General features: G+C 43.7%; 1 protein-coding gene and 1 non-coding gene across 4 annotated transcripts; both read left to right on the forward strand.

Moving 5' to 3' along the window:
• Positions 1 to 13,416: 13,416 nt before the first annotated feature.
• Positions 13,417 to 85,817, forward strand: ELOVL5 (ELOVL fatty acid elongase 5). 3 transcript variants are annotated; one of them, XM_059400231.1, is made up of 8 exons: positions 13,417 to 13,766; positions 57,367 to 57,432; positions 60,396 to 60,583; positions 76,368 to 76,445; positions 77,855 to 78,026; positions 79,755 to 79,879; positions 82,478 to 82,612; positions 83,938 to 85,817. In XM_059400231.1, the coding sequence occupies exons 2-8, from the start codon at positions 57,375 to 57,377 to the stop codon at positions 84,076 to 84,078; spliced, it is 897 nt and encodes a 298-aa protein (XP_059256214.1). In that variant the 5' UTR covers positions 13,417 to 13,766; positions 57,367 to 57,374; the 3' UTR covers positions 84,079 to 85,817. The 3 variants fall into 3 exon arrangements, with proteins under 3 accessions (XP_059256214.1, XP_059256215.1, XP_059256216.1); XM_059400232.1 differs by lacking the exon at positions 13,417 to 13,766 and adding an exon at positions 14,522 to 14,615; XM_059400233.1 differs by lacking the exon at positions 13,417 to 13,766 and adding an exon at positions 14,977 to 14,995.
• Positions 85,818 to 107,920: 22,103 nt separating this feature from the next.
• LOC132018832 (U6 spliceosomal RNA) lies at positions 107,921 to 108,022 on the forward strand. Its single transcript, XR_009404613.1, has one exon. It is a non-coding gene; the product is annotated as a U6 spliceosomal RNA (small nuclear RNA).
• The last annotated feature ends 36,157 nt before the right edge of the window (positions 108,023 to 144,179 follow it).

Here is a 144,179-nt window from a genome sequence, read left to right on the forward strand (position 1 = left end):
GCTTATTTGGTGCAATCTTTTTAGCAGTGCTACATGCTTCTGATCTCATTTGGGTAGAGAAGCCCCCTGCATTGTTTTGTAGAGTAGTAAACTCATATTCTGAGGATATAGATTTTTCTTCAGGGAACTTGGCTTTCTCCCCAGTATCGTCCCAGCGTCAGAGCCATTTTCAGCCCAACTCAGGTGAAATTTTAATTCTGGAGCGGTCCACGTCCTTCTGATCTGGGGAGACCTGAGGCTTGGCCCCAGTGATGGCTATTCTTAATCTGGGGCAGAACTGGACGGTTTCCTAAACTGTGGGAGGGCTTTAAGGATATGCTGGAGTAAGGTCCAGGGGACCAGTGTATCTCAAACTCCTGAGAACCCACAAGATCAGCCCTCAAGCAATTCTGGACCCTATATCTCCCACTGGCTTCCCTGAGCAGCAGACCAAGTTGAACAAATTTGTCTCCCATTATTGTCCTCTCACCTTCTATACAACTTGTCCTTGAAACCCAGGACGCACTCCTGAGTTGGGGTCAACACTTACCTGGCTTCTGGGTGATTGGAAACTGCACGAGTAATAGGACAATATCGAACACGGGAAGATAATCATTCTCCAAGAGCAATATTCTGAAAAAAGGGGTGGTGCAGTTTTGGAGGAATGGAGTCAAGGGACCGAGGGATTCAAGATGGATGACCCTTCTCACAGTTTTATACAAAAGATCCTGGGGCACTAAGAGAAAACTTCCCAAGCCAGTGCTTCTTTATAGACGCCGGAGCAGATGGCAAATACCATCAAGAACACACTGAAGAAATCCCACTCTTGTGATTAACCTTACCTGTGCCTCACCCTTGTATCTCGCCTCACCTGTACCTCTCACCTCAGATTAAAAAGCTCTTTCACATGTGGTATTCATTTGATCCCACGACAATTAAGAAACATCACGCTGGGATGACTGCCAAGTTATCCTGTTACTGCAGAGAAAACTATCTCTAGAAGGTTCCCACTTCAGCCACAAAAAAAAAGCCCTTCCTGGATGAAATCCTAGTGTGCGTCCCCTCCCCCCTCCATCCAGGCTTTTCTGTATGCATCTTTTTATACACAACCTATTCAGCCAAGTCTTAAATTCTTGGATTCATCATAATGTGCTACCCTCTTGCCCTCCTTGCAAGCGGCCTTCCTGGTGCAACATTGGTGAACTCTTCACCACAGATGTGTATTCATCCTCTCCCAAGGTCCTCCATTGTCTAACCCACTGCTTTCTGAAAGAACATGGATGAGGAAGCCATTTTTGTCATTTAAAAGTGGCTTTTAAATTAGTAGCCAAATTTTTTGAAGGCAAAAAGGAATAAGTGAAATTAATTTTTGATGTGGTGAGATGGACATAAAATTCACATTCAAAGGCATTTAGTCTATTCACAGTGCTGTGCAAATATCATCATTGTCCATTTCCAGAACACCTTCATTAACCCAAACGGGAATTTTATACCCATTAAATAGTAGCTCTCCAATTTCTCTGGCCCCAGGTAACATTTATTCTTCTTTCTGTCTCTATCAATTTGCCTATTCCATGTACCTCATATAAGTGGACTCACACAATGTTTGTCCTTTTGCCACTAGTTTATTTCATTCATTTCACTTTCGAGGTTCATCTGTGTTGTAGCATGGGTCAAAATACCATGCCTTTTTAAGGTTGAATAATATTCAAATATATATCCCATTTTGCATATGAATTCATCTGTTGATGGACATTGGGGTGTGACTATCTTTTCAGTATTTGCTGCTATGAACATTGGTGTACAAGTACACATTTGAGTCCCTGCTTTCAATTCTTTGGCTATATACCTAGAATTACTCTAAAACTATGTTTTACTTAACCCAATATATCCAAAATAGTACCATTTCAACATGTAATCTTTAGAGAAAAATGAGATCTTTTATAATCTTCTTTTGTATGAGGTCAAAATCCAGTTGAGATGATCAATTTTCACCAAAATTCATCTGTATTTGGATTTCATAAAACTTATAAAAAAGTAGAATCACATAGCCATGTTGTCCCAGATATACTTTAGGACATGTCCATAAATCAAAATTAAACAGAATTTAAATTCAGTTCCTCAGTCATGTTGCATAAATGCTCAATCCTCACCTGTGGCCAGTGACTTCCACACTAAACAGTGAGGATCTAACTGACAGGCTAGATAGAAATGCTTCTCTCTGCCCCCAGCACGGCCTCCAGCCTGCCTTCTCATCCGGCCTCCCACTCTTCCCCAGCATGGATTCTAGATAGAGAGAGTCTCAGCATTAATTCAAGAAATATTTATTGAGCACTGGCCATGTGCCACCCATTGCTAACTGCTGGATATGATAGGAAACAAAACCATGTTCGCATGAAGCCTGAAACAAGTGGGGCCAGCAAACATAAAAACAAGTAATTTCAGAAATGACTCTATCTTATACATTGTTATAAGCCCACTGAGGAAAAAATGGTGCAATGCCAGCGCAGGCAGATATCAAAGAGATAATCACACAAAGAACAATATCTTAGAAATTTTTGAAAAATGTATGGGGAAAAAAAAAAGATCTGATGAGAGTTGCAACAGTGGGTTTTATTTAGAAGGGGAGCTTCTCAAAGGAAACGACTCAGAGAACAGATGGGCTAGGAAAAGAGGTACAGAAAGGGGACAGTGTAAGTGATCAGGCAGAGGGGAGAGCACGTGTAAAACGACTGAGGTGGGAAAAAGTTTCATCTCTGAGAAACAAAGAGAGGAATTGAGTACTGTGCGAGTAAAACAACGGTGCCCTGGGAGGATGGCAGGTAGGCAGGACCTGCTTCATGCAGGGCTTCACATCGTAAGAAGGATTTGGGATTTGGGACCAAGTACAATGTGGTGTTAAAGGATGTTGAGAGATATTGGGTTGGCTGGGTTGGCTTTTTTTTTTTTTTTCTTTTTTTTAATTAAGGCCATTCTGGCTGCTTGGTGGTCCTAACTCTTCAGCATGGAGCCTACAGGGGTCTTCCTTTCCTTCCATATTTTGACCTACTTCTTGGTGAGAGCTCAACTATAATTCTTGCCTTGTATTTACCTATTGTCACTTTATGTGCTGCCCTCCTTTACTGTTATCCATACACTAACTCACTAATGTCCCTTAATCCAACTGGAACCTTTTCCGGCAGGCAGGAAAAGCTGCTCACTCATCTTTGTGTACCCACAACACGAAGCATGGAGCAGATATACTCAGCCAATCTGCTAAATCAGATTTTGTTAGAAGTCTGATCATAGCTTGCATCTTTCTGCCTGCAAAAAGCATTCTGTGACTTCATTAACTCTGTCTTTAATCCAAATTTTCTGTACTCTGTTTGCCACAAAGACTGAAGTCCCTGATCAAGACGCAGGGAGCCTTCCAGCATCCCTTCTGGCTATACTTAATTACGAAATGTGTATTTGTTTCAGGTAAAGCAAGGGTTGCAAAAGGCTTCAGCCAACATGTGACCGGGCATTTCAGAACTTCAAGGAACTCTCCTTCCAGAACCCTTCAAAGTTCTGGCATGAAAAGTATGCACTTAACAGAGTTCTCAAGAAACAGAAACTCATCTCCAAGAGGTGCTTGCGCTTGGCTAGGTGTACTGTCTTTAGCTAAGGACTCCAAAAGAGTTAGATTTCTTCCCACCTTCCACTTAAAGTGGATTGAAATTTCATCATCTCAGGAAAAGAAAGGTGAACAGGATCCAAACTTTTAAATTTACAAATCTGTGACCTTGGCCAGATTAATCTGGGGCCTGTTCTGACATCTGAAAAGAGCGATAATACCTATTCCTACAGACTGGCTAGGAGAATTAAACTTGAAGTGAAAATATCAAGCAGCAGTGATCAAACTGCTTTCTATGCCTTTAAGTGTTTGGAGGACTAGGTAGGGGGTGGTGGAGGAGGTGAGGGAGTGACTTTTGCCACCAATTGAAAAGTCACTAGGTATCCTGTTAACTTTCCTGGTGAATAAGACATAATGGAAGATAAATCAGACTGGGAGAGCCCATTTATGAAATATTCCAAAAGAAATATTTTCAGTATCACAATTTATGAGGATATAAGTAAATATAATTTTAACCTCAGCAGGGGCAGTCTTTTGTTATACTTCACTCTCCGGAGTGGACACACGTTAACAAATTCTACACAAGCCGAACTAACGGATTAGTATTTTTCTTAAATGATTTTTTTTTTAGATTTATTTATTTGACTGAATCACAAGGTAAGGGGGGGGGCTGAGCAGAGAGTCGGATGTGGGGCTCTACCCCAGGACCACGAGATCACAACCATGACCAGAGCCCAAGGCAGAGGCTTAATAACCCACTGAGCCACCCAGGCGTCCCAAATTCACCGATTATTAAAAAAAAAAAAAAAAAAGAAAGAAAAGAAAAAGACCAAAGATGAGTAACGATTTGAAGCTTCTCTCCAGAGGCTTTTCCCCAGCACCAGACTTGGGCTGAGCTGCTCACAGACACGTTGGCTTCCTCATCTCCCTTTTTGCGCCCATCACACAGCTGCACCCAGTCGCGCGTCTGGGGACGGGGAACGTAATATGCTCCCATCTGGATGCTGGGGGGCTGGGTGTGAGGGGCATGGGGGACCCCCGGAATCAAGGCCCCGGCCATCCTCTGATTCCAGGACTCCGCAGTCCGGACGGCACAACCCTCTGCTCCCTGGCTCAGCGCTTCCCCCACCCGCAGTCGCCGGCCGGGTCAGCGCTGGGACGAGGCCGGTCAATGCCCGGGAATGACCCGGCCTGGGCGCGAGCTCGGGGCGAGGAAGGCGCGAGCGCGCGCCTCACGAGGCCCCGCCCCATCGCCAGATGCGGCGCTGTTGGTGCACGGTGATTGGCGGGTGCGGCCGCGGGATGAATGGGGTGACCGCGGCGGGGGAACGGGGCGGGGACGCGGAGGGCGCCCCGGGCGCGGGTGGGGGGAGAGCTGCAAGGGGCGCAGGGCGGAGGCGGCACCGCCCTGTGCTGCGGCCGGCCAACGGTCCCCACACCCAGCGAGTAGAGGAAGGGGTTCCGGGGGGCGGGCTCTGGTTCCCGGGAGGGGCGGGCTTGTGGGGCCCGGAAGTGATCGGGGCTCCAGAGGGCTGCGATGCAGACTAGGGAAAGTGGGGGTGGAAAGGGAGAAGCTGCTCTTTCCCCCAGGCCACCGGCATAGGGCATCCCCGCCTCCTGAGAATCCCTTCTGGGTGCTCCGTGCGTATTGTGCAGAGGGCCTTGCTCTTCGGAGGGAGAGCTGTGATTGGAATCCTCGTCTGGACCTCCCTGTGTGGACACGCAGCTTTTTTCCATTCCTACACCAGTACCCTTTTTTTTAGCTTCATATTTCACGTTCGGTCATTCAACAGATATCTATTATGTGCCTACTTTATGCCTGACACACCCCAGTGGGCAAGGCAGATTCTTTCCTAACATCCTGGAGTTTAAAGGCTAATTAGGCAGATAGGAATAAAAATAAGCAACCAAAACAGTTACAGATTGTGCAAAGTGCTGTGACCTGAGTATTTGCTAGAGACTGAGGAAGGGGAAATGCAAGAAGAGACTGATTTTACCCAGGATATTAGGAAAGACCAATGTGAGAAGGTGACCTCTAAACTGAAGCCTGGAAAAGGGGCAAGTGAGCAGTGTTAAGGTGAGAGTATAGCCTTTGCAAAAACCTTGCTGCTTCAATCCCCTTTTTTCATCCTCTGCAATATCTGACTTTTCATAGGACTTTTTTTTTTTTTTTTTTTTGCACTTCTTAAGTGCAAACACTTTTTACCAAGTATTGTAGTGTTACTATCTCAATTCCTGGCACATACCAGGTCCCCCCAAAATATTCCGTAAATATATAATTAGCACCCACTGATTTCCAGATACACTATTAGGTGCCTAGGACTTTTAAAAGTGACCTGAGCATTCATGAGTGTTTCCTGAATATGAATTTTGTATTTTTATGCTTGTCCTGTGTATCCACCATGGCACCATTTATCCCCTGTCTTTGGGGATTTTTCTTGAACACAGAGAGAAACTTTCCAGGCTTTCATGCTTTCAGAGCTTAATTGATCCAATAAACTAACTGGGACTACCTATTAGTAAGTGAATGTACAGTGTGTTATTCTTGTTATATAATGTTTGTGTCCGTTTTTCTGTTTGTGTTTTATTAGTAACTAACCTGCAATTCCTTAATTCAAAGCAATAAATGAAATGAAAATTTGAAGGACTTGACTGGCCCACTGAGTTAGAAAATGTTTGTTGGTGTTGGGCTGAGAATGTACATCCCTTCTCAGTATGCCCTCATTCCACAGAGCAGTACCTTGCTTTGTTTACAAAGTGGCATGCCTTGATCTCCACCTCCTCCTTTTGAAATTTGTCAACCTACTCCCATGTGTGTAAATGTTTTCCTGGAAGCACACTGGGAAAGGCAACTTCTTATAACTAAAATATTGACATAGTTATCAAAACACTAAGCATACATTGATTGTTCCAGCAAATAAATAAACTTTATTCATTTGATTCTGTTTTTAAAAAGTAAAACTATTGACTTATCTGTATTAGTTGTCTATTGCTTTGTAACAAATGATCCCAAAACAGTGTCTTCAAATGAATTGTTTTCTCCCAACGTTTCTATAGGTGAAGAATTAGAGCATTGTTTACTTAGCTGGGTTTTATGTTTCAGGGTTTCTCACAGTCTACAATCAAGATATCGACTGGACCTCGAGTCATCTTAAGGCCTTGATAAGGAAGGAAGCACTTCCAAGTTCACTCTTGTGGTCATTGGCAAGATTCAGTTCCTTGTGAACTGTCATACTGAGGACCTCAGTTCCTAGCTGTCTATTGGCCAGAGGCATACTTGATTTCTTGATTTGTGAGCATCTTCAACATAGCCCCTTTATTTCTTCAAAGTATGCAATCCAAAACACTGAATAGAGATTGCCAGTAAGATAGCAGTCAGTTCTTTCCTAACCTAATCTTGGAGGGTCATTCCATTATTTTTGCCATACTCTTTCCATCTGTTAGGAACAAGTTACTAGGATCATGAGGAGCACTTTCAGAAGTCGCAATCATAGGACGCCTGGGTGACTCAGTAGGTTAACTATCTGACTTCAGCTCATCTCACGATCCCAGGGTCTTGGGTTGGAGTTCTACATCAGGCTCCTTGCTTAGCGGGAAGCCGGTTCCTCTCTCTGCCTCCAGCTCCCCCTGCTTGTGATCTCTCTCTCACTCTCTGACAAATAAATAAAATAATTTTTTAAAAAGTTCCAATCATATTATCAGAGCCCATTAAGCTGTTGAAATGAATTTAGGACTCTAAAAGTCTTTTTTGCATATCGTGAAACAGCTTCCTATGTCTTATTTGCGATCTTTATCATGAAGAAAGTGAATGGTCTTTTGAGAGCCTAGTTCATAAACTTTTTTTTTTAAAGATTTTATTTATTTATTTGACAGAGAGAAATCACAAGTAGATGGAGAGGCAGGCAGAGAGAGAGAGGGAAGCAGGCTTTCCGCTGAGCAGAGAGCCCGATGCGGGACTCGATCCTAGGACTCTGAGATCATGACCTGAGCCGAAGGCAGCGGCTTAACCCACTGAGCCACCCAGGCGCCCCTAGTTCATAAACTTTTATGCCTACTAAATATCTGGCATACCACAAAGCTAGAGGAACAAAGATGATACATGACACGTTTTCTGGCCTTGAGTTGGGGAAGAGAGATATAAGCAAATAATTATATTAATATTATAAGTGGTTTTTTTTAAAAAAAAAAAAAAGTGTGGGGGGGGGCCTGGGGTGCCTGGGTTAAGCCTCTGCCTTCCGCTCAGGTCATGGTCTCAGGGTCCTGGGATGGAGCCCGGCATCAAGCTCTCTGCTCAGCAGGGAGCCTGCTTCCCCCACCCCCTCTCTGTCTACCTGTGATCACCCTCTCTCTGTCAAATAAATATAATCTTTAAAAAAAAGGGGGGGGGGGAGGAATGGCCTGCACAGAGCACTCTGATTATGAGGAGATAGGAAAGAAACATTTTGTTCTAGGTCAAATTCAAGGAAACATAAAGGGTGGGAGAGGTGGAGACAAAAAAATCAAGAAAAGATTACATATAGTTTAAGACTATGTAGAAGTTAATCTTATTGATCAGCAAAATGCAAAAGTAATGACATACATCTGTACCTTTTATTTCTAGATCTTAAATAGCCTGAAATTGCCTCAGTTATATGCTTCTAGGGTATCTGACAGCATTTTCAGTTTTATATCTGAGCTCATTTTATTGAGATACATCCAACAGAGTGCAATGTGTCATTTAATCATTCACATTAGAAGACAATCCTGTAATGCTCTTTAGCTGAAAGAGAATTGACTTAATGAAATTAACCTTAGGGAATGCACTTAAATTTGGGGGGAAAAAAAAAAGATGTGCTTCATATCCAGATGCTGAGCAATAATTTACAAAGCAATTGAATCGCAACACACTCTTGTAGATTTTTAGGTGAATCTCGGCATGCATTCACTCCTGGCAAACAGTGAACTTGAGACTGTAGAAAGAAATTGTACTACCAGTTTTTGACATGTAAGGGCATGTCTGATACTGCAAGGGCACAAAAGCAAGGCCTTTTATAATAATTATAACTAAAATATCACATGATCTTTAGCATGATTAAATCATCGTTTGGAGAACCTGTTTTGTGAATGACAGTATAAGGGCAAAGCATATTCTATACTCTATCCCCGGTACTAAAATCACAAGGAGCACTTACAGAACACACCGGTTAACCGGAACATATTCCACAACAATAGACACCTCATGGCTACTCTTTGCCAGTAGCACTTGATTTTTGGCTAGAAGTTTGGTTATTGTTTGTTTTTGTCTACTCCCCCAAATCCTTAGCTCTTTAATATGTGATAGAATTTTTAAAAATCAAGTTATGAAAGTTATGAAATAACCAACAAAGTAAAAGACACCATTGAGAATCTGTCCTGTTTATAAGAAAATCTTATCTTTAACATAGCTAAGGATTTGAAGAAGTTGAGAACTGAGATTTAAATTCAATCTTAATATTAAAAGTAAATCGATAGTATGTCAGACAGTGCTAAGTGCTAAGGAGAAAAATTAAGCAGTGTAAAAAAGTTCCAGAATATGGGAGACAGGGAGGAAGATGGTGCAAATTTAGGGAGTTTAAGGAGAACACTCTAGGAAGATGATATTTAGAGAGATGAGAATGGAGCAAGAGTGTAAGCCTTAGAGACTTCTGGCATGGTGGAAGAGTAAGGATAAAGGCCCTGAGTCAAGTCTAGTGCTAGGGAGGTAATTGTGGGTAGAAGACAAAGTAGCTTTAGAAGGTCGGAGAAATGACACAGGTGCCAAGTCAAGAAGCACCTTCATAAGCCATTGTAAGAGTTTCGATTTTTACTCTGAACTGAGATGAGAGGTTGATTGATGGTTTAAGTACACAAGTGACACTCTCTGTCTTTGGTTGTAAGAGGATCACTCAGGCTACTGTGTTGAGAATAGACTGTAGGAGGCAAAAGCAGTAAAGGTCCAGGCTATTGGAAAATTCTGGGCATCAGCTTATTGTAACATAAACCAGTGTTCGTGGTAAAGTTGGTGAAAAGTAATGAGATTCTGGATATATTTTGAAGATCAAGTAGACAGAATTTAGCTGATGCATGTCTGTATGACGTCAGAGGAAGACAGAAGCTAAACATAACTCTATGGTGTTTGGCTTGGGAAACTGAACAATTAGAGTTGCCATTTACAAAGCTGGGGAAATCCATAGATTTGAGGGAAAATCAAGAGTTTCTTTCTTATTATTTCAATTTGAGATGCCTTTTAGAGATCCAAGAGAAGTCATTAATAGGCAGTTACATATAAAAGTCTAGACTTCAGGGGAAAATACACTTAGGAGAAATACATTTGGGAGTCAGTAGAGTATAGATAGAACCCAAAGTCATGAAAGACAGTGATAATAACGCCTAAGAAGTAAATGAATATACAGAGGATTGAGGACACAGGCTCCTTTCATTGTCCAGTCACTCCTGGGTAGAGTACTAAAGAGTGTATAAAAGGAAATTGAGAAGAAAAACTAGAGAATCCAGAAATAGTTCAGATTGTTCATTCATTCCACAGATACTTATGAGCATCTGTTCTTTGCCAGAGGTTCTACCAGCCTTTGGGAAAACGTGGCAGACCAGGAATGGGCCATGCCTTCAAGTAGTTCACTTCCATCAGGGTGAACACTCAAGGACAGGAATAGAGATAAACCCCAGTGCAGTGAAGAGGAGTCGCCTCAGAGTAACAATGGGCGTGGAGAAATGACTCCTTGTTCTGCGAGTAAAGGAAACTGCCTTTAATCTATCTGCCTCCCACAAAGATAAGCCAGGCCAATGGGAACCCCTGGCAACAAGATAACAGAAAATACAAATTAGGAGATAAGAAAAAAAGTAAGATGGTAGAAAAGGGGAGAGGGGAGGAAGTAGGAACCAGTAGAGACTTAACAGTGATATCCTTAGCATAAACTAGCTTATACCTGTCCTATATTTTAGTCAACTTTCAAATGTCCAGAGGCAAACATAGACTTATATTTAATCTCAAAAGACAGGTTTCATTATGTTACACAAATACCTCCTGAGCACTTACAGTATTTCATCCTGAAATGAAACAAGTCTCATTAATAAGAATTGCATTCTAATGAAACCTTCCATTGTATTTTTTTAAAGATTTTATTTTAAAGTAATCTCTACACCCAACGTGGGGCTCAAACTCACAGCTCTGAGATCGAGTTGCATGCTCTACTGACTAAGCCAGCTAGGCACCTCTCAATTGTATTTTTTTAATTCAACTACAGATGCTACAACAATGGAATATATTTCCCAAGATGTTAAATTCTTTCTCAAGAGCAATATTGGAGTAACATTCTAATATGCTTGGAAGTGTGTGGTTGGAGGAGATATCAGACCATTGATGAAAATTAAGAGCAGAAGGAAAAAATAAAGAAACACAGGAGGAAGAAGATAAAAAGGAATAAAATTGTTAACTATTTAATGAAAACAATTCGACAATCACTTCTTAGGGATTATTGTACGGATGTTGTAAAGAAAAAGGCAAGAGTTACAGGGTTTTTTGCTTTTGTTTTTGTTTTTACTGCACTGTACCTGGGTTTACTCTTGATAGGTTGGTTATAAGGACTAGGATGACTCCAGCACAGTGTCTAGAACCTGGGTGGCCAAGAATCTGATTCTGACAGTAACTAAGATACTTTTCTTGAACCCTGGCATTGAATCCTAGGCATTATTTTGATTTATTTTGGGAAAAACAAAAACAAAAACAAAAAACACATGTTTAAGTTGGGGAGTCATTTCAGGTCTACTGCTTTCCTTAAAGCTTTATCCATGAATGTGATAGTGCTGCAATCTACCATAATTCATACTGTGGTCATGGTAGTTTACTCTGCTGCGTGTAAGATGAGCTTCAGGCCGGGGGAGAGGGGAATTCTCCCTAAATCATATATGTATTCAGAACCCTAAGTCTAGCTGGAGGAAGAAAGAGAACATGACTTTATTACTTTAGGTTTAAGAAGAATCAATAGTCCTGGGACACTATCTGACAGAAGTTTGGAAATCTAGAACAGAACATGGAAGCACCAGAGGGGTGATGCTGAAGGTGAGGAGAAGAATTCATTCATTCACTCATTCAAAACGTATTTACTAGGCTCTTAGTATATACCAGGGACTGTACTAAGATCTGTGGGCAAACAGTGAGCAAAATTCAACATGTTTCCCCTCCTGATGGAGTTTACAATCAAAAGCATTGATTTTTAAAGTGGGGGGTACAAGCGTCCTATGGATTGAGCCAGATGGTACAGTTAGGAAACAGCATGCATAAAATATTAGAACTTTGTAGTTACTTTTGCCTTAACCTAAGAAAAAATATTTAATGTAGGATTTGACAGTTATATAAGTACATAATTAAAAAAAAACACAAATATTTTGGTAGTACAGGCTTAAAACATTTTACTGATAAGTGAGCACAATAAAAACAATTGAGTGTACTGTAAAACTTGATATTTTTGGAATACCAAGTTAAATTTGAAACTTTTAAAACCGGGAAAGACAGAACAGAATAGGGTAACAGAGAGCTGAACTAATGCCAGCCTTGGGTTGCTAGCAGAAGAGTGAAGAATCAATAAAATATCTTTACCAAACTCTTCTATGTTTCTAGCACTTACTTTTCACATGGCCCTTATCAGAAATCTTATTTAATCTGTGTATCTCGGTTTCCATTGTAGCATTTACCACTGCATGGTGGTTGTGTATCACCTTAGGCAGAGGGGTTCTTTGAAGTGTATTATTCCTAACAGCTAGCATGGAACTTGACAAACTGAAGCCATTTAATGTTTGTGGTGTTGAGTGACAATTGACTATTAAAAGTCTCAATTATTTGTGTATGTTTAAATTTTTAAAATATTTTATTTATTTATTTGACAGACAGATCACACGTAGTCAGAGAGGCAGGTAGGGGGAGGGGCGGGAAGGGCGGGGGGAGCAGGCTCCCTTGCGGAGCAGAGAGCCCCATGCAGGGCTCCATTCCAGGTCTCTGGGATCATGACCTGAGCAGAAGACAGAGGCTTTAACCCACTGAGCCATCCAGGCACCCCTGTGTATGTTTAAATTGCCTTATTTGTATACAGTTTGTACACCTGTATTCTTACTGCAATGGCCCAGTGCCTGGAACACAGCTGGTACATGATAAACACTACACTGTAATTATGTAAAAGAATTTGCTTACATTAAATGGTTGACTATGCTGGCTCAATGGACATGGGTAGTAAGAAGGCGCAAGGAAAAAGGCTTAATTTCTGGAGCTTGATATGGGGCAAGGGTGGATTACTGGGATGACAAAGGCTTGAAGTTACCCAACACCTGTAAAAAAAAAAAAAACAGCGAGGATCTATTTGTGCCTGGAGCACAAAACACTCCGCCTTAAGTGTTTACATTTGTCTATCTGAAAAGGTGTCACTTGCTTAGCCACCTTTCCTCCTTTTAAAAACCTCTGGAATAATTTCTAGAGTAGAAATGAAGTTGGCAGTGACCTTTGAGAAAGAGAGTCCCTAAGAAAAATCACAGTAAGGGAGCTCACTAGAAGATCAATTTTGAGTGCTTTTCGCTGTTGCCTTGTCTTGCTCAACTGCAGGCCTTCGCTCTGGTGGTCCGCGTAGGTATTTAACCCTTTCAGCTAAAACCAAGGGGAACTGGATCCCTTTCAGAATCATAAAGGCGAGTGGGCTTCCCGTCGTCCAAACGCGGCCATACAACCATGCCCTGCCTGGCTTTCCGCGACGCAGGGTTCAGGGCATCAGGAACTTCACCGCCGCTATTGCGCAGGCTCTGCGTTCCACGCAGGCTTATTAGAAGGCGACGGGGGAAAATTGCCCGGACACACGTGAACCCGAGGGCACCAACCCGGGCCTCGGCTCCCCGCTGCCTCGGATTCTGGAATTTACAATCACGAAAGTTCTATTGTTTCGCTATTGGCTCCAGGGCCGCATGACATCATAGCGCTTGATTCAGCCTTCGGGCGCCGATTGGCTGGCCGCGCCATTGTGACGTCACGGTCAGCCCACGTTCTGATTGTAGATACCCGGCGCCTTCCTCTTCCCATCGCGGCGGTTCCGCGCTACCGGAGCCTCCCTCTCACAGCCTCCTCGGCTCCGCTGGCCCCGGGCGTCCCTGCCGCCGCCGCGCCGCTTCGCAAAGCTGCGTCTGCCCCTCGGACTACGAGGTAAGCCGTCAGCTCCCTGGAAACTTCGCCTGGGGCCGCCGCTCGGCCATGACACCGGCGCGGGCGCGCGGCCGGGACGCGAGGGCTGCGACCCCGCCGTTAGGACCGGACCCAGGGCAGTTACGGCCGCCGGCGCGCGTCCGCGTGGTGGAGAAGCGCGGCGGCTCCCGGGGCACGGACGGCCGGTGCGGGAGCGCGGTGCCGGCGCGTGGCTGGGCGCCTCGGGAGTTACCCCGTGCTGCAGGCTCACCTGCTCCGCGAGGGGAAGCCGCCGGCGGGGACGTTTGCTCGCTGACAGGCGCCGCGGGGACCCACACTGTGCCCAGACCACGGGCGGGAAGAGGACTCTCAGAGCTCGAGCCCGCCCGCCCTGTCGGGATGAACTCGCAGATGAGAGGAGCAGGGAAGCGCCCGCCGGGAGACAGAGTGCTCTCGTTGGAGCAGAACGGAACCTCGCTGAGTTCGGAGAACCTCTGCCGGCTCGCGGGTCCGCTCGGCACCGAGAGCCATGGCGCGCCCTCCCTCGCCCCGCGCGGAGCCCGCGGAGCCGGCAGTGAAGGGACCTCCCCCATCCCCGCCGGCCTTTCCTTTTTCCCTTTCCTCTCCCCGCCTCTGCCTCCCGGAGGGAAGCCCGCTAGCTCAGGGCCACTCGGGTTTTATTAAAACCAGAGAGCTGCGGCCGGCGGTACTCGGGGAGGGATGAGGCCGGCAGGGAAGCGGAGGGGGAGGGTGGGGGGGCGGGGACTCGAGGGCGATCTGGGCGGCCCTTTGGGGAGTCCCGGCGCGGGAGCGGAGGACCGGGAAAGAGGAGCGCAGCGCAGCAGCGGCTCTGGGCTGGCGAAGCCCCAGGTAGTGGCTTTTGAGACTTGTAAGGGAAAGTGCCCTTTTACAGTTTCCACGCTTGCAAGACTCGCTCCTCTGTGCCGCTTCTGCCCGCCCGCCCGCGTCTGGGCGGTGGTGGGGCGGGGGGGGGGGGGGGGGGAGTCGTGCCTGAAGCAAGAGTTGTTCTTTTGAACTGTCTCTTGCAACCGTTCCGTTCTCTTGCACTTTAAGGGTGGTTTCGCCTTCTCACGACTGTAGTTAAGCTCATCTCCCGGTTTCTTGATTGCAGATTTGGAGAATGCATTAGGCCAACTTTGGTGCTCCAGGAATACGACTCTTCCGTACGTGGGGCTCACATATGGAAGAAGCCGGTGCCTGACTTATTAGCTGGGCTGGGGAACCGAGAGGTGCCAGCGGTGGGAGTTGGAGGGGCGGAGGGCGGGTAGGATTGTGGCGAGGGAACAGCCTTAATTCTCCAATAACGGACCCGAGGCAGGAAGTGCTTTTTAGAGTTGTGCGGAAGAGCTAATGTTGCTTGTGAGATTTAGTAACGTGTTCTTCTAACTGCTTGGTAGATAACCTGTTGGTTTACACTTGTTTTACTTAAACATCTCAGTCAACAGCATTTGGTGCAGAATCTGCAGATACCGACATGGCGGGTTTTGCGTTCTATGACTGTGGATGTACGCTGTAACTTTGTATCTTCGGTTAGGACACGAGTGAATTCCTTTTGTAGTCAGCTTCAGATGCTGCCTGGGATTCTCCTTGTAAGCTTCGCGCTTGAAGGAGAAATGTAGCTCACGTCCCTTTTAGCTTCTTACCCCAGATTATAAATTCTCATTGCCGGGAGCTTTTCTTGTACTGTTTCTCTTTTTGCATTTTCTTTCCCATTTCTAACTGAAGACAAAAAGGAAAATGTCATTGATGGCTACAGATGGCTAATTTTACAGAATATGGAACTTCGCTGAAAAGTGAAAGTAGGAAGCATATTAAAATTTGTCAGATTTTTCAAGAAAAGTGTCTATGACTTCAAACACTATCCTCGTCCCCTTGACCCAATTTTCTTATGTATAAATGGGTGTTTTCTGTTGCAGAATTTTTATAGATTTCAGGAGCTACTAATGGAAGTCTGGCTTGGGGTCCACCAAATAGTGGTTTAATAAATGCTTCCTTATTTTTCTTCCTGGGAAAGTGAGATTTAGAGGATGTGGCCAAGAATAAACCTCAAGAATCTCAGTTTTAATCTTAAAACTTTAGGTTTTCACAGATACAAAATCCAGTAACCTTATGAAGTCACTTTTGAAGTGAGGTAGGTTATCTCATTGCCTGGAACTAGCAGAGCCTCGTTTCTTCCACCTGACCTCTTAGAGACCTTAACGTGTGTGCAAGGATCTTTTTTATTTTTTTAATCTTTTCAATATTATTCAATATTTTCAGTATTATGCTCTCAGCATAATATTGATTGCCATCCTGCTGCTAGAGGTGAGTCTCAATCCTTGGCTGTCTTATTTTCCAGATGAATTATATAATCAAGGCAAAACTGTTTACCTTCCTTTCAGGCAACTTTGATGTCCAAGGAGATAGTAGAGAGTGTGAGTGATAGTTTTATTTCTTTTTTTTACTTGGCCACATCCTCTCCCCTAGGACATTTTGATGTTGAATTCCTCTTCTGTGCTGCTAACTCTTCTGTTACTGATGGGATGATCTTTCCAGTAGTTGTCCATAAATACGTCTTCTTTTTTGAGGGACATTCAGTTTCAGGAATCGATGGGAGCCCCTTCTGATTAATAGTTGTTTGCCCTATGTAGTTCTTACCTGTTTGGAAAGCGCTGTCCTTTACTACTTCTTTGAAAGAATTGAGACCTAAGGCCTAGAGATGCCAAGCGACTTGTCCAAATTGACAAAGCCTTGTCTCCAGTATTATACCCACTTTTTCTGTTCTTGTACTGCTAGGATTTGTTCAGTCAGCTGTGTCTAATCTATGTAACTCTGTTACACTGTAACTTAAAAATCTAACCTAGTCAACCTAAGATTGAGTTTGTCATCTTTCAGATCTACCTAAAATCTCTTCCCTTCCTTTTTTTTTCCCCTAGATGTCTTTTTAATTCATTGACTTGTCAGTTATATGTAGTTTGTGTGTGTTGGGAGAGGTTATATACAAAGCTGAATGACACAGTTCTAACTCCAAAGGTCTTCCTGAATTGATTTACATGTTAATTCTTTCATACCCATACAAAATCTATGCCTTGCACTAAAAAGGGGGCAAACACAGATTTCTGGAGGACTCGTGTAACTATGTCTGGGAAAGCTTTATGTGGCAGAGCTATTTATGTTAGACATATCAATGCTTACCACCATAAGATTGGTTAGGATGCTTTCAGTACATACAGGAAACAGAAGACCTGACTCAAATGGGCTTAAATGACCACCTGACCTGAAAAATTCTGGGGGCAAAAGTTCCTATCAGTGTCTCTGCAGTCCTTTCAGATGATGGTTATGTCCAGAGGCTGATTTTGCAAGATGACTGCCAGCAACTCTCTGGAATTCATTAACATATTCTCATGTAGGAACATCATTTTCCATCACCTTCCAAAGAGGGTCCTTGGCTTTGAGGGAATTAACTTAAGCCTGGAAATCTGGTAACCTGGGGACCCACTCCAGAACTGAGGAAGTGGATTTAAATCTCACCTCACCTGTTGAGCTGCCACTGTACCTTCAGTGAGGACCAGTGTGGACACAGGGAAGTCAGCCACATTGTGAACTGGAAGGGACTCCAAGGATATCAGTCCTAAAGAGATGATCGGATTAAAGTGGGTAGAATTGAGTCAGCATTTGAATGTAGCCTTAAATTTCATAAAGGAGTCTTACTGATTTGAAGAGATAGGACAGGCATTCCAGGACAGAAGGAGTTCGGAGAGCAAACATCTGTGGAATCGCTGGGCAAAAATCGAGTAACCCAGTTGGCTGAAGCTGATACTGCAGAAGTGAAAGAAAAGGTTACAAAGGCAAGTTGTTGATGGTAATAATGGCTCTTTATTACTGAGCTCTTATTAGTGTCAAACCCTACAGTGAACGCATTATATGGATTTATTCCAGTTGCTCTTAATTGGTGCTGTGAACCTTCCCCGCTTTACAGATGAGGAGTTGGAGGCTTAGTGAAGTTTAGACCCTTGGCCAGGGTCACTAAACATTCCAGCCCAGGTCATCTTGAGCCCTTAGCCTGGCTGCTCTCCTGAGCTTACAGAGTAGCACTGAAGCTTTCAAACTAGGAGTACATTATGACTGCGGTGCTCCAGGAGTATGACTTATCAGAATGTGTAGGATGGATTGGCTTGGACAGAAGCTAGGACTTGGAGATGGGTTGGGAGGCTGTAAGGCGGCCAAGGGCAGTGAGAAAACCCCACGTGGAACCACAGCCGTGAGCACAGGCTGGGGAGAGCTACTTAATTGTATGAGATTATTTCTAGGATAAGTACATGAGACCTGGAAACCAGTGGATTTGAGGGCCAACAAGATGAAGAACACTCATAAGACGGGTCGAAGAAACGTGGCGTTACAGAGGAAGAAAAAGGAAGCTTTGCGATCAAGTGGAATATCCAGATGGCCCAGATACATATCTGGACAAGCTGCTTCACACACACACATCTCTGTTGGCCACTTTTTTTTGGTCACCCTTAACAGCTCCGTGTTTCCACATTTCATCCATTTTCAGTGTTGCTCATGTTTCAGCATATCTTGGGAGAGACGCGACTTACAACCCCGTGGCCTCTTAAAATCACTGCCGGCACTTCACATTTTAATATTACTGAAATTAGAACGCTTCCCAACTTTTAATGAAGTATCATTGGTGAGAGTAGGAAAAGCCAGTGTTGGTAAACTCATGCAGCTGATTCTGGCAGAACCATGAGTAAGAACCAAGGCTGCTGGGCTCCATCCCTCAGCTGACTTACCTCAGCTAGTGTAATCCGAAAATCAGTGAGGCCTCTTGACAGGATTAGTAAAGTGTATGCATAGTTCTTTATTACAACTGAAATAATTTGAGAAGACGAGAAAGCATAGTTGTTTAAGTAGGGGGGCCTCACCTTTGTATAGAACCTGGCTTCCTATCCTAACTTGCCACCAACCAAGAGAAAATCAGCTCTGGGTATTGGTCTCTTTTTCTTTAAGAGATTAAGGTGACTTCCAAGAACTAAATTTTTTTATTTTTACTTTTGCCAAGAGCAAATCCCTTGTCTCTGTTTGACTAGGGATAGAGCATGGAAGTTGAAATCATTTAGGTTCTAGAAAGGCAACTGCAAAATCAGTGATGGGAGTTACAGTTTTCTCTTTGAGGTTAAGCTAGACTGCTGGACATGTTCTGGCCAAGCAAAGTGAATTGTTTAGGAAAGTAACCTGACCTAATTTTGAGTATTGGTAATACAACAGCCCCCCCCACCCCACTCACCCACACATATCCCCAATCCCCCTTTGAACCCATAAATGTTATCATTAACAAACTGTTTGGTTCTCAATGGGCTCCTGCTAGTATATTTTCTCAGTGGGAACTTTTTTTTTGACTTGTGTATTTCCTTTTATATTTGTGTGGTCCCTGTATATAAAGTATTGGTACTTAGTGTTCAGAAAGACTAAATTCCCACCCTTCCTCCTCCCCAGCCCCATTCCATTTGTGTTTGAAGTACAGTGATGTGTAACCTTCTTTCTTAAATTAGACATTTGTACTTTTGTTTGATGTCTTTCCTGACAGAGATTTACGTTATCATTTCTTTTTAAAAAGTGTTTCTGTGCTGATACTGTCATGCTTTCTTTTGTTAGGAGAGTAACCATTTTCTTGAAACACCTGCAGTTTCTAAGTATAATCCTACTACGTTAGGGCCCTCTTGCTAGCACATGCTGGTTACAGTTTCCATCTCTAAGAAGTTCTACCTTTGCCCTTTCCTGTCCCCATTGTCAACAATTTCACCCTGTCAGAACAATCTTTATAAGCCCATATTAAAAAGACCTAATTAAAGTCATGCTGGAGAATTGGCCGTTCAAGTGTTTATTGTATCTGTTATACTGAACCATAGAGTACCTGTTCTCCTCTTGTCTTGGTATAATAGCAAATGCTACTACAGAGTAGTTGTTACAAATTTCTCTTTCCCCAAAGAATAGTTCTCATGATACCAAATTCGATAATTATTCATTACCTCTCTGGGAATTTGGCAGTGTGGTGTATGTCTCTAGGGGGTAGTGTTCAGGATACTTCTGCTTCAGTTTTTGGCAGAGGAAGTAAATTAATATTTACAGAAGTTGTTACCTCCATCTGCCATATTTGTGAGCTGTTATGTACCTCTGTGAAAATTTGAGTTTTACTTCTTACAGAGCTTCTAAATATTTACTGTGGATCTGAGGTACATTTGTAAGAGCATCTAGTATGCCTTTTTTTAAGTAAGCAAAGTTATGGGAAGTCCATTAAAGCTACTGCCTTTCAAGTTAGCAGCCACATGTCCAGATGGGGTTCTAGCTCTGCCACTTATGACTGGGTAGAACTGGGAGGTGGTAATATTTTTGCCTACTTTGGAAGGGTATTCAAACCATCAGTAGTAAACATGAAGGTTAAGTTGGGGGCTGAATTTGATAATCATGGTAAAGAGATCTCTCTCTTGTATAGGATGTCCATTGAAGCATTGTAATATAATAACAAAAGATTGCAAGATACAATAGGGTAAATGCTCTTCAGAAGAAGGAATTACAGATGAGCAATAAGCAGTTGCTGCTTATAAAAAGAATGGGCCTTTTCTGTTCAACAGCACATACTAGGTGCTTTTCTGAAGTGCTCCACCTATATATTTTGGCCTCACAAAACCCCACAAGATAAGTACCCCAATTTTACAGATGCAGAAATTAAATCACAGAAAGGTGAAGTGACTCATGTAAAGGCTCCACAGTCAGTAGCCGGCAGAGCCAGGTTTCAAACCCAGGCAGTCTGGCCCTAGACAGCTCTCAGCCACCCTGCTACTCTGTAAGCCTGGGACACTAGGTATAGCCATCTTTCCATCTGCAGCTCTAGATACAGAACTAGAGGAAACAAAGTTGTTTCTTATTCATCATTACATTCTGAGAGGTTGACGGTATAATGAATACAGAACTTTTGACAATAACTAAACACAGGTTTAGACAAAGAAAGCAAACAAAATAACATTTATGATCAGTCCTTGTTTGTTCTTAAGTCCTTTTTTCACAATTCTGTACTTAAGCATTCTCTTTTTGGTGTAATCAGCAACACAGACACAGAAGAGTTCTAGAATCTTTGGTGTAAAAAAATCCGTGCCCAAAAGCTCAGTTGCCAATAGGCTGGATTGGTGTGATGGCCATGGGCATCCAGCATCAGTTTCCTTACCTGGCCTCAGCTGCAGCTGATTTACAAGGTGTATAAGACCTGAGAGGTGTGGGCTGGGAGGGAAGGGCACCCAGATCCTCTAGGGAGCCTCTGTCTCCAGCTTGTCTGATTTCCCTTGGACGGAGGTATAAGTCATGTGGATTTTGAAAACATCTACTAGGTCATTCTGACACAGGCCCCGTAAAAGGCCACCTGTTCAGGCTCAAGATAGACACGTTTATCACCACCCTTAGTTCTCTTGGGGTTATTAGAGTCTCTTAGAACTTTTTGATTTTCTTTCTGGGCGTGGCTTAGTAGATCTAACAACATGATGGTTATGTTCCTAAAATAATAAGAGAATCACAAAATTCAGAGTGACCTACATATTAACATGGACTGTGACCAGGTGGTAACTGCTGGCTTTGGACATACTCTGTAGAAGAGACGAATAAATGATTACCAGATTGTATTTGCTTTTAAAAATGCCACATTGTGGCAGACTTTTTTTTTTTTTTTTTAAATTTGAGAGAGAGAGAGTGAGTACAAACAGGGAGGGGCAGAAGAAGAAGGACAGACAGACTCTTCGTTGATCAGGGAACTCACACAGGGCTGGATCTCGGAATCCTGAGATCATGACCTGAGTCAAAGGCAGATGCTTAACCCACTGAGCCAGCCACCCAGGGGCCCCAAACTGTGTGCGCGTGTGCGTGTGTGTTTTAAACATATTTGAACTCCACCTCTCCCTCTCCTCATTCACCTTCATAACCTAGTAACATTTATAAAATGTGGGTGTTTGGATTCATTTTAAACAAAGAAATGTGTTCTCATGTCATGTGCCTTATTTATGTTAGACAGGCTCAAATTTAAATCCTTCAAGACTTCTGGGGGTTGCATAACCTATCTTAATTTTGTTTTTCCACCCTCTTTTAATTTCAACCAAGGCTATGATGTTGCCTTTGTGTATTGGTATGAATTAGCTTGAAGAACATGATAATTTACTTTGAATATTCAAGTAATCACATCAGTTAAGAGACTGCAATCAGATAAGAATTATAAATAGCTGCCGTAGCAGAAAAGCTTAAAAGTCCCTTAAATGTTTGTCTCCCAGCTTTTATTTATTTATTTGACAGGCAGAGATAACAAGTAGGCAGAGAGAAAGAGAGAAAGGGTGCTCCCTGCTGCACAGAGCCCAATGCGGGGCTTGATCCCAGGACCCTGGGATCATGACCTGAGCCAAAGGCAGAGGCTTTAACCCACTGAGCCACCCAGGCACCCTCCCAGCTATTTTCAATTGGCAGTCTGACTTAGATGTTTAGGAATATGAAGCATTTCTTGAACTCTTTAAGCTTAGTCTTTAAGACAACCATTAGAGGCATGCAAAAGATCTCGATTTCCATGATGGGCTTTGGCCATTGATTTTCTTGAAGCATACTTATAGAGGAGACAGTGGTTGCCCTGTGAAACAGATGAGAGTTTCTCCAAAGAGCCTCTTAAACACAGTATCTCAGGACTTCTATGTCCCCAGGAGAATGCTATAAATACTATGCTTGCTTCCTCTTCAGAGCAGCTCTCTTTCTTGTTTACTTGGCAAGGACTGGTAGGTTTGGAATAGGCTCAGTGACCCCAGAGGAAGATGGCTATGAATGTAGTACACAGAGAGGTGCTTTTCACTGAGCCTTGGTACAGAGCTTCTTGATTGAGTTTATCATCATTTTGAGAATTGGGACTGGCATATGTTAAAGGACTTCCCAAAATAGAAGATTTAGGTGAGTAATTGCAAAGTATTGTTGGAAGACCAATCTCAGTGGGTGATGTACGTGGCCATAGGCTTGACTGTCCACCTAGTTTCCATCTCATTTATTTCTAATCCACCTCTTCTGAGCTGCAGATTCAACTTCTCAGCGAGGTTCACCTGGATGCCCTACAAACATGTCTGTCCTGTTGGCCAGCGTGGTCAGGGGCACCACCATCCGCCAGTTTGCCCAAGCTTCAAGCTGGCACTGGTGTTGGGGTCCTCCTCTCCCATCAGCCATGTCCTTCCTTCCCTCACTCTAGCTGTCAGTCCTTTCAGGTTCCTCTCTGTCTCTCTCTGCAGCCTCCCCCCCACCCCCAACATCCAACCCTTGTAGCACTTCGGATCCTAACTGGACAACTACAGTTTCTCCATGTCTCCTTCCTGTCTTCCCTCTGGTCTGGTCCATATGCTGTTGTCACAGCAGTGTCCTGACACGTTAATAGGATCCTTTCACTCCATCCTAAAAGCTTCATTTTCTCTCTCTTCATTTCCTGCCACTTGATTGCCTGCACCTCTCACCCTGAACACACCACAGACTTCATTTCTGTTCCTGTGCTTGTCTGTTCCCATCTCTGCTCTGCACAGGCTGTGTCTGAATGCTTCCTCCTCAGTTGCTCCCCAGCAAACGGATACAAGAGTAAAGCCAATTTAATAGCATAAAAAGCTCTGTTCTTCATGAGTGAAATCCTCACACCGTAGAGCCTGTGGTCTTTTTGACTGAATCAAATGTCCCCACCCCTGCCTATTTGTATAACCTTGGTTCTGATATCTAACCTTTGTGTGCCTCAGTTTCCTCATTCTTTTTTTTTTTTTTTAGATTTTTATTTATTTATTTATTTCACAGAGAGAGATCACAAGTAGGCAGAGAGAGAGAGAGAGAGAGAAGCAGGCTCCCTGCTGAGCAGAGAGCCCGACGCGGGGCTCGATCCCAGGACCCTGAGATCATGACCTGAGCCGAAGGCAGCAGCTTAACCCACTGAGCCACCCAGGCGCCCCTCAGTTTCCTCATTCTTAATGTAAGGATGACTTTCCTTTTCTTTTTGCTCAGTGTCTGGCACATTTATCTCTGTGTCCTCGGGACATATATACCATCAGGCGTGTGGTAGCTGTCTGGCAATTATTTGCGTGAATGTGTCCTTAAAGATGTAGCTTTCACATATCAGTTCAGTAATCTGTGCTAATGGCTGTGTGAAGATGGATGGTAGTCTGAGAATGCAAAATATTTCAGGAATGAGGAGCCCACCTAGCAGGGGACTGTGGAGAACTGGCTTCCCTGCCTATAGGGTTACCATTTCCTACTCCAAGCTGAGGGAAAAGAGCAGCAATAGCCCTCGGGCCATACAAATTGCTGGACATCCAACTTTGCCAGGAGCAAAGGTGAGGTGTCCTATTATTTTAAAGAACCTTGCTTATTTGCTTATTACCTTGTAAAGCATTCACATAGGCTATGCCAGTGATAGACCACACCCATGGCACTATGCCCAGGGAACGAAGAGAGTCAACTCTGGTATCTTGACATCCAGCTATTTCATGCTAAAATAGTGAAGGAAGCTATGGAGAGGGCCTCTGGATAGAGCAAATTACATGAGACTGGGCAATGTCAGGTGTGTTTGGTGCTCCCGAGTTTTGCTGTTTTTGAGTCCAGTTCTAGGGTCCTAGAAGAAAGTAGTACAAGATAATGCTGCAGAAGTGTTTGGAAATCATGGAAGCCTTTAATGTAAGACTAAGTGGATTAGACTTAATTCTTTAAGCACTAGGGAGCCAATTAACACTTGGTATCAAAGGATGTAGTGTGATTTTCTTAACAGCAAATTCTGCATTTTTTTTTTTTTAACTTTTGCCTGTCTGGATGCTTTGTATCAAGTGGTTGTGGTCAGCAGAATAGCAGCACCCCAAAGATGGCTGTGCCCTAATTCCCAGCACCTGTGTGAAGATGCCAGGTTACAGGGAAAGGGGAATTAGTGGTTGCAGATGGGATTGAGGTTGTTGATCAACTAACTAAAATAGGAGATTATCAGATTATCTCAAATCATCCAGGTGAGTTTGGTGGTAATCACAGGTATCCTCGATTATGGAAGAGGAAGGCAGAAGACTAGAACAGTGGTGGCACAAGGAGACTTGGCCCAGCGTTGCTTGCTTTCAAGATTAATGAAGGGACCTTGAACCAAGAAATGCAAGCAGGAAGAGGATTCTCCTGTAAGAGCCTCCAGAAAGGAGCGCAGCCCTGCTGCCGTCTTTTTTTTTTTTTCCCTGCTGCCATCTTTGATTTTAGTCTGAGACTCATTTGAGTCATCTGATATCCTGAAATGGAAGAGGAGTTTGTGTTGTTTTAAGCTCTTTAGTTTGTGGCAGTTGTTACAGTAGCCATGGAAAACCGAAACAGTGGTCAGTATTTGTTTGCCTCGTGAAGGAGAGCTGGGCATTCATCAGTGTGACAGATCCATTTGTTGCAGAGATTGGCTAGGAGGAAGTTCTGCGTGGTAGAGGGGTAAGGACTGATGGGGTGAAGCTGGAGAGGGAGGGAGGGAGGAGAGAAAGGGAGGGGATGCTGAAATCGCAGAACTTCTACAGGACTGGAAGCCTGGGTGGCCGGGTGTTTAGGGTGGGCGAGGGATGGAGTATATTTTCGGGGCTGGGCTTCAGGGAAAGTTACAGAGCCAGTAACAGAAATGTGGGAATCAGAAGGAAGAGAAGATTGTGAAGAGAAGTATGATGAATTCAGTTTCTGACTTACTGCGTTTGGGTTCAGGAACATCACCTGTGTGTAGATGGAGAGAGAGCAAACTGGCCCCTGATGTCCAGGACTGGGATGTAGGATTGGGTATCACTGGTCATGATTTTAATCTATATTGTTTCTTTAAATTTCCCCAAGATAGAGACTCAGTGACCCTTTTTAAAAATCCAGTTATGTTATATTCCTTAAAAGTTTAGGTTGTTTTTTTCTAGTGCTTTACAAAAATTATTTCTGCTGCCATTCTGTATACCCTTAAATTTTTTAAATAAATACAATTAAGTTAATACTAAATAAATAATACATTTAAGTAAAATAAAATTAACAAACTTCTGTGACCTTCTCTTGCATATTTTTTTCTGTGCTGCAGGCCACCATTCCAGAAGCCTCTCTGGTTCACATTGGTCTATGTCACCTTGCTAGTCACTCAGGGTCCTATTTCCCGGTCCTGAAACTGTCAGGTCTCCCTTACTGAGTCAGGTAGGATAGAGCCCTAAGCAAACCTTGGCTTGTGTGGAAAAAGAGACCTGAACGTTTCTTCCTGTGTCATTACAACAGCTGTTGTATCAATTTGTTGTTGAACTATGTACACCCCTATTTTAGACATGGTTACATCCTGAAAGTTCTTGGTTGCCATTCTTTTATTCTTCATAATGAGCTTATTTATAGTGATTGAAATTACAGCCCATTTCTTGGGAAATGGGAGAGAAACCATTTCAGGGCAACTATGTAGAACTTTTTGAGATGATAGATGTTTTTTTTTTTTTTTTTCTGTGCACCACATTGTTTTCCCACCTATCTGTTGATGCTGTTTTATCTGTTTGATCACCGTCCTTTACTTGGTGGCATTTGCACCATGTAATTGGAGCTTAAAAGAAGAAAAGGAAGATGTTTTAGTGAAGGCTGTACTGAATATAATCTAAATTTTTTAAAGCCAGTGAAGATAGGAGGTATGACTAATAAAATAATGACTTCCATAAACCACCCATGAAATCACTTTGATTTCATTGAGCTACTTATATTTCATTCTTCAAAAAAGAAAATGTGGGGTGCCTCGGTGGCTCAGTTGGTTTGGGGTCTGCCTTCGGCTCAGATCATGATCCAAGGGTCTTGGGATTGAGTCCTGTGTTGGGCTCCCTGCTCAGCCCTCGCTCTGCTTCTCTTTCTGCCTCTGTCAAATAAATAGATAAAATCTAAAAAAAAAAAAAAGTTTCAAAAAAGGAAACTAGATTGAAATAAGAAATTGTATTCATTCTGACTTGACCAACTTAACTTTCTGTTCTCCCTTCCCTTTGCCCTTTGATTAAGACTTACATGTGCTAAAATGTAGGTTGCATTTACCTTAATCAGTATCCTTATAAGACAGAGCCTCCCGAAACACCAAGAAAGCAGAAACCAAGTGCAAAATGGTTTGAAGCCCCTTTAAAAAGAAAAGAAAGGAGAAAGTGTTGGTTCCATTCAGTGCCCATTAGCATGTCAACTTTTTCTTTGAATTGAATCGTTTCCGCTAGTGAAATAGTCTACTTGGCTTATAGGCATTTCTCTGTAACATCTTCCAAACTAAGAAAGCAAATAAAGGAAAGATTATGTAGAGAGAAACCTACAAAAATACCTGCTCTGCAGCTCTGACCTAAAGGTGAGTGCCCTGAGTTTTGGGTGAAAAGTATGGAGTTTCTTCCTAACAGATGGGAGTAGGTAATATACCTTTGAGCAAGTAAGTGTTAAGCTTCGCACAAGATTTATCCTCTCATTGGCTCTGTCTGTTCCAAATAAATACACTTCAAACAGTGAAAGGAGTCATGCTTGGAGAGGTGAAATGTCACTCTTAGATTCTTATTTTGGAGGAGGAAGGAGTGTGTGCAGTTTTCTCCCTCTTTTATTCATATGCATTCTCTGTCTATCTCTGCTGACCTGCTTTAAACTTCCTTCAGCTGGGACTCTGCTTTCCTTCTGCTAGTTATATTTCTGTGCACTGTCAGGGCCATACCTGCACCTGACACCTCATTTAGAGGAAGAAAGGAGGTGAGCGCACAGGCCAGCCAGTGGTGCTGGGATTAAACAGAGGCCGTGCTCCAGCCTGGCGGGGGGGGGGGGGGGGGGGGGGGGGGGGGGATTTCTTTCTGAGGTGGCTACATTTTGAAGTTTTGAAAAACCTGCACAATGCTAGCCTGAAATGAATTGCAGAATGAGTCAAACGAGGACTTGGTGAAAATTGGACAACGGATGTGACAACAGACAAATGGGAAGTCTGGTTTTTTAAAAGGTGTTTTGTTGTGGCAAATTGAAGTCAGGAAAGTGAATTTTTGACTTTCATTCTAAGCTAGCATTTTCTCTTTCTATAAAAGGAATATATAAGTTAACTTCAGCTTTTGTGTCATGGTTGATGAGTGGACATACTGTCTGCTCATACTGATGAGCAGAACTGCCTGAGGTGACTGGGCCACAGGAAACTTGCCGCTCTTGTTATTTATGACTTTAAATTTCAGTTTTGAGTGAGTAACAGTGTCCATGAGGAGTAGCCTCATTTGGAAAGGGAGGGAGTTAATAATCTTTGAATAAAGAACCTTCCAGAGTTCTTATGCCCACATGGTAATGTTGAAAATCAGCTCATCCTGTCTGACCAGTGTTGAATTTTTCATCATACCATACAATATATAACTTGATGAGCTGGTGGGGAACCGTAAGAACTTAATTATCTCCTGGGGGACTTTATTTTATTTTTTAATTTAAATTTAGTTAACATATAGTGTATTATTGGTTTCAGAGATAGAGGTCAGGGATTGATCAGTTTTACTTAACACCGAGTGCTCATTTTATCATGTGCCCTCCTTAATGCCTGTCACCTGGTTCCCCAACCCTTCCCCACCCCTCCCCTTAGTTTGTTTCCTATAGTTAAGAGTCTCTTATCTCATGAGGTACTTTAAAATATATTTATTTTGTTTCATTCATTATTGTTAGCTTGCTTTCAAAATGACTACATTTAAACGAGCTTCAAGTATTTGAGGGTGCAGTTTTTAACTACCACTAAAATATAAAGATAGATTTTGAAGTATATTCGGGGGGCGCCTGTGTGGCTCAGTGGGTTAAGCCTCTGCCTTCAATTCAGGTCATGATTTCAGGGTCCTGGGTTTGAGCCCCACATCAGGCTCTCTGCTGAAATATATTTGGGATAGTCACTGTTAAATTGGGAAGCTGAACTTATAATACCTTTTCAGCAATAAAACCTTGTAGAGAAGGAAAAAATTGTTTACATAATTGTTAATACATCTACTCTCAAATTTTTGGTCTTAGGACCTACACTTTTAAAAATTATTAAGAACTTCAGAGAGCTCTTGTTTATGTGGGTTACATCTTGAAATTTACTGTTAGAAATTATTTTTAATTAACAAATAGTAACACATCTAAATAATAATGAGTCCATTACATGATAATATAAGTAACCTATATTTTCCAAAACAAAAAAATTAGGCTGGTTTGGATCACTTTATCAAATAAATATGTGGGGTACCCTACTTAGGATGATATTTAAAAGTAAATCCATGCCTTCTAACAATGCTGGTTGCTTGTGTGAATGATCCTGGAAGACTGTCAGCTGTCAGCTTTTTAAAATCCAAAGCAGAAAGGACTAAATTAAGAGATTGGTCTCAATAGCATAAATAGTTTTTTAGATGCTCATTTTATTTTTTTATTTATCCCATTCTGTTTGCTATTTATACATTAATATTTGGGCTTTTAAATTGACTGGTTTTTGGAATAGTTTTTTTTTTTTTTTTAAAGATTTTATTTATTTATCTGACAGAGAGAGATCACAAGTAGGCAGAGAGGCAGGCAGAGAGAGAGGAGGAAGCAGGCTCCCTGCTGAGCAGAGAGGCCGATGTGGGACTCGATCCCAGGACCCTGAGATCATGACCTGAGCCGAAGGCAGCGGCTTAACCCACTGAGCCACCCAGGCACCCTGGAATAGTTTTTAAAATAGCTAATTTATTTTTTGTTCATACCTATTTGATACTGTTTGCCTGACTTTTTTTTTTTTTAATTTTTTATTTTTTATAAACATATATTTTTATCCCCAGGGGTACAGGTCTGTGAATCACCAGGTTTACACACTTCACAGCACTCACCAAATCACATACCCTCCCCAATGTCCATAATCCCACCCCCTTCTCCCAAACCCCCTCCCCCCGGCAACCCTCAGTTTGTTTTGTGAGATTAAGAGTCTGACTTTTTTTTTAGCTGCTGATTTTGGACAGTGCTTTTGCTTTAATAAGAATTTGCTGCATTCTGTCCCACTTCTCCGTCTTGTTCCGTTTACTCCATTTAACTTTCAGAATTTCATGTGTTCAAGAAAGGTCCCTCTGGCCTTTTCTGTGTAATGTCTGATCACGTAGAACTGTAATTGGGTTTTAGTGAGCACTGCATGCACCTCTTCTTGATTTTACTCTAGGGGATTCTCTGAAAAATCTTCATACCGCTGGTTCTAGGATGTGTACATCAGGTACATACTGAACTGCACTATTTGTACATACCAAGATTTTTCCAGGAGATGTATTTTGCACTATCCATTATAATAGTCATTGGTAGCCACAGTTACTCAGCACTTGAAATATCACTAGTGCAACTGAGGAACTGAGTTTTTAGTTTAATTTTAATTAATTTATTTTTAAATAGCCACATGGGGGTCATGGCCCTCTTACTGGGCAGTGCAGCTCCAAGGGTTTCTGGCAGCTTGTTTTTAATGACTCATGCATGGCTCATTCTTGACCTCGGTTTTTTTGCAGGCTCATCCATTCGTTTTTAGAAGAGCTTTTTGGTGTATTTTTGACAGTTTTAGAAGTGTTGTAGGAGTTAGGTTTCACTATCTGTAGATTGCCTTATCCCTAGGGAGGGAACTAGTGGGAATGTTGGATCTGAAGAAATGGAGAATGTTGATGTTGGCTGCTTTTTATGAGATTTTGAGATGCTTCTAGGTGAGGTTTAAGGGGAAAAACAAGGTGAAGGGAAGGATTTTTAGGTTGGGGAGCCTTGAACAGATTTGTCAGCAGAAAGAATCATCTTAGAGGCAGAGGAAATTGAAGGTAAAAGGAAATGGGAGTTTAAGAAATTCTTGAAAGAGGCAGGAGAGGATCCAGAGTGCAGGTAGGAAGGTGGAAAGCCACTCTTTATGAATTTGAAGGGAAAAGAATGATTTTTTTTAAAGTATATGAACTTTTCTTGATGTGAAAGTCACATAATATTACCCATTTTAAAGTGGACAACTCAGTGGTGTTTAGTTCAACCACAGTGTTGTGCTCCTGTTGCCTCTAATTCCAAAGCATTGTTACTGCACCCGAAGAAGATCCTGGGCCCGTTAGTGGTCACACTGTTCTCCCTGCCCCCACAGCCTCTAGGCAGCCACTAATCGTTCTATCTTGATGTATTCGCCTCTTCTGCATATTTCATGTAAGTAGAATTATACAACAAATGTAACCTTTTGTATCTGGCCTCTATCATCTAACAAGGTTTTCAGGGTTCATCCAGGTGGTAGCAGGTAAAAAATGACAATTCATCTTGACATCCTGAATCTCAGCTAAATCAACAGTTCCTCCAGTTGGAGTTCCATAGGATTAAGGCTTCGCAGAGGTGGACGCAGCATCGAGAGTATTGATGGAATGGCTGACTCTGAGGTCCATTCTGAGCAGGGAGATGCACTCGCACTGGCCAGAGCTGGGAGGGTGGGGAAGCAGAGGTCTGAATCTGGTGATGGTAATCACCAGGAGCAAAATGACTGCAGTGGGGGAAGTGGGGAGGAGGGGTGAGTGGGAAGGAACTTGCTTTAAAGAGGGGGGAGGAGTGTCCTATTTCAAGAGTGAATTTGGAGTCCCAAGTTAGAGAATAGATGTGGAAACAGGAGCCCATCTGAAGTGGGGGTGATCTCTTGTGTTCATAAGTCAGGGTCACCCAGAACTGCTTGCTGCAGTGAGCAGATAGCGCAGATCCAGTTTCCAAGGAGGCAGGTGAGGTGGAAGGCTCTGCAGCTGTGGCCTGTTGGGGACTGATGCAGCGCTGCTGCTCTCTGAGGGCTGCTAACTCAGGTGGAAGCCGGGTGACAGACCTGGAGTTTGTTTCTGCTTCTTTGAGGTTGAGTCAGCCATTCTGCTTGGTGCTGAGATTAGTAATGGAGTCGAGCAGCGCTGACAGCAAAGCTACTGCAGGGCCCAGCTGTCTCCTGTCTCCAGAATGAGGTTTTAAGGACTTCCTAGCTTTCAGAGTCTTCTCCGTTTTGTCCCCAGTCTGCTCCCCAGTATCACAACCCACCGTACCACCCGTTCCACAGAGAGCTCATGGGTTCCTGTGTGCCATGCACTGAGCTGCTGGTACCTGGACCAGACCAGGCCCAGTGCTCGAGGACTTACATACTAAGTAGGTGTTAATGTGTATTTGGGGTATGATTGGAGAGTAAGCTGAAAGTCCTAACCTAGACTTGGGCTTTGGGGGAAGAGTCAGGGAAGATTTCTCCAGAGTGACCAATCTGTTATAGGAAGATTGCAGCATAAATAAAGGGAAACAGGAAGTGGGACAGGTGGATGAGGGCACTTCCATGCATAGGATTTGCCAGAGTAAAGGTTGCATTGGAGAAGGGGGAAGGAAACAGGTGTGGTTGGGGAGCAGAGCACTGGAGGGAAGGGCAGAAGCTGAGCTAGAAGCTGTTGTGAGCTGGTGCATGAAGAGGGCACTAAGCAAAGTGAAGGATTGTTGATTGTATCTAAGATTAAGGGACACGGTTGAGGTGCTTCAGGCAGGAGTGGCCTGATCAAGTTTGGTGGCTTAACAATACTCTGGTGTGGGCGCGGATGGAAGGGGACAGGAGTGAACGCCTGGAAGTCCGCTGTCAGGAATTGTGGTACAGGTGGGAAGAGGATGTTGACAAGGAACGTGGGGGATGGCATCACCAGGTGAGAAGGTGACTGAAGCACTGAGCCTTCTTCTTATTCTGTCCTTCATGCCTCCATGCCTCGTCCCGTGCTGTGCCTTCAGTGTGAACTACCCATTCACACTCTGCCTCCTGGGCCTTACGCCTTGAAAAATCCTGAATAAGCTGGTCGCATGCTACTTGTGTGAGGGTTCTCCAGTGTCCTGTTCAGAAGCAAGTCATTTGACAAGTGTTCGTGGGGTCTCACATGTTTGACAGTGCTTCAACTCCTTGCTGACTTGATTTTCTAGCAAAGGTAGTGTTAATCACCTGCAGGTCAGCTATGGGGGCTGGGTGATGTAGTTGAGGTAAAATCAGAGACGTTCCTCAGGCTCACCCAGTATTGTGGTTCTTCCCAGAGTATGGCACCCACTTCTCTCTCCGTACCTTTGCATTTGGAATACCCGTCCCTCATTCCTTGGCCTACCCACACCTACTAATCTTGTGTCAGGCCAAGCCAGTGCACCGGGGAAGTCTCTTGATGGCCCAGCCCCAGATCTCTGCTTCCTTACCCTAGCTCTCACCCCTTTGGCTCTCCTCTTACCTGGTGCTTTTGTGTGTTAACTTTTCATGTGTATATGATTCCAATTACATTAGACAATTTACAGACTCTTAAGGTCCACTCCATCCAAGAGAGTACTTGGAAATAATTCGCATGCATAAGTATCTACACATGGCTTATAATCTTCGTAAATTTCTATGAACGATAGATAAGATATAGGCACTTTAAGAAGAAAAAAAAGCACAGCATTTAAATATAAATATCATATATTTGGCTTATGATGCGGTAAGGGGTAGCAACCTAGAACGTATGTTTCAGATTGAAGAATAATTCCCAAATGACTCTACTTTGCTGTGTCTTTCCATCAGTTGTTTTGTGCTTGGGTAGCACATCTAAACATATGAGAAGCTGGTCAGTCAAAAATCAAGTGGGAAACGAATGGCATTTTGGAAAAGAAGTTGTACACTGACCTTTCTCAAAGAACTTAGCGGTGGGATGGGATTTTCACCTTAGATAGTAGGCCTGGAGGGTGGGGCAAGGTTGGAAACTTAGTGTAGCACAGTCTGTGTGGACTAGGGTTACCAGTGTCTGAGAAAAGTCTTTGGCCTTGGGTTAATTTGTACCCCAGAGGGGTGGGATTTTTTTTATGCAGGGTTTTTCTAGTGTTTGTGCGTGTCTGGAAGTGTTTTCATATGTCAAACTTAAAGTTACTACTTCTTTTTTATCTTCTTTGGAAATAAATTTTGATGTTTTATTTTGTTTTTATGATACTCATCCCTCAACTTTTTGTCTTGCCAAAGCCTAGTTATTTCAAACTCATTCCCATAGGCCTGGTTTTCTTTCTTTTTTTAAAAAAAATCTCTTAGCTGTACATACCCATGTTTTTAATGTATATTTTAATAACAAATTTAGGTAATATTTAGAGATAAGATACATCTATAATCTTTACATATGCCTGCATATCCATATTTTAAAGGGATATGGGAAAAGCTCATTATTCATCCTGGCTCTAGAAACTGACAAGTACTAAACATGATGGACATGTTTCTCATTCCCTCTCACGTTAACCTCCAGAACACCCTTACCAGAAGTCTTCACTTATTTTTTTAGTCCCAGCATGGCTGAAATCACAATATCATTATTATTTGCTTTTATGTCACTTCCAAGCAGGCCTGCTACCTGAGATTAATAGGACCTTATTTATGCTGTCTACAGGATACCAAGGTCTTTATGATGATTCAGTGGGTATCACAGAAGCACTGCCATCAATTGTAACCTTCTGCCTACTGACACTGTTGTATACCATTGTCTTGGTGTTAGGTTGCCTTGGGCAGAAATTGTTCCCCACAGTACATTATTACTTAGTACCCAGCAGTGTGATACAGGTACTTGTGAGTTGCTATTTTGATGCACTTGCTTAATTTCCTACCTAAGTTAAACTTAGTGTAATGTCGCTGCAAAGAGGCAGTTACGAGCTCAAGTTGTGGAAACGGTGGGCCAGGGTTTGACGCCCCTACAGCAGGTACAGACTCAGTGACCGTGCGCAAAGAACATTGGTGTGTGAGCTTCCGTTTTCTTTTCTGGAAAGTGAGAAAAATAGCCCTTTACAAGGCTTATGAGAAGATTAAATGGTGCATGTGAAGTGCATGGTAGCCTGCTTAGCATCACTGAGTGTTCAGTGTTAGTTACAATTATGATTACCATTGTCATGTTTTCTGTTTTTAATAATGTTACCATCCTGAAGCCAGGGACTCTCTAAAGGAAGAATATTATGGTTTCATAATGAAATCCTCTTAACTCATTAGTGAGGCGTTACAATCTATAATGGTGGAAGATTTGTTTGATGCTGGAACAAATGAGGACGGAGCTAATGCCATTTCATCCTATTAGACCTTGGATAGCTTATCCTGGTGCCTGCCTGACATTTTGCTGAACAAGTTTTCCTTTCTTTGTGAAAGGAGAGGAATTCTTGGACAGTGTGCCACTTGTCATCATGAGGATTTTTGTGACCCAAGTAGGAGTTGATTCATCCTAAATTGAAGCCATTGGATCCTGTGCCACTTACTTATTCTGGATGTGGTGATTGAGTGAAAAGTCCAGCAAGAGAACTCTTTGGGATTTCTCATTTGTGTCCTGTGAAATGCATATGAAATTTCTCTGTAAGCCAGAGTATTTTTCTGACTGCTCAGTCAGTGCCTCTACATGGGATTAGAAAAATCAGGCTGTTTTATGATGCTTTATTGATAAAACTAGTAATGACACAAACTGAATTTGGCTAACTCTGCTACTGATTAGCAAAAATGGCCTGTCTTCTGCAAAATGGTGTACACAGTTTAAAAAAAAAACAAAACAAAACAAAAAACCAATTGGTAAGTCTTCGTTCTTCAAGTTGTTAAATACATAGAACATTTGGGGTGGTTTTGAGTTTGGATTTTTTAAACTTTTAGGTATTTTTCTTTTAAAGATTTTATTTATTTATTTGACAGACAGAGATCACAAGTAGGCAGAGAGGCAGGCAGAGAGAGAGAGAGAAGAGAAAGCAGGTTCCCCACTAAGCAGAGAGCCCGATGTGGGGCTGGATCCAAGGACCGTGGGATCATGACCTGAGCTGAAAGCACAGGCTTTAACCTACTGAGCCACCCAGGCGCCCCAAACTTTTAGTTATTTTAAAGCTAATGTTATGAGCCTATCTTACTAGAATCAAGTTTATTGTTTTACAGGGGTTCCCTTGTGGTTGGGTTAGTAGAGTCAGTTAAAAAAAAAAAAAAAAGGTCTGTGTCCCTAGACACACTAGACAACAGATGCTTTAACTATGTTGTTTAAAATCCACACTTGTTCCCGAAGATCACTATTATTTAGGTAAGATGGAATGCTTCTCTGAGAGGTTTTACGAATTGGTAACTAGACTTAGTTCCTTGGTTTGAGGGGGAATTTTTGTGGCATGCAGACATTTCCACTAACAAATAACCTGAAAGAAATAAAGATTCCTAGCATAAGTGACCTCTTAACACATATCAGCTTATTATGTTCACAAATTAATCCTTTAGAAGTGGAGGATACACAGTATTCATTATTCCTTTTCTGTTTTGAGCATTATCTGGAAACGACTCTTTATCCAGATTTTCAGTGTATAATTCGGTGTTTATTCAGCCATTGGGGTTTTGGTAGGATTTATACACACACACACAGAGCATTTTATATTAGACTAACTTAGGGGGAAAAAATCTTTTTTCCTTGAGATCGTTTACCTCCTAGTCCTTGACCAGGATGCAGTTATATAGGCTGCTCCTGTAGACGATGCTGGTGGGAATGTGATAGGTAAAAATGTTTGGAAAGAAATTTTGCAATATATGTTGACCCTTCAACCTAAATGACCATTTTCTGGGAATCTCATCCAAGGAAAGAACATAGAGCTAAAGTTTTATGTGCAAAGATGTTCATTGCAGTATTATTTAAGATTGGTAAAAATTAGAAACAGATTAAATGACTCATAATAGGGAGAATAATTAAAGCATATGTAAATATTTGAGAACTCAGATTTCTGAAGGAGATGATTACTACAGTGTCAAAATGCAGGATTGCAGGTATGTGCTTTTTTAAGGCAAAGAAAAAAGATTCATATTTTAAATATTTGTATGTTTATTATGGAATATTAGCATAGCTCCACGCTAAATGCTTTACATGAACCATCTCTGAAGGTATTATTTTTAGTCCCATTTGAAGGGAATATGCCAGGTGAAGAGAGTGAGGCTGTCAGAGGTCAACTTGTCTACCATCACTCTGCTAGTAAATGGTAAAAGAGGAATATAGATTCTGCCACATTCTTGTTGCTTTTTGTTTTCACTTGAAAATGATACAAAAAAGGGGTGCCTGGGTGGCTCAGTGGGTTAAAGCCTCTGCCTTCGGCTCAGGTCATGGTCTCAGGGTCCTGGGATCGAGCCCCTCATCGGGCTGAGGGCTCTCTGCTCTGTGGGGAGCCTACTTCCCTTCCTTTCTATCTGCCTGCCTCTCTGCCTACTTGTGATCTCTGTCTGTTAAATAAATAAATAAAATCTTTAAAAAAAAAAATAGAATAGGGATGCCTTGGTGGTTCAGTGGGTTAAGCCTCTGCCTTCGGCTCAGGTCATGATCTCAGGGTCCTGGGATTGTGCCCCACATCAGGCTCTCTGCTTGGCGGGGAGCCTGTTTCCCCCTGTGTCTCTGCCTGCCTCTCTGCCTACTTGTGATCTCTCTGTCAAATGAACAAATAAAATCTTTAAAAAAAAATAGTAACAAAATGATACAAAAAAACTTGACAGATTTTTCTGCAGTAAACATAATTTTTTTATTTTTACTGTAACATCGGGGAGGGAGTAAGTGTGGCCCTTAAAGGAGCAGGCTCTGGAGTCCCTCTGTCTGCTGTTGGTTTGACCTTGGATAAAGGGATTCAACTGCCCTCTGCCTCAGTAAACTCCCCTGTCCTGAGAGGATGTGTGAAGGAATGGTAGAATTGAGACAAGCTTGGTAAATTTATAGCAGAAAAACTACTGGCACATAGTAGGGACTGACTATTAGTTGCTATTGTTATAATCATTATGATCTTCAAAGAAATTGGCTTGAAAATGAGAAAAAAATAATTTGAAATGGTGGGCTGGTTAGGTTGTCCATGATTGTTAGCTTCTCTTAGATGTTGATGTGATGGGAAAGTGACTTGAGAAACTCCCTTAGAGCAATTGTTAGCAAACCATTTAGTAAAGGGAACTAGCAGTTTGCTAAATAATTCAGCCTCTAGAAGTGTGTTGTAATTCATCTTAAAGCATTGCTGGTCTGTTTTTTGTTGTTGTTGTTGTTATTGTTGTTGTTGTTGTTGTTGTTTTTAGGACATGAGTGTATGTCTCTAAACAAATATGTGGCAAAAGTCCCAGCATAGGGGCACCTGGGTGGCTCAGTGGGTTAAGCCTCTGCCTTCTGCTCAGGTCTTGATCTCAGGGTCTTGGGATCGAGCCCCGTATCAGGGTCTCTGCTCAGCAGGGAGCTTGCTTCCCCCTCTCTCTCTGCCTACTTGTGATCTCTCTTTCTGTCAAGTAAATAAATAAAATCTTTAAAAAAAAACAAAAGTCCCAGCATAAGCTTGAACTTTAACACTTAACATCATGAACTCAGTGCACAGCTCACCTTCCAAATGGATCCCTTATAAGAGAACATATCAGTTCAGTGAATTTTCAGTAATTTGCACTCTGGGCATTCAGATTGTATGGGGCGCCTCCTGACTCAGCAGGCACGTATGGAACTGTATAATCGATCTGTGATTAATAAGATTAGTACTGGACCAGTACATTTCTAGATGGTCAGAGCTTTTCCTGTTCCTTTTTCTCAGACTGCTTGTCCCTGTGCTCCCTGACTCCTTGGGCAGTACCCCATCCAGGATGCAGAGTGGGAAGCCAGAAGCTTGGACTCCCTGCCTCTCCCTCACGTGGCCCAACTCTGGACAACTCTTCTCTCTGGCCCCTGCATTCCCTCCCCAGCGTGCCCAACGATGTCCTCCACCTCTGATGTGGGCTACAGCATCTTCTAAGTGACGTGACCTTCACCTCACCTCCTTTCCAGGCTCCCGCACAGCCCCCGCTCTCACCCCACCTCCCCAGTTTCAAATAAACAGTAGAGCCCTTCCCTGCTTCTCCAGCTTCATCTTTCACTTTGCTCTCCCCTCCCCTTAATCCCATCCTCTCCCCTGGCAAGCCATAACCCAAACATGATACTGAAGCCCCTCACCTGACCCATTTGTCCCTATGTAAAATTGACTATTCTTTTTTTATCTTCCCATTTCCCTTGCACATCCTTTTTGTCAAAGCAGCTCTATCACTTTATTACAGTTATTTATCACTTCTCTCTCCCTTTGCTAGACCCTGACCTCTCTGGAGGCAGGTTTACTGTCTCGTGGATTTCTCTGTCACAATGCATTAAATACATGGTTGATGGATGTTTGCTGCTGCCAGGAATGAAGGTGGTCATGCACTGTGCCGGCTGTTGTAGAGAACTTCAATTAATCCTTACCACCACCCCAGGAGTACTGGGCATTACTGTGCACGCATTTATAGATCAGGAAACTGAGGTCTGTACAGGTGAGCAACTTTCCAAGCATCCTATGTTACAATGCTGAGTCAGAGCACAGGATTGTAACTCAAATTATACATATCACAGATTATATTTTCTCCTAGAAATACTGAGAATCTATAGTCCTAAAGGGGCCACGTCATGATGAGTTAAGTGGCAGAGGGCCCATCTGGTGATTTTCTAAGTGATGTGACTGTCAACCACTTAAACATAGGGTTCCTAATATGGGGACTGGGATCCCTAGGATTTGGAAAACTCTAAATGTCAGTTTTATCATTTGTGGATAGAGAAAAGGTCTCTTTTGCTTTCATCAGATTTTTACAGTTGGTGTGGGATCTGCAAAAGGTTAATAACTACTAATGGAATGTTATTTCTATAGAAAATAGAATTTTCCAAAAACCAGAAGATTCATTTATAAGTTAACATCGGAACACAGCCCTTTTGTCAAGTAGAGATTATGTGTTTTGATAACTTGAATGAATGAATAAATGGAAAATTGCCTCTTTGCTATAGACTGAATGTTTGTGTATGTCCCCCACCACCAGATCCATATATTAAAGTTCTAACACACACACATTCTCCTCCCACCCCAATATATTGATATTTGGAGGTGAGGCCTTAGGGATGTAATGAGGTTTAGATGAGGTCATGAGTATGCCCATTATGGGATTAGTACCCCTTCAGAGAAGAGAGGAGATCTAGGCGCCCTCTGTCCCTACCTTGTGAGGATACAGCTGGAAGATGGGTGTGTTGGCAACCTAGGATGCGTGCATTCCTCAGGAACTTAGTCTGCTGGCATCTTGTTTTGGACATCTCAGGCTCCAGAACTGTGAAAAATAAATGTCTGTTATTTAAACCACCTGGCTGTGGTATTTTGTTTTAGCAGCCTGGACTAGGACACTCTCTTCCCTTCTCCTCTCTGGTGGCATGTATTAAATTGTTCATGTCTGTGAAAAAAATCTGGAGAAAAACATAGTACCTTTTAAACATGTCACTGCTTCTGTAATCACATTAGTTTTCTTCAAATAGTTGTTTTCATTTAGTTTCTATAGAGAAAATGTGATGGCTTTTCCTGACCAAGGTGGGATATTATATATCATTTTATATGTGTCCCCCCTACCACCAATTAAACATTCTTGCCTTTCAGAGGTGGGGGGAGAGGTGTTGAGCTATTGCTGATTTGTGCTAAATTTGTATTTTGAAATGAACAAAAAGATGTAGATTTCGACTGGATGACAGTCCAGTCATTGGAGCTTCAGGGAGAGGACCATGTTCTCTTTTCTCTACCAGCAACCACAAGGCCGTAAACACATTTGGTGCTCTGTAAAGGCAATGTTGTTAAACAATGATACAAGCCATTTTGCAACCTAAATTCTTTTCCTAAAATTTTCACCTGATAGACTTCTCCAGGAAAGAATTTTTACAAGTTCTATATACAAATGGGTGTTTGGTTTTTTCCTCCTTCATTTTCATTTTGGGACTTGTTAGCATTTCTCCCTTGTTCTGGCTGTAGGTGGGCACTTGATTGACTTCATGTTAATTTGATTGCTGGCTTCCCTTTTTTCATTTTGTTACAGCAACCTGGCTTTTATGACAGCTCAGAGTTAAATACTGGTACTTGGGGAGAATTGAAATGAAGGGAAAATCTTTTTATTAGCCAGTTGGAATATTCAGTTACATTAATATGACTTGCTAAAATACTTGCAGTTCCACTAAAATGTAATCACTGTAGGGTCTGATTCTCAGCGTTTCACCTTTAATGGTCGTCAAGGGGGTTTTAAACACAGTGGCACATTTGTTGAAAGTAGCACTCGGTGAAAAGCAGGAAAGCATTGCTAGGAAGAGATCTAATCTTATTGGAGAATTTCCAGAGAGGCTTACAGGAGACGTCATCTCAGCCTTTTCTGGAGTGCCCATGTCCTCTTGAGAGCTGTGGGAGTTGAACGACTCCCTCCTGTCTGCCGCAGGAAGAGCCACTGCCCAGCTCACATGTAGCAGGTGCACAACCCACACCCCCAGTAAACAGCGGAAGCATGATGATGGGGACTCTCCTGCATTACACAAGTGCTTCTGAACCTCCTTGTTTCTCAGTGGATTGAAGAGAAAATGGTCGAAAAAATAGAGGAAAGCACAGTTTTTATTTTTCATAGTGCAGTAAGCTTTTCTTAATATCAAACATCTAAAATCTGACAGCTCTCAGCGATTGCTATCTGAAGTTTCCTACATTCCATTTATGAGAATGAAAAGTGGCAAGGAAATTACTGATTGTAGGAACTTCTTTAAAACCACAGAGGCATAGTGTATTTATCCAAATTATCTATGCCTGCTTATCTGCAGACCTGAAAAATGGAATTTGGCATTCATAATTCTGACTGAAACACTCAAACATGACAGAATCCCTCTGAATCATTATAAATTTTATTTAGGGAGATTTTATTAGTGTTGGTTTGTTTTGTTGTTGTTGTTGTTTTTAAGTAAGCACTATACTGAGTGTGGGACTTGAACTCACAACCCTAAGGTCAAGAGTCACTTGCCTTACCAACTGAGCCAGCCAGGTGCCCCAAGGAAGAGTTTATTTAATATACTTAGTGATTTTCTTATTCTATGAAAACTGGCCTATGTGAGTTCTGTGATTCCTTGAAGTGAATCAGAACTTGACACTAATCAAAACAGTATTCCCCATAGCCTGAGTAGTCTGGATATAAATAAGCATTTACCAAGAAGCTACATTAGACTGGAAATTAAACTTAGTTAAAATACCAGCACTTTGGTCAACGGATTAAGCTTTCACAAATGAAGTCACAGTTCAGACAGTTCCTTTCCAGAATAAACTTTCCTTTACAGTTACACAGAAAGTCACAGCCATGTGTCATTGGATTGGGTGGGGGTGTAGGGGATGATATTTGAATTTTTTTTTTTTTTAAATCAAATGCTTAGTCTTGCTTATCTGTTTTCCTCACTTTTGTGGATATTTTAAAAGATTTCATTTGAGAGAGTAAGCACGAGTGTAGGGGGTGGGGAGGAGCAAAGGTAGAGGGAGAAGCAGACTCTCCTCTGAACAGGGAACACTGCATGGGTGGGGCTTGATCCTAGGACTCTGGGATCATGACCTGAGCTGAAGACAGATGCTTAACCGACTGTGCTACCCAGGCACACCCCAGTGTGGATCTTTTTCTTTTTATTAAACTTTTTGAGATTATTCTGGATTCCTAAGCAGTTACAAAAAATAATAGAGATCCCAAGAACCTTTTTTCCAGTTTCCCCTGCAGAGCTGTAGTTCAGTGTCACAAGCACAATACTTACATTGTTACTGTCAAGCTACAGACCTCCTAGCCACATCTCTTCCCTCCTGACTTCACACCATCTCTGACCCCAAACACCCACTCCTCTCTTCTTCACCTCTAAGTTTGTCATTTCAAAATGCTATATAAATGGATTGGCCTTTTTCACTCAGCATACTTCTCTGGAACTTCATCCAGATTTTAATGTCTGTCAATAGAGTGTTCCTTTTTATTGCTGAGTAATGTTTTATGGCATGATCGTTTCCAGTTTTGGCTATTACGAGTAAAGCTGCTATGAACCAGGTACAGGTTTTTATGTGAACATAAGTTTTCATTTCTATAAATAACCAATAATTTTGTTTTAATGGTAGCTTAATATTTAATTGTATGCTTGTACCACAGTTTATTTAGCTAGTACTTCTAGATGGATATTTAAACCACCCCACCCTTTGTTTTTCTTCTGTTACATCACTGATAACAGTCCTATAGGTAAACTGTAATGCACATCTGCTTTTATTTCTTCATATAAGGATTTATAGAAATGGGCTTGAGTATGTGAAATTTTTAAGCTTTTTTTTTTTAATTTTTAAGCTTTTTCAACGTTTTTATTTTAAGTGCATCTAATCCCAAAGCGCTTTTTTTGTTTGTTTGTTTAACGTCAAAAACACCATATAGGTCAGCACTTTACACTCCCGCTCCCACCGTTCTCCAGCCCCAGACAACCACTAGTATTCTTTGTATGGATTGTCCCTTGCGGACATTTCATGTAAATGGAGTCATACAATATGTGACCCTTTTTTTTTTTTTTTGTCTCTGGATTCTTTTGCTTAGCATAATGTTTTCCAGGTTCATTTATGTTGTAGCACATGTGTACCAATACTTCCTTCCTTTCATGGCTGAAGAACATTCTGTTCTGTTGTGTGGCTGTATATATACTATATTTTGTTTATCAGTCAATGGACTTTTGGGATGTGTCCGTTTTTTAGCTATTGTAAATGATGGCACTGTGAATATTTGTGTGCAGGTTTTTATGTGGACATATATTTTCATTTCTCTTGGGTATCTGTCTCGAGGTAGAATTGCTGATGTTAAGGTAACTCTGTGTTTCACTTTTTAAGGACCTGCCTAATGTTTTCTACAGCAGACGTATCAGGTGACAGTCCTACCAGCAATGTGTGCATGTTCCAATTTCTCCATATCCTCGCCAGCTTGTAATTGTCTGTCTGTATGTTTGTAGTCATCCTAATGAGTGTGGATCTTATTAAGAGATGGGGCCAGAGCTATTTGAGCAATACTAACTTACTGCTGGGTGGCCCTCCTAACATATGAAAACCCTTTGCATGCTACTTCTCAGTGGTACAAGTTAGCTATCTCTGGGTTTCTGTAGCAGAGGAGGCAATTGTGAAATTGTGAACCTGCCTCCCACCCAGCCAGAGCACTTGACCTGCTGTGCAACCCTGGGAGGAGCCCATCCCATCTGACTGGCAGTCCTTTGAGCTGTGCTGGTGGGCTAAAGGGCCTACAGAGGCCCGGGGCGAGTACCTACCTGTTGAGTACCTACCTGTCATTCCTGGCCTCAGGTGCTATTTTGAAACAAATGTTTACAGAAACTCTTATGTAGAAAGATTTCTATGCTACATTGTATCATAAGAACAGCAGTTTATCTTTTTACAGGAAAAAAAAATGGTCTTGGGTACTGTGAGATACAGAAAGGTTTGTGGTTTTCATTTTCATAGGTGGCATTTTGAAATACATAAACTGACAAAATGATAGCTTTAAATGTACATTAAAAAAAAAAAAGTCAGCTGTGGTGAATTGCATAGCACCCAAGACATGGACAGAGTAAAGTAACCAGCCCTTCTCAATGTGCCTGGGGCTTTCCTGGGATTGGTTTGTTCCCCCACCCCATATATTTTATAACTTGGGAAACCCCTGAGTTCCAATAAACCAGGACAGTTGGCAGCCCCAAGCCTGTAATCTGCAGAATAAGTAAATGGTCCTTTTTGTTGTTTGAACAAGTTATCTGAACTCTCTGAACTTTGGTTTCTTCATCTAAAAATGAGGATAAATCTTTATTGAGCCTTTGAAAAGCTGGATCTGTAGTAATCAATAAATGCTATAAATAAATAATAAATGTTAGCTTCCCCTCACTCTAGTAATTGAAGTGTTCATATTGTTTTCATAAGCATATTTTGTACTTTAGAAACCGTGCTTTTCATTGCCTTCCCAGTTCCAGTTTAGTCAAGGTAGAGGGAGCATTTATTCTTTAGGGCCGAGCTGCCACTAGTGCCTTGGTCATGTGTCCTAACCAGACAGAAAGCCAGCAAGAGAACAAGTGTTGACTTCGAAGAACCTCTGCTATCAGCCTCACTGACCTGTTGGCTTCTAAGCCTTGCCTCTGTTGCTGAGGAACAAATCCCTGTAAGATTTACAGCTTCAGACAGCAGTCACCTATGTCCCTCCAGTCTCTGAGGTTCCAGAATCCCACAGAAGCTTAGCCCGGGGCTTCTGGCTCAGGACCTTAGATGCAGCCGGAGTGGTGCTGCAGCCATCCACAGCTGCCAGGCTCACTCGAGGTCGTTGGCAGAGAGCTTCTGTTTCTTGCCATGCTGTCCTCCCCTGTACAACTGCCCACAACCTGGCAGCTGGCATTCTCCAGGGCTCACGATCTAAAAAACAGACAGAAACACAGGGACTGACCAAGGTGGAAGTCACAGTGTTTTTCCAGGCTGATCTGAGAAGTGACACACCATACCTTTTGCTATTTTGGTCATACGCACAGCCCTGATTCAGTGTAGTAGTGGGATTGTTTGGCAGCGGGCATCTCAGAGGTTGCCTCTCATGACACCAGAGCCGCTAACGGGAACCTCACCATCTCATCCAGGCAGTGGAGTTACCAAGAAAGGCTCCATTTAGGACTGATGATAACAAGGCCCAAGGCAGCTCCCACATCTCAGCCGGTGTCCACATTCTGCCCCTTGTCCCCTTCCAAGGAATATACACAGTTGGCTGTGGCCCAGTACGTGCCATGATTTCTGGTGGTGGCAGCCAATCAGTGGCATCCCATGCTGCCCGTTCAGGGTGATGAAACAAGTAGTTACGAAATTCCTTTTTTATTTCATTCAGCTTGAGAGATGGGTTGAAAGGAAATGGGGCATTTTTGTTATTTTTTTCCTGGCTGGTGGGGTTAGAGCAAATAGGGAATTGTAACAAAATTTGTTAGAATGAAAAATAGTTTGTCCTTGAGACCACAGCCCTTGTCTAGACTCTGTCAGTGTAATGCAATATATGGATACTGTCTGGGTGACAGAACATCAAGAACTGCAGGGGATTTATTAGCATCCAAAAGCCCAATTTATTAATTTACCTATATGTGAATACATATATATAATAAATATATATTATTTTATAGAATATATTAAAAATAGGGGCACGTGGGTGGCTCAGTGGGTTGAGCCTCTGCTTTTAGTTCAGGTCATGATCTCGGGGTCCTGGGACCGAGCCCCACATCAGGCTCTCTGCTCAACCGGGAGCCTGCCTCCTCCTTTCTCTCCTCCTGCCTCTCTGCCTACTTGTGATCTCTGTCTATCAAATAAATAAATAAAATCTTTCTTTAAAAAATAATATATTAAAAATATGTAACATAACATACATGTTTATAATATAATACATAATATAGTATAAAATATAATGTATATAATTAATATTTATATATGAATAGATTAAATATATTGTATATAGTATAATATCACATATATATATACACATATGTGGCAGTGGTTCCCAGAGAAGGCTGTTCATCTAAATAACATTTCAAAAAGATGAATTTCTCAGCCTCTAGACTGTTGAATCAGATTTCTAGGAGTGGGTCCCAGAAGTTTCTAGGTATGGTATCACAGTGTCTGTCTTTTACAGCTTCTAGGTGATTCTCGATGCAGACAGATTTGAGTGCTCTTGGATAGGAAACTCTGAAAGGCCTGGAGTCATTCATTTATGGTTTCAACCAGTCATCAGCCACCTGTCAGGCATCAGTCCAGGCTCTCTGCAGCTACCAATGGGAACGTCAGAGGTTTGCCCTTGAAGAGCTTAGAGCTTAATTGGGATTGTGAACGAATGAACAGATAATTACAGTGTAACTGTTAATCACATCATTTAAACAATAAGCTTATAATTTTATCACTGATTGAGATAGAGTGGAAGTGTGGTGATGGGCATGTGAAAAGTAGGCAAGGAGGATTTTGCCGCTCCTGTTTCCATCATCTTCCCCTCTAGGGAAGACCCCCTGAGACCTCTGTTACTAAGTAGCTTAGGTGGATACAACTGGTGTTTGGTTTAACTTGATAATGTTATTTATTTTTTGACAATGTTATTTAAAATAAAATTAATTATCTCATAGATATGAACTCAAACAGTATTGATACATATTGTCACGATCCTTTTAATAAGCATATGAAGAAGCTTCTGTGAAAGTTATGTGGGCTGTTTTGTTTTTGTTTTTATTTTTTTTTAAAGATTTATTTATTTTAGAGAGCACTCACATGAGTAGGTGAACGAACAGAAAGAGAGAATCTTCCAGCAGACTCCCCGCAGAGCGTGGAGCCTGCCATGAGGCTTGATCACAAGACCCTTGAAATCATGACCTGAGCTGAAACCAACAGTCAGACACTTAACTGTCTCAGCCACCCAGGTGCCCCTACATGCGCTATTCTAAGATCAGTAAATCATAGGGTAGGAGATTGGCCTCACATTCTGTCTCCAACCAAGTCCTGTGACTTTTGTCAACTCAGCCACTTTCCCAGTTGTAGTAAATGGATAAATTCATTGGGCATCTTCCATGTGCTAGTTACTAGAAGTACAAAAAAAGGTATCTCAGGCACCTCCTTCCACGCTGCTGAAGAAGGTCTGAACATTGATTTTTCTCTTCCATCCACAGAGGAGTCAATGGCAACATCCCCTTAACATTCCAGAGGAATTTATCTAGAGACTCAAAAATCTCCATACTGGCAAGTATCATTATGACATGTGATTCATCCAAAATAGAGAATAGTAGAGCTGTGAGTGGTAGATGTGGGCACAGTTCATTGCCCACGGCCTTTCCAGGGAACTCTGATATGGCTTAGCAAAACTCTTAAAACCATTGAATGTGAATTTGGTAATGGCAAAGGTCTTTGTAAGATGATAATACAAACGTACAAATATACAAGTAATACAAATAGGTTTGCAACCTATAATGTGTGCCATGCACTCACCAGTCTGAGTATTTGGTATGTATTTAATCACAGTAGGAATGTACTGTAATTACTTTTTAAAAAATTTTATTTTTTAAGTAACCTCTACTCCCATCGTGGGGCTTAAATTCAGTCCCAAGATCAAAAGTCATATGCTGTACCAACTGAACCAGCCAGATGCCCCTGTAATTGCATTTATTTTATAAATAACAAAACCAGGGTGTAAAGGGTGAGTCACTTGCCCAAGGTCACATGGCTAGTATGGTGGAGCAGGGATCTGAACCCAAGCTGTATGGCTCCAGGATGTGTGCTCCTAACTACTGCTCCCCGTAAGTGATGGACTCACAGGGATCTTTGTACAGTGTATACTGGTCTACCTTTCAAGAAGAGGGGTCATGTCTGCATCAGTAGTAGATCTGTAGTGTATCTGCATCTGTTGATATTCTGATGTGGCAGTAAGCTGTTTGACACATGGTAGGTGCTTGTTCAATATTTGTGAATTCAGTGAGTCAGTCCCCTTTCAGGTGACTAGTAGAGAGAAAGGCAGTCATTCTGCGAGATTTCTTGGGAGCACAGGAATAAAAGCAGTCAGAGGGATGACCCAAACCCAGGGCTTGATCTTTTGCCTTGTTTCTCACTGCAGCCTTGAGGGGATTAACTTCTTCTTGTCAGCAGAACTCTGGGAGAACAGAGTTCCAAGTCCATCCGCAGCAATCTGGCCTTCATCCCCCAGCCAGGAGAGTTCTGTGTGTAGAGTAGCATTGTCTTTTCCCACGACATTGCGCTTCACCTGAGCGGAAGTCCTCGCCTGTTCTTCTTCTGTGAACAAGTGAGAATGCAGGTGTCCTACCAGAGTAACTTTGTTCAGTGAACCCCTCTCCAGATGTTTGTCAGTCAAGTGGGATGGTGTGTGGGCCCTTTTCTCCCCCTCCTGAGAACTGCGGGAAGAACTTTGAATTGGTTGGCAAGTTCTGTTCTTCAGCTATGATCAAGAATTGCCCTAGAAGAAAGTTTGAAGGCAGTGTTACTCTCCCTCTTCCCACTGCTGAAAAAATTATCTACATCTGAATTTCTCAGATTGAGTATATTTATGTATTGCCTTCCAAAGTAGAGAAATAATCTTTCTCAAGTGGGGAAGAAATTCCCTACGACTGTTTTGGGGGGGAGGGACTGTTAATCATTTTGGTATTTTGTTATAGTTTCTTTCACACCTTATGAGGAGAACAACTCTGTTAGAGTTCTAAATCCCTAGCACTGAAGAGCTCTTCTCTGGGGAATGCCTTCTGTAAGCAGGACTTAGTCCATGTTTCAGGAAGCTCCCTTTGTGGGCTCGTGTGTATGACTGCATGATGCTGTTTCCCTTCTTCTATTTCATAATAGCAGGTGTATCTCCTCATTGATGATATCACCAATAGATAATTGTTGAATGCATAGAACAAATTGCCCTTTGAGGGATTTGGGCTTTACCTAAGGATGTACAGAGTGTGGTCCCATAATACCTGAAAAAAATAAATATCCAAGTCCTATCAAAGTTGAAGTAGATATGTGCTAAACGAGTTGTCAAGACCACAGAGCTACAAGAGGCCAACAGAGAGTCTTTGTATCATCTAATCTGGGCCTGGGAGAAGGGGTTGGAAGTGAAGACTAAGGGAGAGCAGAGAGGAAAGACCACAGATGATTGACTTAAAAACAAAGCCACAGGGGTGACTCCACTGGTTTAGAAGACTGTTCTTCTCCAGCAGTGGTTAAAATAGTAATTCTTAATTAACTGGTGGCACCCAAGGAGTGGGAGATTGGGCACTTCTCTTTTAACCTATCTAATCTTTGTAGTAAGGGAAATTGATTATTGCAACATTTAAAATCCATCTCCCCACCACCACCACACACACACATTGAACACTACACCAGAATGAAGCTGTTCAGCTTTCTTTAACCATGGAGCTAACCCAAAGCCATCCTTTGCAGTGCATATTAGTGCCCTAATTTTGCAGTTATTTATCCAAAGCCCCAAATAGGACTGTGTTTTCTCTCTACATGTGTGATGTATGGTAGACAACATGATTGTGTCAGAGTTTGTTATGCCCTTAGAATGGAGGCTAGAAAGTATGGAAATTCTACAGGAAAAAAGAATAAGCATAGGGCGCCTGAGTGGCTCATTTGGTTGGGCAACTGCCTTCTTCAGCTCAGGTCATGATCCAGAGTCCGGGGGATCAAGTTCCGCATTGGGCTCCCAGCTCCACTGGAAGTCTGCTTCTCCCTCTGACCTTCTCCCCTCTCATGCTCTCTCTCACACACACACACTCTCTCTCTCTCTCTCTCAAATAAATAAAATATTTTAAAACAAAAGAATAGGGATAGATATGTGCTTTGGCAGAGTGACAATACCACTATTGATGTGGCAGATAATTTCTCTTGAGCCAAGATTTAATCCAGAGTTGTCATTTATTTAAATGTGAGCATTCTAAAGGAATTTTCTTGTCAGTTTACTTTCATACCTGAAATCTTGCTAGTACTTAGATATTCTTCCCCTTATAATCTTTATGACAGTTTTTATATTTTAACATTTCTGAGCAAGGTATGGTTTATGTTCCTCCTCTCATTGCGGAGCTGATTTTTTCCAACCTAGAAAAACCTTTTTAAATTCAGGAAAGAGTGTTGTGACTACCAAATTAAAGCACTGTTTAATTTTTCGTGTTATTGGCAGTCAGCTCGAAGAATGTTCCCATGCCTGCCTAACACAAGTTGACTGTTAAAGAGATGAATGGGTCGGAGAAGAGAAAGTGGAGGGAGATTTCATCCTGACCCCCTTGTAGCTCGTCAGCTCAGTTGACTCAGTTTTACATGAACTATGACAAGTCAAAGAATAAATAAACCAGATGTGATGAGGAAGTTATGCTAAACAGTAGTTAAATGTCTGCAGTAAACACATCTGTAAGCCAAAAGCCATGTCTGACTTGACTGATTTTGCAGGAAAGGGAGTTATCGCAGCAAGCCGACTGCTGCCTACTGTCATCACCTTAGCAGCAAGAAGAGCCAATACTTGACCCTACAGATCTTTACTACTTACCTGTGAGTCCAGGAAATTAACTTTCTTTACTATAGTAAATTTTTTAAAATCTTGATGTCTCTTAAAACAGATTTACCCTAAGATCTTAATACTTTTCAGTTGCTGAACAACCTTCCAGCTTTCTCCCGCTGCAGCTATAAATAGTCAAGATGATAGCGTTTGCATTCTTAGACCAAAAACTCGTCTTGAGAGCTACGGTGGAAGAACTTTTTATGCCATCTCTCATTAACCCCAGCACCCTTCTGTTGTCACCACCACCCCATCCCCCACCATTCTCTTATATTTTGTGATCCCTCTTGGGAGCCAAATGGAAAGGAGGGGGGTGCAACTGTTCTGCTTAAAGCTTAGTGCAGTGTCTTTTTTCAGACAAGCCTCCAGCAAACTCTTTGATAGCAGATCAAAGGCACAGTAATGCTTATTTAACCTCACACAGATGATTCACCTGGCCATACTCCTCCTGGAGGGAGCTGACAGATGGATTTTCCACATGAGCAGGGCTCTCTTCGGAGGTTGCTGTTTTTGCCCTTTTGAGGTCTGCTTACATCAGGGTGTTCAGGTTTCTGCATTTCATTCTGTGGTGGTTGCAATGTTTCTCTTGTGTTCAAGCCTAAGGCACACCTCAGTCCTGTAATTCTTAGTATGGGTGGCAGGAACTTGTCTCAGGACACAGAATTAATATTTGATTCAGGGTGCCTGGGCGGCTCAGTCAGTTAAGTGTCTGCCTTCAGCTCAGGTCATGATCTCAGGTCCTGGGATCAAGTCCCACATCATTGGGCTCCCTGCTCAGTGGAGAGTCTGCTTCCTGCTCTCCATCTGCCCTTCCCCACCCCACCCCCGCCTGTGTGTGTGCTCGCTCGCTCTCTCAAGTGAATAAATCTCTTAAAAAATATTTGATTCAGATATGGGTATGCTGAACTCTCACACCCTCTTATAATCTAGGGTAATTTAAGGGAGTGGCCATACCCCGTTAGTTTTCTTAGTGAGATACTTATGGTGAGGCACAATTATAATACAGTCGCATGGTTACCACAAACACTCCAGAATTTGATAGTGGGAAGTGGCTTGCAACTAAGAGTATCCTTTGAAAAATGTGCATAAAAGAGGAAAATCTATTTTTCTTTTGTGGGGGGACGGTGGAGGGGCAGAGGAAGAGAGAGACTCTTAAGCAGACTCCATGCTTAGTGTGGAGCCCAGCACAGGGCTTGAGATCATGACCTGAGCTGAAATCCAGAGGGACATGCTTAACCGACTGAGCCCCTCAGTCTATTCTAATTTACTTGCTTGCCTCTGATTTCTACCCTTATCCCATTTTTATTGTCATTATTTTTTCTGTGTGGCTTATGAATGAACTAGTGAATAATTGGAATACTGTCATAGAATTTTTTTTCAACAGATCCTGTTGCTTCCCATCATGACCAACTCTGAGAAGCCCTGTAGGTTGAGTGGGCATCAGAGATTTAGGGCTACGGAGGCTGGGGAAGCAATGCTTGGCCTGGTGTCAGTGTGATCTGGTTCCTGGGAGGTGCTGACCACCCCCTTTTCCTGTCTCTTTGGGGAACCAGCCAGATCAAAGAATGGCTTATTCTTTTGCTTCATTTAGGACCCGAGCTTCTCTACCATGGGCCCAGTGCCTGGGCTTGGTCCCTGCTAGTACAATTGTATGGAGCAGCTGTTTTCCCACTTGGCCCAACTTGCCCAAGCTGCCGGTAGGGTGACTTGGATTACTGAGAAGGGGTGTTTTTGGCCCACGGGCAGCCTGGCAGAGGGGGGACTGCAACCGTCCGGCCGCCCACAGACCTGGCAGTACAGTTGAATGTCTTGTGCAAAGTGGGTCATACCGTTCTCATGATCGCAGATCACTAGGCAAAGAGTCCAGGGTTTTTCCAGGACTGTTTGCCTCTCCTGTTCTGTTAGAGAACTATAAAAGAGTAGAGCTGGGCCCATAGACCTCTCAGCAAGTGCCGGATTCACCCAGTAGGGTGGGCCGGCCCCGCCTGGCTGTGAAGAATTCATTTGCTGAGACCTTTTGTACTGTTCCTGTGGCTCAGCAAGGGAGGTGATGAGGAAAAGGGCATGGTGCTGGCAAGCCGCCTGCAGCCAGGAGGATGAGGGGACGGTGGCAGTGAGAGCAATTAAGCTTTGGCATCTTCTGTTCCCAGCCTTTTGGCCACGTGCTCTCTGCAAGCTGTGCCATGTGGTTGCTTTCTGTGGCTCACCACTGAGTGAGCTCTGGGTGCCAGGCGGAGAGTGGGGGACAGAAGGCCTCTCGTGTTGCTGCCATCCACTACCCCTCTCCCCCCGCCTAGCCTGTGGCCTTTGAACATGCCATGCACGTGCTGGCGTTGGGGCCCCTGCACTCACCTATCCCTCTAACTGGAATGCCCTTTGCCTCGATGCTCCTTCTGTTCAGGTGTCTGCTGTCTAGTGCCCTTGTACATCAGGGGGCCTTGTACATTCTCCAAAGTGGATCCTGTTCCATGACCCCACCCCCGACCCCTGCTGTATTACTTGCTTGCTGATAGTCCCTTTACATAACAGATTCTGTATGTGTGTGTTTCTCCGCCAGCGTGGAGTTTTGTCTTGTTCCTGCTGCGTCCCTCAGTGCCTGTGTGCCTGGCACATAGAGGGCACTTGGTAGGTGGATGGCGGGAGTGAAAAAGTGGGTACACGGTACGGACGGATACCAGATACGTGGCTGGCCAGACAGAAACGTGAGCTGACAACGGGGAAATAATGAAAGTAAAGCTTTGACGACAGTTTCTTGGTAACCTGGGTAAAAACAAACACCTGCATCTGACAGGATTACCGTACACGTCCAGCTGTGGGTGTGGTAGAGGGAGTTTGGGGGGAACCTTTCACACGGCAGAGTCCAGCCCAGAATCAGGCCTGTGGTTCACAGACCAGCACTCCACTGAGTCAGGGCCTGTGTGCCAGGGACCATCTCTGCCCATGCTTTCACTCCCTTCCTGTGGATATTTCAGGAGTAACACACACTCCTCCCTTACTATTCTCCACATATGTTTTGCTAGCTGTTTCATGTGTTCCTAAGTTTGATTGTGAGAAGTTCTGCCAACCTAAGACAGGAATTCTCACATGAAAAAGAAATGCAGTCTAAGAACAGATGTGCTATTACAGAGAAAATCATATGTGTGTGTGCTTTTGTAGAGATGTTCCATCTCAGCGAGTCACAGGAGTGCTCCTGGGCCTGCCAGCTTCCTCGGGGCCTCTTTTCAAGATGGGTTTAGACTGGGGTTGCTCAGACAGATGGCTTTTCACAGAATTCTTGAATATCTCCAAATACTAAATTTCACAGTTTCTTCTGGTAACCTGCTGCTGGCTTCAGGATTCTTGGACTGAAATTTTACCTTATGTTTAATCAAGCTCCTTTTCTGTTGCTGTGATGTTAGCCTAGATTCTCAAACTGAACGCTGTCCTAGGCATTGTTCTTACAATGATGTGTCGTTATACCAGTTCCTGGGCCTCCTTTTTTCCAAGACCACTCATGTTCTTCCTACCTCCCAACTCTCTCCCACAGGTCAGTTCCTTGTCATGTTTGACTTCTTTTTTTTCCCCTACTTGTTTCCACCTTTTCTATATCCTCCTTATATTAAAAACAAAAACAAAAACAAAACAAAACTGGTTACAGCCCCTCTGGTTAAATTGGTTAAAAGTTAGAATGATTCCCTTGTCAGGTCTTTTCCTCGTGCTAGATCCCATGTTACTGTTACTTGAATGGCGTCTCGACAGCTGATTAGTATTAAGTACACAGCTTGTTGTAGTATGCACCGTTCTGACACCCACTCATTCGCTGGATGAGCTTGGTTTTGTTTTCGGTTTATAGCCCCGGGCTTCCTTCTGCCCTGTGAATGTCAAGTTTGTTCTAGGTTTCTAGGTCTGCTCCTTTGCCTCTGCCCCTGCTCAGCAACACTCTGTACACAGTAGGTGCTTGGTATTTGTGAATCTCATCACTACATTCATTTCAGCCTTGTTCTCCTTGATTACTGCCTCCTATTAACAGCTCCTCTCTCGGTGATGCTATCAGCTCACCTATCTTCAATTGCTGTCCGCCTTGAAGGGGAAGTTGTGGGTGGGTTGTCAGGATGACTAGGGGCTCACTGATGGCATTGAGTGCACAGGGACCAGGGACAGAAGGCCGGCAGTGCCCTGCTGAGAAACACAAGCAGCCATTGATGGCGGTATCCCTCATGGAGCTGAACCTGTTGCGGACCTACAGCGGAAAACCTTTATTGAGGCCTTACTGTATGCCTGGCACTGCTCTAGGGATTTAATGTGTATTAAATCATTTGATCTTCTTAACCTTTGAGGCAATTACTGTACATTTGCCACCATTTTACAGATGAGAGGTTAAATAACATGTCCAAAGTCACATTGTTAGTAAGTGGATAAAATGGATTTCAAACCTAGGTGGTCTTGGGGCACTGGGTGGCTCATTTGGTTAAGCATCTGCCTTTGGCTCAGCTCACGGTCCTGGGGTTCTGGGATTGAGCCCCACATCTGGCTCCCTACTCAGCAGGGAGTCTGCTTCTCTCTCTCCCTCTGCCACACCCCTGGCTCATGCATGTGCACATTCTCTCTCTCTCTCTCAAAAATAAATGAAATCTGAAGGAAAAAAAAAAAGTGGTATGATGAAGAGCCCAGCACTTACCCACCTAATCACCTGCCAGCCTGTTATCCTGTATACCTGCTCTCAGCCCCTTTTTGCTTAATACCTGATTTTTATATCTGTAATATGATCCATTCATAAGCTATGTATTCATTAAGTAAAAGCAGGATCTAGATTTAAAATGTTTTGGAAGAAGGTGGATTTGTCGCTGGTGGGCAGCTTGTCCATCAGTGACTCAGTGCAGTAGTCAACATGTTCATAACCTTGTTCCTCCTTGTGCCTGTTTGCTTTTCATTGGGGATTAAGGGGACCTCATGACCTCCATATACATGGTCCACCATCCATCACAGATAAAGTTAAATTTTATTAGAATGATCTCAATTTCACAAAAACAGGATGTTTGTTCTAGGTGATTTTCAGTAGATGATGAAAAAAATAATTAGATACAGTTAAATTATTTTCCAGCTGTTAGACTTTGAATAGATAAAGCATCCTTAAATGGATGGCATCCTTTTTAAGAGGAATTCTGCTTAGGAAATATAAAGCTTAACCAATTCTCAAATCTTCTAGAATTTCTGTCCCCTGAAGAGGTTCAGTTTTGGGCAGGAAAATGGGTCAGAACCAGAATGGTCTTAGGAATACAGTATATTAAAAAGCTGTATAATTTTCAGGATTTCAGAAGTGACCTAGTACTGTGATTGTGTATAATTGTTGGCACTTGGATGTGTAGAGGTTGGTGGCTTCCTGGTTTCCAGCCATGGGTTGAGGGAGTCAGTACCTTTCTTGCGCACCCCACTCCCCACCCCCAACCCAGGGTGGAAGGGACAGGTGTAAGAAGAGAACTCTGGTAACTACTACTTTCTAAGTGTTCTTGGTGGTCTCTGTCTCACTGCTGGCTAGATTGACACAGTTGTAACTACTAGAGTCCACAGATGAAGGGAAGTTTTATCCATGAAATTAGCCAAAGAGCACACATACTTCAGTGCCATAAGCCAAGAAAGAGAAGTATCATTAAATGATTAACAGCTTACTTTAGTTAATAAAACCAATTTTGCCTTTGCCCTTGGAAAGTAAAATATTTGTGGTTAATTCTGTGAAGAGTAAATGTATGCCTTCTAACTTTAATATAGAAAATAGTATTTGAAAAAATACTTAGCTCTACTGTAAATGTATATCTTAAATGGGAAATGTGGGGAGCTATAAAATCTTAGAAGATAAAGGTAAATCTGTAACTACTGATAGACTATATTTCCAAGATGTTTTAAGTGAAAGCAAGCAAGTAATATATACTCCTTAATATAACATTGTTTTCTCTTTGTTCACTATAACCTCCACAGTAAGAATATATTTTATATCACAACATATATCAGCATACTTATGTGATACAATAACAGAGATTTATGAAAATATTCATTCTCACTGGAGGCAGAGAACTCTGATTAATATTACTGTAATTGCTTTCTAATGCTAAGTTGACCTAATCATCTAGTAATGGGTTGAAATCCACAATTGTAAAAACAATTGGTATGACCCCTTTTGTGCTCAGAAGAGAAAAGTCTCGAGGTATGTCCAAGAAATGTTACCATCGGTTCTGACAGTGGGGCTTCGGGATTGTGGTTGGAGCGAAGTGATGAGATTTTTTGTTTGTTTGTTTGTTTTGTTTTCTTTTTTCCATGGACATGAAATATTTTTAAATAATAATTAATGAAGATAGCAAGCAGAGGACTCCATCTCTTCACTGTGGCCTTCCTTTCTCCAACATGGCTCTTCCTTTCTTGCCTACAGTCTTACCTCAAGCTCTGGTTCCTGCCCAGATGGGATCTTCTCCCGTCTGCCGCCTTTTTCAGTCCAGTTCCACTCTTCTCCCCACTGAGATTCCAGCTTCACGGAAAGCATTTTTATGGAACTGCGAAAAGAACTTTAGAAAACTGGCACTTCATTTATAAAGTGAATTCACGGGATTCTGTCTTTCCTTTGGTTTTCAAATTAGACACAGCACACAAGTAACTTTGGGAGTTAAAAAAAAATTTCAGCATAACCTTGTCTGTAGCATGTTCTTTGAAAAGGATTTGTTCTTGTTCTTTTATGAAAAAGCACTGTATAAAAAGCATTTTGAGTAGAGATTAATCAATGTCTGTTTTTCTTAATAGGTTTTAAAATGGAAAATTTTGATGCATCACGTAGTACCTATTTCAAGGCATTGCTAGGCCCCCGAGGTAAGGTGGTTTTGGTTTTGCTCCCCTCCCCTTATGGATACTTATAAATATTGCATGAACAGATTCTAGAAAACATTAGCATCTTCTATGATAAAACTAACGCTTTGTCCTGGATAACAAGGGGCTTAGAAAAGTCCTGTGATGTCGGTCTTGAAGTGGTGAAGTGTCCCTGGCTATTGGAGCAGACCCACAGCTACTGTGACCCTCTGCTGACTGTAGCTGGGGGTTCAGATTATGCTAGAAAGTTTGCAGCCCAGGAATGCTGCAGATTTTACCATCACTGGTGGAACGTTTTCCTTAGTTCTTGCGAGTCTGCAGCTGAGACTGGTTTCCAAAATGCACTGCTGGAGTAATTTAAAACGTGTCCCCTTTTACAATTTTAAAGACTTATTAATGTCCTTTCATGTTGTGTCACATCAGTGGGTAAATATATACACCTCACTTTTTATACTTTTTTTATGCTTTTTTATACTTCATCGTTTGTTTCCTCTTAGGAAGTAAATCAGCTCCATATTGCGCTCTTTGAATGTCACCTGTAATGATACATGATGTATCTATAAAGAAGGAACTTTTTAGGTTCACAGAGTCATTAAAAAATTGCAAGAAGCTTTTAAATAGATGAAAAGATTCAGTTTCACTTCTGAAAACAGCGAAAGAAATTCAGTCTCTTAGCGTGGTAGAAATGAAATGTGTTTGATAGCAGTGATGATGTGGGAAAAGAGTCTACCTGGTATGACCTCTCTGAAGGGTAATTGTGTCTTCCATTGAAATAAAAATGCACATGCCCTTTGACTCAGCTATTTGACTCCTGAGCCTTCATCCTAGAACTTGTCTTGATCAGATATGCGAAGATAGGAATAAGGGTGTTCTCTGCAGCATTGCTTGACAAGACTGGGAATAATCTAGGTGCCCATCAGGAGGGGGCAGGTTAAATCAATTAGTGTATAGCCAAATGAGAAAAACAAGTTAGATCATCTTGAATATTTACTTGCATTGAGATGATGCCTTATTTCAACCGTATGGGTCAAAAGAATCCAATTTTAAACAGCTGAAACAATAATAAACATGACAAAGATTGAGAAAACTCCTGAGTTTTTTCAGGGACTCAGGACACTTGTTCTTGTCATTTTCTACTTTGTATTCTCAGTATATCAACAGTTGTGTACCTAGAAAAGTCCCTCCACCTTTCATGGCTGCAGAAGCCACAGGTGGCACCTGCCGAAGAGAAGGAAAACATGTGATTGCTTGCATAAATTTGAGAATAAGGAAACTCTTCCCCAGCACCTTTCACCCAACTGCCATTTCCTCAGAGCTCCATGGCCACAATTGTTTCACATGCCCGTGTCTGAACAAGTCAGCACAGGGTGGCAGAGACTACCAGAGTTGGCTCGAGCCCTGGGGACTTCCTGCCTGGAGATACAGTGGGGCTGTAAGTACTGGAAGTATTTGGCAATATAGAAAGAGGTTGCACATATGGCATATGGCCTTATGAAATTTCAAAAGCAAGGTGTAAAATAGAGCATTAAGTGAAAGGAAATGGGAGGGGTTTCTGTGTGTGCATTTACTGTTTGTGATCTATATGTGCACACAAACATATGTAACAGTCTAATGTTAGTTGCTAAATGAGAATTTGTTTTCTCACAGTTGATAGCCAGGGCCCAGAGTTGAGAACACAAGGCATTAAGAACCTCCTCCTTTAAGTCCACTGGGACCACCTTAGCCTAAGTAATGGAGAGAGGAGGGAGGGCATCTTCCTCTAAAGCCATGGCAGGAGCACTACAGAGAGACACTGAGTGAATTTAGAATGTCTGCAAGAAAGGAGACTGACAACCTGTTCTCCAACTGGATGGCTGCTTTTCCTGCAAGATCAAGAGAAAAAGTATTGGGGAAGGTAGCAGGATGGCCCAGTCAGGAGGTCAAAGCGGGGACAGAGACTATGCTTACTAGCTGCTGCTTCTCTGAAGATGGAGGAGGCAAAACGTACATGCGCCTCTGAGCTCCAGAGTAGGTGACCTTGGAGGGGAGATAAGATTGAGGAGTGAAAGGTTTTGGGGGGGTTCATCAAAGCAGCATGCCAAGGGGAATGTGCTGCAGAGGTGGCTTCCTGGGCATCGATCACAGGCTGAAGTTGACTTACAGGGGACAGGTTAACACCTGGGGGAGGGTTGGCTGCCAGGGAGTTTACCCCCATCCAAAGAGAGGGCTGTCAGATTGCTCCCGCAGCTATAGCTGCGTGGAACTAATTTTCCTCATCCCTGTAGGGAAAGGAGGAGGAGAGAGCAGGAGAGAGCTCTCCTCCCCCTGTAGCATCTTTGAAACAGTGTAGGTCTTCTCTCTCAAGCTGCTGCTGCTCCTGTGGTTCCCTAAATAGTCACCGCACTGGTCCTTGCTACCTCACCCCTTTTTATTTTTCTTTAAAAAGTACTGTCCCCTCTGCTGTTGACCATTGCACTCATAGTAGATACTGCCTTTCTCATTGGGGTGACTGTGACTGTCGTTAAGCTGGATGAATAGCCCATTTTCTCTGAGTCTGCACCTGCTGGGCAGACTAGCAGACACTTCAGGTGAGGACTCTGGAGTTCAAAAAGACTGTCATTTGTGGAGTTCTGTTATCTTGTGCATCAGTCAGCAGCTCTGGTCGGTAAATACAGTTAGTGGCAAATTTAGCTTTCTCCTTGCTTTCCTTAAGATTCTTTGGAATACGTATTATTTGTACATAGCAAAAACCATGTATGATATGCACATTACTCAGAACACATAACAGGAGCTTCACCTTGTATGACAAATATTGAAAACTCCTGCTTCCTCTTCCAGTTGCTTCGTTGGCATTAGGAACTGGAGTATCAGATGACTATTATAAAATTATGGGGAGAGAAGATTTTTAATGTTTGGGGAAAAAAGTTGTAGTTGTTTTTATATCTGCCTTATTAATCACTAAATATTTTTCTTTTATTACTTTCCAGATACCAGAGTAAAAGGATGGTTTCTTCTGGACAATTATATACCTACTTTTATCTGCTCTGTCATATACTTACTAATTGTATGGCTGGGACCAAAATACATGAAGAATAGGCAGCCGTTCTCTTGCCGGAGAATTTTAGTGGTCTATAACCTTGGCCTCACATTGCTGTCTCTCTATATGTTCTGTGAGGTAGGTCTCCCCCTTAAATGTGCTCTGATCACCGTCCTGAATGGTGTTCCTAAATGAGGAAGGGCAGCTGTGTTGCAGGGTGGGATGGGGGACTGGGAGAGCAAATACATTAATCCATTTTGAGTATGTTTTAAAATTGATTTTTCTAAAATGCCAGAGTTGTTTTTATAAATATGCCTTCTAGAATATCTAAAATAGAAGCCTTTGCTATTGATTGTTTTGTGATGCTTCATATCATATTCAGAATTAAGTAGTTCCAGAAATACATTTATGCAGGCAGAATACAGGGTGGAAAATGAACAAAATGTGAAAAACAGATCTGTAAACATTTTATTATTTAAGCCTTTAATAAATACAGGATTTTCATTTGGAGGTGGAAGAGGAAGGAAGTGGGTAGCAGTTGTGTTTGGTATGTTTTTTGGTAAGTCGGCCTCTTGCCTGATCTGATAACTGTAAATAGCTTTGAGATTTGACAAATTCAGTTTTTAAAAGCTAAAAGGAGTGTACGGTGAGATCTGCGTTTAAGATTTGAATGGTCTGTAAGTTTGGGCCAAATTATTTTTTCTATATAACTGGGATGTTGAAAAACTATTATTTGAAGATCTTGGAGGCAGACATTATAGCTGAAATAAAAATGAAAGAAACTGAAATCAAAACTTAGGTCCTCCCTGTTTTTCATTGTTGTGTAATACAGGCTTTAAGGCTAATGGCGGGGGCGGGGGGAGCTGCCCTCCGAGGGTAAGCACAGTTTGTGTACGGTTTTAGGGGAGGGACTCCACCTTTCAGGCTTACAGTACAAATGTCCCGCAACCCAAAACTATTGTTCTATCTCTAGGTGGAGAATTTAGCCACATACAAACATTTGCAAGCACTCCCTTTTAGATTTTTAACCTTTTATTGTGGCTTTAATTCTCCAAGGAGTAGTAAAGAAGAAGATAAGGGAAGGAGGGGGAAATCAAAATGAATCTTAAATTTGTGTTGAGAGGAAAGAATGAATTCTCCATCCGCCTGAGCCCCCTTCATCCTGCCTCCCTGTCTGTGTGCATGCGGTTGTGTGTGAGAGTGCGTCTGAGTGCTTACACCAGTGCAGAACACTCTGATCGTGAGAGGTATTTATTGCACCTGTGGGAGGTCTGGACCTTGTTCACCTATGTGTGTTTCATAAGCCAGCTAAAGAGTTTAGGAATAGAATGGTAGATGCTGTTATCATTATGTTTATGCTTGATACTCTGTGAAATGCTTACAACCCCCTTTTTCACTTTTTCTGTCCTGTTCTAGAATGAAGGCAGTTTAATTAGCCTCCAAGATGGATATTGCAGGACTGGAGGCAGGGCAGTGCATAGGAATGACTCCTGGGCGCAGCACTGTGCACGTCTCTGTGTTCAAGGGACAAAGCTACAGCAAAGTGTCAGGTTTTTCAGAGTTAATTGTTTACTTTCCCATAATTGATAGATGATACAGCCATTTCCTTAAGAAAGCTTTTGTAGAGTTTATTGTTATACATAGCAGTATTTTAGAGAAAAAATATTTAAGATTATTAAATCTTCTAGAAATTAAGGATCTGCCTTATGGGTTTCTCAAGCCCTGGAGATAGAGCCAGAACTTCGTAATTAACTTCTCTCAAACAGATCATTCTTGGTGGAAAGAGGGGAAGAACGGTGCTGTATAAATTGCTGCTGTGTGCATAGGACTGAATTTGTATGGTCCAGAAGCACTGTGGTAGGAAATACAGATTTTCCTCTGACAGCTTGGTGAGAACTAGACGTGACATTGAGCCATCTGAGCACTGGATGAAGAGACCTAAGAAATAATACAGTGGAGGAAAACAGTCCTAACTGACGATTTAGGGTACGTACAATAGTAATCCTAAGGAGGCAGTAATTCTTTAATTTAAATCCAGTTTCTAAAATATGTCCAGAGCAGCTGTTCCTGAGTTGAAAATAAGCCCCACATTTTACTACTTGTTATATGTATTTGCATTTGATTTTTGTTTGACTTTTTTCCCTGTATGTACATTAGTAATACCATTATAACATATCCTTTGTCAAGTTTTTCATTTCCTCTTAGCTCCTGTTTTTTTTTGTTTTTTTTTTCTTTTAACTAGGATTTATATTCCGTTGGCTGTTAAAACCTAGGAGGGCAGTTACGGAGTTTTATGACAGATCAAACTGAGGAGGTCATATATCCCAGTTGGGCCCCACAGTTCAGCAAAGTGTCCCAGGAACCATTTGCCTGTGGTCACACAGTTGGCAGAGTCTTGATTATTGGGCTTTATTTACCCTCCTGCTTATCTACATATTTGGGTCTGTAAGGAATTTAAAAAATAAATATGTAGTCATTGATAGTTCTGTTTATTTTATTCCGTGTGAATTCACAGCTGCCTTGGCAAGTTCTGGGCTAATACAAATAAAAGTAGCTGTCACTTAAAGGAGACAAAGAGAAATCTTAAAAGAAGAGAGATAACAAGGAAGTGAAAGGGAGAGAGTCACTATGAGTTTAAAATTACCAGAAGCAGGAAAATAACTAAATGACAGTTTGAAAATTGTGAAACAGAGTTTAAAATCCAGAAAAAGTCTACACTTGTTCATAGTGACTGTGGTTGATTGTGAGAGAGTAAAAAAGACTTGGATTACATACAGTTTTCTCCAAAAATCTTAGTGTTTATTCTCAGGAAAATGATCGTAGATCCCTGATTAGAAGTGTATTTGAACAGTGATGTGTTTTAGATTAAAAATGCAGGACTTTATGACAAGCCTTTTGGCTTTTAGTTTCTAAATGAGGTGTTAACGAATCACAGTCAAGGGTCACCTGGGTGGCTCGGTCAGTTAAGCATCTGCCTTTGGCTCGGGTCATGATCCCAGGGTCCTGGGATAGAGCCCCACATCGGACTGCTTGCTCAGAAGGGAGCCTGCTTCTCCCTCTGCCTTTCGCTCCCCCTGCTTATGCTCCCTCTCTCTCTGTCACATAAATACAATCTTGAAAAAAAATAAAATCACAATCAGTGGTGAAGGCTCAAATAAAATTTCATAGAAGAGTAACAGCTTAGTTTGTGTTAGTTTCTCAACATTGTAAATCTGTGCCCTCTGTAGCAAATTTAAAATTCTTGTGTGCCTTTTCTACCCTTTGAGATGGAGGGCATATTTTGTCTTTATTGAAGCCCCCCCCCCCATGTTTCCCCAAGCTACCTGTAAGTCCCTGAGCTCCAGATTGAGAATGCCCAACCGTACAATGCCAGATGTGGCTTCTCATGATGCAGTATATGTCCAAGCTGGACTCATTTCCATTGCCCCCCACTTCTTACTCCTTTTTTTTTTTTAATTTTTTATTTCTTTTCAGCGTAACAATATTCATTGTTTTTGCACTACACCCAGTGCTCTGTGCAATCCGTGCCCTCTCTAATACCCACCACCTGGTTCCCCCAACCCTTCACCTCCTTCCACTCAGGTGTTCCTCTGGGTGTGGCCTCAGCATCCTGTCCCTCACACACTGATCACTGGCTTGGAAGATGGCTGTGATCTCAGTGTTTCTTCCCTCTGTTAATGTGGCTCCACCAAATGTTTCGTGAGTATTGGGGTAGAAAAAAAGCAAATGCCTGAACCATGGTTTTACTTTATTTAACAAAATCATAGATTACAAATAAGATTGTTTTTTTGAGTACTTATTTGTGTTTATTCCCTTGCAGTTAGAACTGCAGTTAGAACTTGTGAATAGGGTGAGAGACTTCAGACATTTAGAACATTTAAAATGCAATTTTAAAACAGTGGTTGATAGCTGGATAGACGGATCTGGATTGGCATAGAACCAAAACTTCCTCTTTCTTCCCCATTGTATTTCTTACTTTAAATTGTAATTTCAAAACTACTTCAACATATGGAAAGTATAGTCACATAAATGATATCTATGTGCCTCACAAATATTGACCTTTTATTATTGGTTTGGATTATTTGTTTTAAAAAGAAAATATTAGGGATAACTGGGTGGCTCAGTTAAACCCCCATGTTGAGCTTACTGTTCAGCAGGGAGTCTGCTTCTCCCTCTTTTATCTGCTCCCCCCACTGACACTTTCTCTCTCTCTCCCATAAACAAATAAAATCTTTAAAAAATTATTAAAATGCATGTGATAAGCCCTGGGTGTTATACACAACTGAAAAATTGTTGAACATTACCTCTGAAACTGATGATATGCTATATGTTGGCTAATTGAATTTAAATTTTTTAAAAAATATTATAAAAATGCATCTGAAATACAGCCCCTTCCCAGATAAAACTTTCTTCTGAAGTTCATATGTTTCTTCTCTAAATATGTTTTTATACTTTCCATACATGTGTATATTCTGGGAAATTTTTTTAATTTATGTTAATGGCTTACTGTTTATACTCTTTCAGATAGCTTTCTTTTAGTGAATATTAAATTGTGAGATGACTCCATGTTGACTCATAGAGCTTTAATTTAGTTAATTTCTGTATTATTTCAGTGTTGGAATTTAGTATACCATTTTAGGAAGTTTTCTTTGCATGAACGTACAGATTTCCATTGATAGTGTTGTATGGAGTACTCTTGGTCTCCTTGTGCAAGTGTGATTTTTTTTTTTTTTAACTAGATACACTAGGACTTTAATGACTGAATCTGATAGTCTCTTTTCTTTTAGTGGGGAAATGTAACCCATTTTCATTTAGCGTAGTGATTATTTTAGAATAATTTCTATCATCTTTTTTGTGTGTATATGTTTTCTGTGTCCTTTTTTTCCTTCTTTCCTATTTTCTGTTGAATTTTTGTGTTTACTTTTTCATTTACTGATTGAATATTCATTCTAATTCTGTATTTTAGTGTTGTCCATAAGTTCTTAATATGCCTTCTCAACTTCATAAAGTCTACGGTGAATTCTTATTTCCACCCTCCTGAGTCATACAGGACACTGGAAGTTCACTTGCTGATCCCCATCTCCTGTGTGTCTCCATCGCATTTCGTCCCAGCGTTTGTTAAATGTCCTGCACTGTTTTGTCCTGCACAATCTTTGCAGTCAGGGCTTGCTCTTTGCTGTGCTCACTCCTGATCTGTGAAATCCATTCCTCCCTTTGAGGCTCCGTTTCCTTCTCCTGGAGTAGTTCTTTGCTGTGAAGACTCAACTCTCAGTCTCTGTTTGAGCATCATTTTTTAAAAAATATTTATTTTTTTAACAGAGTGAGAAAGAGATCACAAGTAGGCAGAGAGGAGATCATAAGTAGGCAGAGAGGCAGGCAGAGAGGGGGGAAGCAGGCTCCCTGCTGAGCAGAGCGCCTGACACGGGGCTCGATTCCAGGACCCTGGAATCATGACCTGAGCTGAAGGCAGAGGTTTATCCCACTGAGCCACCCAGGCGCCCCTTGAGCATCATTTTATTGGTCTTTAGGCATAGAACTCTAGATGAAGTTATTTTTCTTCTGCACTTTAAAGATTCATTCCAGAATCCTATTTTTGTTCATTCATAAGTAATCATTTTTGTTCCGGGTAATTTTTAAGTTGCATTCAAAAATAAAACAGTTGTGTGCCTGGGTAGTCATCTGTTTTTATTTTTCTCATTCAGGACTTGTGAGCCTTGGGTCTGAAAAGTTTACGTATTTCATTAATTCAGGAAAGTACTCGGCTCTCATCTGCTCAACTCCGGCCTCTCCTCCCTCTACTATTAAACACATATTAACAGTCCCCGACCCTACATCGTCTCTCCTTGTATTTGTGCCTCATTATCTCTTTCTGATTCACTCACATTTTCATTTGTGTCTACTCTGCTGTTCCATCCATCTATTGAGTGTTCAGTGTAAATGGCTACCTGCTGTTTATTTTTGAAGGTTTGCCACTTGTCTCTCCTCCCCCCATCACATAACATAAGAGTATTAAGGGAGTTTTTTTGTTTTTTCCATGATCTAGATGCGACACTTATTTCCAAACTTAACCACTTGCATTCAGCCACATCTGTGAGGTCAGACCTCTGGAAATAATTATTGAATCTACATTAAATCTCCTCTTTAAAAAAAAATGGTTTGTCTGGTATCCTGGGTAAGCACCCCAAACTAGTATTGCTGGGTGGGGTCATCTCAGGTAAGATGTCTTCCTCAAATACAGGAAAGATTCTAAAAGGACTTAAATGTAAACTAACGTCCTCTTTTCTGCATAATGTTTTGTGGAGGGGCCCTCACTGTATAATTAGGCATCAGTGATGATGGACTTGGTGTGTTTCATGGAGCATTTCTGTGGGTCTTTATAGTTGGGGGAGTTGGTTCTGTTTTTGTTCAGTTTGCTGCATTGCCAGAACCAGAAGTCAGTACTTTTTTTATTTGAATCTTCTTTTGAAGATTTCTGATGCTGCTTTATTGGAAAGATGAAAGAAATGTGCTGGGTGGGTGTTTTGCTTGTACCTTCTAACCCCTCTGTCACTGTGGGGTTGATACAGCTGAAGCATCTCCCCGGGCACCTGACAGCCTGTTCTTCCCTGGGCTCTAGCTTTGAAGGTCCTGATAGAACCACAGAGCAGTTGCTTTGGAAACATTATATTCTAAACTGTCTTGTTTTTCTTTCCCTTCAGACTTTCCGAAAATAGAAATGTTATTGTGGGGAAATAGCATTTGGAAAAACACTTAAAAGACCTGGTAGTTGAATATTGAATTTTTTTTTTAATTATGTTTACCAAAGTACTTCAAAAATTTTTTTACTATTTTGCTTTTTCTCCTTTAACAGAGGTACAGAGAAATTGAAACATGTGGTGAGATTAATATTTCTCGGAAAGGCCTAATCATTGCCTTAAAATACTTCTCACTCTTAGTTCCCTTGCAACTAAAGTTCCTTGCTCAGAATGAAGCTTTTCTCAGGGACTGGAAGCACCCTGCTCAGTTATGTTCCTCTCACTTTATCTGGCACTGCCCTGAGAGAATGCCCTATATTGGGCAAATGGAGGAAGGGTGCAACCCAGACAGTCTTCCCCTCTCTCCTCACACCCAACAAAAGAACAAGGATTACCTTCCAGTAGAGTGCAAGCTTCGGAGTTGGTTCAAAGCCCGGCCTGACTTCTCTAAACTGACTGCAAACCTTTGGTAACTTGGCCACTTGGAGTTGGGGTACCAAGGAACGTGTCACTGGACAAATCCTCAACTAACGCAGACTTAATCTGCAAAACCAGAGTTGGTAGGTAGCCTGGAGAAGTCTCTTTAAATTATGCAAAGGATGCCCTGGCCGGGGCCTCAGAATACAGGAGGAGCTGCACTGCTTCAGACCTAGTCGTGGGAGTCGTGGGCCTTTGTGCATGGACAGCAGAAAGAGCAAACATCTGGCTAGAGTCATAGCAGAGACTTACATAGTGCTTCCCATGCCAGGTCCTGGGCTAACTCCTTTACTCTTCCTTGGACTGTCACCGCCCTTTCTGCAGAGAGCACATTCCCAGGGAGGCCTGGGATTCGGATCTGCGCCTCAGACCAGTGTGCAGTACCGTCTGGAGATGCTGAGTCTTGGCTTAAGGTTTTCCTCTCCCTAGCCACTTATAATCCATGAACGACAAAACGAGCATTTGCAGAAGCCACTCCTCAGGAGGCCTGAGAAGTGAGAGACTAGGACCGGCAACATACAAGGACAGGGTCTAGGGTTCAGGGGAGAATGCCAGACATCCCTGTTTCAGCTTGGGCTGAGGACAGGCTGTTCCTTTGTGCTTTGTTCTAAAGGCTTTTCTAGTGTACAGAGCCTGTCCTTATGACTTAACCAAGAGTATTCCATTCAGCAGTGACCCATGGGTGTTCCTGGTCATCAGGAAAACAAAACAAAACACTTCTGGAAGTTGTGAGTGTGAAATTATTTTAATGAGCATCCTTATGGCCTGGATGTGAAAGATTTGAAATGCAAAGCCTCAGGCTTTGACCTGACTCTGTTTCATAATAGCACAGCCAAGAGCAGGTAGTTAAACCCTGAAAGAATGAGATACTTTAAGTTTTGGAGCAGCTGAGGTTAATTTTAAATCAAATCTGCTGAAGTAAAGACAGTGAAAGTCTGCTTTTCCTCAGATTGCTTCATGGATAGAGTACCCCATTGTGTTCTTGAATTATTAAGAATTCAGAAACAAGTAAGGAAGGTCAGAGGAATATGGAACTCCTGTTTGAGATTGCAGTTAAACTGAGGACCCGAATACCTGGGTGCTGGTCCCAGTGGTGCCACCAAAAAGCCATGTGACTTTGGGGTATCCATATCACTTCTCATCTCTGTTTCCTTATTTAAAACATGGGCTTGTAGCAAGTCTAAAAAATACACACTCATCCATTCATGTAGAAACAATATAAACTGTCAACCACCCACATACTTGGTATTACTTGGAAATGTCCCTGGGTCCTCTTCTAGATGCAATTTGAATTCCAGTATGGACAGTCTCTTCTTACTCTTCTTGGATAGATGTCTGCTTAGGGGTAATAATCACACAGCTCTCCAGGCCTTCATCACTAAAAGCAGCCAGGCCTTTTGGAAAAGGGTTATCTTGTGGCTCTGACATCTAGAGATATTGGGCTGAAAGGCTGTGATAATGGCCACCCAAGATGACATTCTTCTGCTTATTATTTAAATGTTAAATGACCTTGTTTCTTGAGATGCTTTGGTAGAATTCCAGAAAGTGCCCTGGAAATGGTTATCATGCTGAAGGTCATACCTTATTGGTGGCTATTTGTGGTGTTAGATGAGAACTCACCTGTCACCGTTAGAAATGATTCACTCCATGAGCTGCATCACCCAGACCTAGCTGTGATACTTGCCTGATGTCTCTTCTTTAAATGAAAAGATGCATCGAAACCACCTTAGGTTATTGAATTTGTCCCATAAGAAGAGAAAGCTGCTAGCTCAGCTATAATTCCAGCTCTTTCTGTGCCCCTGGCCTAATTAAAGTTTGCTTTACTCCACAAAGGAGAAAGCACATATGGTTTGCAGTGGTGCTCTTTGTATTTTGATTACTTGGGAAAAGCCAGGTCAAGTAAATAATACCGTAACGTACACTCCATTGCTCTTGGAGTAGCTGGTGTTATATGGAACTGCACGTGGCGGCAGGCTGTTCGCCATGGCCTCCGTTTTCCTTCAAGTACAATCCTGTGTGCTCCTGAGCAGATTCCCAGGAGCCCAGGGTAGAGGGACCTAGCCTTACTTTCCGTGCCTCACCTTTGTCCAGCCTCCTGGCCCTCTGGCTCTGCAGTGTCTGCAGTGGTGTGTTGACTTTCTGGGGACCAGAGCAGCTCTCTGGAAGGAAGCCAGACCCAAGCCCTGAAGGGAAATGGTGGCCAAGGTGACTTCGACTAGATCATTGTCTCTACTGATGTGGTCCTAGGGGCGCTGGAAGGAAGAGCTTTGCAGAGCCCATGCTGTTTCCCTCTTATGGGGAATGGAGGGAGCAGAACCTTCTGACACTGACCCATTGTACACAGAATTGGTGAGAGTAGTCTTAGGTGAATTAACTTTATAACTCAGGGGCTTGGTCCTTGTTGTTATATTATTCTATCCCTTCTGAAGCTGAGGATGTATGAGAATTCAACTCTCCGTGTCCCCCAATTTGATGGGGACCGGTTTTTCCATCTTGTGAACAGAACTCGGATGAATAGTGTCAAATCTAGGTTTCACTAAAATACTTTCTTGTGTTTCAGTTTCTCCATTTGCAAAGCAGAAATGACATCTTTTTTGATTTGGGGTGGGTTTTTGACTTTTTTGTTGTTGTTGTTCGTTTTTGGGTTTTTTGCTATGAGTAATATATTCAGCCTCTATTTGGGGGTGGGTGTGGTGAGGCAAAAAGCAGGGTCTCAGATGCTTTGTTGTTACTTTAGCAACTGTTCAGTACCTCTTGTGTGCAGGTCCCTGTGCTGGGTTCTGTGCATGTGGGAGCCCCAGTCCCCAATGATGTAAGCTGCCCACAGAGCTTAAAACAGACCCTTTAACAAAGGGCTAAAAGGGAACATATGAGCAGACAACTACAAGCCGTGGTAGGGTGAGCTTAGAGGAAGGAGGACAGACTTCAGACTGGAGGTCCAAGCAAGCAATCACGAAGAAATGAGGATTTAAGGGGCACCTGGGTGGCGCATTTGGTGAAGCATCCAACTCCTGATTTTGGCTCAGTTCGTGATCTCAGGGTTGTGAGATCGTGCCCCATATTGGACTCCGTGCTCAGCAGGGAGTCTGCTTTAAGAGTCTCTATTTTCCTCTGCCCTCTCTCTCTCAAATAAATAAATAAATCTTTTTAAAAAAGGAATTTTAAGCAAACTTTGAAGGATAGTTAGAATTTTAAGAGCTAGAGATGGGGGTACCTGGGTGTAGATGGCATTCCAGTTGAAAAGAATAAACTAGTGGTCACTGCTAGCATTTGTTGGATTTATCCTATGTACCAGGTTGAGCAGGGTAAGCATTTGTACACTCCCTCCACCTCATTTACTTTCACGGCAGCCTAAAGAGGCGCAAATGCTGTTCTTACCCTCTTTACATGAAGAAACGAGGTGTATAGAGAGGGGTACAAACATTTGTCTAAGGTCACCTGGCTAAATGCAGGTTGCTAGGAATTAAAGTACTTCTGGCTAGTGCCCAAACCTGTGCTCTTTGCCCTTGGCCATTGTGGGGTGGGTGAGGAGCAAAAGGGGTCCTTCTGACTGTAGGTCAGGGAGCTGGGAAAGAATGTGAATGCTGTGCCTAGGATTTAGGATTGTGTTCTAAGGAAACTGGGAGTCACTGAAGAGTTTGTTTTTTGTTTTTTGTTTTTTATTTAATTCTTTTTCAGTGTTCCAGAATTCTTTGTTTATGCACCACACCCAGTGATCCATGCAATATGTACCCTCCACAATACCTTCCACCAGCCTCACCCAACCTCCCCCTCCCCTTCCCTCAAAAACCGTCAGTTAGTTCCTCAGAGTCCACAGTCTGTCATGGTTTGTCTTCCCCTCCGATGTCCCCCAACTCCCTTCTCTCCATCTCCCCATGCCCTCCATGTTATTCCTTATGCTCCACAAATAAGCGAAACCATATGTTACTTGACTCTCTCTGCTTGACTTATTTCACTCAGCATAATCTCTTCCAGTCCCTTCCATGTTGCTACAGAAATTGGGTATTCATCCTGTCTGATGGAGACATAATACTCCATAGTTTATATGGACCACATCTTCCTTATCCATTAGTCCATTGAAGGGCATCTTGATTCTTTCCACAGTTTGGCAGTTGTGGCAGTTCATTGCTGCAATGAAAATTGGGGTACAGATGGCCCTTCTTTTCACTATACCTGTATCTTTGGGGTAAATGCCCAGCAGTGCAATTACAGGCTCATAGGGTAGCTCTATTTTTAATTTCTTAAGGAATCTTCACACTGTTTTCCAAAGTGGCTGCACCAACTTGCATTCCTACCAACAGTGGAAGAGAGTTCCCCTTTCTCCACATCCTCTCTAACACTTGTTGTTTACTGTCTTGTTGATTTTGGACATTCTCCTTGGTGTAAGGTGGTATCTCAATGTAGTTTTGATTTGAATCTCCCTGATGGCTAATGATGATGAACGTTTATCATGTGTCTGTTAGCCATTTGTATGTCTTCTTTGGGGTAGTGTCTGTTCATGTCTTCTACCCATTTTTTGACATGATTATCTGTTTTATGTGTGTTGAATTTGACCGGCATTTTTCAAAGAGCTGGAACAAACAATCCTAAAATTTGTAGAACCAGAAGAGACCCCGAATTGCTAAGGAAATGTTGAAAAAGAAAAAACTGGAGGCATCGTGTTGCCTGATTTCAAGCTTTACTACAAAGCTGTGATCACCAAGATAGCATGGTACTGGCACAAAAACAGACACATAGACTAGGGGAACAGAGTAGAGAGCCCAGATATGATCCCTCAACTCTATGGTCAAATAATTTTCAACAAAGCAGGAAAAAATATCTGGTGGAAAGGACAGTCTCTTCAATAAATGGTGCTGGAAAAATTGGACAGCTATGTGTAGAAGAATGAAACTTGACCATTCTCTTACACCATACACAAAGATAATCTCGAAATGGATAAAAGACCTCAACGTGAGGCAGGAATCTTATCAAAATCCTAGAAGAGAACATAGGCAGTAACCTCTTCGACACCGGCCACAGCAACTTCTTTCAAGACCTGTCTCCAAAGGCAAAGGAAACAAAAGCGAAAATGAACTTTTGGGACTTCATCAAGATCAAAAGTTTCTGCACAGCAAAGGAAACAGTCTACAAAACAGGCAACCCACGGAATGGGAGAAGATATTTGCAATTGACACTACAGACAAGGGCTGATATCCAAGATCTATAAAGAACTCCACTGAAGGGTTTTAATCACATAATTCAGAGGTCTGCCCCCAGTGGAAGTGCTGAGTGGCAGTGATGAAGGAGGGTGGGTTGCCCTGGGGGCTGCAGGAAGCCTCTCCTAGGAGAAGAGGGCAGTGGGCTCAGGGCCCTGAAGTGGCACTGTACTTTGGGGAATTTCACTGCCCCCCAGACCTGGAGTTCTTTGGCCTCCAGAGATACTGGGTGTTTTAGATACAGACTTTTTCCCCCAATTTATAGGAAGAGGGACAAGTGGAATTTTAAGGTAATTAGCTTAAGGAGCAAAGCAATCCAACCTGGATACCTTCGGAAAGACATTTTAAAAGAAAGGTATGTGTTAGTCCCTTCTGCTAGAGTTAACAGATCCTTCCTCAGTCTGTGCCTGCCCTTGAGGTCAAGTTGCCTACAGGAATACAAGGAAGAATTAGCTCTCTTCTCCCTCAGCTTCCTTGCCTGTCCCCTTTCCTACCAAGGCAGGCATTCATGAATGCAGTCATCTGCCTCCAGACGCGATAAACCAGAATAGCAGCTGGAAAACAGTGATGGTAGGTCCTAGAATTTTAAATTGATAAGATGCTAACATTTCAAAAACATTTCAAAAAGCATGTTTAGTGAGGATAATCATGGTTAATAAGTTTTTAATTTTTCCAAGTAAGGCTATCGTTTTAAATAAAGGTATCTTTTAAATTGCATAAATACAGGACTCCTGGGTGGCTCAGTGGGTTAAAGCCTCTGCCTTCAGCTTGGGTCATGATCCCAGGGTGCTGGGATCGAGCCCTGCATCCTTTCCTCTCTGCTTCCTTTCCTCTCTCTCTGCCTGTCTCTCTGCCTATTTGTGATCTCTGTCTTTCAAATAAATAAATAAAAATTTTTTAAAATTGCATAAATATATCTTCATGGAGCACTTTGCTATGTTGTTCTTACTTTTTATCATTTGCAGTAGTCATGTGAAAACTCCCTTGAGAACCATTCGTTCTGTGTATGTATCCCTCATCCACAGAAGATAACTCATTGGTTCTCTCATGGGTTAGGAGGAAGGGCAGGGAAAACTACACTCTCTTCTCTTCTCTTCACCTCAGGTCTTCTGAGGGCACATATGCCAACACCCCACTCCCAACCACACTTTATTTTCAGGCTTTTTATCTCGATTCTTGGAACTCGGGATACGTCTGCATTTGGGGTGCTTAACCTGCTATGACTTGAGAGCACAATGTTGTCCAAAAGGATGATGTACCTTCTGATAAATTATCCTGCTGTTGTTGGTCTTTCAAAGATAGTGAAGTACAGCATAGTTTATGATCTGTTTATTAAAAGTCCAAATGTAGAAATTGTAGAAAATTAGAACCTTTAGAGATCATTTAGTCCAACCTCATCTTTTTACCTAAAAAGGGCCTGAGGAACTTAGCGAGCTCACCTCAGGTCTTGGGCCTCAGTGGACGGCAGCCTAACTCATCCAGGCTCCCTGGTCTGGTCTTCTACTTCCTAAGGAGAACTCTTCGTCACAAAATGATGCCTCCAAACCCCTGGTGCCGGTCTTTGGTCTTGAAAACCATGTTAACACTTAATACTTTCTTACATATAGAAGATGACAAAGCCAGAAGGCAGACCACAGAAAGGAAGTTAATAGAAGAAAAAGCAGTTTCTGAGAAGGGCTTTCAGTGAGAGTACAACGGCCACACCCGCTGTGGCATTTCTGAGGTCAGATCGGGTGGAAGTTTAACCGTCTGTCTTCAGGCCCTTGTAATCCCTTTTCTGCTTACCCAGCAGGAAACCTGTGGTTCCCACTCCTAGTTGCAGGTTGGAAGTACCTTGAGAGCTTTGTGAAGGCCCCTAAAGAGTCTGGTTTAATGATCTGGGGAGAGGCCAGGCAGCAGCAGGTTTAGAAGCTCTCCAGGTGGTTCTGTTATGGAACTAGAGTGGGAACCACAGCTTTCAGCCCGTGGTTCACAAGCTTTGGCTGCATCAAAGTCACCTATAAAACAGCCTGTTGCCATGCCACTGGGCTTCACACCCAGAAATTTCTGATTCAGAAGGTCTAGGGTAGGGCTTGAGATTTTTGTGTTTCTAACGATTCTTGGGCGATTGAGATGCTGCTGGGTTGGGAACCACACTTTGTAAACCACAGTATTGAGTTCTCAAAGGCTCTGTGATCATGTCTGTGAGGCCCTACCTTGATGGTATACCCCCAGAGTTTGTTTTTGTTTTTAAAGATGTTATTTATTTATTTGACAGAGAAATCACAGGGAGGCAGAGAGGCAGAGAGAAAGGGGGAAGCAGCTCTCTGCTGATAGAGGACCTTGAGGTCATGAGATCATTACCCCTGATGATCAGGGCCTGAGATCATGACTTGAGCTGAAGGCAGAGACCTAACCCACTGAGCCACCCAGGTGCCCCACCCCCAGACTTGATTCTGGGGTAGGGTCAAGAATTTCTATGTCTTAGAAGTTCCCATGTAATGTTAATGCAGCTGGACTGGGGAACACACTTTGAGACCCAGGGTCAGTCTTTTTATGCGGGATACCAGATGAGATCAGGCACAAGGCAGGCCACCTCAGATTTCTCCCCATCTATAGTGTGCCAATTGGCCCCCAGAGAGAGTCACCAGGAAACTCAAGATCACTGTAGGCTTTAGGAGGAAGCAGGAAGCTATGGTTTACATGGACAAGGAATAGCACCTCCTAGGTGTTTGTCTAGGACATAGTGTGGACATGCACAGGTGTTCAAATTAAACCTTCCCTCTGGACTGTCACAGTGGGTCAAGTCTCATCTAGGCCAGCTGTCCTCACTGTAGACAAATGAGGAAACCAAAGAGAGCTGGTGATGCAGATCTGTAACCTAGAGCTGGCATGTCCCCTGATTCTGGGGCCCTTTCTGTGACACTGCAGATTTCTGCTTTGTGGACCCAGTGGATGACACAGCAACAGGAGGTAATGAAGGCAAGGCTGGCCAAATTATCCTAGGTTTGACAGCAGTGGTTCTTGAAGTGTGGTCTCTAGATCAGGAGCATCAGGATCACCTGGAAACTTGTTAGAAATATGGATTCTTAGACCCCACCCCAGGCCTACTGGATCAGAAACACTCCCTAGCAATCCTGTTTTTATATGCCCCTGAGGCAATTCTGGTACACCAACGCTCAAGTTTGGGAAGGGCTGAATTTGTGAAGGTGTGATCTCCCCTGAGACTTCTTGTGGGACTGAGCCTGTTGTCAGCTTGGTCAGGGCCTTGGGACAGCCCAGGGCATTGAGAATTGAGTGCCAGCTCAGTAAGGCAGCACCCTGGAGTGACTTCTGGTCCACCCCTTGTAAAACGGAGACTCTCCGGTATTCACACTGCCCAACATCGTGATTTTTGCCGAGGAGCAAAGACTGAAGTTGCGTCAGCCAGCCCAAGGTCAATTGTCAGAGATTCCGAAACAAATGAAGTTTAAGTGAGTAGGGCTTTTCTGATTTCTGATATTGTTGGTGATGGACTTCTTCCTTTTTTTGTTTTAGTTAGTGACAGGAGTATGGGAAAACAGCTACAACTTCTTCTGTCAAGGCACTCACAGTGCGGGAGAAGCAGATATGAAGGTAAGGTCTCTCTCTGTTTTAAATAGTTTGTTTGTTTGTTTGTTTGTTTTTAATTGTGCAAAAGACAAAATGGCTCATATTCTCACTGCCCAAGGTAATTCCTATTGACATTTTTAAAAAACCTATTTCCACATTAAAATTTGAACATGAGTGGTGTAAGAGAAAAACTAAAGTTTCATTTAATAAAAGTAAGTCCCGTTAATGGTTTCCAGGAAGAGGGGCCTGGCGGGCTCAGTTGGTGGAGTATGCGACTCTTGATCTTGGGGTTGTGAGTTTGAGCCCCACATTGGGTAGAGAGATTATCTAAAAATAAAATCTTGAGGGGCGCCTGGGTGGCTCAGTGTTTTAAGCCTCTGCTTTCAGCTCGGGTCATGATCTCAGGGTCCTGGGATCGAGCCCCACATCGGGCTCTCTGCTCAGCGGAGAGCCTGCTTCCCCCTTTCTCTCTGCCTGCCTCTCTGCCTACTTGTGATCTCTCTCTATCAAATGAATAAATAAAAATCTTTTAAAAAATAAATAAATAAATAAAAATTAAAAAATAAAATCTTGAAAAAAAATTTGTTATTTACATTTCGGGGGGAACAAATAACTACATGCATTTTTCAGCATTTATATAAATGGGATCGTAAAAATAATGTCTTAAATGCTGTAATCATTCCTGAAAGTGCTGTCTGAGGGTGGTCTTTTGATTCTGACTTCCACTCTGAGTGGGTTCTGTTGTTGTTGTTTTGTTTGTTTTGGTAGAGAGAGCACAAGGAGGGGAGCAGCAGGCAGAGGGAGAAGCAGGCTCCCCACTGAGCAGGGAGCCCAATGTGGGGCTCCATTCTAGGACCCTGGGACCATGACCTGAGCTGAAGGCAGACACTTAAGACTGAGCCACCCAGGTGTCCCCAGTGTTTCGTTTTAAATGAAAGACTGCTGCTTTAAATTCAGATGGGCATTCATTTTCTTAAAACTGTGTGGCATATTTAACTGGGCAGGGACCTGACATGGAAAGTTCCGATTCCTTTTCTTCTTTTCCTCATATCCTGGCCCCCTGCCCCCATGCCAGTCCCTGGAATAGCAGCACCACTCAGGAGGTTTTTCTGTGCTGATGGTTTTGCAGGTCACTCCAGGGGGAATAGACAGGCTTCAGGGCTTTTGAACTTTGATCCTCTGGATTTTGTCAGTCTTGAAAGACATCCATGCCACTTTAAAATTTCCCCTGTCATCATTCCAGACCTCCCCCAGCTTCCCCCCACCTCCCAGTATTCTGTTAGAGGCACTCAGAATGACCAGAGCTCCCAGCCTCTGAAGGACTCTAGGAGCCAGGGGGTGCTCAGGCTTCAGGAGAACCTGGGAGTCTGGGATGTTAGTAAACACGTCAGGGGGTATATTCCAGAAACACCGTAATGGTCTCTTCCTCTTAGATTATCCGCGTCCTCTGGTGGTACTATTTCTCCAAGCTCATTGAATTCATGGACACCTTCTTCTTCATCTTACGGAAGAACAACCACCAGATCACAGTCCTGCACGTCTACCACCACGCCACCATGCTGAACATCTGGTGGTTTGTGATGAACTGGGTCCCCTGTGGCCACTGTAAGTCTTACATTGGGGGGGGGGGCAGTGCGCAGCACTGGGGACAGGTGTGACAGAGAGGCTGAATTGAAACCAAGGCTTTTAGTGAAGGTGCTATTTCTGTGGATTTCTAGGTCAAACACGGGAACTTTGTGTCCCAGTTGCATTCATGATAGTTTGTGTGGCCTGTGCACTCAGTAAGCTGACGAAACCTTTTTCTGGCTGACTTGGCAAGGTGAGGGAAATACCAAATTCCCAGCCTGGGGCATACAGGGAAATAGGGACAGTGTCCTCTATCACAGAGGACAGCTGTTCCAGGTTATTTCTAGTCCATGTTTCTTAAAATTTGGAAGTCGTTTGACTGAGAGAGGCAGGCCAGAAAGATAGAACCACACCACTGAGGGAGTCCCAGGGAACACGACTAATGATGAAACAAGCTTTAGCTGAAGAGCACAGGAGGAGGTCTGCACATAATGCTTATAGAACGAGCCTGCCTTGTTCCCTGAAGCATGTTAGCAAGGCATCTTCAATGGCAAGCACCAAAATTTGAAGTAAATTCCCAAAGACAGATAGATACCTGTTGTTTTTAGAAAGCTTATGGTCTGAGGTCTCATAATTTTCAAAGATTAAGTTGTCTCCTTTAGGTTTAGCTTAGGAGTTATAACAGGTGTCCTGATCAAAATTTCTGCCATCCAGCACTGGTGAATTTGAGAACTTTTGGGTCTGTTCATGTGTTTTTTTCCCTAGGATGGCACTGCCCTGAATTAACTGGCCCACCAAGATTCCCACAGTCATAGAATTTTAGAACTAGAAAGGTGAATCACCAAACCCAGCTCCCTGTGGTTTGGGAGGAAACTGACATAGTAGAAGGTTTGGAAGAACTCGGTTTCCAGTGTGCCATCCCCCCGCTGTGTTTTTCCCACCGTCACACTTCATGGCTCTGGATTATCTGATTTAACTTCCTAATAGGAACAGTGTCTCTTTACATTTTCAAAGAACTCTCAGGGTGGTAGATTTTAACGAGCCCCACTGGGCCCAAGAGAAACAACTAGGACCTGGATGTGACTTGTCCAAGGTCACCCAGCCAGTTACTGTAATAGCCAGAAGTAGAGACTCCCTCCCTGAGCCCCTAGCCATGTACACCTCTGACTGTGCGTGGGAAAGCTGGTGAGTTCTGTTGGGTTGCCCGCTGTGGGGGAGGAGGACAGAGAGGCTAAAAAAGAACTGGTGGTTCTACTGGAAATTAAAAGAATGTGATAAAAGAGGAGTCTTTTATCTCTAAGGAACTGGACTCTGGATTGTTGTTGAAAAAAATATGTAGTCTCAGCAGTGCAGCCCTGGGGAATACTAAGGAGGCCAAGGCTTCTTCCAGCTCCAGCAGATGTGTTAGCCAGCCAGCTTTGAACCTCCTGCCCATCAGCTGCCTTCCCCAGGCCTTCAGCACAGCAGCCTAAAGCACCTTGCATGTAAAGAAAACCAGCTCGCTCTGGGAGTTGATTGGGGTTCTGGCAACAAAGCTGTGAGGTGGTCTCCTGACTCCTGTGTTAAATGCATGCCTGGCAGCCCCAGCTGAGCCCGGCCTTAAAGCACCCCAGTCGGCCTGCCCCAGTGGAAAGGGGGTTCTGAGCACTGTTCCACATGCTGCTTACCAGCCCCTACTTGAACACGTCTGTTTTCCGGATTTGAAAGGAATTTTGTTCCATGTAGAACACTGATGCATTCTCCTTCCCAATCCCCCCTGTTTTTCAGCGTATTTTGGCGCCACCCTTAACAGCTTCATCCATGTCCTCATGTACTCATACTACGGTCTGTCATCTGTGCCCTCCATGCGCCCGTACCTCTGGTGGAAGAGATACATCACTCAGGGGCAGCTGGTAAGTCACTCAGTGCCTCTCTCCAGGACTTGCTGCCTGACAGACTGCTCTCCCTGCCTTTATTCACTGTTACTTAATAGAATCTAATGTATATCTTTCCCACCTTTTCTCTTTGATCCAACTAAACTACCTGCAGCCCGCGGAGCAGAGAATGTTCTTACTTCCAGCTGATGCGGAAACTATATCTGTGGGCAGCTAGTTGGGCTATAGAATGAGGACAGGAATCTAATTTCCTGACTTCAAGTTCAGTTTGTTTTCCTTAGTTTGTATACAAAGCATATGTTGCCTGGGTGTGTTTCCTAATTATAATCCAGAACCCAAAAGTGACCACTGTGTCCTGGGTTCTTGGGAGTTTTCGAAGGACCAAGGAGTCCCGAGTGCTTATAGCCATTAGGCAGTGAGGGTGTCGGTAAGATCAGTGCCCGGTGACCACTCAGCCCCCGAGCTGTGAAGCACTTGTTGGCGAGGATGACACCTGCTGTGCTTCAGACGGACAGCCTCTCTCCTGACGTTGACCTTGAGGGCCCACCCAGCCGTTGTTGGCACTTGGTGATTACGTCCTACCGTCCTTTCTGAAGCTTCCCTGAGTTGTCAGGGTATGATTGACGCCTGTTTCTCTCCCTTTGTGAATTCTTTCATGAACCAATTACTGTTACCACTAATGTGAAACACTGACATTTGCTGAGTGTCTGGCACTCGTGCTAAGTAAGCAGGTTTACATGGACTAGTCCAGAAGCCTGAGTTCATGTTCTTATCCCCATTCTATGGATGAGGACACTGAGGCAACAGGCCTAACCCAGCTGACTGAGGGGTATAAAGTTTCAGCCCCAGCCTTGCCTTAACATATTTTTCTAAAGAACCATGCTGATTCCAGTCTTCCCAAGTCAATTGTGATTTTTCAATATTTAAAAATAACAGTCTGGGGAAAAAAATCTGAGAAGATCATCTGAGCTACTTACGTGTTTGACATTTCATTATCACCTCTTTGCCAGCTGCTCTCTAGTCCTTGTTAATTTTTTTCACCCACCTGTGAGGAAGGATAATTGTTCCTTAACCTTCTCGTTATGTGTGAGAAGTGATGTGGAGATCGATTTATACCACACAGCCGTGGCCTGGCAAAAGCAGAATTTAAAAGAACAGACTGCGGACATTGGTCTCCCATTAAGCTCTGCCCTTTGAGGTAGAAGACTGCACCCAGTTTGCCTAGATTTATTTTAAGCACCTCTCCTAGTTATTCCTTAACCTAGAGTACTCACCTTAAAAAAGAGAAGAAAGTGGGGAGGGAAGTAAGTTCTCTCCAGAAGCCCTGGGGGCTGGGCCAGAAATCCAGTGGGCAGAACCCTGCCCCCTGGTGGTGGTGGTGCTCTTGAAGAGTCACCTTCCAGTAGCTACATCTCATTGTAATCTTTCCCATTCAAGATTTATTCATCAAAAAAGAAAAAAGATTTATTCATCAGAAAAATCTGGACTTAGCATTATATCTTGGTAGAAGTTTAAATCTGTTGATCAGCCTTCTTCAAACCAAAGAGGTACATGGGTAAAAAATAGAAGAGTTGGGGCAAGTGGGCGGTACAGTCAGTTAAGTGTCTGGCTCCTGGTTTCAGCTCAGGTGGTGATCTCAGGGCAGTGAGCTCCAGCCCTATGTTGGGCTGCATCCTCAGCAGGGAGTCTGCTTGAGGACTCTCTCCCTCTTCCCCTCACACACTCTCTCAAATAAATCTTAAAAAAAAACAGAGAAAGGGGCGCCTGGGTGGCTCAGTGGGTTAAAGCCTCTGCCTTCGGCTTGGGTCACGATTCCAGGGTTCTGCAGTTGAGCCCCGCATCGTGCTCTCTGCTCGGCGGGGAGCCTGCTTCCCCCCCCCCTCTCTCTGCCTGTGTCTCTGCCTACTTGTGATCTCTGTCAAATAAATAAAATCTTTTTTAAAAAAATAAAAAATTAAAAAACAGAAATAGGAATTGCACATCCCACAGCAACATCACCAGTTCTCTTTAAACATACAGCCCACACACCCTTCCTTTCTCCCTTAAAAATATAAAGCAAGAAAAAATTACTTGGCATCTCTCTATACAGGGTCCCTAAGGTTTGTGTGTGGGGCGGGGGTGGGGGGATTATGTTTTCCTTTGTTCCCCAGCTTCATTGAGCTGTACAAGACCTGTAATGTTGTGTATGGTGTGTGGTGTATGGTGTACTGATAGGGTATATGTATGGGTTGTGAAATGATTGGGACAGTAACACCCAGTTCACACCCACAGTCACGCTGCATAGCTATGGGGTTTTTTCTCGTGACAAGAACTTTTACGATCTACTCTTAGCAACCTCCATGTATACTATATAGCATTGTTAACTATTCTCCAAATTTTAGAGAAGGTGGTTTAAGCAGAAGGAAGGGGAGGAGAATGTATATGACAAAGGCACATATATAATTTAGGAGAAATTTATGCATGAACGTATGCTTAGTGTCTATGAAGGGACTTCACCTCCAGAAAGGCCTGTGAGTGTCCTTCCATGGACTCGGTGTGCTGGGTGGAGAGCCCGTCTGGTGTGGCACCTTGTCAGTGCGCCATGGCTGCACTCTGCTGTGTCCCCTCTCCCACCAGCTGCAGTTTGTGCTGACAATCATCCAGACCAGCTGCGGGGTCATCTGGTCGTGTACGTTCCCTCTTGGGTGGCTGTACTTCCAGATTGGATACATGATCTCTCTGATCACGCTCTTCACAAACTTCTACATTCAGGTAAGTCTTGCTCTTCCATGGCAGTTGGGCCTTGTGGCCTTTTCAGCAAAGAACCTCCTCTGTTCATTTAAGGAGGATGACCTGTGGAAAGAACCCCTCCTGCGTGCCAGACAGCAGGCTCTGGTGCAGTCACAGTGACAGGGCAACCCCTACCTTTGGGAGGGGACTGCCAACACAGGAGATACTGGTATCTGTCCCAAACCTCCCGAGTTCTAGATCTTCAGCAGAGGAGCCGGGGATTCACGTGGGAACGCCACGCTGTTCGGCAAGCTCTGTTGTTGCTTTGCTCGCAGCCGACTGCGGGCATGTGACGGGAGAGTTCTGTCAACAGTCCCACAGCCCCGCCGCCCTGAACCCTGGAACTACATAAAATGTCTAAAGAAATGTGCATCACAGCCCTCGGCTGCAGACAGAAATCTGCCCTTTCGTCCCCGTTTCCTCACACCTGCACTGCTCACGTCTGGAGGCTCCATTCATTCCCAAGTGCAGGATGGCAGGTCAGTTTTACTCAGAAGGGTCCAGTTAGGGCAGATTGCCTCCACTGGATTGCTGTGTGGCTCCCCGTTACCCCTGGGTGAGGTGTGTTCTTGCCCCCGTGGGCAGCATGCAGTTCCAGGCAGGTACCAAAGGTCGGGAGGCAAGGCAGGGGCCACGGATATGGAAACAGTAAGGTCCGGGAGGTTGAGCAGCTCCTTGGGGGCGTCCCATGTGGCCATCCTTGTGCACCTCCCCCACCTTTCATCCCACTCCCCTGGGCATGGAGGCACATTCCAGGGAGCTGCCGCATGGGTGGTGTACCCATGTGGGGACATTCATCGACATGAGGGAGGACGAAGGCTGGGAGCTGGCAAAACTGAAATCACTATTCTAACTGCTTGTGGCAGCATAGCGTTGTGTGCATACGGGCCAAAGCCATTGCCGAAGTCCCGAGCAAATCCTGAAGGTGAGAGATGGGAGTGATAGAGAGGTACCACAGAGTGGGGGAAAACAGTGTGGCCATGTGACCCCGATACTCTGTAACCCCATCCAGATACAGAGAGGGCATGGCCAGGGGAAGTGTACTTTGAATTTTCTACTTCATTTCTAGAATAGCCCTTACATTGCAGCCCAAACCCCTGTGAACTTCCTCAGGCGACGCCTCAGGAAGGGAGGAGTGATGGAAACCAGTGGCAGAAAACGTTCCCAGGGTTGCTTGACCACAGACCTTACGTCTCAGTGGCATCGGGTCCTAACAGGAATCTAGGCTTAGAATTAGGAAAGCGGGGCGCCCCCACCCCCCAGCAGAGCACCCTGTCACACGGCCCATCTGCCCTGATGCATTTCAGACTTACAAGAAGGGGGCCTCGCGGAGGAAAGAGCACCTGAAGGACCACCAGAACGGGTCCGTGGCTGCCGTGAACGGACACACCAACAGCTTTTCTTCCCTGGAAAACAATGTGAAGCCGAGGAAGCAACGGAAGGATTGAAGCGGAAGAGTTGAGAAGCCTCCAAAACCCATCGTCTGATTGTAAGCACAGCTTGAGCTGTGCCCGATGCTTGTTAACAGCTGCTGTAACTCGTCCTGCCTACAACAGCGTGATTCATGTAGGACCTCCTTCATCGTTCAAAACCCCTTGAAAATGTATACAGATTATACGTAGGCATAAGATTTAACATTTCTGGGCTCTCACCGACCCCTGCGCTAGACTGTGGAGGGCGTATTATTGTAGTATACGACACTGCTGTTGCCTTATTAGTTATAACATGATAGGTGCTGAATTGTGATTCACAATTTAAAAACACTGTAATCCAAACTTTTTTTTTTTTTTTTTTACTGTAGATCATGCATGTGATTGTAAATTTGTACAATGTTGTTACAGTAGAGAAACACACATGCCTTAAAACTTAAAAAGCAGGGCCCAAAGCTTATTAATTTAAATTAGGATATGTTTCAAGTTTTTATTCATTTTTTAATAGCTCTGTTTAGGAAAAAAATCAAAGACTGTAATTTATGAAACTAGCGTGTGACACATAATTTCAAGTGACTTGTACATGTGAAATCAGAAACGGCACCTTCAGTTTTGTAATACTGGCTTTAAATCAGGCAGGCTCAAATCTAGTGGAAGGTCAGTTTAACTTTTTAACAGATCTTATTTTTTTATTTTGAGTGCCACTATTGATAATGTAAAAAATGGGGGAGGGCTCTAAAGGAGTCTTGATGAAACCTAAATATATATTCTTTGTCTTCAGGATTTTAGAAAGTATGTAGGATGAGTAGGACATTTAAAATTTCTGAAATGCTAAGTGTTTTTATACAGGAAACAGTGCCCACTTTGCTTTCCACTTGCGAGAGAGAGGGTGTGTACTTTTCAGAAGAGATCATTGAATACCATTTGACAGAATCCCATAGATGAGCATTGGGAAACTGGTTGCCAGGGTCCAAATTTGGATTGGTTTCTGTACTGCTGTCTGTTTTGACACAAACTTCTTTTAAAATGTGCCTAGCTTATAAAAATGAATAAAGGGGGAAAAGGGGACCTTAAAAAAATTTTAAGGTAAAATTAAACAGATAGCTACTACATAAGAGAACTGGGAAATGGGGTAGAGAGAATTTGTTTCATGTAAATCTAATAGTACCTGTAATTTTCTTTTTCTGCTTAGAATCTAAAGATTTGTGTAGAACTGCTTATTTAAAAATGAGACTGCTTATCATAAAATCGTGTCTGTCACCCTTGAGGCAGTGGTCAAACAGATAAGGACTATTGTGCGTGTCATTTTAAAGTGTTGAAATTTAGTCTCTGAATACCTTCTTTGTGGGGAGAAAAAACAGTCATTGAACCACTCGTGATACATTTTAGAAGGTCATCGACAATGTATAAACTAATTGTTGGTTTGGTATTTATGTAAATATCAGTTTATCATGCTTTAATTTTGCACATTCATATTATATAGGGAGCCGATTGGTTCTCTTATTAGTCTTGTGGGTTTTCTGTTTGGAAGGAGTCACAGCATCTGTTTACATTTACCTTATCAAATCTAGAATGTGTATATTTGTAAATGTTATGTCTTCCTAGGTACTAGTTTGCAAATGTCTTTACATATTTCAATACAGAAACTATAACATTCAATAGTGTGCTGTCAACGTGTGCTTTAGCTCATCTGGATATACCCACACTGTTAAATAATGTCTAAACATTAATCATTAAAACTTTTTTGATTACCTGTGCTTGTGTGTTATGTGGTTTATACACTGCTGATTTGGACAGACTGGAGAAAAATCCAGTCTTCACCTTCTAGGAACTCACCCCAATAAATGTAGATAATTGAGGTGGAAAGGTTATATTGTGTAGCTCAGCTCACATGAGGAAGGATCCCCACATAGTGAGGCATGGTGGTGGTTTCTCTGGTCCCCCAAAGGTCCCAGCTTTCCAAACATGCTTCTTCCACTTGTCTTTCCCCCTCCCTCCCCACACTTTTGGCTGTTAGTTATTTTCCTTTCCTAGGTTTACACCAGAGGTCTGCAAATGTTTTCTGTAAAGAGCCAGATAGTACATGTTTTAGGCTTTGCAGTCCATACGGTCTCTGCCCCGCTTTCGACTATACCATCGTGGCGTGCAAAAGCAGACACAGACCATATGTGTATGAATGGTCATGGCTGTGTTCCAGTAAAGCTTTCCTCACAAAACGGAAGGTCTACAGCCATAATTTGCTGACCCCTTCTCTAGAGTAATGAGAGCCCACATTATTCCCAAAACTCTGCCACTTTCTTTGCCAAAGACCATTTTTTGCCCCCACCGTCCCCCAGCCTGCCACAGTCTTGACGTACAGGTCCAACCATGTACACGTGGAGTCATGACCTGAATGGCCCCCGTCCTTCCATTTCCTGCATAACACACAGTCCCCAGCATAGGCTGGATCTTACTTAGCTTTTGAGTGCCTTCTAATTTGTCATTACCACCTTAAAAATGTCATGTGAAACTGCATTTAGCTTTGGGGTACTTCTGAAAAATACAGAGGACTGCTAGGGTTTTGGTGGTGATAGTCCTATCCTTGCCCTTCCCTTCTAAGTCCAGAACACATTTTAAAAAGAGGACCTTAAAAAAAAAGAAAGAAAGAAACAGGACCTAGAAATCAGATAAATAAGAATCAAAATATTTCATCTCTTACTGGAAAGACTGGCTTGGTGATGCTAAAACCACAGCAGGATTTATTACCCTGGCCGATAACCCTACTGATGCAAACTTACCAGGGCTGGCCCTTCCATGGCAGTGCTTAGTGGCATTTGTTAGTCTAGGGATGAACTGGTGATTAAAATATTTTGAGTATCAGCCCAGTTATGGACCCACCGTAAACTACATGCTCCTTTGCAGTGTTGTTTTCTGTCCTGATGACGTTGCCACGCCAAGAAAATACACTCATATCTCCCCATCATGGCAACCAGAAGGTTGTCGTCCTCCCCTCAGAGAAGTAAGTGGATCAGAGGGCAGAGCAAGGCCAGATGTGTCCCCATCCTTTTCTCTCACAGGGAAGCAAAAGGGCATGTTTGCCCACCAGGATGGAAAGGGGAGGATTCACATCTCCCTTCTTTTTAGCAGCCTAGCTATGCATATGGAAAGGCGGGATAGCCTAATGTGAGGAGCACAACTTGGCGCCTGATCGCCTGGCTGGACTTCCATCTGTGTAACTTTTAGACAAATACAGTGCAGATGCCCTTGGAGCCATATCAAGCACAGAGTAAACCCTCTGTGTGAGCTATTCCCTTCAAGATTGTGTTCTGTGCCATCTACCCACTGGTCTCTTAAAACTCTCAACTATTGTTTTGCTATTTCCTGGCTTGGCTGCTGTCCTAATCCTATCAAGAAAAACAGAAAAGGAGGTTACTTTGGTGTGACACTGTTGAATCAAGAGCTGGAAAGAAACCAGCAATCCTTAGCAGTCAGAATGTTGATCACCTCTATCATTCCAGATTTTACCAGCATTTTCCATTAAGGTTACCATGCCGGGGTTTCTAGAAGCTTTATTTCGCCTTGGGAAAGTAGGGCAGTGCTTCTCAGTATCTGGTCCTCGGTCGTTCAGGGATTCTCCAGAGTTCCAACAGCTCTGCTGTGTGATCCTCTTTGAAACAGGTGTCTCCCACTCTGTCCACATCAGTCGTAGACTTGAAGTACTGAGCAGGTATTTTTCTGCCGTCTTTATTTGGAAGATCCTGTGCTTATTGGAGAAAATAGAAGCAGGTTAGTGGTTGCCCTTACCTATACCATCATCAACTAATTCTCATTCAAGACACCATTTTAAAGTTCATTTTTGGTCATCTTTGACATTTTTATGAGCTTCACTTCCTCTCTTTTCCAGCATAGCGGTGGCACTCACCCCAAGGGAGAAAGTTCCCAAGGACAAATTCTTGCTCCTGCTTTCATAAGATACCCAGACCCTGCTTTTGGTGTAAGGTTGTGGCAGGTGGCTCAGGCTCCGTGGTGGACATTGTAGGAACAAGCAGAGTAGAACCCAGTAGCTGACAATGTAGTGATGGCAGAGAACCAATCACACGGTTGTTGGGGGGTTGTCCCCTTTCTCAGATGGTCCAGACTCTTGGGAACGGTGCTAACTGCCCCCTCGGTGACCTATTCGTGTTCTTGTGTTGACCAGACCTCGGAAGAGTGTTACCTGGCTCACTGGGAGAGTGCTTGGAACACAGGGATCTGTGAGATAAGGCTTTTCAGTTCCTAAAGGAGCCTGTGTTAGATTGGGATCAAACATGGGCACAGGTGATTTCACAGGGTGCTCTGTGGTGAGTTTGTTGTGAAGTGGATGTATCCAACGACTGTAATAGTTCATAGAGAGAGAGCTCTTCCACTGAGGTGCCCGAGAAGAGCTCTGTGCGGGTGGGGGTTCTTCTGAGCCTTTGTGGACCATCGAGATTTCAGGAGGTAGAGACTGAGGGTCCTCTGGGAGACAGCATGGCGGCTCTAGGAAAGTACAGGAGCCCATAACTGAGAAGGATGAGATGACACATCTGTTGGAATCGTTGGCTGTGTAAGAGAAAGTGCTTATTTTTTTAAAGGTGAAGTGGGAAGAGGGTGGAATGTGGGTGTTCCCATTGATGACATGTGTAGGACGTGGCTGAGAGTTCCCAGGAGGAGGTAGTAATTACACCTTCTAAGGTTATCCCTCGCTATGCCTCCTGCCTACGTGCCCTCCTCCTGCTCTCCTTTATCGGCAGCACTGAGGAGGGACCTGAAGTGCTTGTAAGGAGACTTGGAGCTCACCTGTTAGAAACCCATGGGAGTCTGTCGGGCAAATTCAAAGGGGCCTCTGCCCTTGTGAAAATTCCTTCTAACCAAAGAAACTAGCATTTGAAGTCTGAAAACTTGGGACACCTGAAGGCATGGCTCACAGGCAGGATTCCATGTTGGCTTGGAAACAAATGCTTAAGTGATTGTCAACACATACTACGACTGGCATTCTGCATTCAAACAAGTCATAGGTGTGGGTTTCCCATGACTGATGAATGTGACAATGTTTCAGCAAAGCTAGCACTTTCCAGCAATTGTATGCCCTCCCCTTGACGGGGTTCCCAGTGAAACAGGTACCTATTTGGAGCAAATCATCCAAACCAGTGTCCCACAACCTCATGCCTCCTTGTACCCCTCACGGTGCTCCAGTCAGCAGCAGTCCTTTGTAAGACTATGGGACCAGGCATTGTCAGAGCCCCTTCTGCCTGCCCATGGGTGCCCTCTGCTCTCGGAACTCCGGGTAAGACAGATGAGAAGACCAAGGCTGGAAGTCATGCAATGCCCTTATTCAGGAGAGCAGCCAGGATCCAAATCTTGGGCTTTCCTAAGGGATTGGGAAGAGGAACTTGTGGTGGCCCCAAGCTACACCCTCAATTCCACCCTCATTTTAGCACTAGGATACATGTCTTCCAGCACGGAAGGCACTCTTGCCCATGCTAGAAGGGGTCTCTGTGCATTGGGAAGGGGCACAGCGGACATGTTAGAACCCAGGCTTTGCCATTCCTTGTGGGATTGCAAGCAAGTTACCTCATTCTTCTGAACTCCCATTTCCTGCACTGAAAAAAAAGAGGGAGATGCTTAGCACAGCTGGCTGGGGTGAAATGCAGAGATAAAATATGAGCTGTACAGTAACAGTCACTTATTCTCAAGGATGAAAGACCCCACAGGTAAGTAAATGAGGAAGAAGGTACATGCCGATAGCTTTTGTATCAGACCTTAAATCTATTCAATACAAATTATTCATATTTAGTTATCCTTGGTTGAAGCTCAGTTAATAATACCTTTTGGGGAGCACCTGGGTGGCTCAGATCGTTAGGCATCTGCCTTCAGCTTGGGTCATGATCTCAGGGTCCTGGGATCGAGCCGCACATCAGGCTCCCTGCTCAGTGGGGAGCCTGCTTCTCCCTCTCCCTCTGCCTCTGCATCTCCCCCAGCTTGTACTCTCTCTGTCTGTCTCTCTCAAATAAATAAAACAAGTCTTTAAAATAATAATAATAATAATACCTTTTGGTAAGGGAACTCAAATTTCTTTAAAAAGCGGATGAATGGGACATTTAAATTTAGTGGCATCACAAAATGATATTCAATAGCAAAATTGTCTTTCACAGAATGTCTTAAATTTACCACAATACTGAAAATAATCCGTGATTTAAATGTGGCTTTTTATGAAATGGGGTCAAGGAACTTGGCAACCTCTCTAGCCCCAGATCTAAATGAGCACCGACTATGTCCCGGGACCTGTGGTGGGATTTGCAGGGAGGTTGCTGAAGAAGCAGAGGCAGGGAAAGATTGGGAGAGAGCACACAGTTTGGATAAAAGGATTAAAAGTGAACTATGGGTCCAAGAAAAGAACCAGAAAAAGGGCGTCTTTCTGGAGACAGTTTTTCTTCTGATCTAAATAGAATTGCTTTCTCCACAGCCTTCCAGATCCCTGAGGGCATTCACCGTTGGGTCAGGTGTCCTGGAAGGGTGTCAGGCAGAGACACGGCCATGGTCTGAATGTGTGTGTCCCCCTCTCCCTACCCCCAACCCTGCCAGATTCCTTTGTTGAAGCCTAACACCCAGTGTGATGGTACCTGAGGTGGGGCCTTTGGAAGGTGGTACCGTCAGGACGGACAGTCCCTGTGACGGGAAGCCTGCCTTGTGCAAAAGACCCCAGGGAGCTCGCTCCTCCGTTCTGCCTTATAGACAGGGAGAGAAGATAAGCTGACCCTCTGTGAGGGAGTAGGCCCTCACCAGACAGCACCTCCAGTGGCACCTTGGCTATGGACCCCCCAGCCTCCAGAACGGTAGTGTTTATTGTGCATAAGCTGCCGGGTCTGTCGTCTGTCAGGTTCTGTTAACCAAGCCTGCACAATCTAGGACACGAGCCTAGCACCAGGCACCAGTGGAGTGAGGCCCGGGGAGCTTTCCTCCTCCCGTCAAGACACCGGCAGCGGTCCTCCCCATTCTGTGGGGGAAGCTGAGTCCAGAGAGGATAGTGACCTGTGACCTGCCCCAGGGGAGTGGGGCCTCTGGAGCAGTGCACTCTCCTGTTCCCAAGCTGACGCTGGCCCTGAGAGCTCGCGGTGCAGGGAGAGGCTGGCCTGACAGCAGCCCCTCAGACCAGCTCTTCTCAGCGCCATGAATGGCTGCGTGTACGCAAATCGTGCCGGCTGCTTCCTGTCCAACTAGGTGAGAATTTGCCCACAAGTCACATCTTATTGGGAAGATACCCATTACCTAGTGAGGGTTTTCAGTTAATGGATTAGAACGTTGGGAGAGTCACTCGAAAAGATTCCCCAAATATTAAAATGTCTGACTGAAAGCTTTGGAATAGTTAGAGGGCTTTTACACCATTTCCTTCATTGTGAGATGCCGATCAGTAAAAGAAACCGCCGAGTCATAAAAGTTAACACCAAATAATACCTGTAAATTTAATAAAACTTTTTCAGAAGAAAAATTTGTTCATAAAACCTTTTTTAAAAGATTTTATTAATTTGAGAGAGAGAGAGAGTGCACAGGGGGAAGGGAAAAGGGGAGGAAGAAGGACACGCTGACTCCTTCCTGAGCGTGTGGCCCGATGTGGGGCTCGACCCCAGCACCCTGAGATCACAATCTGAGCTAAAATCCAGAGTCAGCCGCTTAACCCACTGCACTGCTGAGGTGTCTGTCCCCTGTTCATAAAACTTTAAAAAAAAGAAGAAAGAAAAACTAACAGTGAGGGGTGCCTAGGCGGCTTAGTGGGTTGAGCCTGTCTTCGGCTCAGGTCATGATCCCAAGGTCCTGGGATCGAGCCCCACATCGGGCTCTCTGCTCGGCAGGGAGCCTGCTTCCTCTCTCTTTCTGCCTGCCTCTCTGCCTACTTGTGATCTCTCTCTCTGTCAAATAAATGAATAAAATCTTTAAAAAAAAAAATAAAGCACACAGTACTTTCACAAACCCTTCAAAACAGAGAAAACTAATTTCCTCTTGTTTAAAAAAAAAAAAAAACTAACAGTGACGCCTATTTATATAGACAATTACGTAACATTTCTCTTTTTCAGCATCACGGTAAAGCTTTTGAGTCTAAGCTTCTCCAAGACACTGAAGAAAATTCCAAATCATTTTGGCTACAGCATCTTGGCCGTGGACTGCTTCCTCCCCTCCCCCACCACAATTCTTCCTCTGCACGTGCCCACTCTGCTTGAGGCATTCTGCATGTTGCTGGGGAAACGACAATGAAAAGATCACCTTGTTCTGGAAGAAAGACAAAGACAAAATAATTACAAAATGTGGTGGCTCTTCTGAAGGAAACCACCAAGGAAGGTGTTATTGTTGAGAATAATCTCTTGGGCACTGTGGGAATGGAGATCATTTTGAGGGATATGGAACAATAGTGGCATAGTTAGGCAATTCTTACTTTCCTGAGCTGAATGAGATCTCACTGGAAGTTTCACGCCTTCTCTAGAAAGTCATCTGAAGCTTCTGATAGCATTCCCTGTTCACCTGAGCAATAGGGCTTCCCCGAGAATGCGTGAGTCCGACACCAGGCTCTGAGGATTCTGTGAGCCCTCACTCTAAGGCTTGGCAATTCCTACCGCCCTCAGTTGCATTGCTGCTGCGTGACAGGTGGGCTGCTACATAGACAGCGTGTCCTTTTAACCCTGCATCTCACGCTGGTCTCTCTGAAGATTTTTTTAAAGATTTATTTATTTATTTCGGTGGCGGGGAGAAGTAGAGGGAGTGGGGGAGAGAGGATCTCCAGGAGCCTGCCCGCTGAGTGCGGAGCCCGACTCAGGGCTTGATCTCACACCCCTTGAGATCGTGACCTGAGCCCAAATCAAGAGTCAGACGCTTATGTGACTGAGCTAGCTAGGCACCCCGGTCTCTGAAGATTTTTTAAAGTGACAATTTAGGATTCAAATTACAATGAAATCCAGAGTGAACAGGTAGTGCCAACGTGAACCGATGATAAATGGGTCAGCAGATGCTCCTCAATGTGTGGCACAATCTGCTTGGCCGCCGGCAAGTTTCATTAATGAGAAGAATAAGACAAATCTCCATTTCAGAAAGTCCAAAATGGTGCCTGTGTATGCAGCGGGGGTGTCTGTGGGATCTCACTGCACTCTGGGAGATACAGTATAGATCCAAGCAGCCCACTATTTCTAAGATGCTTGAGAGCAGGAATGGTGTCTAGTCTGTATCTATATCCCTAGTGCGTGCCCAGCACAGCTCCAAACACAGAAGTCTAACAAGTGTTGTGATGAATGAAAGTACTCAGGAAGTATTAGCTGGTGTGATAGTGAAAACAGGCTTTCCGGCCGACTGGATCTGAATTGAAATCCCACCGCCACTCAATAATCATGTGTCATGGATTGAATGTTTGCATCCCCCCAAATGCATGTTGAAACCCTGCCCCGCAGTGTGATGGTACTGGGAGATGGGCTTTGGGAGGCAGTGAGGAGTAGAGGAGGTCATGGGTGGAGGCCTCATGAATGGGATTAGTGTCCTAGTAAGAGTCAGAAGAGAGCTTGCTTCTCTCTGCTGTCTGCTACATGAGGATACAATGGGAAATTCTGCAGCCCAGAAGAGGGTCTCACCAGAACCTGACCACACTGGCACTTTGGTCCCAGACTTCCAGCCTCCAAAACTGTAAGAAAGAAGGGTCTGTCTGTAAGCCACCTAATGAATTGTCCTTTGCTACAGCAGCCTGAATTAAGACACAGTGTGACCTTGTCAAGTTATCTAATGTCCTCTAAAACTCAGCATGGTTCTCTAGAATTGGTGAAAATATATTTTGTTCATGTGGTCTACAGGGGGGACTCAGAAGGATTTATCCACACATAATAGGTGTTAGTTATGCAAGGTGGCGGTATAGCAGAAATAAAGTCTGCTTTCCTTGATAATCTCATCTGTTTCCACAGTCGACAAAACCAAAAGACAACAATAGAATGGGAGAAGACATTTGCAAATGTCTTCTTAGATAAAGGGCTAGTATCAAAAATCTGTAAAGAATCTATCAAACTCAACATCCAAAGAAGAATAATCCAGTCAAGAAATGGGCAGAAGGGGCACCTGGGTGGCTCAGTGGGTTAAGCCTCTGCCTTCAGCTCAGGTCATGATCCCAGGGTCCTGGGATCGAGCCCCACGTCGGGCTCTCTGCTCAGCAGGGATTCTGCTTCCCTTCCTCTCTCTCTACCTGCCTCTCTGCCTACTTGTGACCTCTGTCTGTCAAATAAATAAAATCTTAAAAAAAAAAAAAGAAATGGGAAGAAGACATGAACAGACATTTCTGCAAAGAAGACATACAAATGGTCAATAGATGAAAAAAAAGTTCAACATCACTTGGCATCAGGGAAATACAAATCAAAACCACAGTGAGATAACACCTCACACCAGTCAAAATGGCTAAAATTAACAAGTCAGGAAACAACAGATGATGGCGAGGATACAGAGAAAGGGGAATGAATCCTCCTACCCCGTTGGTGGAACGCAAGCTGGGGCAGCCACTCTGGAAAAAAGTATGGAAGTACCTCAGAAAGTTGAAATTAGAGCTACCCTATGACTGAGCAGTTACACTATAGGTATCTACCACAAAGATACAGATGTAGTGATCTGAAGGGGCATGTGTACCCGAATGTTTATAGCAGCAATGTCCACAATAGCCAAACTATGAAGAGAGCCCAGATGTCCATTAACAGATGAATGGTAAAGAAGATATGTTATAAATATACAATGGAATACTATGCAGCCATCAAAAATGAAATCTTGCAACAACATGGATGGGAATAAAGGGTATTATACTAAGTGAAATAAGTCAATCAGAGAAAGACAATTATCATATGATCTCACTCATGTGGAATTTAAGAAACCAAACATCATAGGGGAAGAGAGGAAAAAATAAGGCAAAATCAGCGAGGGAGATATACCGTAATAGACTTGTAACCATAGGAAACAAACTGAAGGTTGCTGGAGGGGTGAGGGGTGGGGGGTTGGTGTAACTGGGGGATGGATATTAAGGAGGTCACGTGATGTGATAAGCACTGGGTGTTATATAAGACTGTTGAATCACTGGCCTCTACTTCTGAAACTAATAATACATTATATGCTAATTAATTAAATTTAAATTTTTTAAAAATCTCATGTTTCCAATAGACCTAGGATGCCAGAGCAGCTCATCTGAATTATAAAACCACCGAAACCTGACAGCCATAATGACCAGCACCCAGAGACTCTCCCCAGAATCCCTCAATGCTCCCAGCCTGCTGGGACCTGACGTCGTCACTGCTGGGCTCAGGGACCGGGAGGGTCTGTAATGAATCAGCACGTGGGAAAGAGCACGGAAGAGCAGACTAAGGGTCACTCGCTTCCCCCTGCCTTAGGGTCACCTCTGGATGATAGCTTCACAGAGAATAAAATGCTGATTCTTCCCAATGACCTATAGGCCCTCCCTGAGCTGGCCGCCCACCTCCTTGGATCTCTCCCCCTACAACACATTCAGCCACCCTCGAGTCTTCGCTGGCTCTCCGGTGGCTCCTCTCCCATCTTGAGGTCTCTGTCCTTGCTGCTTGTCCCCAGAGAGTCATTTTCACGACTAGTTTCTGTTCTCAAATGCCACCTCCGCAAAGAGGTCTTCTCTAACTACCAGATCTAAAAATCACACACGCCCCCGCCCACTTCCCCTAGACACACACACTCCATTCTCTTACTTGGCTTTATTTTGCTTTGTAACATTTTCGTTATATTAAATATTTGTCTCCCTTCTGGAAGGCAAAGACTTCTTCTCTGGCCAGGCACCTAGGAGAGTCTCACAGGTTTGAATAAACGAACTTGTGAACAAAGGAACCTGAGATGATTAGTGTAGATGTCGCCCACACTCTCCCGTGGGGGGACTGTAACCTTGTCTCACACCAGAAGGACACTGTGCTGTTAATAGCCCTCAGGTTATCAATACGACATCTTAATCATCTCAGAAAAGTGGGCCAGATATATTTCGGAAAGGAGCATATGACCAGTGAACAGTCAAATCCCACCAATGTTAAGAATTAATGAGCTGTCTGTTCCCTTATGAACTTAAAGTATAAATTCTGCTGCTCTGTGTCAGTCAGATTTAGAATGGAAGACTACAATAGTTGTGAAGGTGAAGGACAGCATTGGGAACTATTTTTAGAGTCCTGCAACAAAGGAGGGTGTTTTTTTGTTTTGTTTTTTTTTTAAGCACTCAGTGGAGCATGATTTGATTTTATGAACGTTCTTATCTACTTCTTGAATTCTAGCTTGGGAATTATGATCATCCCAATTTTCCTAGTTATTAGAATTCACAAACACTTATTGCCTAAAGAGAAGGGAATGCAGGGATTTGTCCAGTGAAGAAATTAAAGAAATCCAGAGGTCACACTATTGTTAATTGTCTTTGAGCTTCTTACCATTTCCCCGGTTAGGCATAGCTGGGCAGTGGGGGGCACCCACGGGCAAAGAGAGGCAGTGATCTGCCAAAGGGTTTTATAGGCACGACTTCAGATATTATAACAACGATCCTTCATTCGCTGCTCCGAGAAACAACTTTTGGGACACAGAGTCAAGACAGAAAACGCTCGGCATCAGCCCGGCGGGACCAGGGAGGGTCTGATGGGGCGAGTTCTGGGGGGTCGTGTTCTGGGGGGGCGCAGAAAGGCAGCAGCGCCAAGGCCCAGAGAAGGTCAAAGAGCTACAGAGAGATGCAGGTGATAAATACCATGAAAGTCAAGTTGGAGAGACAGAATGAAGAGCACGGGGGAGGGAGAGAGCCTTTACAGTGGGGACACTGGAAATCCTGGCCTCGCTTCTCCCCCTCCTCCAGCAGACGGGTGAAAATCAAACTGAAACCTATCAACTTCCTCGGTTTCCTTCCCTGTCTTCCATCCTTTATCAAACCAAGGCCCAGACAGACCACTGCCTGGAAACATCACTCCGTTTTCATAAGGCCAGGCATACCATTGCAAGGGTGTTTGTAATTCTAAAGAAGGGTAAAAACCTAAAAGTGCAACTGAGTGGATTGAGGGGCCTCCAGGATGATGAAAACATCTTATGATGTGAGAAAACAATCCTGGAAATATTATCAAATGAAAAAAATGAGTTACAAAAACAAGTTATCCACCAGTTTATACCACATGTTCTTCCAATTTGTTAAACGGCGGTCATCTGCGTCTGGAAAAAGGCAGGAAGGAAACATCAAAATGTCAACAGCAATTATATCTCAGTGGGAGGATTACAGGTGATACTTATGGTCCCCTTTGTGTTTCTCTAACTCTTCTGAAGGTTCTGCAGTAAACATTCATTTTTGGTATAATGGGGGGGAGTCATTCCATTTTTCGGAAAGAATCAGTCCACCAGCAAGTGATTCAGCCTATCTGAAAGACATACCTTTGCAACAATGGGAGAAAACCGCTTCCCTCGTAAAGATACTTGTTTTCTAAACCATGATTATCTAGAAGAAGAACATGTTTATTTTAAAGGGTTTTTTTATTTCAGTAGTCTCTACACCCAACGTGGGGCTCGAACTCAATGACCCTGAGATCGAGAGCCACGTGCACTTCCAACTGAGCCAGGCACCCCAAACATTTCTGTTTTAGAGGGCAGCAAGCAGCTGTGAGATCTTACACAAGTCAAATCCTTTTCAAATGAATTGACAGCCCCTCAAGCTGTCCACACAGACGTCCACACTCTGTCACTTGGACCTGGCGATTAATCTTGGGTTCCCAAACTCTCCATTCCATGGAAAGTTAGGGAGGGCTGTTCTAGTCTCACAGAAATACAGTCAAGCCTCCTCCTCCTCCTAGAAGGCCAGAGAAGAGGCTGCCTGGGAGAGAGAAATCTCTGCAAGGAGAGAACTGTAGGAGACGAGCCATGAGTCACTCAGTGAGTCACCGAGGAAAACGGCAGAGGCGGCAGGAAACGTTCTCAGCCCGGAGCCCACTAAGGTCTGAAGCAGGAATGGAAGTTCAGCCTTTACCCAAACACAGTGTGGGCTTCACAGCACAATATTTTGACTGTTCTGCCATCTGGCAGTCTTGGTGTGCCGCCAGACTGGCTCTGAATATCTCTTCCACGAGAGAGTCGTGGCCATCCAGATACAGAGAAGGGGCGGGAGTTTGTCCCAGGTCATCTTGGCCAGCAGTCAGGGTCAGAACTGCTTGACATGAGCACCCTCGAACTCCCCTGGTGGTCATTGAGAGACTAGTCAGAATTTGAGTCCCTAAAACTGCTCTCCCACTAGCGTTGTAAGCTGGTTCCTTACGGTGGGATGAAAGACTTGGTCCAGCGCTAGGAAAGCCGAAGGCAGAAGTGAATGAGGAAGAAGGGTGAGGTCAAGCAAATTTAGGGGAAACATTGCTCACTTTCCCCCAGAGCAGAAGCACCCACTCTCCTATTCAAAAGTCTGGCCTTAAAGCAAGGCCAGTGGAGACTGCTTTGAGAAACACATTACCTGAGGGGAATCCTCATGGGCAGGACTAATCGCGGTGCTGGGGGCTTTCCTTAAAATTCCACGGACGAGGGGCGCCTGGATGGCTCAGTGGGTTAAGCCGCTGCCTTCGGCTCAGGTCATGATCTCAAGGTCCTGGGATCGAGTCCCGCATCGGGCTCTCTGCTCTGCAGGGAGCCTGCTTCCTCCTCTCTCTCTCTGCCTGCCTCTCTGCCTACTTGTGATCTCTCTCTGTCAAATAAATAAATAAAATCTTTAAAAAAAAAAAAATTCCACGGAGGAGGGGCGCCTGGATGGCTCTTGGTTTCGGCTCAGGTCATGATCTCAGGGTCCTGGGATAGGGCCACAGGTCGAGTGCTCAGCGGGAAGTCTGCTTCCCCTCTCCCCCTGCCCCACATGTGCGCATGTGTTCTCTCTCTGTGTCTCTCAAATAAATCTTTTCTTAAAAATCCCACAGATGAGAATAAAAAGCAAACTCTTCACATGGGTCTGGGGCTCCACATAATCTGGCCTCTGACCCCCTCTCTGGGGTGCCCCCGACTCCCCGTGTTCCAAGCACACGGGCTTCCTGAACAAAGCAAGCTCGCTTCTGCCTTTGCCTTCGCCCTTCCTGTTTTCTCTCCTGGAACTCTCCCTCTCCTCGTTCACGGCGGTCTCATGGGCTAGAGTTACAAGATACAATGCAGGACACCCAGTTAAATGTGAACTCCAGATAAATGACGCATGATTTTTTAGGACTTACATGTCCCAAATATTGCATGGGACACACTTAGGCTGAAAAACTTGTCATCGCTTCTCCTGATCAGGAAAACCTGTGTTCTTCCAGCCGGGGAATCCCAGTCCTGGCCCCAGGGCCGTTGCAGGCTTTCCCCTAGCCCCACTGGCCACAGCCGCAGGAGTGGCACAGACACAGAAATAAAAGTGTACAAACTACCCCCTTTGTTTGTGCTCGGGGCTCAGCCCTTGAGAGATTACTCTCCTCCGGACCCACCTGAGTGAAATAAATCTCTGATCCTCCAAGGTCTCCGAGTGCTGCTTGGTTTTCTTGGCCAGGTTCCAGTCCGCATTGCGCAACACTCCCCAACTCAAGTTGAATCGGGTGTCCTGCATTTTTATTCGCTAAATCTGGAAACCCAACCTGGGAAGCCTGAGCAGACTCCTCATCTAAACACCCCCACCCCATGAAGCCGCCTCGCCGCTCTCTTACCTCCTTACCTCTTACCTGTTTTGTCTTTTCAAAGCACTTAGCCCCACGTGAAATTAGATGTTGTTAGCCTCACCCCACTAGCTGGAGAGAAAGTTCCATTGTTCCAGGTAGAGAGAGGCCTTCTGTATCTTGTTTGTGACTCTCTCTGCTAGCAAATACCATTTTATTCGATGAAAGTATACATGAGTGAGTTTTATATGATTTTTTTTTTCCTTCAATCTTTTACTTGAAGGAAAAAGCAGATAACTTCCAGCACAGAGTTTTCAGTTCAAGGTTTTCTGCTCTTTGCTTCCGTAGCTCCCATGGCCACCTCCATCTGACCCTGGAGCCCTGGCTAATAGCTGTCTTGGTCTCTGAAAATGCCTGTCTTGCTCTCACCCTGACCTTCCTGCACATCCACACCATGTCCTGCCCCCGGAGTGGGCCACACCCTCCCATTTGACTTCCCTGACAGCAGGAATTGCGCAGAGACCCATGATTGTGCTTTATGCCTTCAAAATGCATATGCTCCCAGGACGATAAGTGTTTGTCCATTCTCCTGATATGAATGAGTTGATCAGCTCCTTCCCTGGGAACAGGTTTTGGTTTAGAGAAATGAAAAAGGAGAGAAGCTCCGGGGAGAGATTGTATACAGAACACCTACACAGAAGGCAGGGACTCAGAATAAATGAGATCAGGAGTGACCTTCCGTTGTTCAAGGCCAGCACCTTCTGTCCGCACTAACACCTCCCAGCGCTGGCCTGTCCGCTGTCTGGCTCTCCTGCCCTTCCACTGTCCTCCCCTCAAGAGAACAAGGGTTTCAAGCCTCGTAGACATTGTTGCTTAGCCCAGTGCAAAGCCATCTCTGTGAGCAAGGTTAGATGGGCATCTCTTGACTGCCCTGGAAATCAGGGTTTAGAGAGAGCAACGAGCCAAAGCCATCCCCAGGCCTGGCTCTGGACCTCGATCCCCCTCTGCACAGTGTTGAGCAGGGGGGCAGTGTCCTAACTGGAACAGCAAGTCAATCCCAAGTGAGGAAGCATTGCGGTGGTAGAAAGATGAGGCATACATTCCCATAATCAGCCAAAGTGCTCATGTAGGGCCTCCTTATTGATTTTGGTTTTCTTTGTATGCAAACCTGAATTTCTTTCTCCTATCTGGGTCAGAGCAACCGGAGGGACACATGACTTGCTTTAAAATGAGCCTAAAACTCATTGTATAACAGCTCTCATGGCCACTAAATGGAAGGGTTTCTTGAGAGGAGAAGCATAGCATTTGTAATTAAGTTGATCTGGTTGAATTGTCTTAGAGAAAATCCTTTCGATCCACGGAGACTCAATGTTTCCACCTGTAAAATGGGGTAGATTTTGTTTGAAAGAAAAGAAAGGGTAGGGGCGCCTGGGTGGCCTCTGCCTTCGGCTCAGGTCATGATCCCAGGGTGCTGGGATGAAGCCCCGCATCGAGCTCTCTGCTCGGCAGGGAACCTGCTTCCCTTCCTCTCTCTCTGCCTGCCTCTCTGCCTACTTGTGATCTCTGTCTGTCAAATAAATAACTAAAATATTAAAAAAAAGAAAGAAAGAAAGAAAGAAAAGAGAGGGTAACAAACGTAACCACCTCAGCCAGACCTTCTTCCCCCAACAAACATCTTTACCCCACACACACAAACACCCAGACTATTTGACTTTGTCAGCAGATGGAGAACAATCCTGTCCTGTCCTGTCCTGTCTTTCAATCCCCAAAAGACAGGACAGGAGTACAGAAGGAAAGAAATGCTTGTTTCCAAAATCACACCATCACCAGAGCCCAGTGTTGAGGTTCTGAGAGCGAGTTTAAGTGAGCTCAGAGAACATATTTTAAGTCTTAAGAACACAAAATTTTCTAACTGTTTCTTCTGGGACAGTGAGATAGTCTTAACACAAATTCAAAATCAGCAAAAAGAAAGTAATAAGAATCCATCCGGACTGCCGTCCTTCTCCAAGGACAAAGAGTTTCTCCAGATTTCTGATTCATCTTGGCAACATCTACAAATAAACCCAAATGACCCAGAGGCTAAATAGATGCAAAGAACTATGAGTGATTGTGTATGCCTAAAATGTTTCTTTATGACACAGAAACAGTGTTCCCATGGTCCTCCAAGCTAGAAGAACGGCCCATTGTAATTATATCTCACTTCTGAGGCGGTAGTAAAGAGCCCAGGGTTGGGGGAGAGAGTTCTCAAAGAATCAGCCCCCCCCCCCTTTTTTAAGATTGTATTTATTTCTCAGAGAGAGAGCACAAGTAGGGAGAGTAGCAGGCAGAGGGAGAAGCAGATTCTGTTGAGCAAGGAGCCCAATGTGGGACTCGATCCCAGGACCCTGGGATCACGACCTGAGCTGAAAGTAGATGCTTAACCATCTGAGCCATCCAGATATCCAAGCAGGAGGACAAAGACCATGTCGCACAGACAAAAACCACCAAGTGCGGGGTGTCTCCTTTACACCTGGGTCCATCACACGGAAGGGAGGTTTCTGCGTGTGCTTAAAAGAGATCTTTGGAATCAGAGAGACCTACATTCAAATCCCAGCTTACCAGCCATGTGGCCTTGGGCAAGCTACGTGGCCTCTTTGAAGCTCCCTTTGCTCATCTATAAAATGGGGATAATAATGGTACCTATCTCCTGAGGCTGCTGTGAGGTTTAAATGAGATAATGTTTGTAAAAGGGTTTTAGTGAAGAGCTTGGCATGTAATCAGGCCTAGTAAATGTTCAACAGTGTTAGTAGTTGTTGAAATTAGCCCTCAGTTCCTAAGGCTGCCTTAACAAATCACCACAAATTTGGTGGCTGAAAACAACAAAAATGGGTCCTTTCAGGGGGCCAGAAGTCTGAAATCAAGTTTTGAGCAGGGGTTTTGAAGGGGCGGGGGGCTACCTCTGAAGGCTCTAGGGGAGAATCCTTCCCAGCTTCCCCCAGCTTCCGCTGGCTGTCAGCTCTCCTTGGCTTGTGACCGCAGCACTCCACTCTCTGCCTCCACGTTCACACGGCCTTCTCTTCTCTCTCTGACTCTGTTTGTCTCCTCCAAGAACACCTGTCGTGGTACAGAGGCCCATCCGGGTCATGCAGAGAGAGTTATCTTGAGATGCCTCACTTAACACATCCGCTGAGACCTTTTTTCCAAATAAGGCCCCATTCACAGGTTCTAGGGATGAAGATATGAGCATATTCATTGGGGACCACCATTCAACCCACTACAGTCATATTTATATCGTGACTTAGCAAGGAACCCAGTGCTGGCCTCAGACCCGTGCTGGGGGTTCCGGGGCCCGGCCCCTTTAAAAGGCTGTGTCATGTGCCTCTGAGCACTGGCTCAGTCCCACCAGTAACCCTGAACGGCTGGTGGCTAACACCATTCAGCTCCCAGCGAACCTCTGTGCTTTGCCCTGAGTTCTCCAAACCAGAGGTAAGTACACCCAAAGCCGCTGACGTCTGTAGGGGGGGGTTTCTGCTGACATCAGATACAGACACTGCCTCGGAGAGGGCCAAGCTCCTGGATGGGGGAGGAAAGCTACCTTAGCTCTCCAGACCCTCGTCGTCCACAGGCTCTTGTTCTTCTTCGTGTTCTGGTATATGGTTCTGGAGTTTCTTACGAAGTAGACAATGTTCACAAACGGCTTCTGTTACTCTCAAATGTGTGTGCATGTAGTGCACACAATATTCATGAGACATGACATCAACCCTTTATGATATCATAGGCATCTAGATTTTGTTAAAGATACTGTTCTTTTTTAAAAGATTTTATTTATTTTTGAGAGAGATGATAGCACACGAGCAGAGGGGAGAGGGAGAAGCAAGCTCCCCACTGACCAGGGAGCTTGATGCAGGCTCAATCCCAGAATGCTGGGACCATGACCTGAGCCGAAGACAGGCACTTAACCGACTGAGCCACCCGGGCGCCCCTTTAATGTCCATTTAAAGGTGTCATAGCAGAATACCCACAAGTGTGCAATAATCACAAAATCGTCATTTTTTAAATTTCTGTGAACTTTCAGTCATATAAAACCCACAGATTTCATTCACTCTTTTCCCCAAACTTGCTGCTCTGAAGATATATTTGCCAGGTGCAAGGAGGGAGCAAATTGGGACGCCTGGGTGGCTCAGTTGGTTGGACGACTGCCTTCGGCTCAGGTCATGATCCCGGAGTCCCGGGATCGAGTCCCGCATCGGGCTCCCAGCTCCACGGGGAGTCTGCTTCTCCCTCTGACCTTCTCCTCGCTCATGTTCTCGCTCACTGTCTCTCTCTCAAATAAATAAATAAAATCTTAAAAAAGAAAAAAAAAAGGAGGGAGCAAATTTTATTTAAATATCAGATGTAGGCTGTGTGGACCTCCATGCATCCTCTCGCCCCAGGCCCTGCCAATGGTAACAGCTGGTCCGACTCCGTGTCTCAGGGTCTTCATCTATACCAGGGAGACATCTGCATTTAATGCAGGTTTTCTTGATTTAGAATCTCTCTGTCCTGGGGCACCCAGCTCTTGGTTTTGGCTCGGGTCCTGATCTCAGGGCGGAGTCTGCTTGAGATACTCTCTCTCCTCTCCGTCTGCCCCACCCCATCCCACTTGCTCTCTCTCAGTGAAAAACATTTAAGGGGGCACCTGGGCGGCTCAGTCATTAAGCCTCTGCCTTCGGCTCAGGTCATGATCCCAAGGCCCTGGATTGAGCCCTACTTCAGGCTCCCTGCTCAGCGAGGAGTCTGCTTCTCCTTCTTCCTCTGACCTTTTTCCCTCTCATGCTCTCTCTTTCTCAAATAAATAAAATTTTTAGGAAAAAAAAAAAAAAAAAGAATCTCTCTCCCCCTCAGCAGGATGACCCTTAGACCATCTAGGAAGAGGGTTAACACTGCTGGTATTCTGGGGTCCTTGAAGGAAATTCACAGGAATGCAGGGAATAGATCACAACTGGCTGTGTGGAATGCCATCTCCAAAGTAGAGGCCTTGGGCCATCCGTGTTTGATAGGATCGTTTTCAGAGGGCTGCCCTCACTCAAAAAACACAGCCCCTTTACTTGTCTCTGCACCCACCCCACCACTTAGGTCCTAAATCTATAAATGAATAGTCCAGACACAAAAAAGCAAACAGGTACAGCTTCTAGCTATCCATTCTGCTTTTTTCTCCCTTAGAACATTCCTAAACCATCTCTTGCTCACTGCTTCATAATCCTTTGCCTTTGTTTCTGACCAGGAGTTGTAGGAAAAATCTAAGTCTGATGGTAAGAAAGTTTAGGACCTGTCCTAGCTAGGGGATCCCAATGTCCTATCTAATTCCAAGGTTCACATGTGTCTCCTGTGATATGTAAAATCAGCATGGGGCACAGAGCTTGACCTTCTAGCCCAAGGACTCGCTGTGCCAGGCTTTCCTAACCCTGCTCTCCTGACCTGCCCAGGGGGACACCCTTTTTTAAAAATTCATCCACCAGCAGTGCACCTTTCCTAAATTGCCTAAGATTATTTGCATAGGTTTGAGGTGACCCATCTTGCATCAAGAGTCCACAGTCCTCCTTTTCTTCCTCTTCCACAAATCAAGGGGTGCTGGAGGACTGCCAACTGATCCAGATGAGTGAAACAAGGTAATAGATCCCAGGCTGTGTATATTACAAACAAGCGTATCACCTGCCCAGGTGAAATACCTTTTAAAGCCTGGGCTTACACAACAAATAGACAATAGCCAGAGTGGAACATCTAAATAAATTATTCTTGAGCCCTTCCGACCTGGAGGCTGCCACAGCCAAGTTAGAGACCAATATGCAAACCAGCTGGCTGTTCCTGTGGCTCCCTGCCAGTCTCCCAAGGTCCAGCAAAAAGCTCTGGAGAATGTTCCCTCGGTTATTGTCCTGAAAAATCTCTCCACGTCCTCAGGTTCCACCTGCTGGCTCACTCTCTCAGTCTCTACAGGTGGTTCTTGGGTGGGGCAATTTTGCCTCCTTAAGGGACACTTCCGGCTGTCGCAACCTGGGGAAGGGGCTCTACTGGCATCAGATGGGTAGAATCCAGAGATGTTACTAACCTTCCCACAATGCACAGGATAGTCCCCCACCCCCCAATCAAAGAATGATCTGGTCCAGGGATGCCTGGGTGGCTCAGTCGGTTAAGCGGCTCCCTTCGGCTCAGGTCAGGATCCCCAGGGTCCTGGGATCGAGCCCCACATTGGGCTCCTTGCTTGGCAGGGAGCCTGCTCCTCTCTCTCTCCCTCTGCCTGCCACTCTGCCTGCTTGTGCTTTCCTTCTCTCTCTCTCTCTCTCTCTCTGTGTGTGTCAAATAAATAAGTAAAATCTTAAAAAAAAAGAAAAAGAAAAAGAATGATCTGGTCCAAAATGCCAATTGCACCGAGGCTGAGAAAGCCACATTGTACACCCTTCACTAGGATACTTTTACTTGCTCTTGGTTCTTACCATCTTATTGACCCCATGAATGATGTTTGGCCACCCCTGGCCCCAAGCCCATTCTTCCCTTGAATGTAAACGCCTTTGTTTCTTTTTGTTCTGTGTACTGCAGCCACTAAATAGAGACAAGACTGTCCTCCCCTCACCAGATTCTTATTAATTCTTTCAAACACTGTCTGTGGCTCTGTGATGACATCAGACCATTCCACTATCTTCCACCCCTAAAAATCAAGCAAAGCTATGCAGGACCAACCATTAATGTTAATGCAGTCTTGGGGAGCCTGGGTGGCTCAGGCGTTAAGTGTCTGCTCAGGTCGTGATCCCTGGGGTCCTGGGATGGAGCCCTGCAGGGAGCCCGGCTCCCTGCTCAGCGGAAAGCTTGCTTCTCCCTCTCCTACTCCCCCTGCTTGTGTTCCCTCTCTCTCTGTCAAATAAAATAAAATCTTTTTAAAAATGCTAATGCAGGCTTGCTTTTTAAGTGGTGTGACGTTTTGGTTTTTAGTTCTGTTTTGTGAAGTTATGCTATATAACCAGGAAGAGCAATCCCATGCTAAGCCTCCAATCTGTGCTCTGGCTTTTTCACAAACAAAGGATTAATGTGTATCCAGCACTGTTAACTACTTTTGTTCGTGTTGTGACTTATCTCCTTTCTTGGATTTTTTTTTCCCTGTCTCAACCCTGTCTACTCCTTTTTACCCCATAAATTGTGAAGCCTGATTTTAATTTTTCAGAAACATCCTTTAGTTTCTCAACACCTACACTTCTTTATTTTTTTGGAAGTGAGAAGTGTAGATAAGGACAGAACTTCAGGGAGACTCAGAAAGGAAGGAGAGTGAGGCTTCTCAACACCTACACTTCTTCTTCTTTCTTTTTTTTAACCTACACTTCTTTAAACAAAACATTTCACCATGTAGAAGGCAGAAAAATGTCTGCCTAGCCTTCAAAGATGAACGCACCCTAATCCCCAGAATTTATAAATACGTCACCTTACGAGGCAAAGGGGACTCTGCAGATGTTAAATTCAGAGGAGAGTCATCCTGAACTATCTGGGTGAATTCAACCCAATCACAGCATTCCTTAAAAGAGAAGAACATTTCCCAGCTGTGGTCAGGGAGGCAGAAGTGACAAGGGAGAAGGGTCAGTGCAGTGTTGCTGGTTTTCAAGATGGAGGACAGGAGCCATGAGCCAACGAATGTGCTCAGCCCTCAGAAACCAGAATATGCAAGGAAGTGGATTCCTCCAAGTACCCCCAGGGAGGAATGCAATCTTGCTGACACCTTGGTTGAGCCCAAGGGGACCCGTATCAGACCTCTGATCTCCAGAACTGATAAAAAGTTGTTCTTTGGAATCCACCAAGTTTGTGGTAATTGGTTAAGGCAATCATAGGAAATTAATGCAACCCCACGTTCTCCATCCCCTATATTCATTAATGTCTTTTCCTCCAAAAAACTATTCCTTTTTTTTTTTTTTTTTTTGAAAATTTTTTTTATTTGACAGAGGGCACACAAGCACAAGCAGGGGGAGTAGCAAGCAGGAGAGAAGGTAAAACAAGCTCCCAGCTGAGCGGGGAGCCTTATGTGGGGCTCAGTCCCGGACCCCATGATCATGATCTGATCCGAAGGCAGACTCAACTGACAGAGCCACCCAGGTGACCCCCCTCCACCCTCCATAAAACTATATTTGACTTCAAGGGACACCTGGCTGTCTCCATCAGTAAAACATGCAACTCTTGATGTTGGTTTACAAGTTCAAGTCCGACGTTGGGTATAGAGATTACTTAAAAATAATATCTTTAGCTCGCTTTGGCAGCACATATACTAAAATTGGAACGATACAGAGAAGATTAGCATGGCCCCTGTGAAGGATGACATGCAAATTCGTGAAGTGTTCCATGTTGTATGCGGTTTCCCAGTGAACTGCCGCTCTTCGCAGAGTAACTCTGCGGAAGAAACGGTATCAGTCAAAGTGAAAAAAAAAAAAAAAAACCCACTATTCTTGACTTTTTTTTTTTTTTTTTTAGATTTTATTTATTTATCAGGGGGGGGGGAGCGAGCACAGGCAGACAGAATGGCAGGCAGAGGCAGAGGGAGAAGCAGGCTCCCCGCTGAGCAAGGAGCCCCATGTGGGACTTGATCCCAGGACTCTGGGATCATGACCCGAGCGGAAGGCAGCCGCCTAACCAACTGAGCCACCCAGGCGTCCCCTATTCTTGACTTCTAAGAGACATTTTCTTATCTGAAACTATTCTCCTTATTTCCCATGTCTCCCATTAGCAAAGATTGTTCAGACATCCCTTCTGGACATCTCTTGGAGCTGTGAAGTTGCAAACATTTTAGTTTGTTTGGATGCAGCCTAATCTCTTACAGATCTTACTTTGCAAATAAGAATGAGAAACCTCTGAGAGGGCAAGGGGCTTGTCCAGTTCATGGAGTTACCAGAAAGCAGATGGCACCACACGCCCTGTCCTGACTCATCAGCTGTTCCTATATCCATTTCCTTCCTCTTGAAAAAAGAAAGGACTGTCCCACTCGTTCAAGAAGAGCCTATTTGCTTCTTCCATTTTGGGGAGCTCTGATAGTTGATGTTGTATAGATCAAAGTTTCCTGGCAAAAGTCTGGTGAGATACTCCGGGAGAATGTTTACAAAGCTTCTGTGGCCAAATAAGCTTGGAGAATGCACCCTGTTTATCCTCATCTTGGAAAATCATTATGTACCTAAAAACACAAGACTCCTCAGAAGTCCTGTAGAAAGAACCAAGTTCTAACCCAGAGTTTACCCTTTTCATAATAATATGCATGGGCATGAAACAAGAAATGCCAGTAGAGATGATCTGTCCATGTCCTTTGGCCCTTCACCTGTTGTGTGGCTGCTTTAGACCATATATGGACTTGGCTGGGTACACTATGTGGGATCCTTCGAGAATGGAACAGGTGAATGCTGAGACAGAGCCTGCTGGTTTCTACCCATTCTCCCTTGCTTTCTCATTAACAGAAGTTCATTTTATTTGGGTAAAGTGTTGAACTAAAGCTATTTGATTTCTTAAGCTCCTTTGAAGCTGAGTGTGGCCATGGGACAGAGTTCTGGCCAATGAGAATGGAACAGAAGTCTATAAAGGGACTTTCAGAAAAGCTTCCATGTACATCTCCTATTTATTTGAGAAAGAGAAAGAGAGAGAGCACAGGGGAAGAGCAGAGGGAGAGGGAAAAGCAGACCCCCTGCTAAGCATGGAACCAGATGCAGGGCTGGATCCCATGACCATGAGATCATGACCTAAACTGAAACCAAGAGTTGGTTGCTCAACCAGCTGAGCCACCCAGAAAGCCACCCCTACATTTCCTTGTTATCTTCCCTCTTCTTCCCACCTACAGTGCAGAGGCAATACCTGAGGTGCAGCAGCCATCTTGTGACCATGAGGTCCATAGACATCTACCAAAGGTGGCAGAGAAGAAAGCAAGAACCTGAGCCTCTGATCGTGTGATGCCATCTCACTAGCCCTGTACAGCTTCTGGTCTTCTTGAGAATCTAAGAAAAGTAATAAACTGCCATCTGGTCAAGTTCTGGTAGCCAACACTGTTCCATGCACGTAAATATCTTTCTGACTGAAATCATGTTTCAATATTTATTTCTGAGTACCATAGAATTTTGCTCTATGAGTATTGTCTTGGCTTTCTTTATTAAAGGCAATTACTGGGAAGAGTATACATTTATGAAAACAGTCCAGCACCAGCGCCAAGTCACCCAAGTCAGTGGTTTTTGAAGTACAGTCTCATACCAACAGCCTAAGCACCATCCACAATCCTACTAGACCCCACCCCAGCCTTACTAAAAGAGAGGATCTGGGGGTGAGGTTCAGCAGTCTGTGTTTTAGCAAGGCTTCCTGGTGATTCTCATGTACACCAAAAGCTGAGAACCACTGACAAGTTAAAGGCATCAACCTCGGTGAGCTCAAACCCAACACACGGGAAACACTTTGAATGAAATAATTGAGTCTGAATAGGAAGACCCATGCCAACAGCTAACAGAGCACAGGCTCCTGGGGAGGTGGTGTCTTGCCATGCCTTGACAACTCAAACAGAAAGAGAAGTAAAGCTAATAAAGTCACTAAGAGGAGCCACCACCAGTTAGTATGATTCAAGGTGGTTTGTCTCAGTGTCCCTAGGGGCCAGGGTGGAAATTTTCACGGGAGGCTTTCAGTCTCACTCTTCTCGATTAGTCACATACTGATCCCTTGACTCCAGCTCTGCTCACAGGACAACCAAATTACAGGTAGAGATAGGATTTATATAAAGTTCAGCAAATTAAGAATGTGTGTATGTACTCACTACACACAAAATAAAGTGGTAATTATGGGAGGTGGTGGAGGCACTAACCCCACCATGCCTAATAATTTTACAGTGTAGACATGGATCAAATCATCACCTTGTATGCCTTAAATGGACACAATTTTATCTCAGTAAAGCTGAAAACGTGCAGAATGTGTACATGTGTATAAGAGCCAGGGGTGGGGTGAGGGTGTATTAGAAGTGACCAGTGTCTCTGGACCCATTAGGAGGATGCTTCAGAGGCTAAGACAAGATCCCTCTCCACCCAAGGTCTCAGCACCCTCCTGATGCCAACACCACCCCAAGGTCTATTAAATAACCAATTACTGATGACTCAATTTTCCAAAGACTCATATATTGTTTAATCTTCACGAGCATTCCTAAGAGCCTGGGATGCATCATTTTTTGCTGGATTCTTGGATACAGAAGGGGCCAGGCCCTCCTGTTCCCACTCTGCTGGTGCGGTGGAACCTTCAGGATGAAGAAGCCATTAAGAGTGACCCGCAGCAACAGCCATGGTGCTGGGAATTCAGCTCTGGCAGAATTATCCACTGTCGAGGAGAGGTCTCCTCTCCAAACCACTGACCTTCCATGGTATTTCCTACTCCCAGGCCTCCCTTTATTGTGTGAGTTGGAATATATTCAATAAATTCCCCTTTTGTCTCAATAAGCCAGGATCATTTTCTGTTGCTTGCAACAGAGAGGTCTGACTACCATAATATTATTACCATCTTTTTTCAGATGAAGAAATTGAGACATGGAGGTTCAGTAATTTCTCAAATATATGGTAACCAGCCATTAAGATGAGCCCCAGGGATCTTTGTCTCTTAGGTATTTACCTGCTGGTATCGTCTCCTCCCATGCTGGTCTGTGTCAAGCCTGGCAGAGGTGACAGTGTGTGACTTCCCAGTCTAGATCACAAAGAACATGGCAGCTTCTGTCTTGCTCTCTCAGACGGCTTACTCCGGGCAAAGCCAGCCACCATGCTGTGAGGATGTATTAGTCATGTCTGTTATTTTTTGTATTTCCATGCTTTGACATCTAGGACCTTAATGACCTGGAGGGACTGCCCCTCCAAAGGTGAGTCAGTTCCCAGAGATAACAAACACCCTGTCTGTGAGCACACTTTTCAAATGCAAGCAACCAGTCCAGGGCCCATATCCGCTTGCCCTAATCACTCCATAGCCAGGTACTAGACAACCAGGGTACAGCTCTTGTGCCCCAGACCCTGCTGAAATAATTCAAACTAGCCCATCCCTACTTTACCCATTCCTTCCTATGGAAGCCACAATAAAGTCTCTTGCCTCCATCTTCTCCCAGCTGCCTCTGCTTCCAGACCTTTCCCAGTGCTTTCCTAAGGAATAGATGTACCCTCTTCTTGTGATCTGGGAGTATAACAAACCATCTTCTCATTGGCAGTCATTCCTGATCTGTTGGCCTTGCCACATCAAAAGAACAATAAGACATCTATTTATGTGTGTATTTATTTTCTCATTCACTCATTCATTCATTTATTTATTTTTGAGATCAAGTCACACACCTAACCCACTGCACCATCCAGTCCTTTAATAAGGACTTTATAGACCTAATAAGCCTTTATTTAGTATGGGAAAGCCCAGGTAGGGAGGAACAGAGGCCTCCCAGCAGCCACCTGAGTAAGCCCCATGAGAAACAGACCCACCAGCTCCAGTGAAGCGATGAGATGACCGCAGCCCTAGCCAATACCTGTTTACAATCTCATGAGAGAAGAAAACTCTAAGCCATCCCCAGATTTGTAACACACGGAATCTGAGAGATGATACACGTTTAATGGCTTTTTAAGTCACTAAGTTTTATTTTTTCCTTTTTTTTTTAAAGATTTTATTTATTTATCAGAAAGGGGGGGGGCGGACAAGCAGAGGGGAGAGGCAGAGGGAGAGGGAGAAGCAGGCGCCTGTCGAGCAAGGAGCCCCAGGCAGGACTCGATCGCAAGACCCTGGGATCACCACCTGAGCCTAAGGCAGACAAGTGCCCAACCAACTGAGCCACCCAGGCATCCCAGTCATGAAGTTTTAAAGGAATTTGGTCCTCAGAAACAACCTGTTAGTTGAGGAACTGAGATATGAAATCAGGTTTACATAGTTCTAAAGCCCAAGGATTTCTTTTATTGTCTCACCAGTGTGGTAGCATGAACTGTGTTAAAATGTTTGTGGCTTCTGACTCAAGCAGTGAGAAAGAGTTATCTCCTATAGCAAGAATTCAAGAAGTAGATAGGTTCCAGGGGTGATTAAGCAAATCACCAAGTCACCAAGGACCCAGATAATTCTTTCCATTTCTCTATTCAACCAAGTTTATTCAGCCTATCAGCTTATCTTTCTCATTTTCAGAAGACAGCCATGACATTCAAGGCATTGCATGCAGATAACACAATATGAGTTTTCCCAGAATTCTCTCAACTGATCTCTCCCAGAGATCTCTCCCTTGGCCAGAACTATGACTCACGCCCAAACCCAAACCAATCACTAGTGAGGATAATAGGCAAATGGGAGCACATGCCTGGCTCACACCAATCAGGGTTTTTGCCTGGAGCTGAGTCTTTGGAGCCCTGCCCTTAGCTACATAAGGCCCGGGGCCCCCTTGACCTCAGTCAGGGTTCTGGCACCAAGGAGGAGTTAGCATGGTGGTTAATGGCTTAGGTACATTATCTTCTCTATGAGCCAACAAGAATCCAGCTGCACCAGTGTAAAGGGAAAGCAAGATCCAGCGAAGGTGTGGGGAAAGAAAGAGGCAAAGCAAATGCACTGAGGCCAGTTGAAGGGGTTGGGCAGAACAAATAACCTGAATGACGCTTCCCCCAGAACCACTGCTCACTCACCCCATTCTCCCTCCTGAGGATGAGTCATGTATCTGCTCACACACCAGACTGCCCTCACTCTGCCAGTTTGGGTCAGAGAGTACAACCCAACTGCCTCCGAAAGCCTTCCATCCACTGGAACAGGAACAGGTTGTAGACATGTTGGTCAGCTGATGAGATACTATCTGCATTTCCCAGGGTGCAAGGCGGCAGGGTGTGTGTATAACTCTCCCCTCCGCTGGGACAAGGAAGGGTTATTTGTTTAAATGTAGTTGGAATAGCCGAAAACATGTGACCTCCTTCGTTCGAATATGGAATAATCCAACGGAGATCTTCAGAGATGTGAGGAGACTAGAAGTCCAGCTCCTCTCTTCAGTAGCTGTGGAAATCCAAGTTTACATTGAAGGGACGTGGCCAGGGTCACAGAAGCAAAACCAGAGCTAAAACCAAGTCTTAAGTCTCTTGCCTCAGTGTTCCTTCTCATTACACCTTATAGGAAAAGATTCTATGCCCAATTCTGTGCCAGATCTCTGACCTCATTTTTCTGGCATACGGAATTGTTAGGCAGAATATTCTTTTTTTCTTTTTTTAAAGTATCTTTTTTTTTAGTTTTTTTTTTTTTAAGATTTTATTTATTTATCTGACAGAGAGCACAAGTAGGCAGAGAGGCAGGCAGAGAGAGAGAGGAGGAGGAAGCAGGGAGAGAGCCTGATGCAGGGCTGGATCCCAGGACCCTGGGATCATGACCTGAGCCAAAGGCAGAGGCTTTAACCCACTGAGCCACCCAGGTGCCCCAACTAGACAGAATATTCTAACAGTCTTTCATGTCCACTTAAAAATACAAACTATGCTTGAGATTGAGACATTGATTTTGAATGTCATTTAATTAGACTTTCAAGCTCTACCCTTGAAACATTTTATCTGGTGTTTACCAAACAGGCCAAAAGGTAAACTAATAATGATGTCAGCCACTTTTGTTGCTCTCCAAAAGATTACATTAAAAATTATCAAGAGGAATTCTTTTCCAAGTGACAGCAAAAATTAAGGACTTCCAATCTCCAGTTCAAGAGTTCACTGGACTCATTACTTCAGAGAGAATATAAATAAGCTTCCTGAGATGATCTTTCTAAAATAACTCTTCTGTCTACCAGCTGACTTGCAGAACTGACTTCGTAGTCAGCACAGGTCCACATGACTGGGTGCCAAAGGCTTTGGGAGAAGATTTCAAGTTTTGCCTCCGTATATGATTTTCATTCTTGATTTCTTGGCTCATTTGAAGACATCAAAGGGGAGCCGCATATGCCAACTGAATGGGTCTTCTTATCACTTTCTATTTTCCTTTAGGAGATCCATTCTGATTTTGGAAATGCGGTAACATTTTTCTTAAAGGACATTACTGAAGATGCAATCTGGTGGGGCTCCTGGGTGGCTAAGTCAGTTAAGTGCCTGCCTTCGGCTCCGGGGTCATGATCCCAGCATCCTGTGATTACGCCCCCTGCCGGGCTCCCTGCTCAGCAGGGAGTCTGCTTCTCCCTCTGCACTTTGCTCACTCTCTCTCCCATGCTCACTCTCTCAAATAAATAAACCTTAAAAAAAAAAAAAAAAAAGATGCAATCCGGTAAGGGGTTTCAGGGGAGTGTGTGTATGTGAGTCTGTGTCTGTGTCTATGTGTGTGCGTGTGTGTTGGGAGTTGGCTGGGTGGAGGAGGAAGATAAATTTTGGAGTTGCAATTATAGCACTTGGAACAACACGAAAAAAGATGTTTAGCATATATGCATAATAAATCTGGTCTTCATTATTTCTAGTTAGTATTGTTATCCCACAAAAATACTTTTTTTAAAGATTTTATTTATTTATTTGACACAGAGAGATCACAAGTAGGCAGAGAGATGGGGGGAAGCAGGCTCCGTGCTGAGCAGAGAGCCCGATGTGGAGCTCCATCCCAGGACCCTGGGATCACGACCTGAGCTGAAAGCAGAGGCTTTAACCCACTGAGCCACCTAGGCGTCCCACCCCACAAAAATAATTTAAAGCATTGATAGGTTAAACAGATGATTCACAGAAGATAATCAAAGGCAGTCCATTCTCTCTGTAACTACTGTTTACTTCCTCCATTAATTTTCAGGTTGCTGAATCACTGCCAGGAAAATATTCGCAGTCAAACAAACTATATAAAATCTATTTGTCCTCATCCACTTGGGCACACAGCTAAGTACGTTAACTCTGATTAAACAATTCACCCGTCAAATGTACAAAGGACACTTGCCATGAGATAGCTTTTGTACTACCATAAAAGCAACAGTAAATAGGAAAGGACAAAGGGTTCCATTTAGTGTAGTACTGTTGTAGAGGCCCAGACAGATGCATGAAAACTCACTGGTGAGGTACCATCCTGATCTGAGCAAACAGATAGCCCAGGAAGGTTTTCAGGAGAAGGTGACATCTGAGCTAACTGTGGAAAGACCTATCAGAGTGAGGCAGATATGGAGGTAAAGACAGAAGGTAAAACAAAGGCATGGAGGTGTGAGGAGGGAGTGTGGCACTTTCAAGAGCCTCAGAGTCAATATGGCGGATGCGTTGGGAGGGAGAGAAGAGATGCCGAGCCCCTGGGGACCAGCTCCCGAGTGGCTGCTTCTGCCTTACCAGGTCAGACTAAAACCTGAGAGAAGTGGGAGCTACTGAAGGAATTATTTCAAGCAGAACAGACTTGTTTGGGTTTACTGGAGGAGTGAAGAAGTTGGGGTGTGTGTGTGTGTGTGACAGAGAGAGAGAGAGAAAGAGAGAGAGAGAGATTAAGCTTGTTTGGACAAATTTAAGCTCAGTAAAGGACAATGCCAGGTACTTGAGGTCAAAAGAACCAATACATTGTGCCATTCACTATTGCAACACCCTCTTCATTTACTTAGCACTTTAGGACGAAAGTGTTCTCCCCAGATGTTTCCTTCTTTAACCCACAGGCAGAGAGACAGTTGGTGGGAGGCAGAGCAGATAAAAGAGACATCCAGTTTTGATGACTTTTTTGACTGTCTCAGGATCTCACCGCTGATGTGTCATCTGAGAATTTCACACTGGCTTCCTCAAATTTTCTCATTAAAACTTTAACAACCACCGTGTCTACCTACGATCTTGAAAACTATACACAAGGCACCTTTCTGGGACAATGTATTCAGGGCAAAGAATCTCTCCCTTTGTCTTCCTACCCCTCCCCCACACACCCATCTGTGCTTATGCCTGAGTCCTTGGTATTTCAGTTTAACACTGTGTTCTTGAGATCTCAGATTTTATTTCTAGGAGCCATATCAGAGAAACTGAGAAATTCCTCTTATGACTTGACTACTTGAAACTTTGTAAAGAATGAAAAGGAAGCTTTCTTGTCAGATTCAGGCTTATTTAAAACCTTCTCTAGGGGCACCTGGCTGACTCAGTAAGAGGAGAATTTGACTCTTGGTCTGGGATCATGAGTTCAAGTCCCATGTTGGGTGTATAGATTACTTAAATAAATAAATAAATAGCTTATAAGCAAACTAATTCATTAATTAAAACCTACTCTAGAGAATTAAAGGACAAGTTACATTTATTTAAACTTTTAATCATTAGAGCTCAGGAGCCACCATATCAGACTCCATACAACTTTAAACACATTACACGCTCATACACAGACACACACACACCCACGCTTTGGGCAGGGTCACCAAATCCATCCATTCTTTGTTACAAGTTCAAATTCACTCAAGGTTTTTGCCTCAGTTCATTAAGTGTCCAACTTTTGATCTCAGCTCAAGTGTTGATCTCAGGGTCGTGAATTCAAGCCCCACTTTGGACTCTACCCTGGGTGTAGAGCCTACTTAAAAAAAAAAAAAAGTCAACCGTCTTTGGGGCACCTGGCTGACTCTTGATCTTGGGGCATGAGTTTGGGCCACACACTGGGTGTGAAGCCTACTTTAAAAAATGAAAATATTTTAAAAAGTAATAAAGTCAAAGAGCTCTCTTGGCTCCCTTTCTAGCCACCACAGCCCCATATTTTAAAAAAGAAATAATATATTTAGTCAGATAAGTTAGTATTAATAACTACTCACTACTAATATAGGGCATTTTCTTTTGTGTTAGGCACAAATATTCCCCCAAATAGCTATTTGCATCTATTTTCCTCTTAAGAAAATTTACCTGAGGGGCGCCTGGATAGCTCAGTGGGTTAAGCCTCTGTCTTCAGCTCAGGTCATGATCTCAGGATCCTGGGATCAAGCCCTGCATCAGGTTCTCTGTTCAAGGGAAGCCTGCTTCCCCCTCTCTCTCTCTGCCTGCCTCTCTGCCTACATATGATCTCTCTCTCTCTCCATCAAATAAAGAAATAAAATCTTAAAAAAAAAAAAAGAAAAAAGAAAATTTACCTGAAAGATACTCCTAAGTTTCGATTTGCATATAACTTTGAAAACTATAGTTTTCCCTCTGAGATTTCTTTCTTAAAATTAGCAAAAGATGGGGCACCTGGGGGTGCCTGAGTGGCTCAGTGAGTTAAGCCACTGCCTTCGGCTCAGGTCATAATCTCAGGGTCCTGGGATCGAGCCCCGCATAGGGCTCTCTGCGTAGCAGGGAGCCTGCTTCCTTCTCTCTCTCTGCCTGCCTCTCTATCTACTTGTGATCTCTCTCTGTCAAATAAATAAATAAAATCTTTAAAAATATATATATTAAAAAAAAAAAAAAAAAGATGGGGACACCTGGATGGCTCAGTCGGTTAAGCATTTGCCTTTGGCTCAGGTCATGAACCTGGAAGTCCCAGGATCAAGCCCCATGTCAGGCTTTCGTTCAGTAGGGAGTCTGCTTCTCACTCTCCCTCTGCCCTTCATCCCTGCTTGTGCTCTCACTCACGCTCTCTCTCTCAAATAAATAAAATCTTTACAAATAAATAAATAAAATTAGTAAAGGATAATTTATCAAAAACTAACCACAGAGTAAAGTTACACTTTGAAATATTTTGTGGATTTATAAGTAAACAGTGGCTGCATCTGCTTACGATATGAAATATCATAGGTGTTTTAAACATCCTCCCCCACCCTGGGGCAAAGGCAGAGCTATGTGCTTCCTTTATTCCTTTACGCCTACCTCTGTATTTTAATGCCCTAAGTCAAGTGATGCTATCATCTGTTTGAAGATCCATGAAGCTACTTTTCCTAGACATCAGAAGAGTTAAACTGGACTTTAAATATTGTTACAGGTGGGGCACCTGAGTGGTTCAGTGGGTTAAGCCGCTGCCTTCGGCTCAGGTCATGATCTCAGGGTCCTGGGATCGAGTCCCGCATCGGGCTCTCTGCTGAGCAGGGAGCCTGCTTCCTCCTCTCTCTCTCTCTCTGCCTGCCTCTCTGCCTACTTGTGATGTCTCTCTGTCAAATAAATAAAATAAAAAATCTTTAAAAAAATATATATATTGTTAAATATTTTTATGTTACCGCCCCCTCCCCCTCCCCACCCCCAACCCCACCCCCCACAGGAAACAATCCACTGTCCTGGAGACCCAATGGAGGTGATTTCAAGGAGGGGGTGGTGGGGGTGGAGGCAGAAGGTAGAGAGTTGGAGGGAAAGAAGGAGCAGATTGAACATGATTTCGGGGGGGGGGGGAAAGGCATCCAGTTTGGGCTGAAAGCGCTCTTGCTTCCCCAGGAGCAACTGGAGAGGAAACACTAGGAGTTAATCATTCAAGGCACAGGATGAAAGCAAGAAGGAATTCTAAAAATAATGCCTTCTCCTCCCAAACTGAAGCTGTCTGCAAGAAGCAGAATTGGAGAGCTTATTAGCATGACTCCTTTGCCCTCTGCAACCAGAGGCTCCCCATTTAAATCCTGGCACAATCCTGAAGGGGGAGTTTGCTCTGCAAGGTCAAAAGAATTGAGGTCAGCAAAGAACACATATCAGGTAAAGTTTGGTGGCACGAAAACCAAGTCGCCATTCCGCATGTATGTTAAGGGCTCCTCCAAGCTCTCCATCCCTGTGGCCACCTACAGAGGTGACTGGAAAGGAAGTGGCTGGACAGAGCGGTCGCTGACTGCCGTCCTCTTGTCACACTACTTGGTCATCTTGGCAGTATCAGTTGCTTTGGGAGGAACAAGGAAAAGCAAGGTTGCCAAGGCATTTGCCAGTATGTGCGTGTCAATTCCATTTTCTGTGCCCTTTATGCAGAAGACACCCTTGCTACAGCTCCCATCTCCTCCCAAAAAGCTTGTCACCCAGATACACTTGTCTTTCAACAAACACCCCGCATTTCTTTTGATCATATACCTGATCCTATGACTGGTATTTCATGCTGAATCCCTTCCTTCTTTCCATTTCTTTCCAGCCTTAAACATCTGGGGGCCCTGTACAAGATGCTAGAGATATGAAGAAGACCGGAACATTCCCTTCCTTCAAATTATTCTGAGTCCAGTGGAGGAGACAGAAACTGAGATCTGAAGAGAGCCTGGGAGTTAATTAAGTGACGGACTCTTGGGGCGCCTGGGTGGCTCGGTTGTTAAGCATCTGCCTTTGGCTCAGGTCATGATCCCAGGGCCCTGGGATTGAGCCCCTCATCAGCTTGCTTCTCCCCTCCCACTCCCCAGCTTGTGTTCCCTCTCTTGCTGTGTCTCTCTCTGTCAAATAAATAAATAAAACCTTAAAAGAAGAAAAAAAGTGACTGACCTTTGATTTCGGCTCAGGTCATATCTCAGGGTCGTGAGATCGAGCCCCAGGCTCTGTGCTCAGTGTGGAGTCTGCTTGGGATCCTCTCTCTCTGCCCTGCCCTCCCCCAAATTAAATAAATAAAATAAATCTTAAAAAAAGAAAGAAAGAAAGAAACTAAGACCTGAAAAATCTGAATAGTAAAGCAATTTGTCGGAGTTTCAGGTCACATGGGAGGTAGAACTTTTACCTCCTGACTCATAATGAAGATCTCTGTTCTCAAGACGACATACAAGCCTGTGCTATTTATAAATTGATGAATCCCATTAATAAATAGAGAAATCATTCCAGAAAAGGCCATTTGTTCCCAGAGAGCAGAATTCCAAGTACTAACTTCTCTTCCTCCCACTCTGTAAACAGACCTTGTCTGAAAGAACATGAGTGTCCCACCAGCGGAGAAGCTGCCCGAAGAACTCAGGCCTTGCATACTGAACAGTTTGGAGCAGGTGTGGGGAGGTCCCTCCCTCTTCAACAGGCACCCACCCAGCCCTGCCCACCCCCCAGCAGTGTTAATGTGGACCAGCTCCTCCGTCTTCTGAGACTGGGGTCCCACATCTGTGTAGAGGGATCATTATTCCCTCTCTACGGTTGCTGGGATATTTACATGGCGTACAGGTGCCTCTCCTCTTACTCTAAGCCCCGTCCCTGAAAAAGACGGAGAGAGGGACTGGCCGCTGAGCATTGCCCTCTGGGGCCTTGCAAGGTATCCCGGCCAGTGATGCGGAAACAGCTGCAGGAAATCCCTCCATTTGTGTACAATGATGTGCTCAAGGTTTATAGAGGTAATAGGCACAAAGAAGCACCGGGAGGGGCGCCTGGGTGGCTCAGTGGGTTAAAGCCTCTGCTTTCGGCTCAGGTCATGGTCCCAGCGTCCTGGGATCTAGCCCCGCATCGCATCGGGCTCTCTGCTCAGCGGGAAGCCTGCTTTCTGCTCAGGTCATGGTCCCAGCGTCCTGGGATCTAGCCCCGCATCGGGCTCTCTGCTCAGCAGGGGAGCCTGCTTCTCTCTCTCTCTATCTGTCTCTCTGCCTATTTGTGATATCTGTCTGTCAAATAAATAAAATCTTAAAAAAAAAAAAGAAGAAGCACCGGGAAATTTGGGTGGAAGGGATGCATGCTGGAGGCCAGGAAAGGCAACCAAAGAGATGAAAAGTTAACAAGTATATAGATAGGCCAGTGACACAAAATTAGGGAAGGACTGGGCATGTCTATTTATTTTGTATGAGCAATTCTCAAATCTTTCTGTTTTCTGCTTTCAGATTCATCCCACTGCCACAGTACCCATGAGTCCTAGAGAAAGCAAGACTCTGTTAATTAGTAAATACTACTCCTTCTATTGCCTCCCAGCCCTACCTTCCGGTAAGCTGTCAAGCCCCTGCCCCATGGCCAGGGTGCCATGTCAGGAATCTTGGGCTAAGGTCAGCTACTCGAGTCTAAACATCACTCGGTTTCAGTCAAAGATGGTTTCCTGATGTTTGGGTTAGCTATGGCTGTGTGACAAACTACCTACAACATAGTGGCTCAAGGGGCACCTAGGTGGCTCAGTCATTTAAGCATCTGCCTTCAGCCTCAGGTCAAGATCTCAGGGTCCTGGGATCAAGCCCCACATCGGGCTCTCTGCTCAGCGGGAAGCCTGCTTCTCCCTCTCCCTCTGCCTGCTGCTCCCCATTTGTGCTCTGTCAAATAAATAAATAAATCTTAAAAAAAAAAAAAACATAGTGGCTCAAAACAACATGATTTTATATGCTGTTGACTCTGTGAGACAGGTATCAGGCACAGTTCACTGGGTCCTTCTGCTTAGGCAAGGTCCACTGGGGTCAGCTGCTCAGCTTGCATTCTTTTGGTGACTGGTGGGGCTGGACAAGAGGGTCCAAGAAGACTTCATTCCCAGGGCTAAGGCTTGGGTGCTCTTCCTAGTAGCCTCCCTCTGTCCACATGCTTCATTTGAATTTCCTCACAACACTGTGGTCTTAGGGTAGTCAGACTTCTTATATAATGGCTGGCTTCCAGGAGAAAACATTTTAAGCAACAAAGGTAAGAACTATGAGTCTCTTAGGTCCCAGTCTCAGGGCTTACCTAGCCTCACTTCTACTGCACTCGATTGGTTAACACAAGTCACAGGGCCAGTCTAGATTCAGAGGGAGGGTCAAAGGACTCCAGGTCTCCATGGGGAGAAGAACAAAGAACTGGCAGTCATCTTAAGTCTACCACAATCAGATCACCAGCCTCAGACTCCATCACAGTCTCTCCTTGCCTCTTCAATTTCTTTTTATGACACTTATCACAAGTTAGTTATGGGATGAACTATCTTCCTCACAGGAACCTTATGAGCAGAGAATGATATGAATCTGTTAGATTCACCAATGTATACCCATTGCCTCGGGCAGTGCCTCACACATTGTAGGCTCTCGAAAAAATGTTTCTTTAGAGAATTGGATAAAACAGTATCAGGATAATAGGAAAACACATAGGGCAAGTCAAGACAGCATAATGTAGTTCATATGTCACAGTTCTTCATAAACAAAAGGATGAAATTGTGCTCCGAGCCTTTGAAATCTGTTTTGATACCAAAACCACCTAGAAATTTCCTATTTCCTATCTCTTCCCCCACGGACGAAAACATCTGATATGTTCCACCCAAGCACCTCCAGGTGGGAGTTTTCAGGACTACCTATGATTTTTTTTTAGTCAGAAAAAATTGAGGGGTGCCTAGGTGGCTTGGTCAATTAAGTAACCAACTCTTGCTTTCGGCTCCTGTCATGATCTCAGGGGGCGTGAGACCCCCTGCGTGGGACTCTGAGCTGAGAGGGCAGAGTCTGCTTTAGATTCTCTCTCTCTCTTGCATTGCTTGGATGGTTCCGTTGGGATAGAGCCTTGCTTCCAGTCCTGTGTGGAGCCACACATTGGGCTCTGCGCTCATCAAGGAGTCTGCTTGTCCCTCTCCCTCTGCCCGCCCCCACTCCTGTACCTGCACACTCACTCTCTTTCACTCTCTCTTGAATTGAAAAAAAAAAAAAAAAGATTCTCTCTCCCTCTCCCCCTGCTTGTGCACATGCTCTCTCTTTCTCTCTCTGGCTCTCTAAAAAAAGATTATAGTAGGGGTGCCTGGGTGGCTCAGTGGGTTAAAGCCTCTGCCTTCAGCTCAAGTCATGATCCCAGGGTCCTGGGATCGAGCCCCGCATCAGGCTCTCTGCTCAGTGGAGAGCCTGCTTCTGCCTCTCTCTCTCTACCTGCCTCTCAGCCTACTAGTGATCTCTGTCAAATAAATAAATAAAATCTTTAAAAATAAATAAATAAATATTTAAAAAGATTATAGTAACGATAATAAATAATAATTTTAGGGGTACTTGGGTGGCTCAGTCATTGGGCGTCTGCCTTCGGCTTGGGCATGATCCCAGCGCCCTGGGATCAAGCCCCGCATCAGGCTACCTGCTCGATGGGAAGCCTGCTTCTCCCTCTCCCAATCTCCCTGCTTGTTGCTCCCTCTCTTGCTGTGTCTCTCTCTGTCAAATAAATAAATAAAATCTTAAAATAAAAATAAAAATAATGATTCTAACTGTGCTAAAATGCACAAGCATAAAATTACCATCTTAACCATTTCTAAGTGTAGTATTAAATATGGTCACAATTTTGTGCAACAAATCTCCAGAACTCTTTCATTTTGTAAAACTGAACCCTACACTCATTAAACAACTCCCCATCCCCCAGCCTTGGGCAAGCTCCATTTCATTGCCAGTCTCCGAATTTGACTACTCTAGAAACTTCATGGAAGTGGAATCAACAGCAATCACCTGTTTCTTTGTGACTGGTTCATTTCAGTTAGCACAAGGTCCTCAAGATTCATGCATTTTGTAGCATGTATGAGAATTCCCTTTCTTATTAAGGCTGAATAGTATTCAGAAGTATCTTGTTTTTTCCTTTTACCTATAAAATTAAGGACATAAATAAAGTCTTTTGAAAAAAAGAATTTTAGGGTGGTGTTAGCAATGCATTAAAACAAGTGTGCAGCCCTGGAAAACTGCCAAGATTGAAGACCTACGAAGGGCTCTGTCTGCACTGCAGAGCTTCCCCGGGACAACACTGCCTTACCATTCTGCCCGTGCCTGAAACCCTCATTTGTTTTTAGCCACCAACCACCCATTAATTCAAACTCTTGAAAGTGCACAGAAGCCCACAATCTGAACAAAAATATTTTTATTTCTCAATGTCCCTTTCTAGCCCTCTCAGGCAATACTGGTCAAAAAGCCATCGTTTTATCCTTTTTTCTCTCTAAATGGGAGGATCTTAGTATGATTAAGATCACCCCATTGCGACCAGCTTCAGGGCCTGGCCATGTCTCTCTCCAACCCTGCCCTGGAGCTCAGGTAAGAGGTCAAAGGGCAAGGCAGTCTTTTCTTCTTACACCTTCCCCAAACTCGCCCTCAGAACTTGGTCTTTTCTTCTCTGGTCCTGGGACCTCCCGGAAGCAGACAGAGAGTCTGGGAGCAATTCTCTCAGTAGCCCTGATCTTCTAGTCCAAGTGCTAACCATTAACTGTTTTTGAATCAAGTTCCTGGCGATCTCAGAATCAGGTGATACTTTAACACAACTACCTTTTTCAATTTGAGGTGTGTCTAATTCCCACCAGTGCTCCATAGAAGAGAACTCTTTGTTAACGAATCAAATGTTGTGAACTTGAATTCTAGTCTAGGCACCAAACTGGGCTCCTCTCATCTCTGAAGAGTTGACTGTGGTTGCTTTGTCCACATCTTCATTCCCACTTTCTCTAGGTCCACTCCAATCAGACTTAGCACACCCACCCCTCTACTTGATGGCTCTTACTGAGGTCACCAATGACCTAAGTTGTCACTTCTTGGAATGCTCTTTCCACACTCATCAGCTAAAGTCAACAGCTGGTTCTCTGTCCTAACCTTATGGGGCTGGCTAGCAGACTTTGGCCAGATGGACCATTCTCTCCTTCTAGAAACTCTTTCTTCTCTAAGCATCAGTAAAACCTCTCTGGAGTCCTCTATACATGGTTCCCCTTTCCCTCTCCTGATAGTTTCTTCCCCAGATGGCAATCCAAGTGAAGTTTTATAAACACTTGTTTAATCACATCACTAGCCATCTAATGGCCTCCAGGGATGTGTTGGGTGATACCAAACTCTTAGCACTATCTATGGTTTAATTCTGCCTTCCTTGCGCAATCGTCAAGGCAGTAGGAGCCCTTCTTTTCTGCTTATCCACCATGCTGCAGCCACACTGACCTCCTGCTATCCCTCATACTCCCCAGGGGCTTTGTGAATTGTTGTCACTTCTTGGAATGCTCTTTCCACACTCATCAGGCAGCTGCCTCCTATTTGTGTGGTCGTCGGCCGGGCATCAATCTCTCGGGAAACCTTCCCTAACACCAGTAGAGTAGCCTCTTCCTTCAAGGCACTTTCTATTCTGCTTTTGTCTTCAGAGCCCATAATATCTGAAATTCTCTTTTTTGTTTCTTTACTGGAGTGTACATTCATTAAATTGATTTATCTCTTCACAGTGTCCCTATATAACTAGAACAGAATGTAGTAGGACCTCAATAAATATTTGTATACTAACTAGCCAACTCTTAATTAAATTATTGTCCCACAGACACGTGCGCGTGCACAAGCACACACACACCTCACTGAGGGTCACACATTACCTCTGACCTTATCTTTCACTACTCTTTCCTTGCTCACTCTGCTATAATGAAAACTGGCCTGAACTCTGTTGGAACCTTTGCTGTGGCTGTCCTCGCTGCCTAAAGCACTCTCCTTCCATAAGTTCCTAAGGTGAACCCCCTTTTTTGAATATTTGTTCAAATATCATGTCCCTAATGAGACCTACTTGATTATTTATATTTAAAACTGTGGCTCAGTCAATGGAGTGTGCAACTCCTGATCTCAGGGTTGTAAGTTCAAGCCCCATGTTGAGTGTAGAGATTACTTAAAAAAAAAAAAAATTGGGGTGCCTGGGTGATTCAGCCAGTTAAGCATCTGCCTTCAGCTTAGGTCATGATCCCAGGATCCTGGGATCCAGCCCTGCATCAGGCTCTCTGCTCAGTGGGAAGACTGCTTCTCCCTCTCCCTCTGCCTGCCGCTCTGTCTACTTGTGCTCTTTATCTCTCAGTCAAATAAATGGAAAAATAAAATATTTTAATAAATAAATAAATAAATAATCTATCTTTAAAAGAAAAAAGAACATTACCTAAAAGGGGCACATGGATGGCTCAGTCAGAAAAGAATATGACTTTGTATCTCGGGGTTGTAAGTTCAAACCCCATGTTGGGTGTAGAGATTACTTAAAAATAAAAAATCCTGGGGCACCTGGGTGGCTCAGTGGGTTGAGGCCTCTGCTTTCGGCTCGGGTCATGGTCCCAGGGTCTTGGGATCGGGCCCCGCATCGGGCTCTCTGCTCGGCAGGGAGCCTGCTTCCTCCTCTCTCTCTGCCTGCCTCTCTGCCTGCTTGTGGTCTCTGTCTGTCAAATAAATTAATTAAATCTTTATAAATAAATAAATAATCCTTAAAAAAAAAAAAAAAAAAACTCTGTAATTTACTGTTGTCCAACAGTGGCTTCCAGAAAATAATAGAGAAACAACCTCTTACTAAGACAAAGCTGAGTATTCTTTCTTTTTTTTTTTTTTTTAAGATTTTTATTTATTTATTTGACAGACAGAGATCACAAGTAGGCAGAGAGGCTGAAAGAGAGAGAGGAGGAAGCAGGCTCCCTGCCTAGCAGAGAACCTGTTGTGGGGCTCGATCCCAGGACCCTGAGATCATAACCTGAGCCAAAGGCAGAGTCTTAACCCACTGAGCAACCCAGGCACCCCAAAGCTGAGTATTCTTACCACAATTAAAGAGAAAGAGGGCACACTACCATGCAGAGTCTTGGAGCTCGGAGGCTGATGTTGGATTATTTATGAGTTCTGAGAATCTGGGCTGAAGGCAGGTCTCTCTTTATGACGACTTAATCAAGATGGTATAAAGACCATGGCATATTTTAGAATTAGTTGACACAGCAAGGACTGCAGGTGAATATTTCAAAGGGTCTTGGGGAGTAAGCATTCATTTGATTGAACTGTTCAAATGGGTTTCTAGGGGTGCCTGGGTGGCTCAGTGGGTTGGCGTCTCTGCCTTCAGCTCAGGTCATGATCCCAGGGTCCTGGGATTGAGCCCCACATCAGGCTCTCTGCTCAGCAGGGAGCCTGCTCCCCACACCTTTTGCCTGCCTCTCTTACTACTTGTGATCTTTGTCTATCAAATAAATAACATTTTTTTAAAAAATCTTCAAATGGGCTTCTAGAAGAACAGAGATAAGAAAGTTTGTGATAATACTTGTTTATGTAGGTGGGAGGGATCTTTCTCTTTTTCATAACCATAAAAACCTCCCAGAGAAGAGATTTATGGTGTGTTTACCCCTGATCTCTTTCCTAGGAATAGATTAGAATAGTCCCTGGAGTATAGTGAGTCTTCAATAAATAACTGTTGGATAGATGAAGAGTATTGGCACTATTTTTATTCCCCAAAATGAAAACTACCATTCCAACAAAAAAATTTTCATGCTATAATGGAAAAAATTATTTTCGTTTTACCATCTTGTAGTCAACTCTATTATAGAATTCACTTTGCTTCTCCAACCATAAGAATTACAAATAATTTCCATTTAAAAGTTAGTGAAATGAAAGAGAATATTTGCAAAAGGCATATTTGGTAAAGGACAGACATCCAAAATATACAAAGAACTCTAAAAACTCAATGAAAAAAAAAAAAAACAACTCAATTTAGAAGTGAGCAAAAGACCTGAACAGACACCTCACCAAGAAATATATAGATGGGAAATTAGCATATAAAAAGATGCCCTACATCGTTTGTCATTAGGGAAATGCTAATTAAAACAACAGTGAGAGGGGCGCCTGGGTGGCTCAGTGCGTTAAAGCCTCTGCCTTCAGCTCAGGTCATAATCCCAGGGCCCTGGGATGGAGCCTCGCATCGGGCTCTCTGCTCAGTAGGGAGCCTGCTTCCCTTCCTCTCTCTGCCTGCCTCTCTGCCTACTTGTGATCTATCTGTCAAATAAATAAATTTAAAAATAATAATAATAATAATAATAATAATAACAGTGAGATACCACTACACAGTTCCTGGAATGGCCAAATTACAGAACACTGACATTACCCACTGCTGGTGGGATCATTGCTGGTAGGAATGCAAAATGGCACAGCCACTTTGGAAGACAGTGTGTCGGTTTCTTATAAAACTAAACATATTTTCATCACATGATTCAGCAATTGGGCTCCTTAGTACTTACCTGAGTGAGCTGAAAACATCTCCACACAAAAAACCTGCACATAAATATTCACGGAGACTTTATTTATACTTGCCAAAACTTGGCAAGCAACCAAGATGTCTTTAGTAGGTGAATGGATAAACTGTGGTATATCCAGACAATGGAATATTATTCAGCATTAAAAAGAAATGAGCTAGAACTGGCAAACTGATTCAGTAAAGTTGCAGGATACAAAATCAATACATGAAGTTTAGTTGTATTTCTATATGACAACAATTAATTTTCAGAAAGAGAAATTAAGAAAACAATCCCATTTACAATAGCATTAAGATGATACTTAAAATAGCATTAAATCACACTCCCTGATTTCAAGCCATATTCCTAAGAGATAGTAATCATAATAGTGTGGTATCAGGGTGCCTAGCTGGCTTAGTCTGTGAAGCATGCAACTCTGGATCTCAGGGTCATGAGTTCAATCCCCACATTGGGTGTAAAGCTTAACAAAAAACAAACAAATAAACAAAAACAGTGTGGTATTGGCATAAAAACAGGTCAATGGAACAGATCAGAAAGCCCAGAAATAAACCCACACAGATATGGTCAATTAATTTGCCACAAGGAGCCAAAAACATACAATGGGGAAAGGACAGTGTCTTCAATAGTGGTGTTGGGAAAACTGGACAGCCACGTACAAAAGAATGAAACTGACTTCTATCTTACACCAGACACAAAAGTCAACTCAAAATGAATTAAGACCTGGGATGCCTGGCTGGCTCAGTCAGTAGAGCATGTGACTCTTTATCTCAGGGTCATAAGTTCAAGCCCCATGTTGGGTATAGAGCATACTTTTTAAAAAATGGTGGGCGGGGGGCACCTGGGTGGCTCAGTTGGTTAGGCATCCTACTTTTGATGTCAGCTCCGGTCATGATCTTGGGGGTCATGGGATGGAGTCCTTCATCGGGCTCTGCACTCACAGCTGACTCTGCTTGTCCTCCTCCTTCCACTCCTTCCCTCCTCCTCCTTCTTTCAAATAAATAAATAAAACCTTTAAAAAAATTTTTTAATGTATTAAGACCTGAAACCACAAAACTCCTAGAAGAACACATAGGGAGTAAGCTCCTTGACATTGCTCTTGGCAAAGACTTCTGGCTACAACACAAAAAGCAACCACAGCAATAGCAAAAATAAGAAAAAAAAGAAACAGAACTACATCAAACTTGAAAGCTTTTGTACCAACAAGAGAAACCATCAACAAGATGAAAAGGCAACCTACAGAATGGGGAAAACATTTGCAAATCATAGTCTGGTAAGGGGTTAATATCCAAAATATACAAGGAACTCATATAACTTAATGACTAAAAAACAAATAACCCAATTTAAAAATGGGCAAAAGATCAGCATAAGCATTTTTCAAAAAAAGGCATACATACATATGGCCCACAGGTACATGAAAAGGCACTCAACATCACTAATCAGGGAAATGCAAGTCAGAACCACAGTGAGGTATCACTTCACACCTGTTGGAATGGTCATCATCAGGCCTGGATGGCTCAGTGAGTTAAAGTGTCTGCCTTTGGCCCAGGTCACGATCCCAGAGTCCTGGGATCAAGTCCCACATTGGGCTCCCTGTGGAGGCTGCTTCTTCCTCTTCCTCTGCCTCTCCTTCCCCACTCATGCACATGCACTCTCTCTCTCTCAAATAAATAAATAAAATCTTAAGAAAAAGAATAGTCATCATCAAAACAATAAGATAACGTGGTGGCAAGGATGTGGAGAAAAGAATCTTCCTGCACTGTTGGTGGGAATGTAAACTGTTACAGCCACTAAGAAAACCAACATGGAGTTTCCCCAAGAAATTAAAATTAGAACTACTTTATGATCTAATGATCCCACTTCGGGGTATATATCCAAAAGAAATGAAATCATTATCTCGAAGAGGTACCTATATCCCCATGGTCATTTCTGCACCATTCACAATAGTCAAGGTATGGAAACAACCTAAGTGTCCATCAGCAGATGAATGAGTAAAGAAAATGTATATGTGGGTGTATGTGTGTGTGTATACACTATATATATATATATATATATATATAAATGTATGTTTGTATGTGTGTATATAATATATATGAAATATGGACTGTTATTCATCTTTAAAAAAAAGAAAGAAATTCTGTCATTTGTGACAACATGGATAAAACTGGAGGGTCTTATACCAAGTGAAATAAACCTGACAGAGAATGACAAATACTGCATGGTATCACTCATGTGTGGAACCAAAAATTTAAAAAAATTGAACTCATAGAAACAGAGAGTAGAAAAGTGGTTGCTAGGGGGTAGAGGGTAGGGAAAAAAAAAGCTATCAAATCATGAAAAGACATACAAGAAACATAAATGCATATTACTTAGTGAAAAAAGTCCATCTGAAAAGACTACATAGTGTGGGATACCCACTATAGAACATTCAGGAAAAGACAGTAAAAAAAGAAAAAAAATCAGGGGTTTCTAGGGGATAGAGAGAAGAAGAGATAAATAAACAGAACACAGAGGACTTTTAGTGCCACGAAATTAATCAGTATGATTCTATAATGTTGGATACATGTCCTTATACGTTTTTCAAAATCCAAAGATTGTACCATGCCAAGAGTGAACTCTAATATAAACTGTGGACTCTGGGTAATGATGGTGTGTCACTGTAGCTTCATCATCTCTGGTGTGGAATATTGAATGTGGAGGATGGTGTTGCAGGGGGATGGGGCAGAGGTTATACAGGAACTTTGCATAACACCTCACTCTTGCTGTGAACCTAAACCTGCTCTAAAAAACAAAGTCTAATTAAAGGAAAACAAAAAGTGAACGAATTTGGGGGAATATTTGACTTCCGATGATGTACATTACTAGCTTTTCTCGAGATAGCCTGAAGCAATCAAAACCGCATCTTGTTCCATAATCAGGAAGTAAATAAACTGAGCCTGTAAATACATCCTGTGTACTTAAACAGATTTGTGAACTTTTGCCAACCTGGGCATAGATGAAGAGGGGAATTAGAAAGCTCCATGGCTGTAGGCATTCTTAAATGCTGGGACACTTCGCTGAGAAGCCCGCTAAGAACTTAGAAATAAAGAGGAAAGACTGCCCTATGTAAATATAGACAATTAAACTATTACTGTGTGCACAGATATACAAAATGAGCTAAAAAGAAGAAACCAAGGCACCTGGGTGGCTCAGTCAGTTAAGCATCTGCCTTCAGCTCAAGTCAGGATCCCAGGGTCTTGGGATCAAGCCTGCCTCCAGCTCCCTGCTCAGCAGGGAGCCTGCTTCTCCCTCTACCCATTCCCCCTGCTCGTGATCTCTCTCTCTCACTCTTTCTGTCTCTCAAATAAATAAATAAATGAAATCTTTAAAAAAAAAAAAAGAGAGAGAGAGAGAGAGATTGAGGGGGGGGGCTGGGTGGCTCAGTTGTTAAGTGTCTGCCTTCGGGCTCAGGTCCTGGTGATCCTGGTGTCCTGGGCTCCCTGCGCAGGTAGCCTGCTTCTCCCTCTCCACTTCCCCAGCTCTATTCTCTCTCTAGCTGTCTCTTTCTGTCAAATAAATGAATAAAATCTTTTAAAAAAATTATAATAATGAAAAATAAAGAGAGAGAGAGAGAGAAACGGTCTTCCAGGGTGGAAAGGTGGTTTCCAGGGAAAATATCTATATAATTTAAGAAGGAAAGGTGTCAATCAGAGACTGAAGTGTCACCAAGAGGAATATTGCCATCATCACCTTCACTGTCAAAGCAATAGGTAAGCTCTGTTGAGCTCAGACCATGGGATAAATATTGTTAATTATCACAACCTGTTGAGGGAGTTGCCATTATGTCCATTTGCTCAGAAGGAAATTCAGTCTCTAAAATCCACATTCCTAACTAACAATTATGATGTACTACAGGGATTGGCAAACGTTGTCTATAAAGCATCAGATAATAAATATTTTAGGGCTTATGGTCTCTGGAAATTTCTCAGCTCTGCTGTTGGAGCAAGAAAGAAACCAGACACAGCATATAAATGCAGACTCTGGCTGTGTTCCCGTAAAACTTTGTGAACACTGAAATTTGAATTTCATATATTTTTCATGTGTCATAAAATATTCCTATTTTTATTTTTTGCCAAACATTTACCAGTGTAAACACTATTTCTCACTCGGGGACTTATAAAAACAGGCATCAGAAGAGGTTTGGCCCTGGAACCCTAGTTTGCAAATCATTGGTGTGGACACATTAATACTAATATCCAGTATCTATTGAAGACTGACCAGGTGCCAAGGCAGCACCAAAGCTTTCCTGACAATGACTCATGTCATCTTCATAGAAACCCCATGAAGTAGTTACCTGTATGTTTAGAGGAAGAAATGAGCCATGGGTAAGGTAAGTAGCATGTCCAAGGTCACAGAGCTAGGTCGTGTTGAGCAGGGATTTGAATTCAGGTAGCCTGACTCTAAAGTCTGCACATTCAAACATCATGCTTAACTGCCTTCCATTAAAATTTTAACTTTAGTGCCTCACTCTCTGTCCTTCTGCCCAAGCCCAGAGGCTTCACCTTGTCCCTCTAAAAGGCCCCCTGGGTCTGCCTTTGCTTCAGCACTGGCACATAGCTTGATAGTTCTCCCAGCTCTTTTCCTAGAGCCTCTTCATCTTTCAGCAGCTCCATCCCAGGACCCCGAGATTGGGACCTGAGCCAAAGACTGACACTTAAGCGACTGAGCCCCCAGGCGCCCCTTAGGCTTGGGTTTTTTGAAGTAAGCTACGAAGGCACTGATCCACCTCAGTCTAATAATGGTCTCCTTGTTAATTTTGCATTTGTGATAATAGAATAAAATGGAGAAAGCTTTGCCAAAAGGTCATTTAAAATGGAGCCAGGGAACCTGGCTGGCTCAGGCAGCTAGTAGGCCACTGAAGATCTTGGAGTTGTGGGTTCCAGCCCTGCCCTGGGTGTAGAGATTACCAGAAAATTAAAAAAAAATTTTTAAAAAAACTTACATATATACATATGTCTGTACATACATACAGCATACCTGCATATACATATGAGATCTACTTTTTGTCATTGTTTTGCAAAATACACTTTTTTCATGGAATAAAATAAATAAATACACCTTTTAAATTAAAAAAATAATAATAATAAAATGGAGCCAGGATGACATTGAGGAAGCAAAGCTTATGCATGTCTTCCGTGTCAAATTTTGGAATTTTTGCTGAGCTCAGCTAAGAGCCAAGGCATCTGCTGTATGTTAAAATAAACATAAATGGAACTTCCCCGACACTGGCCCCAACAACCAATCACAGATCGACGAGTGTAACTGCTGCTTTACCAGCAGCGCTCACATTTCGTGCAAAACTTAACATAAATTCCCTCTTTCCTCTTTAAAAACTCTATAACCTCCTTTGTCTCTGCAGAGCACACTCCTGATTCCAGCTGGATCAGGGTATCCTGATTGTAATCCCTAGGACGCCAAATAAACACATATTTTACTCCGCAGCTTGCAATTCTGTTTCTCGTCGGTAGACACTTGCTACTCATAGGAGAACTTCTGTTCCCTGCAAAAGATGAATTCTTTCCGCGGATCGAAAAAATAATTCCTCTGCTCATGATGTGACTTCTCAGGCATCGTAACCGGTGTGGACCTAAGTAGACCGAGAGGCAGGCAGAGGGGAGGAATCAGGCTCCCTACCAGGCAGGGAGCCCGATGCGGGGTTCGATTCCAGGACCCTAAGATCATGACCTGAGCCCACTGAGCCAGTGGCTCAACCCACTGAGCCCCGCAGGCGCCCCTGGCTTGTGAGTTTTTATTGGAAGTCACATCCGCGTTCATCCATGAATTAGCCTACTCGGGAACGCCCCGGGCTCCGGTGGCGTTTAGGTAGTTATTCCGCATCTTCCCCAGAAGGTGTCGCTGGTCCTTGAAGACGGAAGGTCTTGTTTGGCCATCAGGCAATTAGGCGGTAGATTTTCCTTCAGGTAATTAATTGCTCCTGGGAGCATCCAGCCAGAGCTGTGCTTCCCGAACTTTCAGATTGGTGCCCCTGACATCCTCCCTTTCAATCTCTTTATCCTCTGGTTAAACACCCCTCTCCACCACCCCCGCCCCTCACCTCAGCTCCCAACAGGGACCCAACTTCTCAGTCCTGGGCAGCCATTTTCTCACGGTGACCCCTCCTCAGCCTACCCGGTCTGGTACATCACAGGAAGTCTCACTCCTAGAGACCTTCCCAAAAACACACCAGTGTCAGCAGAAGCATAGATGATACTGACGTCATTTGCGAATATATGTGAGGTTCTGTGGGGTCCGGAGCCGGCAGCCAAGAAGGAATTCCTGAGACCTCTTGGGTGCAAGATGATGGTTTTAGTAAGGCCCCGGGGACAGGACCTGTGGGCAGAAAGAGGGACTGCTGCCTGAGGCTGCCTTCTGCAGCAGATTGTGAGGAGCAAATGATGATACACTTAGGAGGTGGGGGAAGTAAAGATACGGGAAATCCCAAAAGGATTCAGGACTCTGCTAAAGAAGACACAGGATACCAGAGGCCTTGCTATTTGTCAAACCAATTGTTTTTCCCTCTAGCAAGGTTATTAACACTAAGACAGTCAGGATGTTCCTGGACAAACATTTTATTCTGCCTGCCTCAAGGATTTGTCAGTGGGCTGCAGGCTATAAGGACATTTAATTTTACCTATATTTCCTTCTCTCTTTGCTTCCGCATCAAGATGTGTGAGCGGAAGTTTTATAAATGTTTTCCCCCCGTCTCTATTTCTCAAACTTTCTCTGAATTGGCTACACTACTTGATAAGGTAAAATCAAAAAAAGATTATTTTTTTAATTAACAGAATATACTATTTGTTCGGGGATACAGGTCTGTGAATCATCAGTCTTATACAATCACAGCAATCACGGTAGCACATACCCTCCCCAATGTCCATCACCCAACCACCCCATCCATCACTCCCCAACCTCCAGCAACCCTCAGTTAAATCAAAAAGATTTCTAGGGGTGCCTGGGGGGCTCAATGGGTTAAAGCCTCTGCCTTCGGCTCAGGTCATGATCCCAGGGTGCTGGGATTGAGCCCCGTGTCTCTCTCTGCTCACCAGGGAGCCTGCTTCCTCCTCTCTCTCTCTGCCTAAAAAATCAAAAAGATTTCTAAAGGTAGGCTAAGCTATTACTAGGTCAGGGATGACATCATTCTGTGCTTGGTCGTTTGTACATCTTCCCGGGTTTTGCTATTATTGAGTAACACCTGCATGATTGCATACTTAATAGCTTCTGTTAAATTTATTCACATTTTTAAGAAGTCAAATAAATACATCTTAAAGAAAATCCCACATGACATAAAACGGAAAATGCATCTGCCACAAATATAAAGTGACTAAAAATAAACGCAACAGAAATAGTACAACATTCTCCAGTCTGCTTTAATACTATCACCCGCTGGAAGCCGGGATCCTTTGTAAAAAGGATAATTAGCAAGTGTTAGGGATCTTCTCTTTTACTTAATCAGTATGACTGAAGGAGCATTAAGTCATTGTTAATTAATACAATGGCTCTCATATCTTTTATTGGGTCTATTTGCACTTTAATGAAGTAATCTCAGAGACAATAGCTTGGTTGAAGGGAATGAATTCTCTCGAAGTTGCATCTCAGGTGCATGGGACTGGTGGGGGTGGAAGAGGTCTGCGAGTGCGCACGGTAGGGCTTAAGTGGGTGAGCGGGCTGCCTTTTCCTGAAGGTCATGTATTCAATGGTGGCACCTGCATGTAGGCCTCACAGGCAAGGAGTAAGGTCTGGAGGTGAGAGAGCCCTTATTCCCCGGCCTGGCTCACTGAAGATTTTTATTTATTTATTTGACAGAGATCACAAGTAGGCAGAGGCAGGCAGAGAGAGAGGAAGCGAAGCAGGTTCCCTGCTGAGCAGAGAGCTTGATTCGGGGCTCCATGGGATCATGACCTGAGCCGAAGGCAGAGGCTTTAACCCACTGAGCCAGCCGGGCACCCCTCACTCAAGTCCTTTACACGGGCCTGACCACAGCTCCATGATTACTCCTACGAACATTCACAGAGGGAAAGCATGCATGTCTCTCTCATTCTTCCAGAAACACTGAAGACAGATGGAAGAGAAACGTACAGCCAAATGGAGAGCTAATGGAGTTCCGCAGGAGTCAACGTCCTGCCACACTGGCTTTGCAGCTCTTTTCCCTCTTCACTTTATTCCTTGCTCGTCACCGCAGTTGCTGGCGTTCCCGGACTTGGGTCCTTGGAACCAGCAAAGCTAGAAATGATGCTGGACCCCAGATTTAAAAGCCCAGGCGAGGGGCACCGGGGTGGCTCAGTGCGTTAAGCCTCTGCCTTAGGGTCATGATTTCGGGGTTCTGGGATTGGAGACCCGCATCGGGCTCTCTGCTCAGCAGGGAGCCTGCTTCCCCCTCTCTCTGTGCCTACCTCTCTACCTACTTATGATCTCTGTCAAATAAATAAATAAATAAATTTTAAAAGGATTTTATTTATTTATTTGACAGAGGGAGAGAGATCACAAGTAGGTAGAGAGGCAGGCAGAGAGAGAGGAGGAACGCAGGCTCCCTGCCAAGCAGGGAGCCCGACGCAGGGCTCAATCCCAGGACCCTGGGATCATGACCTAAGCTGAAGGCAGAGGCTTAACCCAGAGCCACCCAGGCGCCCCAATAAATAAAATGTTTTTTAAATAAATAAATAATAAATAAATAAAATAAAAGCACAGATGAGGCTTCATTGAGACTTGGGCTCGAGTACAAGAGAGGCAGCAGGAAAGAATCCTCAGGCTGACTCTCCGAGGAGAGGTCGCAAGGAGTTTTTTAAAGAAACTTGGGTGAGGGGCGCTTGGGTGGCTCAGTCAGTTAAGAGTCAGCCTTCAGCTCAGGTCATGATCTCAGGGTCCTGGGGTCAAGGCCCTAAGGAGCTCCCTGCTCAGTGGCAGTCTACTTCTTCCGCCCTGCCCCCTTCTTCCCGCACTCATTCACCCTCTCTCAAATAAATAATCTTAAAAAAAAAAAAAAAAAAAGGAACCAATAAATGAATTCAGGAAGCGAGGTAGGAAAAGGGTGCTGTCTAAGCCTGGAAAGATAGTTATTAGCACCTTGGAGTTCAAGGTCATGCTTCTTTGTGAGTTTAGTTAATGTGTCTAATTAACATGTTAAATCTTCACCCCTAGGTGATTTTTAGTATTATAATGAGGGAGAGAGTCAGTGAAAGTTCAGGACTAGGGTTCGTTTTGGTGCAAACTGGTTGGGACTGGTCTGGGTTTGCTGGTTAGCTGGTGCTTTCCTTTGCAAGAAAAGTAACAGCGTCCAGGCTGCAGGGAGTTTTTCCCGTGCCCAGGGGCTTGTGCCCATGGTCCCCGACTGGCTTACTGTCACTAATTATGAATGAAGATCTAAAGAACTGCTAAATCTATTAACATGTAGTAAAATGAGCTCGAGATTTGGGAGCAGAGGACCTGAGATCTGATGCTCCTTCAATAGTCCTTTGCTGTCTGATTACCTGATTTATCCCATCACAGAGTATATCTCTTCTTCCAGTAAATCCTAAAGTGTCTCCACCTTGTCTGAATGGATTAGCCTCGGAGGTCCACAGTTAGCTCCTGTGTAAGAGGAGAACCGTAGTGTCCATCTCCTCTGGATGGCCGGCGTCTGGACGAGGTCAGCTCTTATACCCATCAGGTCAATGACCACAGAATCTTATGAATCAGAGAAAACCAGCCATAAGCTCTACCTCATTCCACAGCCCAAGGCAGTGAGGAGCAATTGGCAGCCAAGAAGATGGTTACTTATAGAAAACCACTATGCACGATCAGGATACTGAAGATCATTTTTACCTAGTACAGCCACACCTCAGAGAGACTGCGGGTTCAGGACCAGACCACAGCAATAAAGTAAATATCTCAACAAAGTGAGCCAAATGAATATTTTGGTTTTCTGGTGCATGTAAAAGTGATGCCTACCCTATACTGTAGTCCCTTCAGTATGCAATAGCATTAGATCTTTAAGAAAAAAAAAAAAAAAAAGCCCATAAATAAAGTATTGCTAAAAAATGCTAACCCATTGTCTGAGCTTTCAGCAAATCATAATCACTGATCACAGATCACCCTAACAAATATAATAAGAAGAAGAAAGTTTGTGGGGCACCTGGCTCACTCAGTCAGAAGAGCATATGGCTTGATCTTAGGGGTCATGAGCCCCACTTTGGGTGTAGAGATTACTAAAAATAAATAAACTTCAAATTATTTTATTTTTAAAGATGTTATTTTTATTTGACAGCGAGAGACAGCAAGAGAGGGAACACAAGAAGTGGGGAGAGGAGAGGGAGAGGAAGCAGCAGGCTTCCCACCAAGCAGGGAGCCCAATGTGGGGCTCCATCCTAGGATCCTGGGATCATGACCTGAGCCGAAGGCAGACACTTAACGACTGAGCCACTCAGGTGCTCTCCCCTGCCCCCCAAATTTTACATACTAGGAGAACTACCTCCAATTTCTAAAAAATGCAGTTGTCTGCAAAATGCAACAAAGTGAAAGACAGTGTGAGTTATGCCTGAATTTACTCCTTACCATAGTGTCATGAATTCATGTTTATTACTACCACCACTTTACAGGTGTAGAAACCAAGGCACAGACAATCTAGGTCATTTGTTCCTAACCACGATCAATAAGCAGTAGAGAAAATTTTGATTTACACTAATGTACCGCTTAGGGAAATAGGAGTAAGAAGATACACAAAACACTGCCTTGACCTTGAGACCTTCCTCCCTAAAGCTGGGGCGAGGAAGAGGCACACACACAAACACTAAGCCAGGTAGGAGACAGAGCCAGATAAGGATATTAGGAGGAAGGGTTCCTTCTGCATGGGGATGTGTGTGCCAAGAGCTGGGACCAGAGGGTCCAGCCGTCCACATCTGTACCAGGGACTCCCTGGGAGGGAACAGAGAGGGTCAGGCAAATAGAGCAGCACAGCTTCCAAAGATGGCTTGATGGTCCCTTTCATGACCGATCTGCCTGTGTGTTCCAACATTGATTGAATTTAGGATCCCCAATAGGGGACGGTGGACATGGAGCTCTTGATGTGCTGGAACAGGAAGCCCTCTGCCCCTCTATGGGAGAGTCTTGCCCCTATCAAATGAACTAAACAGGAGGGTCGTTAGACAGCTGTGGCCTCCATTAGCAAACCAAAATCTAAGCCTCAGGGTTACAAAATGGAAGGACAACCCATCACAAGCAGTCAACTAGACATTAAGCTCTAGCCAATCAATAATCTCCTTGTTTCACCCTTGACTTTTCTCTATACAAGTCTATCCCCACACTTGGTGGAGTACTCCTAACCACTTTTGGTTTTGCACTGCCCCATTTGGAAGCAAATAAACTCTTTCTGCCTCCCTTTATCTTTTAATGCCCCCAACAGTCTATTCATGTCCTCAAACTAACTTAACCCGAAATGCAAGACATAGAGGAGAAAGTTAGATGACCCCACAAAGGAGGTATAGGGACAAACCCCAAATATGGAAATCTTATATAGGAAAACAGATCTGTTTTCTGTACATCGATGACATGGGGGTCAAAGAAGAGAAGACTACTTGAGGTGCCAGTACTAAGGAGATAGAACTTCGTGTAAGATAGACCCTAGTTGGAAGAGACTGACTGTAGAAAGACACTGGTGAGAGAACCAGGGAAGGCTGAAGGGTGATGTAGTAGATAACACTGAGAAAAAGTCATTTAGTCAGGAGTGATAATGGCACTGTGGTCGTATGAGAAAATGTCATACTGTAGAGATCTATTGTGCTTTCTGAGATTTGACACGACTTCAAGCATCTTCTTTATAACACTTGAGCAAGGGGCACCTGGATGACTTAGTTGGTTAAGCGTCTGCCTTCAGCTCAGGTCATGTTCCCAGGCCATGATCTTGCTGTTGTTGTTGTTATTTTTAAGATTTTATTTATTTATGTATTTATTCATTCATTCACTTATTCATTTATTTGATAGAGTTCCCGCTGAGTAGGGAGCCTGACATGGGACTCAATACCAGGACCCTGAGATCATGACCTGAGCTGAAGACAAACTTTTACCCGACTGAGTCACCCGGGCACGTCTAAATAAATAAAATCTTGAAGAAGAAGTAGAAGAGAGGAGAGGAGGAGAGAAGGCTCGGAACCTAGAGACCAAGAAAAACTCCTTGCCAACACTGACCAGTGTGAGGTCCTAGGTCCTTCTGAGAACCGCCACATCCCTTTGTCCGTTTCCACAGCCTCAGGGAGGAAAACCAAAAGATAAATTCTGCTTCACTTCCCTCCCGTGTTCCCTCTGCTTACTTCTGAGTGCTATACCTCTCTCTCTCTCTCTGCTGTTACCCCTCCTCCTCACCTTTTTCATTCTCTTGGGAAGACAGTCTCGTCTCTCCTCCTGGTCTTGGTGCTGGCTGCTGAAAGCAGGGGCTGAAACATTTGATATCACCTTGATAGAACTGGAACAGCCTGTTCCGGGGACGGAACCAGCTAGCGGTGACCCAGAGATTTTTTGTTAAAGAATCTGACTGTATTGATCCAAGTTTAAATGAAAGAATCAAGTATTTTTGCTGCTAAGCAGTCTAGCCAAGAATTGATGAAAAACAAAACATTCAGGAAGAATTAAGTGGAAAACAGTGGGGTTCCCGTTCCAGCTCCTTCTAGCTGATGAAGAATTCTTCCTGATTTCCATTTTGGCAAATGGGGGCCTCATATCTCACTGGGCGGGGTGCCCCGGAACCCCTCAGGACACCTTTCAGACAGGGAGAGTTACCTAATCACAACCTGCTTATTTCATCCTAAATTACAGCATTGAATACTTTGGAGCTGTCTTTTTCTTGAGAAAGTACATTTGTTAAAGACTGAAAGTTGATTGATTAGTAAAATAATAAACTGTCTTGTCTTCCTACGTATACCTTCAATTTCCATAGTTGCTTATTTCTTGTAACAAGAATTTTGAGGACTAACAAGTAATCGAACTATTTGGATTTTGGAAGTGTTGTTTTCATTTAATATCTTAAACTTTTATTTTTATTTTAAAGTTTATTTTTTGAATGTCAGATTGGGTGATGCATTCCAATAGGTCAAGAAGTGGGAGGGGCACCTGGCCGGTTCAGTGGCTAGACCATGTGACTCTTGATTTTGTGAGTTCAGCTCAGGTCATAATCTCAGGGGTCCTGGGATCCAGCCCTGTATCAGGGTCCTTGCTTAGTGGGAAGCCTGCTTCTCCCTCTCCCTCTGCCTGCTGCTCCCCCTGCTTGTGCGCGCTCTCTCTCTCTGACAAATAAATAAAATCTTAAAAAAAAATAAAAAATAAATAAAGTACATATCCCTGGAGAAAAAAAAAATGCACAAATTATAAGTGATCAGCTCAATGGTTTTTCTTATCCTATAATCCTGGATCAACAAAGAAAATTTGACCAGAATCTCAAAGCCCATATCCAGTCATTAACCGGACCAGGGCTCAAACCCTCCCACACTTAATCCTAATTTCTAGTACCATAGACCGAATTTTATATAATACAGTGTGTATCCCAATGTACCTAGCTCTTTCCTTCAACAAGGTGTCTGTGAGATTCATCCCTGTTGTTATATGTAGTAGTAGCTGATTTATTTTTATTGTTAAATGGTATCTCATTGCGTAAATAATATACTTCACTTGATCTGTTCTACTCTGTGCAGACATCTGGATCTGGGGCTATAACGAATAGTGCTGCTATAATCGTTGTCTTTCTTTTTTTTTCTTCCTTCCTCTTTTTTTTTTTTTTTTTAGCTTTTATTTATTTATTTGAAAGAGAGTAGGAGCAATGGGGAGGGGCAGAGGGAGAAGCAGGCTCCCCGCTGAGCAGGTGACGCCCACTGTGGGACTAGATCCTACAACCCTGGGATCATGACCTGAGCCGCAGGCAGCCACTTAACTGACTGAGCCACCCAGACAGCCCTCTTTTTTTTTTTTTTTTTAAGATTTTATTTTTGGGGGCGCCTGGGTGGCTCAGTGGATTAAGCCGCTGCCTTCGGCTCAGGTCATGGTCTCGGTGTCCTGGGGTCGAGTCCTGCATCAGGCTCTCTGCTCAGCAGGGAGCTTGCTTCCCCCCTCTCTCTGCCTGACCCTCTGCCTACTTGGGATCTCTCTCTCTGTCAAATAAATAAATAAAATCTTAAAAAAAAAAAAAAAAGATTTGATTTTTTAAAGTAATCTCTCCACAAAATGTAGGGTTTAACTCATGACCCCAACCAAGATCAAGAGTTGCAGCCTCCACCGACTGAGCCAGCTAGACGCCCCATGTTCCTGCCTTTTAGTGCAGAGCACGCAAGCAGTTCTGTTGCACTCCTAGGACGGAACTCATGGGATCACAGGATTCACGTATTTAGCTTCTGTACATGCTGACAAAGAGACCATATTCCCAACAAGGCTGTCTGCGTTCTAGTTGCTGTATATCCTCAGCAACACTTGATGTTCACTAGTTTTTGCATTGTAGTCATGTTTCTGAGTGGCTTCCATACCTTTTCTTAAAGAATAATAGCCAAGTAACTTCTCACATTTGCAGGTCATTTGGATAGCCTCTTAGTAAATAGGTATTTATTTAGAACTTCTGCCCATTTAAAAAAAAAAAAAAAAAAAAGCTTTTTTTGGGCGCCTGGGTGGCTCAGTGGATTAAGCCGCTGCCTTCGGCTCAGGTTATGATCTCAGGGTCCTGGGATCAAGTCCTGCATTGGGCTCTCTGCTCAGCAGGGAGCCTGCTTCCTCCTCTCTCTCTCTCTGCCTGCCTCTCTGCCTACTTGTGATCTCTCTCTGTCAAATAAATAAATAAAATCTTTAAAAAAAAAAACAAGCTTTTTTTTTTTTAAAACTGATCAGTAGTTCTTTAAATTTCTGGCTATGATTTGTTTTTGTAGTTGGCACTTTTTGTTCCCTGCTTTAAAAATCTTTGCCTTCTGGGGCATTTGGGTGGCTCAGTGGCTTAACCTTCTGCCTTCAGCTCAGGTCATGATCTCAGGGTCCTGGGATTGAGCCCCACATTGGGGTTCCCGCTCAGTGGGGAGCCTGCTCCTCCCTCTCCCTCTGCCTATCGTTTTCGCTGTTTGTGCTCTCTCTCTCTGTCAAATAAATAAATGAAATCTTTAAAAAAAACAAACATTTTTTTTGCCTTCCCTAATCTTATGAAGATATTTATCTATGTTTCTTCTATTAGATCAGTTGTTTCGTTTTCAGATATCTAATCCTTCCAAGCTGAGGGCTTTTATTTTTTTTTTCAAGTTGACTTTTATGTATGTTGTAAACTAGGAGTCAAGATTCATTTTTTCTTTCATATGAATATCCAGTTAACTTAGCACCATTTTTTGTAAGGGCTGTCTTTTTTCTACCACACTACAGCATAAATCAGTTACGAATCAATTGCCTGTATGTGTGCATTTCTGGACTCTGTCTTACTGGTCTATTTGCCTTTTGTTGCACCAATAACACACAGATTTCACTACTAAATCTTCCCAGCTTTACTGAGGTATAATTGATCAATAAAACTGTAAGATATGTAAAGTGTGCGATGTGATGATTTGATGTATATTGTATCAATTAGACCATCTATCACCTCACTCACCTTTATTTCTTCACTTGGTGAAAATATTTGAGCGCTACCTTCTTAGCAGATTTCAGTCATACCATACAGCATGTTCACCAGTAGAGTTGCCATGCCACATGTTTGATCCTCAGACTGTATCCATCTTACACTGAAAATCTGTACCCTTTTACCCACCTCTCCCTCTCCCTATTTCCCCCAACCCCCAGCCCCTGGGAACCACTTTCCTACTCTCCATTTCAGTGAGTTGGACTTTTTCCCATAATAAGACTTGGTATCTGATAGTTGAA

Source organism: Mustela nigripes, chromosome 5, assembly GCF_022355385.1.
Source record: "Mustela nigripes isolate SB6536 chromosome 5, MUSNIG.SB6536, whole genome shotgun sequence".
In the NCBI taxonomy this organism is placed as follows: domain Eukaryota; kingdom Metazoa; phylum Chordata; class Mammalia; order Carnivora; family Mustelidae; genus Mustela; species Mustela nigripes.

What these genes read in the sequence shown, in the direction of transcription:
- ELOVL5 (XM_059400231.1), top strand. Translation starts at nt 57,375, where the DNA reads ATGGAAAATTTTGATGCATCACGTAGTACCTATTTCAAGGCATTGCTA. An exon ending in GGCATTGCTAGGCCCCCGAG is followed by an intron (nt 57,433 to 60,395) that starts GTAAGGTGGTTT and finishes ATTACTTTCCAG; the next exon opens with ATACCAGAGTAAAAGGATGG. An exon ending in CTCTCTATATGTTCTGTGAG is followed by an intron (nt 60,584 to 76,367) that starts GTAGGTCTCCCC and finishes TTTTTGTTTTAG; the next exon opens with TTAGTGACAGGAGTATGGGA.